The 110,004-nt window shown below is 45.8% G+C and overlaps 1 protein-coding gene across 1 annotated transcript; it reads right to left on the bottom strand.

The window, feature by feature from the left end:
* Positions 1-200: 200 nt before the first annotated feature.
* On the bottom strand, positions 201-62,139 carry LOC122562922 (protein phosphatase 1H-like). Its single transcript, XM_087973435.1, has 10 exons — positions 61,880-62,139; positions 24,031-24,160; positions 22,069-22,395; positions 16,785-16,897; positions 15,827-15,911; positions 14,334-14,452; positions 11,798-11,861; positions 6,924-7,031; positions 4,900-5,051; positions 201-2,595 (listed from the first exon to the last, which is right to left on the bottom strand). The coding sequence occupies exons 1-10, from the start codon at positions 62,095-62,097 to the stop codon at positions 2,457-2,459; spliced, it is 1,455 nt and encodes a 484-aa protein (XP_087829561.1). The 5' UTR covers positions 62,098-62,139; the 3' UTR covers positions 201-2,456.
* Positions 62,140-110,004: the final 47,865 nt, after the last annotated feature.

Here is a 110,004-nt window from a genome sequence, read left to right on the forward strand (position 1 = left end):
GTATATCTATATTCACTCTGTGTGCTTCTGCCTTTGTCTATTTTGTTTTCCTTTGCCAATTCTTTAGGAGGAGGAGGAGTACCAGGTCATGGGGCTGAATGGCCACTTCCTAGTCCTATGTCCGAATACCACACGTAGTCACTGAGAGCACCCCGATTCCTTACAGACCCCTCTCACAGTAACTGGATCAGTCAGCAGAATGGTGTCGTGTCTCTTTATTATTTTTAGTGAACTGTACAATTTGAGATAGTCACAAACCTTCAATCAATATCAGAGACCCACTTCTCAGGCCGAAAACAAACGTACCGAGCAAGGGGAGCAGCTCAGGGTTTGGAAGAGGAAGTGATGGGCCTCAAGAGTGGAATCTGGATTCTGCGGGTTCTCTACAGGGTTCCACCTAAACAGCAATGAATCAAAACATCCTTCCTCGGCCCCCTGACATCTTCAAAAAGGGGATTATTTCTTGGGGAAGAACAAGGAAGTTGCTGGTAACACACTGGGGTCTAGATTAGAGTGTTGCTGGTAAAGCACAGCAAGTCAGGCAGCATCCAAGGAGCAGGAAAATCGACATTTCGGGCAAGAGCCCTTCATCAGGAATCACACCAGGTAACACACCAGGGCCTATTTTCAAAGGCTTCAGCCAAAGGACTGCTCACATCCAGCTCTGATTAAGGATTATCACCTACACACAACCAACCTGTGGGACTGGAATTCAAACTATGGCAAAGAAATCAAACAATGACCTCATTAACAGTTAAACAAAACCAGAAATTGCTGGAGAAACTCATCAGGTCTGGCAACATCTGTGGAGAGAGAAACAGAGTTAACGTTTCAAGTCCAGTGACCTCTTCTTCAGAATCTGGAGAGCAAAAAACGAATCCACATTGATGGTCACATTCTGAAATATTAGTTCTGAGGAAACATCACTGCACCCCGACACATTAACTCTGTTTCTCTCTCCACAGATGCTGCCAGAGCTGCTGAGTTTCTCCAGCACTTGCTGTGTTTGTTTTCAGATTTCCAGCATCCACAGTTTTTAAATTAAATACTGTTCTGGGACAGAGGGAGTGGTTGTCTGTAGTAAGATGAACTCCACCAGTAACCAGTTTGTAAAGTGAACTAAAATGGTTGAGTTCTTTTTTAAAACGGACAACAGGGTTACCAATTTTAGTTACTTGTGTTCCTGGAGGTTCTATCAACTCTAACTTTCCCTGACTGGCCTTTCCCCTCTATTCAAACATTTTGATTACTTTTGCTCTCTCTTTCACCAGTTGTAGTTTCTCTTTTAAACTGGGAGCATTTAAGTGCTGAGTCATAGGGTCAGAGAGCATGGAAACAGACCTTTTGGCCCAACCAGTCCATGCTGACCATGTTCCCAAACTAAATTTGTGCTTACCTATATGTCCCCAGCCCTTTCCCACACATGGACTTTATCCAAATGTCTTTTCAACGTTGGTCCTACTGCCCAATCTACAGCATTTTCTGTTTTCATTTCACATTTACAGAACATTTACTTTCCTCTTTTTGCACGTTTCAGATAGATATCTTCATCAAAGGTTGGAAACCAGAGATTTCTAAGAAGAGGGCACGTTTGACATTTGAACCCTCACTTAGACCAGGCTGATTGCCTGCTGAGGCATTGCACTCAGACCATCGGACTGGGTGTGGTGGGCACTGAGTGGGAAACAGTCTGCAATCTGGGTTCTGCTGCAGGTCCGCGGACACAAACAGTCCCAGAGGGTGCTGGCTGTGGTTAAACAGGAGACTAGCTCATTTGCTTGTTCACAATTCGAGGCCCCACTCACCAGACCCGATCACAAACATCTAGCCTGATACCCTCAGGGCAGGGCTGAGGGAGTGCTGCAGAGGCTGTTTCAGATGCAGTGTACAACTGGGGCACTGTCTGCTGTCTGAGGAATGGTGGGGTGGGGGGGGGGGGGGGGGGGGGAGCATTTTTAAAATAGATCAGGGGAGCTCACCCAAGTCAGACAGTCACAGAGATGTACAGCACGCAAACAGACCCTTCTGCCCAACTGGTCCATGCCAACCAGATATCCCAACCCAATCTAGTCCCATTTGCCAGCATTTGGCCCATATCCCTCTAAACCCTTCCCATTCATCTCCTGGCTAAAGATTCATCCCTGGACCAACACCATAATAAAATAAAATAGGACGCAGTTATTTCCAGCACATTGCTGTGTGGTGCCTGACAGTTCAGGAGTCACTCCTTGTATTTCATTGGCTCGACAGCACTGAGGTTCTGGAAGGTGCTACTGTAATACAAATTTGTTTTCTGCGATGCTTCTATTGGGGATGATTATATCTCGAGGGACTGGGGGAAGCCAATTTAGGAAAAAAAAGGGAGGGGGGGGCGAAAAAGTAACTGCCGAAGGGACTGGGTGACACTCCGTGATGAGTCTTTAGAGAGCTCCAGGGTGACAGCATCCTCCAGCAGCTCACGTGTGGCCATACAATGGAATAACAAACACCGAAATGTCATCGCCTGAGCCCAGCCTGTCATTGGACAGTCGCCAACTGGGTCCCTTCAGAATCCCACGGGATCTCATCACCAGATTCTGAGCAGCGAGAGTGAACCTGCAGAGGGAGAGACAGAGAGGGGGAGAGGGAAGGAGAAAAGAGAGGGGGAGGGGTGGGGGTAGAGAGGAGAGAGACAAAGAGAGAGAGAGAGAGAGAGGAAGAGAGAGAGAGGGAGGAAGAGAGAGAGAGAGAGAGACAGAGAGACAGAGAGGGGGAGAGGGAAGGAGAAAAGAGAGGGGGAGGGGTGGGGGTAGGGAGGAGAGAGACAGACAGAGAGAGAGAGAGAGAGGGAGAGAGGAAGAGAGAGAAGGGGAAGGAGAGAGAGGGGAGGGACAGAGAGAGGGAGAGGGAGAGGGGAAGGGAGACCAAACAACCTGTAATTATAGTGTACACAAAAAACAGTCCATTCAGCCAAATATAGTGTTCTTTCACTATGCTCGATATCTTGGAGGGGGGGGGGGGGGGGGGGTGGAGGGAGGGGTTGGGGAGTGGGGTGCTCAGTGAGCTGGACATCTGGTTTGTAATGCAGATTGACACCAACAGAGTGGGTTCAATTCCTGCACCAGTTGAGGTTACCATGATGGACTCTCCTTCTCAACCTCTCCCCCTGCCCCAAGATGTAGTGACCCTCAGGTTAAAGCCCTCCAGTCATCTCTCTGTAATGAGAGAGCAGCCTCTGGTCTGGTAAGACTTTACCTTTTACTCCACACAAATCTCCTCTCAATCCATCTCTCAAAATGCCCGATCTCTCAGGTGCTCAGCTCGTCTGCTTTTCGAAGCATCTAACTGATTGGGCTAAAACACCCCCCATCACAGCTCAATTTCTGCATTCAGTGACTGCACAGCCTTTGCTGTAGATCACTCGGGGGTGGGGGGGTGACATTTTAACTCCTTTCTTTGAGGGGATGTGGGGTTACGTGGCTGGGATGAGTTGCTCATTCTAGTTTCTCTTAGTCATTGCTCTTGTTGGGTGATGTCACAGAGCAACTGGGAATAAACCATATCACTGTGGGTCTGGAGTCACGTATAGGCCAGTCCTGGTGAGGAAGGCAGATTTCCTTCCTTAAAAGTGACCCAGACCAGTTTTTATAGCAATAGACTGTGTGTACCCAGCCACTGTAAGGCTTGTTTGAAATGTTTTCCTTAAATCTGTCACAATGGGAGTCAAACCCACGTCCCTAGAGTCTAGGCCTCTGGATTATTATTGGGACAATCACTATCCCATCACCTCCCCACAGTGACCCCCAAATGGCTTCCAAAGGTCAGAGCAAACAGAACATTAAGTAACTAAGTTCTGACCTCAGAGCACAAGGTTGTTTCCAAATCTTCAGTGAAAACCTCTGCCCATCCCTCTTTGGGAAAAAGGGACGGTGGACAGACTCATCAACAGCAGCCAAGTTACGACTTTAAGATGAAAGGGAAGGAAACAATCCCGTTCTTTAGGTAAAACACCGTGGCCCCGCCTCTCCTCCTAGGGGAACGTCAACAAATCCACGGCAACATTGAAAGTAGAATGGGGAGATCTCCCCAGCATCCTGGTGTCAACATTCATATCACAACCAATAACAGCAAGGTAACAGCGCTAAGCTAATCTGGCCACAATCTCACTCAGCTTCTGGGATCTTGCTGTGTACAGACCAGCTGTTGCGTTTCCTAAAACAGTGACTGTGCATCAAAACCTTAATTGGCCAGAATGTGCTGAGATGGTGAAAGGCACTCCACAAAAGGATGTTTGTTGATTCTTTCGAAGTGTGATGGAACACTCCCCATGTGCCCTGGATGGGTGTGGCTCCAACAAACTCAAGAAACTCAAAACCATCCAGGACAAAGGAGCCCCCGCTTGATTGGCACCACATCCACAAGCATCCACTTCCTCCACCACCGACGCTCAGTAGCAGCAGTGTGTACTATCTACAAGATGCACTGCAGAAATTCACCAAAGCCCCTAACCCAGCACCTTCCAAACCCACGACCATTTCCATCTAGAAGGACAAGGGCAGCAGATACACGGGAATGCCATGCCTTTGCAAGTTCCCCTCCAAGCCACTCACCATCCTGACTTGGAAATATATCGCCGTTCCTTCACTGTCACTGGGTCACACTCCTGGAATTGCCTCTTGTAGGACATTGTGGGTCTACCTCCAGCCCATGGACCTAAGAAGGCAGCTCACCCCCACCTTCTGAAGGGGCAATAAATGCTGACCTAGCCAGCAACACCCACATCCCATAAAAAGGAATTTTTGTTTTACTTGTTTAGAGCAGGTGCTGCTTGGATTGCTGTGGTTTAGCCAGGGACAGTAATTTAGCGACAGTGACCATTTAAGACTTCAGGACAAAAAGAAACCCAACAACTCCACAAACCTGTTCAGATCATCGGGCTGGCAGCTGGAGAGGACGCGAGTGACGACGTCAGCTACCTCTCGGTTAGAAACCACATCCCACAATCCGTCTGTCCCCAGGACTATCACATCGTCCACCCCATGCTCATACTTTGTAACGTTGTACACCTTCACCTGCAGGATGATCAACAAAAGTAAGGCATGGTCAAACCGACTGCTTTCAGAATGCATCGCTTACACTGACCCTAACTGATACTAACCCTAACCCTAACCTACACTGACCCTAACCCTAATTTATACTGACTCTAACCAATACCAGCCCTAACTTACACTGACCCTAACTCTAACCTACACTGACCCTCACCTACATTAATGTTAACCCTGACCGACACTGACCCTAACTCCAATCCCAGTTTATGCTGACCCTAGCCTTAAGCTTAGTGACCCTAACCCTAATAGATTTCCAATACAAAACAAAGCAGGCTATTCGGCCCATCAGATTGCTGCCAGCTCCACACATCCTTCTTCTCACTTTCTACTCCACTTCATCAAAACCCAGAATTGGAGAATTGTTTACAGTGCAGAAGGAAGGTCACAAGGGTCAGGGTGAATATGCTCCTTCTATTAGCCCATGTCAACCTCCTGACTTTGCCTCAATTCACTGCACACCAGGGGAACCACACATCCTTTACTCCTTGTGTCTAAATTACTTTTTAAATAAACGCGTACTGTAATAATCCAGGGTTAGTACATCAGTGAGAAGCACATTGGTTTTGGGTAAAAGAGACTAACAAGTTTAATCTGTGGCTCATTGACTGGTGTGGGGACAGAGGCAATGGTTTCAATTCATGAGGCACTGTCTTGGGAAGAGGGTGCTATTCGGCTGGGGCAGTCTTCACCTGATCAAATCTGGGGCCAGTGCTTGGGCAAGCTGCATATTGAAGGCTTTAATCGAAATACTGGGGGAAGGGAATCACATGAGGAATGATTGACTCCATCTACACTACCCACTGCCTCAGGAAGGCATCATAGAGCTCCTGCCATCCCGGTTATAATCTCTTCCAAAGGGCAGATGATACAAAAGCTGAAACACACAGACCAACGGACTCGAGAACACCTTCTTCACCGCTGTCATTAGCCTTCTGAATGGATCTCTCAAATTCTCTGCAGCCGTAACATTGTGTTCCTTGCTCTGTTCTATCACCCTAATGCAGTTTGTATGGCATGACCTGCCTGTACTGCGGCAAAACACAACTTTTCACTGTATCTAGGTACACGTGACAATTAATAAATCAAATGAAGTATGTGGTAAATGTAATTTTAAAAGCGCACGGCAACAAAGTGAGGAAGTTACATGGGGGTGAGAACCAGACTGGAAACCAACGGGCAGGGCACACAAACATAAAAGGGCCTCAGCTGGAAGGCCAGAACTTACAAGAAATTGTTAAAACCACCAAATCTAGCTGATTAAAAGCAACTCTTTCCCCATAGCACCAAGCCTAAACTGTGGGGTCACCAACTGTGGAAAAACTCAGCGGGTCTGGCAGTATCTTTGGACAGAGATCAGAGTTAATGTTTCCGGTCGAGTAACCTTTTCTCCAGACCACAGAATAATCTTCGGGTTTCTGAAGTTTCTAAACAGAGAGGTAGAAGCAGCAGGAAGCCAAATGGCCCCTCAAGTCTTGCCCACCATTCAGAAGATGAAACCATGGTTTCTACTCCACTTTCCTGTCTTCCCTATCCCCCCCCCAACCCCCAGTAACTCCTCACCAAATTCCAACTCCCACCCACGCACCGCTTGTAAAACACTTGCTTGGAAAATAACTGCGACAAAAGACAAACAAATTCCGATCAGCAAAACTAACAGAACTCCCTCCGCAACTAACTCTCACTTTGTGATTAATGTCCTTCCACTCTAATGTAGGGCCACAAGCTGAAGATTTTCAACAGATACAAAGTCTCTCAGTATCGACTGGAAATCCCCCTCATGACTGGGCCCTACAGAAGGGCCTGACATTCTGGATCAGCCCCTCTGCTGGCTCTTACCTCTGGGATGCAGGACAGGAACGGTTTGATGTGGATGTTGGAACAGTGCACCTTCAGATTATGGTCCCCCAGCCCTCGAGTCACCCCTATGGTCGCCATAACACGAGCCTGTGGGGGTAACATCATCAGGTCAACGCCTCCTCCACACATTAGCCCGAGAGTCTGGGTTCAATCTGATACTGGTCATTTGGTGTGTGTGTGTGAGCATGTTTCTGTCTGTGTGCGTGTGTGTTTGTGTGTGCGTTGCGTGCACGAGTCAGTATGTGTGTGTTTTGCATGCGGGCATTTAGTGCAACTGTCTGCGTGTGTGCGCGTGTCCTTGCATGTGTGTCTGTGTCCCTGCATATGCGTGCGTTGTGTTTGTGTGTCCTCCCACATGTGAGTGTGTGTATAGGGGAAGTGGTATCTATTGGCATGTTCCCCAATGCATGTGACCAGACAGTAGTTTGCATAAACTGGGTCTCATAGTAAACTGAGACATGGTGTGCAGCCTCTGCTGCCTACGGTTAGTATACCAGTTTCAGTAACAAACTCCCCAGTCATGGAGACCTGCCTCAGGGCAAGTCCCAGCGGATACTCTGCACATCCTCCCACACATCCAGAGAGAAGAAACTTTAAACAAAAAATAAGCACCTTGGCAAACTTTTTGAACGAAGAGTAAAAGCCTTCTCAAAAAGCAATCTGGATGTTTTGTTTTGTTGTTAACAATGCACATCGGAATGTAATGTAGCACCCCCCCCCACCCACCTCCCCCAGACAGGACAATTCAATGATGAACAAACTAGAATTGGACCAGCTACAACTTTCTGCCGTTCTCAGTTTCTCTTCAACATAAAAGTTCAATTTTCTTGGTGCATTTTATTAGCTTTATGGAAGTGTTGTTCTCGGATGGTTCTGTTTTAACTGAAGTCCAAGGCTAACCTGCTAGGTCAGGTTTATTTACTCCTGAAAGGTGTACTGTTAGAGGTGTTTCCAGGCTGGAGGGCTGTAACTAGCGATGTTTCACAGGGTTCCGTACTGGGATCTCTGCTGTTTGTGATTTATAGAAATGACTTGGATGAAAATGCAGATGGGTGGCTTAGTACTTGTTGGGCCGAAGGGCCTGTGCCCACGCTGTAAGTAATTAAATCTAAGTACGTTTGCAGACAATACAAACATCAGGGGAATTGAGGATAATGTAGAGGGTTGTCAAAGGATAAAGCAGGATAGAGATCAGTTACAGATATGGGTGGAGAAAGACAGATCGAGGTTACTCTGTGTAAGCGTGAGGTGCTGCATTTGGGGAGATCAAATGTTAAGGAAAAGTAGACAGTTAATGGCAGGACCCTGAACATCATTGATGTACTGAGGGATCTTGGGCTTCAAGTCCATAGCTCCCTGAAAGTGGCCACACTACTAGATAGGGTGGTAAAGGAGGCATAGGACATGCTAGCCTTTATTGGTCAGGGAACTGGGTACAAGAGTCAGCATGTCATGTTCCACCTTTATAAGACTTTGGTTAGGCCACACTTGGAGTACTGCAAGCACTTCCGATCGCCACATTCCAGGAAGGATGTGGAGGCTTTGGAGAGGGTGCAGAAGAGGTTTACCAGGATGTTGCCTGGATTAAAGGGAATGAGCTAAGGTAAAAACAAGGATTGCAGATGCTGGAAACCTGATTCTAGATTAGAGTGGTGCTGGAAAAGCACAGCAGGTCAGGCAGCATCCAAGGAGCAGAAAAATCGATGTTTCGGGCAAAAGCCCTTCATCAGGAATAGAGGCAGGGTGCCTGCAGAGTGGAGAGATAAATGAGAGGAGGGTGGGGGTAGGGAGAAAGTAGCATAGAGTACAATAGGTGAGTGGGGGAGGGGATGAAGGTGATAGGTCAGAGAGGAGGGTGGAGTGGATAGGTGGAAAGGAAGATAGGCAGGTAGGACAAGTCATGGGGACAGTGCTGAACTGGAAGTTTGGAACTGGGGTGAGGTGGGGGAAGGGGAAATGAGGAAACTGGTGAAGTCCACATTGATGCCCTGGGGTTGAAGTGTTCCGAGGGGGAAGATGAGGCGTTCTTCCTCCAGGCATCGGGTGGTGAGGGAGCGGCGATGGAGGAGCCCAGGACGTCCATGTCCTCGGCGGAGTGGGAGGGGGAGTTGAAATGTTGGGCCACAGGGCAGTGTGGTTGAGTGGTGCGGGTGCTCCAGAGATGTTTCACGGCACGGTGGCACAGTGGTTAGCACTGCTGCCTCACAGCGCCAGAGACCTGGGTTCAATTCCCGCCTCAGGCGACTGACTGTGTGGAGTTTGCATGTTCTCCCCGTGTCTGCGTGTGTTTCCTCCGGGTGCTCCGGTTTCCTCCCACAGTCCAAAAATGTGCAGGTCAGGTGAATTGGCCATGCTAAATTGCCCGTAGTGTTAGGTAAGGGGTAAATGTAGGGGTATGGGTGGGTGGCGCTTCGGCGGGTCGGTGTGGACTTGTTGGGCCGAAGGGCCTGTTTCCTCACTGTAAGTAATCTAATCTAATGTTCCCTAAAGTGCTCTGCTAGGAGGCGCCCAGTCTCCCCAATGTAGGGGAGACTGCATTGGGAGCAACGGATACAATAAATGATATTGGTGGATGTGCAGGTAAAACTCCAGACCTCCCCCTTACTGAGGACAATCGATCAGTCCTCAGCAAAGGACTCATCTTCATCCCCCTCCGTCCACGCATCAATGAATTTAATAGATGCTGTGACGTCGAACACTTCGCCTCCGAGCTTACTTTTACAATCAGGACTCCCGCCCACCTTCCGAGGACCCCTTCGCCCACCTCCAACACACTGCATCCACCTGGACACCCCGCGCTGGCCTATTACCTGCCCTCGACCTCTTCATTTCCAACTGCCGCCAAGACATTAACCGCCTCAAACTGTATACCCCCCTCCCCCACTCCAACCTCTCACCCTCACAACACGCTGCCCTCCAATCCCTCTGCTCCAATCCTGACCTCACCATCAAGCCAGCAGATAAAGGGGGCGAGGTGGTAGTCTGGCGCACTGACCTCTACACCGTTGAAGCCAGAAGCCAACTCGAGGACACCTCATCCTACCGCCCCCTCGGCCATGACCCCACCCCCCCCATCACCAAACCATCATCACCCAGACCATACAGAACCTCATCACCTCAGGAGATCTCCCACCCACAGCTTCCAACCTCATAGTCCGGGAATCCCGCACTGCCCGGTTCTACCTCCTTCCCAAGATTCACAAGCCTGACCACCCTGGCTGACCCATTGTCTCAGCATGCTCCTGCCCCACTGAACTCATCTCTACCTACCTCGACACTGTCCTATCCCCCCTAGTCCAGGAACTCCCCACATACGTTCGAGACACCACCCACGCCCTCCACCTCCTCCAAGACTTCCGTTTCCCCGGCCCCCAACGCCTCATCTTCACCATGGATATCCAATCCCTCTACACCTCCATCCGCCATGACCAGGGCCTTCCACCTTCCGCAAAGACCGTTCCCTCCGTGACTACCTGGTCAGGTCCACGCCCCCCCAACAACCCACCCTCCCATCCTGGCACTTTCCCCTGCCACCGCAGGAATTGCAAAACCTGCGCCCACACCTTCTTCCTCACCTCCATCTAAGGCACTAAAGGAGCCTTCCACATCCATCAAAGTTTTACCTGCACATCCACCAATATCATTTATTGTATCCGTTGCTCCCGATGCGGTCTCCTCTACATTGGGGAAACTGGGCGCCTCCTAGCAGAACGCATTGGGGAACATCTCTGGGACACCCGCACCAATCAACCACACTGCCCCGTGGCCCAACATTTCAACTCCCCCTCCCACTCTGCCGAGGACATGGACGTCCTGGGCCTCCTTCACCGCCGCTCCCTCACCACCAGACGCCTGGAGGACGAACGCCTCATCTTCCGCCTCGGAACACTTCAACCCCAGGGCATCAATGTGGACTTCAACAGTTTCCTCATTTCCCTTCCCCCACCTCACCCCAGTTCCAAACTACCAGCTCAGCACTGTCCCCATGACTTGTCCTACCTGCCTATCTTCCTTTCTACCTATCCACTCCACCCTCCTCTCTGACCTATCACCTTCATCCCCACCCCCATTCACCCATTTTACTCTTTGCTACATTCCCCCACCCTCCACCCTGACCTATCACCTCCATCCCCACCCCAACTCACCTATTGTACTCTATGCTACTTTCTCCCCACCCCCACCCTCCTCTCATTTATCTCTCTACCCTTCAGGCCTGTATTCCTGATGAAGGGCTTTTGCCCGAAACGTCGATTTTCCTGTTCCTCGAATGCTGCCTGACCTGCTGTGCTTTTCCAGCACCACTCTAATCTAGAATCTGCAGTCTACAGTCCTCGTCTTCCAGCATCTACAGTCCTCGTTTTTACCTGAAAAGGCAGTGATTTTAACGCTGACATTGCATCAACAGGTAAGGCCCATCTAAAAAAAATTAAACAAAAGCTTCTTTGCCCACATAGAATACCTACTGTGTGGGGACAGGCCAGTTAGCCCATTGAGTCCATACAGTCCCTCCAAAGAATATCCCACCCAATCCCTGTACTACCCATGGCTAACTCCGCACATCCCTGGATACTATGAGTAATTTAGCCTGGCCAATCCACCTAACCAATCCCCCAATCTCTGGACTGTGAGAAGAAACCCACACAGACAGGGGGAGAATGAACAAACTCCACACAGACAGACAGTCACCTGAGGATGGAATCAAACCCAAATCCCTGGCGCTGAGTGGGCGCAGTGCTAACCACTGAGCCACCATGCCTCATACATGGAGTACCTGCATCAGGGAGAAACTGATCTGGACAGGGGCTTATGTGATTTACAATCTTCAAATGACTGGTTTCTGGTCAATAACTTACCTTTTTACCTTCACCATAGACCAATGGGAACTTCAGATCATCTTCCTCAATTGTCTTGTATGCCCTATGGTTTAAACAAAGGCAAGAAGTAATAAATAAACAGAGAGTAGATCTGAAAATACTCTCCTGCCTCAAACAACTCAGCTCTGAGCAAGTCAGAAGGTAGGATGTGAGTTGCTACTTTAGACACGTGACTGAATCCTTACTGAGATAGGAAACTCACAGAATCTTAAAACACAGAATGAAACTATTCAGCCAATTGCTCTGTGACGATTCTTGCACGAACTCTGCAATCTAATTATAAGATTTTACTTTAGTGGGGAGGTGGTGTAGTGGTAATGTCACTGGGTTAGTAATGTTGACATTCTGGGACGTGGGTTCAAAATTCACTATGACAGAACAACAAATTTCAATTCAGTAAAACTCGGCAATTAAATTACTAGCTCAGTGGTTGCAAGTAGCTATTATCAATGTTGTAAAATCCCATCTAGTTTATTACTGACCTCTAGGGAAGGAAATCTGCCGTCCTTCCCTCAGTCAGACCCACAGAAATGGGGGTGACTTTTAATTGCCCTCTGAATGAATAATGAGTATAATCCCCTTCCCACCCCCCTGCTCTTCCCCACAGCCTTTCAAATGTTCCTTTAAATACTTTACTAATTCACTTTTGAAATTTGTGACTGAATCTGTTTCCTGGTGCATTCAGACGCCATGTAATAAATCACAACAATTCACTGAAAATTACTCCAGTCGCTTATGTTTCTTTCAACAATTCTTCTAAATCCGTGACATCCTGCTAGAGGAAAATCATGAGACATGGACATCTCTGGCTGGGCCCAGCTTTTACTGCCCGTCCCTATTTGCCCCTTGAGAAGGTAGGGGTGAGCTGCCTTCTTGAACCGCTGCAGTCCACCAGCGTAGGTAGACCCACAATGCCCCTTGAGAGGGATTCCAGGATGTTGACCCAGCGACACTGAAGGACGGTGATTTTTAAAAAACATTCATTCACCGGATCTTGGCCAGCAATTATTGCCCATCCCTAATTGCCTCATCCCTAATTGCCCATGTGATAATTAGGAATTAACCCCATTGTTATGGGTCTGGAGTCACATCTAGGCCAGACCAGGTAAAGATGGCAGTTTCCTTCCCTAAAGGGCATTGGTGAACCAGATGGGCTTTTCCCAACCATTGACATTAGATTCATGATCATCAGTTGACTCTTAATTCTAAATTTTTATTGAATTTAAATTCTACCATCTGCCATGGCTGGATCTGGACCCAGGTCCCCAGAACATTCCTGGGTCTCTGGATTAACAGTCCAGCGATAATACCACTAGACCATCGCCTCCCTGTTAGGCTGATGAGTGCTTCGGACGGGATTGGATTAGATTACTTACAGTGTGGAAACAGGCCCTTCGGCCCAACAAGTCCACACCGCCCCACCGAAGCGCAACCCACCCATACCCCTACATTTACCCCTTACCTAACATTACGGACAATTTAGCATGGCCAATTCACCTGACCTGCACATCTTTGGACTGTGGGAGGAAACCGGAGCACCCAGAGGAGAATGTGCGAACTCCACACAGTCAGTCGCCTGAGGCGGGAATTGAACCCAGGTCTCTGGCGTTGTGAGGCAGCAGTGCTAACCACTGTGCCACGGGGCCGCCCTTTGGCCAAATCTCTGATTAACTTTTGAACATTCTTGTCAAATCTCCGCTGCTCTAAGCGTAAAGACCCTGCAGCTCCGGTCTCTCCACGTTCTCTGAAGTCCCTCTTCCCCGGCACCATCCTGGGAAATCTCCACAACTCTCTCCAAGGCACTGACATCCTTCCTAAAGGGTAGTTCCCAAACCCAGCTCTAACTTGTGGTTCATGAGGTTTTAGAGTGAGCTTCTCATTGCTATTACCTCAAGGCAGTTTGAGCAAAATGAGAGGGTGGGAGGCACTGAGTGCTTTTCCAGCTTCATCATCGCCCTGAAGGACAGCGTCTGTGATAGCAGGATGCGGCCATCACTAGCCAGGTCAGAAGTGCTAGAATGCAGGAGCAGGGATGTCATGCTGAGGCTGTATAAAATTCTGCTCAGACTGCATTTGGAACATTGTGGTCAGTTTTGGGCACTGAATCTAAGGAAGAATGTACTGGGTCCACATGAGGTTTATGAAAATGATCCAGGGATGACAGGCTTGTCATATGGGGGCTCTGGGCCTGTAATCAATGGAGTTTAGAAGAATATGGGAGATCTCACTGAATCTTACACAATATTGAGAGGCCTGGAAAGAGTGAAGATGGAGAAGATGTTTCCACCACCTGTAGTTTTGTCACTGTCCCCTCCCCCACCTCCCGATGGTCTCTCTGCCCCTTCCCCCACCCCCTGATGGTCACTCTGCCCCTTCCCCCACCCCCCGATGGTCCTGCTACCAGCCCATCCCTTTCCTGCTCAGCACGGTGTTAATTCTGACTGCTGTTCCCCAGCCCCTCACACCCTCCCCACGCCGCCCCATTACCCGCTGTCCCTCAGAGGGAAGGTCTCACCAGCCGGTCATACTGTAATCCCGAAACAACATCCGGCGTCCAAGTTCACGGTGCTGGATTCTCCGGGGAAATTCCAAATGTGTAAATTCGTTTCCAAGGAGATGCGGCTGCAAATATCCCTAAGCAACAACAACAACAAATTATATATTTGTAACCTTTTAATAGAAGCAGACAGACAGTGCCTCACAGGAACAATGATCGAATCAAACAGTACAGAACAGAGAGAGAGAGAGAAAGACAGACAGAGACAGAGACAGAGACAGAGAGACAGACAGACAGACAGAGAGAGAGAGACATACGGAGACAGAAAGAGGGAAAGACATACAGAGAGAGAGAGAGAGACAGACAAACAGAGAGAGAGAAAGAGAGAGAGAGAGAGACAGACAGACAGACAGACAGACATACGGAGACAGAAAGAGGGAAAGACAGAGATACAAAGAGTGTCACACACCCACAAAGAGAGTGACAGAGAGAGAAACACACACACACACAATAGCAGAGGTTTAGCCCCAGGCAGCTGAAGGCATGACTGTCCACGGTGCAGTGATGGCTATCAGATGGTTTACAGCCAGAGCCACAGAAACATGGGGATCTCTGGTGGAGCTAGAGGAGGTGAGAGCGATGTTGAGAGATGATATCACGAAGGAATTTGGAAATGGTGAGCTTTATGATGGAGGTGGTAATTTAGTGGGACCACTATCGGTCCATGCTATGTGACTGAAGCCCTCACATTGTCTGCTGTAACAAGTAAATTGGAACGATACTGAGGCCAATTCCTGGGCTCTGGTGAGCTGGCTGAATGTGAGGTGATTGCTGTACATGGTTTGGTTTTTTACAGTAGGGAAATGCTCCTGCTTGTTATCGGCTCACCCTCCACATGTAAATAAAAAACGTGCATTTATATAGCACTTTTCATGCCATCAGGATGTCCTAGAATACCTTACTGTCAGGGAAATACACAAGTGTGGTTATTGTTGTAATGTAGGAAAGGCAGCAGCCAATCTGACTCCAGCCAGCTCCCAGGCGTTCTCTCTTTGCTCAAGTAACATCACAAATCTTGCCCAGAGAATCTGGAAGAATTCACTTGCTCTCCCTCAGCTGTGACGCTATTAACACACGAGTTGAGAGAGGAGGGGGATCACAATTTGCCAGCGTTTCTGTCAGTGCAGCACTCCCTCAGCACTGCCAGCCTCAATCTGTGCAGTCACAGCTCTGCAGTGAAAGAGGAACCCACGATTTTCGGTGCCGTGGAGTGAGAGAGAGTCTACACACAAGCAGAATTCTGGAGCACTATTCAACCTGAGAAGGCAGCACAGCAGCCTAATCCTGCAACCAGCCTTCACTCTTGCAGCTGGGATCATTGATCTGGGAGTTGGGAGTCGTGGTCAGTTCATCATCAAATTGGGAACTGCTACACATCTTGGAGATGGGGAAGGCAAAGGAGGAAAGGGAGAGATTGTAGAGAGAAAAAGAGGCATGAATCAGTTCCTTACTAAATACTGGAGTCTCTGTCGCTCTGATTCCGGGGTGAACTCATTAGAGAGCGGGATAATTTCACCATTGCGGATTAGGATGGCTCTGAAATTCAGACGAAAAGCAACAATTAGCTTAACTGAGTTTAGACGTGGCACAAGGCTGGAGTTAGCTGGTCTGGAGCTTGCTCACTTCCCAAAGAATCCCGACACTTGGAAACAGGGCTGCTCAGATACATGCAGTGGATCATGGACAGTGGATCCCTCCCAAGAGATCGGGATGTCCCTGATTCCATGGATGCCTCTTTCAGTGAAAATCAGATGTCCCTGACTGAGTGGATCCCTCTTAGTGAGAAGGAAAGGCTGAGAGTGGGAAGGGGGGAGCAGGTGGGGGGTCAGGGCTTAGGGATTGAGGGAGGGGGCTGTCAGAGAGGAGGTACGGGGTGGGGGAGGGGCGGGGAACTGACTCAGACTCAATAGAATCAGACTCAGGGTCAGCTCCAGGGCCAAAGGGACAGATTGGGAATGTCAGATACTCCCCCAACCCCGGGGTGGGAGGGGGGGGGGGGGTTCAATTACTGGAGGACGCAGGTACAAAGGGCAAGGGTCAGAGGGGGAGGAGTTTAAAAGAGATGTGCGAGGCAAGTTGTTCACACAAAGGATGGAGAGAGTGTCTGGAACATGCTGCCAGAGGAGGTGGGGGAAGCAGACACAACAGCAGCACTCAATGAGCATCTGGACACATACATGAATAGGAAGTGAATAGAGGGATACGGATCCTGTAAGCGAAGACAGTTTTAGTATGAAAAGGCAAAATGTGTCAGCACAGGCTTGGAGGGCTGAAGGGCCACTTCCTATACTGCATTGTTCCTTGTTCCCAGGATGTTATAACCCCATTGTCTGTCCCCTATCTCCAGTTCCATCTTCTACTCAGCATCGACATGTGATCCATTTCAATAAGGCCAGCAGGATTTCATACCTGCTGTCACCCGCATTGGCAATGTAGATTTTTCCCAGCAAGTACACGACAGCCAGAGCACAGCACCCCCCCTGTGAGCCATGTGCTTTCTGTTCTCTCTCTATCTGCTGATCCTGCAGAAACAAAACCCATACGTCAGACCACAGACTCGGACTCGTGTATACACACGACCCCTCGCAACAAACCCGCTCCCCTCCCAACCCTAAAAATAAACCTTTGTTTCTCCTGAAGGTAGCCCGCGGTAAAAACAGAATTATTAGGATCTGAAACACACAAAGATATTGCTGGAGAAACTCAGCAGATCTGGTAGCATCTGTAGAGAGAGAAACAGAGTCTAGTGCGATGGGTTTTATACCCCAGAAAGGGGAGGGAGGTAGATGGGGAGAAGGAAGAAGAGGTTAGTTCAAGGATACATTACAAGGTGAGGGAGACTAAATGACAACTGGTCAAAAGGCATACAAAGAGTGGTTATTATTGTACTAAATCATCGAATCATAGAATCCCTGCAGTGTGGATACAGGCCATTTGGCCCAACAGGTCCACACTGACCCTCCAAAGAGTAACCCATCCAGACCCATTCCCCAACCATATTACTCTACATTTACCCCTAACTAATAAACCTAGCCTACACATCCCTGAACACTATGAGCAATATCCCGTGGCCAATCCACCCTGACCTGCATGTCTTTGGGTTGTGGGAGTGAGCCAGAGCACCCAGAGGAAACCCACGCAGACACTGGGAGAATGTGCAAACTCGACACATAGAAAGATGTATGTAAAGTGTACGAAAAGTTTTATACCGTTGGTAACTTCTGTTCCAAGGTATCTTTGCCATTTTCACAACAACAAAATCAACCCCATCACTTCTGCATCTCTCTTCAGTTCTGAAGGAGCAGAGTCTGAGATTGGAGACGTTGCCAGTGTCTCTCTCCCTAGGCACCAGTCAGCTGAGCGTTTCCAGTATTTTCAGTTTTAATGTGCACTTCTCTGGGATCTCGATTTCACATCAATCCAGCGTTTTGATGCAAAGTAAATTATATTTCGACCATGCCTCTCACAACCTCAGGCCCTTCCAAGGTGATGTGCAGCCAAAGAAGAATTTTCATCTCATAACTGTCCGAACGTAGGAAACGCAACCACACTGCACACAGCAAGATCCCACACACTGCCCAGAAAATGTCGCAGGATAAAGCACTAGCAGATAATGAGATGTCCCTTCAAGATGAGCATGCCTGAAGAGATAGGAACATAGGCACAGACCATTTCGCCCCTCAAGCCTGTTCCAACATTCAATGAGATCCTGGTTGATCTGTGGCTTAACCCCACCTACCTGCCTTTGGTCCATATCCCTTCATACCTTCTGCTAATCAAATACAAATATAAGATTCAAAATGAACAACTGATCCAGCATCTGCTGGGAGAGTTCCATACTTCTCCTACCCTGTGTGTGTAGAAGTGCTTCACAACATCTCTCCTGAACAGTCTGGACCTAATTCTCAGACTATGATCCCGAGCTCTAGAATCCCCAACCAGTGGAAATAATTTATCAATACCCTAAGGCTTTCTATAGGTATGTCAGGAATAAAAGAATGACTAGGGTAGGAATAGGTCCAGTCAAGGATAGTAGTGGGAAGTTGCGTATGGAGGCTGAAGAGATTGGGGAGACACTGAATGAATACTTTTCGTCAGTATTCACTCAGGAACAGGACATTGTTGTCGATGTGAGTACCGAGTCACAATTAAGTAGAATGGATGGCTTTGAGGTATGTAGAGAAGAGGTGTTGGAAATCCTGGAAAGGGTGAAAATAGATAAGTCCCCTGGGCCTGATGGCATTTATCCTAGGATTCTCTGGGAAGCAAGGGAGGAGATTGCAGAGCCATTGGCCTTAATTTTTATGTCCTCGTTGTCTACAGGAGTAGTGCCAGAAGATTGGAGGCTAGCAAATGTGGTTCCCTTGTTTAAGAAGGGGAGTAGGGATAACCCTAGTAACTATAGGCCGGTGAGTCTCACTTCTGTTGTGGGTAAAATCTTAGAGAGAATTGTAAGGGATAGGATTTATGAACATCTGGATAGGAATAATGTGATCAAGGATAGTCAGCATGGTTTTGTGAAGGGCAGGTCATGCCTCACAAACCTTATTGAATTCTTTGAGAAGGTGACTAAGGAGGTGGACGAGGGGAAAGCAGTAGATGTGGTGTATATGGATTTTAGTAAGGCGTTTGATAAGGTTCCCCATGGTAGACTACTGCAAAAAATACGGAGGTATGGCATTGAGGGTGAGTTGGAGGTTTGGATTAGGAGTTGGCTGGCTGGAAGAAGACAGAGGGTAGTAGTTGATGGCAAAGGTTCATCTTGGAGTGCAGTTACTAGCGGTGTTCCGCAAGGATCTGTTTTGGGACCATTGCTGTTTGTCATTTTTATAAATGACCTGGAGGAGGGGTTAGAAGGTTGGGTGAGCAAGTTTGCGGATGATACGAAAGTCGGAGGAGTGGTAGACAGTGAGGAAGGATGTGGCAGGTTACAGCGGGATATTGATAAGCTGCAGAACTGGGCAGAAAGGTGGCAAATGGAGTTCAATGTAGCTAAGTGTGAGGTGATTCACTTTGGTAAGAGTAATAAAAAGATGGGGTACTGGGCTAACGGTCGGATACTTGGTAGTGTGGATGAGCAGAAAGATCTTGGTGTCCATGTACACAAATCTTTGAAAGTTGCCACCCAGGTAAATAGTGCGGTGAAGAAGGCATATGGCGTACTGGCTTTTATTGGTAGAGGAATTGAGTTCCGGAGTACTGAGGTAATGTTGCAGTTGTAGAAGACTCTGGTGCGGCCGCATCTGGAGTATTGTGTGTAGTTTTGGTCCCCATACTATAGGAAGGATGTGGAGGCACTGGAACGGGTGCAGAGGAGGTTTACCAGGATGTTGCCTGGTATGGTAGGAAGATCGTATGAGGAAAGGCTGAGGCACTTGGGGCTGTTTTCATTGGAGAAAAGAAGGTTAAGGGGTGACTTGATAGAGGTGTACAAGATGATTAGGGGTTTAGATAGGGTCGACAGTGAGAATCGTTTTCCACGTATGGAGTCAGCTATTACAAGGGGGCATAGCTTTAAATTAAGGGGGGGGTACGTATAGGACAGATGTTAGGGGTAGATTCTTTACTCAGCGAGTCGTGAGTTCATGGAATGCCCTGCCAGTAGCAGTGGTGGACTCTCCCTCATTATGGGCATTTAAACATGCATTGGATAGGCATATGGAGGATAGTGGGCTAGTGTAGGTTAGGTGGGCTTGGATCGGCGCAACATCGAGGGCCAAAGGGCCTGTACTGCGCTGTATTCTTCTATGTTCTATGTTCTATCCTGTTTCTTCCCTTTTCTTTATTCATTCATGGGACATGGGTGTTACTGGTTGGGACCAGCATTTATTGCCCGTCCCTAGTTGCCCCTTGAAACGGTGGGGTGAGCTGCCTTCTTGAACCGCTGCAGTCCACAATGTTCCACAATGCCACTAGGGAGGAAATTCCAGCATTTTGACCCAGCGATACAGAAGGAACAACAATATATTTCCATGATCTGCTCTCGTAGCCACTGTATTTTTGTGGTGAGTCCAGTTAAGTTTCTGGTCAAATTGTAAGCCCCCAGAATGGTGACAGTTGAGGTGTCAGTGATGATAACACCTTTGAATGCCATGGGGCAGTGGTTAGATTGTGTCTAATTGGTGATGATCATAGCCTGGCATTTGTGTGGAATAAAAGTTACTTGCCGCTTGTCAGACCAAGCCTGGATATTGTCCAGACCTTGATGTAGTTGAACATGCACTGCTTCAGTATCTGAGTCATGAGTGGTGCTGAACATTGTGCATTCATCAGCGAACATTCTCACTTCTGACCTTATGATGGAGGGAAGGTGGTTGATGAAGCAGCTAAAGATGGTTGGGCCCAGGACACTGAGGAACTCCTGCAGAGATGTCCTGGAGCTGAGATGACTGACCTCCAACCACCACAACCACCTTCCTGTGTGTCAGGTATGACTCCAACCAGCAGACAGTCTTCCCCTGGTCCCCATTGATTCCAGTTTTGCCCGGGCTCCTTGATCTCAGACTCGGTTAAATACAGCCTTGATGTTAAGGGCTGTCACTCTCACCTCACCTCTGGATTTCAGCTTTTGTCCATATTTGAACCAAGGCTGTAATATCTCTCAGATGTAGATCTGATAACAGGGAGACCAACCATCAACCACCTTCAAAGCACAAAAAAAGAATTGAACACTGTTCACTGAATGAAAACAGGCAAAGTGGACCAGGGCTGTGCTCAGGAAATTTGGAGAGAGGAAGAAAAACTCCCTCACACACCGCGTCTCATAATCAGTTAGCTCAGGTGGCTGCACAGCTGATCTGCAATGCTGAGTGACACCAACAGCAAAGTTCAAGGACACTGTGAAAGCCTCATTTTCTCAATCTCACTTGTAAAGTGGTAACTGTCAGATGAAAGTGGTCACCAGTCGACTCTCTCTCTGTCTGTCTCTCATGAGAGAGACCAGCCTTGGGTCCTCTCAGACTATAGCAGCATTCACTAACAGTATGTCAGTACACCTTTAACAGGCATGCTCATGATCTCCTCGCTGCATCAAAGCATGAGACCTGAAGATAGAAAGATCTCTTGTCCTAACTCGGATCACTTGAGGCCAAACACAGTACAAGAAGCTCTGTTGTAAACCTAGAGTTTAAAATTAGCCCAGAAACCAACTACCTGACAATATTTTGTTACAATGCATGCATGCTTGATTGATTCTTCAATATCATGACATCCATATGCCATTTCTTATGTTAGAATAGGTAATATAATCATTGATATAGAAGATAGGGGCAGGAGTAGGCCATTCGGTCCTTTGAGGCTGTTCCACATTCAGTATGATCATGGCTGATGCTTCAACTCCGTCCCCATTCCCACTTCCTCCCTATATCCTTTAATCCCTTTAGCCATAAGAGCTCCCAGATCAGGTAACACAACTTGTGCGAGGTAGATTGCAGCCAGGTGAAGTGAAGGGGGTGTGGACTCAGGAGATTGAAAGGCAGAAATGAAAGCCATCACACACAAGGTTAAGCGAAGGAAGTAAGGCTAACACACACACACACACACACACACACACACACACACACACACACACACACACACACACAAACACATACACACACGTATCAGTGAGGGCTAGTAAGTGCGAAAACACAGTGAAAAGTCTCAGTCCCCAACACTGGCTGCAGAGGGAGTGAGATCCTACAGGAAAGCTCACCATCTGGCGAAAGGCGTTCTCGATCGCACCAATGATCAGATGCTCGTGGGATATTTCCTTCTCCAGCAAGAAGCGTGACTCGCTGTCGGTGGGAGGTTCCCAGTCCCCCTCGTGTGAGGGGCACTTTGCACCATTTCCCGTTACCCCTTTGATGTGGCTGGTGAGGCAGATGGGGGGTGGCACATCACCATCTTGCAGGATGTCAACAATGTCTTGCAGCTGCTCGCTGATGTGAAGGTGAAGCAGTCTGGCAGCCATCACAGCAGCTGCTGTCCCCGCGTGCCCATCAAACAGTGCCCAATAATGGAATTCAAGTCCATCCCTCTCCTTCAAATACAAAAGTGGAAAAGTGCTAACTTATTTTTCATGGTGATTTGCTAATTATGTTGTAACTTCCTTGGCATTTGACCTTCCACGCACAACGTTATCAGAACAGGTATCTGGATGCTTGTCACAGTTCTGCTTTTGGGAGCTTCCTGTGAGCAAATTGGTTGCTTTGTTTCCTACAATACAGTTGTGACTTCACTTCAAAAATAACTTATTGACTGTAAAATACAATGGGACATTGTAAGTTTGTTGAAAATATTACAGGAATTCCACTCTCTGTTTATCTACTGTGTTAACTACAACCTGAAATGGCATTATTAGAGTGGCTTTCACAACTTCGGACTTCCCAAACCACTTTACAGCAACAAAATAATATTTCAAATGCAGTCACTGCTGTCACACAGAAAGCTCAGCAACCAAACTAGAAATTGCTGGAGAAACTCAGTAGGTTTGGCAGTATTTATGGATAAAAAAAGCAGAGTTAGTGTTTTGAGTCCAGTGACTCTGGATTAGAAAATTCTGAAGAAGGGTCTTTGGACCCAAGACATTAATTCTGCTTTCTCTCATGGATGATGCCAGACCTACTGAGTTTTTCAAGCACTTTTTTTTTAGATTACTTACAGCGTGGAAACAGGCCCTTCGGCCCAACAAGTCCACACCGACCCACCGAAGCGCAACCCACCCATACCCCTACATTTACCCCTTACCTAACACTACGGGCAATTTAGCATGGCCAATTCACCTGACCTGCACATCTTTGGACTGTGGGAGGAAACCGGAGCACCCAGAGTAAACCCACGCAGACACGGGGAGAATGTGCAAACTCCACACAGTCAGTCGCCTGAGGCGGGAATTGAACCCGGGCCTCTGGCGCTGTGAGGCAGCAGTGCTAACCACTGTGCCACCGTGCCGCCCACATTTCTGTTTTTGTTATAGATTTCCAGAATCTATTGTTCTTTGTTTTATAAACACAGTGTCTAATAGGGGGAGGTGATGGTATTATCGCTGGAAATGTTAATCCAAAGACCCAGGGAATATTCTGGGGACCCGGGTTCGAATCCCACCACAGCAGAGGGTGGAATTTGAATTCAATAAAGAATCTGGAACTAGGAGCATTCTTGAAGTAATTGTCAGGAAAACCCCATCTGGTTCACTCATGTCCTTTAGGGAAGGAAACTGCCATCCTTACCCGATCTGGCCTACTTGTGACTCCAGGCCCATAGCAATGTGGTTGACTCTTAACTGCCCTCTGGGCAATTAGGGATGGGCAATAAATGCTGAACTACCCCTCATCCCGTGAATGGATTGTAACAAAAAAAAATCCTGACTGCAGACTCCCAAAATACAGCAAAGTGACAGAAACCAGGCCATTTTTTTTTTTCAGTATTGTTCCACGATGATTAAATATTGCCAGTTCTCCTGCTCTTCTTTGAAGTAGTGGCTTGGGATCTCTTAAATCCAGAAAGGCCCAAACCATTGTCTGAGTTTTAACAGCTCATCCAAAAGACAGCACCTACAGTGATTGAACAATATGCTGGGGAAACAAAGGCAGGGTGGAGGGTCTTTCTGGATGGGGGAAGGCTGGACAGTGTTTAAACCCCCTCCCCGAATCATCTCAGGAACAGCATCACTCACCTTGCCCGTGCTCCTGTCACCTTTGACCACCTCGCCTGCTGTACTACTGTTCGAATTCCTCCTTTCCACCCACACTATTTCTCGGGCAGCTTGATCTTCATTGAAGACACTTTTCCCAGCATTAATCACCCTTTTGGAACAAGGAAAGAAATTACAGCAAACTGTTAATCCATAGACCCCTCAAAGCTGCCACCCAGGTTGTCAAGAAGACGTATGGTGTGTTGGCTTGCAATAGCAGGGGGATTGAGTTTAAGAGCCACAAGGTTATACTGCAGCTCTATAAAGCCCTGATTAGACCACACGTGGAATATTGTGATCAGTTCTGGTTGCCTCATTATCAGAAGGACGTAGAAGCTTTAGAGAGGGTGCAGAGGAGATTTACCAGGATGCTGCCTGGACTGGAGGGTGTGCCTTATGAAGAATGGTTGAAAGAGCTAGGGCTTTTCTCATTGGAGTGAAGGAGGATGAGAGGTGACTTGAGAGAGGTGTACAAAATGGTGAGAGGCGTAGATAGAGTGGGTAACCAGAGACTTTTTCCTAGGGCGGAAATGGCTATCACGAGGAGGCATAATTTTAAGGTGATTGGCGGAAGGTTTAAGGGAGATGTCAGAGGTAGGTTCTTTACACAGAGAGTGTGTGCACATGGAATGCACTGCCAACAATGGTGGTAGAATCAGAGACATTAGAGACATTTAAGTGACTCTTGGATAGGCAAATGGATGATAGTAAAATGAAGGGTATGTAGGTTAGTCTGATCTTAGAGTAGGATAAAAGGCTGGTACAACATCGAGGGCCGAAGGGCCTGGACTGTGCTGCACTGGTCTATGATCTAATGTGGCTGTGACAGTCCCTGTCCTGCAAAAGGCAAAGGCAGATCCTAATCACAGAAAGTGCATATGGGGGAAAGCAGAAACTGGGACATGATCTAACTGAGTGGCAGAAAAGGCAGGGTGGGGATGTGGGGGAGGCAATGGCCTCGTGCTATTGTCACTAGACTATTACTCCAGAAACTCTGCTCAAGCTCTGGGGACCCAGGTTCAAGTCCCGCCGTGGTACACAGTGGAATTTGAATTTAATCAAAAAAAAATCTGGAATTAAGAATCTACTGATGACCATGTGGCAATTGCCAAGACAAACCCATCTGTTTCACACATGTCCTTCAGGGAAGGAAACTGCCATCCTTACCTGGTCTGGCCTACACGTGACTCCAGACCCACAGCAATGGGGTTGATTCTCAACTGCCCTCTGAAACGGCCCAGCAAGTCATTCAGTTGTATCAATCAATCCATAGTCTCAACAAAGAAATGAAAATGGACACAGCATCTGACATTGAGGTCTGCAGTGGTTCCAGAAGGCAGCTCACCACCACCTTCTCAAGGGGCGAATAGGGACGGGCAATAAATGCTGGTCCAACTGGTGACACTCATGTCCCACCAGTGAATAAACAAGACTTGAGGAGCTCCTCTTGTTCCTGTGTATTTTGTGACACCATTCTGCAAGTTCCATCTTTGTCTGTCCATCTTTCTGGCCAAGTCACAGTTTCTGTCTACGGGGTTTGGGGTGGGGATTAGGGGAGAATATCTCACTAAGCTAACCACCATGTTTCCTACATTATAAACAACACCTACATTCCAAAACAAGTTTGTTAGCTGTGAAGTACTATGGGGCAGCCTGAGGTACTGAATGGTGCTACATAAATGCAACCTCCTTTTGGAGTTGGTTACTCATTCACAGTAGATAGCACTAGGGGTTCCACAAGTAGCAGTTGCTAATGTGATCCCAGATGTCACACAAGCAAAGCAGACCTGAGCTGCTGATGGATTTTTACGGACAGCCATCTGAAGGAAGTGCTATTTTATCTGGTATCCTGGTTAAAATTAGCAACAGACTAATGGCCATTTCCTGTTGTTACAGTGAGTCCTGATTCATTGTAAAAGCTTCAGTCTTCCAGCGTTGACACCAAGAGTGACACGTAAAATAAGCCACTTCTGAATCATCGGCTCTTACAGCATGAAAGGCCACTTGGTCCAGAATGCTTTTGCTAGCCCTTTTAATCCAATTAGCCCAATCCCTCTACTATTTCATCTGTTTCAACTAGCTACATGTTGCCATTGGGCTCAATTAGCTCAGATGACTAAAAGGCTGGTTTGTAATATAGCCTGACACTGATGGCACGGGCTCCAATCCTGCACGGACTGAGGTTATGAAGGTCACACCTTCTCAATTTGCTCCTTACCTGAGGCATAAGAAACAGGAACAGGAGTAAGCTCCTCCAGCCTGCTCCACAGTTCAATAGGACCATGTTTGATCACATTCCTCACACCCACTTTCCTCCTCCTTCCCCATAACCCTTAATTCCTCAACTGATCAATAATCTATCTCAGCATTACATATACATAAGGACTCTGCCCCCACAGCTCTCTGTGGTAAGGAGTCCCAAAGACTCTCAACCCTCTGGAAAGAAATTCCTCCTCATCTCAGCCTTAAATTGGTTCCCCTTCATTCTGAGACTATGCTTTCTGACTCTCGACTCTCCCGTGGAGGTAAAGCATCCTAGGGGTGGTGACCCTCAGGTTAGACCTCCCCCGTAACCTCTCTCTAATGACAGAGAGTGGGATTATGGTGGATTTTGCTGTATTTATTTCCATTTAGAACGTTTTCACTGACTCTGCTCTCTCGGCATACCAGACAACGCATTCCAGACCGTCACATCTGACACTGCAAGAAAATGTCTCATTTCCACCTCTGGATCCTTTGTAAATTATCCTAAATCTCTCTGTTCTTGTTACTGACAGTAGAAGAAATTCCTACCTATCAACTCTATCAGATCCGTCACCTGCTCCCCTGACAGTGCAGCACTTCCCCGCACTGCATTGTGACCCAGCCCAGATACTTGCGCTAACATCTCTGCAGTGGGCCTGGTAATCACCATCTTCTGTGTCAGAGGTAAGACTGAAATAGCAATAGAGGGAAACAGAAAAGGACAAGTAGAGATGGAGGGTGAAAAATGGTGGGGGAAATGCAGCAGAAAGACAGGAAACGAGATTAATGGAAAAAGGAAGAAGACAGACAAGCAAAATGGAAAGAAACAAAAACAAGACATACAAAACACACACGGCCAGTAAATACTGTCATTGCAAAGCACGCTGACAAAGCCGAACAAAGGAAATGGGTTGTGACCATTTAGTCTTTTCTAGTTCCTCTCTTTCCAAGCAGAAAGCTTCATCACTTGACTTTGTGGTTTTAGAACCCAGTGATGATGAAGTTAGACATTTACTGCAGAATCTGGCAACCAGCCCTTGATGGAAGCTGTTATAACAAAAGAAATAACTGTTACGTTGGAGCAGGGTAAACAATCAGTAACCTTTCTCTCCTGACAGAGTGCTACACAGCAGTGGGATGAACGAGGAATCTGAGAAAATGAGAGAGAGAGAGAGAGACACACACATACACACACACAATCCAGCACTAAAACTAATTAGATTAGATTAGATTTCATACAGTGTGGAAACAGGCCCTTCAGCCCAACAAGTCCACGCCAACCCTCCGAAGAGCAACCCATCCAGACCCATTCCCCTCTGACTAATGCACCTAACACTACGGGCAATTTAGCATGGCCAATTGACCTGACCTGCACATCTTTGGGCTATGGGAGGAAACCAGAGCACCTGGAGGAAACCCACGCAGACACAGGGGGAATGTGCAAACTCCACACAGACAGTCGCCCGAGGCTGGAATTGAACTCGTTTCCCTGGTGCTGTGAGGCAACAGCGCTAACCACTGAGCCACCATGCCACCCTAAACAGACTAATTAATTAATTTAGCTGGGATAATGGGGCAGTTATCAATTGCTTTTCCACACTGCCTCACGCAAACGAATGAAGTGTATTCAATAAAGGAAACCAGAAATCTTAGACTGGTCAAGGGTCTGAGAGTCTACAATAAACAATCAGCTGCAGTTTCTGTTGTTGTTGTGTGAAGATAAGAACATGCTTCAAATGGTACTGAGATGAAAAAGAACATTTTTTAAACACCAAATTTATCATTCCTTCTGTTTAATTACATTAGACCTCCACATCATGGTCTAAGGTAGGTGAAGCATCTTCGGATGGCTGCAAGAATGAAATAAGAAATAACCATGACAAAGGATGAAACGTCAGGAGGTGATTGAAGAATGGTCTGGAACGTTTGGTTAAATTCTTGTTACTCCGTGCGTCTTTGAGGGTTGGTTAGCTCAGTTGGCTGGATGGGCAGTTAGAGTGATGCCACACCGGCTGAGATTATCATGAAGGCACTACTTTTAACCTCCCCTCCTATAACTGGAGGTGTGGTGACCCTCAGATTAAACATCTCCAGTCCTCTCACTGCAACCAGGGAGCAGCCTGGTAGGACTATAACGACTTGACCTTATGAGGAGCATGGACAGGATGGATCAAGAGCAGCTGTTTCTTTAGTTGAAGGGTCACTTACAAGGGGCTGTAATCTTAAAGTGAAAGGCAGGTGGTTTAGAGGGAATTTGAGAAAGTGTTTTTTTCACCCAGAGGGTGGTGGGGAGTTCTGGATTGAGGATTGTTGAGGCAAGAAACCTCCCAACCTTTAAGGAATACTTGGATGATCCACTTGAAATGTCATAACATCTAAGGCTATGGGTCAAATGCTGGAAATCGGGATGAGTTTAGATTTAGAGCAATTCTGATAAAGGTCACTTGACCCAAAATATTACTCTGCTTTCTCTACAAAGATCCTGCCGAGTTTCCCCAGATATTTCTGTTTTTGTTTCTCTTCTCCAGCAGCCACTGGTCTTTGTTTTCTTTTCAACTTACAGTAGTTTTTAATCAGTGCAATCACAACAGGCCAAAGGGCATCTTCTCTATCGAATAATTCCATGCCCCCTCAGGTGAATACAAAACATCCCATGACACTATTGGAAAGAGCCACAAGGGAGTTGCCCTGGTGTATTGGCTAACATTTACTCATTAATCAACATCGATAAACCCAGAATCTGGTCATTATCACATTGCTGGTTGAGAGAGCTTCCTGGGAGCAAATTGGGCTGCTGCTTTTCTTCCATTAAAACTATGATATGTCAAAAGATTGGCCAAAAGACTCTGGAGATATCCTATGATCATGAAAGTGCTACCAAAATGCCAGTCTTTCCATTCAGTGTTGCATGTGGTTCTGATAGGGTTAATACTGATTCAGTGCCACAGACAACACCCAGTGTGATGACATCACAAGAGTTGGCTTGAGGAGAGTAAGGAAGGAGTCACACTTAAGACCGGGTCCTCCAACCTAGGGGGCAATGAACGTTCAGTCATGGAGTAGGATTGAGACACGGATCAATAGATTGGGTGGCACGGTGGCTCAGTGGTTAGCACTGCTGCCTCACAGCGCCAGGAACCCATGTTCAATTCCAGCCTTGAGTGACTGTCTGTGTGGAGTTTGCACATTCCCCCCGTGTCTGCGTGGGTTTCCTCTGGGTGCTCCGGTTTCCTCCCACAGTCCAAAGATGTGCAGGTCAGGTGGACTGGCCATGCTAAATTGCCCGTAGTGTTCAGGGGTGTATAGGTTATGTGCATTAGTTAGGGGAATGGGTCTGGGTGAGTTAGTCCCTGGAAGGTCAGTGTGGACTTATTGGACCAAATGGCCTACTTCCACATTCTAGGAATTCTATGATTTCCAATTATTGAACAGCAATAGGGCAGGAATATAGCGCTGTGGTAGACAAATCAGTTGGGAAATCGTATGGCATCGTAGGTTTGAGGAGCTGAATGGTCATCTCCTGTGTCTATATGAACTAGGAACAGGCCATTCAGCCCCTTTAGCATGCTCCATTATTCGTGGCTATCCCATTTCGGCCTCAACTCTACTTTCCTGCAGTCTCCCATAACCCTTCAACACATTACTAACTAAAATGCAACACCTCCTTCAAGTTTCTTAAAGCCCTGGTATTTACCCACTCTGGGAAAGTGAATTCCACAGATTTGTGACCCTGCCTTAGAAGTCATTCTTCGTCAGTTCGGTTTTAGTAAAGGGGTGACAGATTTAAACAATGACCCCTTGTTCTATGTGTAAGTAAGTGGAGGGATACAATAAATTACATTTTTACTAATACAAGAGGCTTTTCTAATTAGACTCAGAAGTAGTTATCGTCATCCACACCAGGCTACTGGAGAAACACAGGAGGTGGTCTTGGTGGCAGCACATCTGATATTCAGGAGGGTCACTAACCGATTCGTTAACTCAACCCAGGGGGAAATCAGCCATGGACTCAAAAAACAGCAAGCAACAGCTACTCGCTACGCAAATTAAAACATGTGACCAGTTTTGACTGAAAGTTACATAAAGAAATGGAAAATGAAGCATGTTCTGAAATTGGAAACTGAAACACAGAAGAATAAAAATAGGAAAATAGGGAAGTTCACAGGCACCTGATTGTGTGTGTTTTTCTCTGTTCAGGATTCTGCGCAGTTATAAAGCACAACTTGTTTAATGGCTGCTCATAGGTCATTCAGGATCAGAGTCAGCAGGATTGTGAATGAAATAAAGAGATTCAGAATCCTCTCACTGCAAAGTATTTTCATGTCTTCTTTGAGAGGCCAGAGGGAACATCCCATTTCCAAACATCACCCCAGCTGACTGAAACCTCAGGTACCTACAGTGAGCAATGGTGATGCAGCGGGAAATGTCACTGCGCTAGTAAAACCTGAAGCTCACACAAACAGTCTGGGAACTAAAACACAGAAACTGATCAGGGAGGTCCAGCAGTGTGCGGAGTTTCTGCAGCAATTTCTGCTTCGGTTTCAGACTTCCAGTATCTGAGCTCTTTGGTTTTTTTATTGTTTAATGTTCTGGGAACAAGGGTTCAAATCCTGCCATGACAGATGGTGAAATTTAAATACAGTTCTTAAAAATCTGGAATTAAAATTAGCTGGGTTACTGGCAACCACTGCTAATTAGTATACAGAACGTGGGCCAAGTGCTGGATAATGGGATTAGAATCACAGATTCCCTGCAGTGTGGAAACAAGCCCTTCAGCCCAACAAGTCCACATCAACCCTCCGAAGAGTAACCCACCCAGACCTATTCTCCTATCCTATTAGTCTACATTTACTAATACCCCTAGCCTACACATCCCTGAACACTATGGACAATTTACCATGGCCAATTCACCTGACCTGCACGTCTTTGGATTGTGGGAGGAAACCGGAGCACCCAGAGGAAACCCACGCAGACATGGGGAGAAAGTCTGTGTGGAGTTTGCACAGTCGCCCAAGGGTGGAATCAAACCCGGGTCCCTGGCGCTGTGAGGCAGCAGTGCTAACCACCGAGTCACCACGCAACCCCACAGATTAGAATGTCTAGGTGGTCGATTTTGACCAGTGCAGGCTTGAGGGGCCAAACGGCCTTTTCTGCTATAGACCGCTATGACTCTATAAAAGCCCATCTGGTTCTCTAATTGAATTGAATTGAATTGAATCTATCGTCACATGTACTGTGACACAGTGAAAAGTTTTGTCTTGTGAGCAATACAGGCAGATACCAGAGTTAATTAGCATAGATAAGCAAATACTAGATAAACAGCAGCAAAAGCAAAAACACAGGTACAGGTGAATGTTAAGAGTTTGAGAGTCCATTCAGTATTCTAACAACAGTAGGGTAGTAACTGTTTCAAAACTATTTTGAAACCAGCTGGTGCATGTGTTCAGGATTCTGTACCTTCTCCCTGATGGTAGAGGTTGTAGAAAAACATTGCCAGGGTGGGATGGATCTTTGAGAATGCTGGCGGCCTTTCCTTGACAGCGGGCCTGGTAGATGGATTATATAGATGGAGGATTGGCCTTTGTGATTGTCTGGGCCAAGTTCACCACTCTCTGTAACTGTCTCCGATCTTGAACGGTACAGTTGCCATACCAGGTAGTGATACATCCAGACAGAATGCTCTCGATGGCACACCTATAAAAATTGCCAAGGGTATTTGCTGTCATGCCAAATTTCCTCAGCTGCCTGAGGAAGAAGAGACGTTGTTGAGCCTTTGTAACCAGTGCATCCACATGAAGAGTCCAAGAAAGCTTGTTGTGGATGACCACTCCCAGGAGCTTAACACTCTCCACTCGTTCCACCTCTGTGTTGTTAATGTGTGGGGGGCATGAGTATCATTCCGCCGAAAGTTAATAATGAGTTCCTTGGTTTTGCCGGCATTGAGAGCTAAGTTGTTCTCAGTGCACCATTTTTCCAGGTCTTCCACCTCCCATCTGTATCTGTTTCGTTGCCATCTGAGATTCAACCAACTATGGTGGTGTCATCAGCAAACTTGTAAATGGCATTAGTCTGGTATTGGTGATGCAGACATGGGTATACAGTGAGTACAGTAGGGGGGCTGAGTACGCACCCTGGGGGCCTCCAGTGTTGAGTGTTAGTGAGGATGAAATATTGTCCCCAATCTTCACTGATTGTGGCCTGTGGGTCAGGAAACTGAGGGTCCAGTCTTCGAATGCCTAACAGGAAAGGAAACCTTAGCCAGGTCTGGCCTACATGTGACTCCAGATCCATAGAATTTGGTTCATTCTTACCTGACCCCTGGATAATTAGGGATGGGCAATAAATACTGGGCTAGCCACCAACTCCCACATCCCATGAAAAAAATGGTTTTAAAAACCATCACACACACCAAATCCCAACCACCCAATTACCCCTATGTTTGCTGACCAATACTGCCTTCCAATCCCAATGTTCACAAGCAAGTTCCCTCCTAAAGATTCTCCCCTCCCCTTTAAAGTGGCTTCTTAAAACCTAGTCCATGCAGTAAAATGCTGGAAAGAGATGTCCCCTTGACAAATCCACCGTAAAGTCCCAATCCTCTGAAAGAATCCATGATTATTGCTTGTTCTTTTCTCATTTGGTTGCAAACATCCACAAAGTCAGCGAGGAATCTTTCTCAACAGCTTCACTGCAGGTTTTATTGGATGTAACAACAACTCGCACTGCAAAGAGATCCCACCTCTGGCACTGAGCCACACAACTCAGGATCCGAACCAGCCGTGCGTTAGAAGGAGCTTCCCAAAAGGAACTGCAGGCTTTACAGAGGCAATGCCACTGTGTATTGTCTGGGAACACAAAGGCATTGATGGCAAAGCAATAAAGAAAGAAAAGGCCGATTTTCAGTGACAGTGTAACATTGGACCTAGGATCAAGAGAAGGCCATCTAAGCACTCCAGAACACCAGCCACTCCATTGGCTCATAATTGTTCTCAGGGCAGTCTGCACCATTAACCAGACTCAATTGTCCATCAAAAATCTCCCTTCCTCAGCCTTGAATGAAATGTAAGGACCTATCCTGCACCACCTTCTTGGGAAGAGAATCTCAGGCTTGAATGACCCCCAGAGAGGGAAAAAAATACTCCTTCTCTCGGCCTTAAAAGGGTGACCTTTTAATCTTAAGCCATGTTTGTTAGTTTCAGTTTACTCCGTAAGAGGAAACATCCTCCTGGTATCTACCCTGTGCAGGCTCCTCACCATATTATTGGCTTCAAGAAGATCTCTTCTCATTTTTCCAAAACCAATAGATTTTGGTCCTAAGCTCAGGAATGAGTCAACAGAACCTTCCCAGATGCTGGGATGGCACGACGGCTCAGTGGTCAGCACTACTGCCGCATAGTGCCAGGGACCCAGGTTTAATTCCACCCTCGTGGTGTGGAGTTTGCGCATTCTCTCAGTGTCTGCGTGGGTTTCCTCCCACAGTCCAAAGATTTGCAGGTGAGGTGGATTGGTCGCGTTAATTGTCCCATAGTGTCCAGGGATGTGCAGGCTAGATGGATTAGCCATGGAAAATTGTAGGGTTGCAGGAATGGGATGGGATAGGATACGTTTGAATGGAATGGGCTGAAACAGCCTGCTTCAACACTATAAAGATTCTATGATCTTCTGACACTGGGATTATCCATGTGGGACTTTTCCATACGAGCACTGTGGAATCTTGTGATATTTGCCACCTTTATTAGGGAGTGGTGCAGGGTAAGGGCTGTTTGAGGTAGTTCACAGCTTTGTCTGGAGCCTATCTAGTGGTTATTGGTAAATGATACACCACTATAGAGTATCTACAGAAGAGGCACAGTTCTTAGATAACAAGAAGGTTCATTGCATGATAGCAAGAAGTATCACCAGCATTGGTCAGAAATAAGGGCAGGGAGCTTTTACAGATGCAACTGCTCTCTCTGACAGCTAGAGCACAACTTCTCATCTCCACCACAGACTGTGAATAGACATTAGTAGAAAGCAGAAAAATTAATCCTTTCAGAACCTGAGTATTGCTGAAAGAAAGACAATTGTCATGAGGGAAATTCACAAGAAATGCCAATTCAAAGGGAAAACCAATATGTATACTGCATGACAGCAGTGTGTTGATTAGTTGGCAAGATGTTGATTGGTAAAGGCATTGTCATGGAGAATGAACCAATTAATGAAGATTGACAGTTAACTGACAGGCTATGTTCAAATTTTAAACTAAGTAGGTTGTCTCTGATTTCTCTAAGCAATGTCCTGAAAAATAAACAAGGAAATGCTGTCATCCAGGTTTTGAGTTAAAACAGGAGCAGTGCGTGTATTCATTCTTTCTGCCTGTGAAGAACTGGGTCCTGTCAATTAAAATATTTGGCTCCCAGTACACATAAAATACATCTCATCATAAGCCCAACTGAAAATCTTAAAATTGTTGTCAGTGTATTTCTTCATACGCTCTGGTTTATTCAGTAATTGTCTCCTACTGCAGGATCACAGCTAATGATGGACACTGGTTTGCAAATGCGAATGGTTTGGGTATAGTCAATACTTTATTTGTTACAAACAGCTAAAGAGAAATGATGTTTGATAAAATCCATCAGTCTTTGGGATATAAAGTCTCCGTACATGGTATCACACCAACACAAAAATTCATATACCAAAGTCTACATTTGTATGATAGCTGAATGACTAATTATACTGTCACCATGAATACAAGACAAAAAGCTCTAGCTATAAACAGTTTATGATCCGTCATCATGAAAATGTTAGAAATTATTGTTGAATCAGTTATAAAAAGGCACCTGTAAGTTCAAGGTAATCAAGCAATTAGGTTATACAAAGCAAGAGATTGCAGAGTTCTGAAACGCAGAGGGATCTGGGTGTCCTAGTGCATGAGTCAGAATAGATTAGTGTGTAGGTAAAGCAAGTAATTGGGAAAGCTAACGGAATACCGTTGAGGTAAAAACAATGACTGCAGATGCTGGAAACCAGATTCTGGATCAGTGGTGCTGGAAGAGCACAGCAATTCAGGCAGCATCCGACGAGCAGCAAAATCGATGTTTCGGGCAAAAGATGAAGGGCTTTCACCCGAAACATTGATTTTGCTGCTCGTCGGATGCTGCCTGAATTGCTGTGCTCTTCCAACACTACTGATCCAGATAATGGAATACCATTGTCTATCACAAAGGGGAATTAAATACAAAAGCATGGAAGTTATGTTTCAGTTGTGCAGGGTACTGGTGAAACCACATCTGGGGTACTGTGGACTCATCCAGTTCTGGCCTCTTACATTTTCCCCATCCATGTCACACACTCTTATCTCTTAACACTTCCAGAGCTCGGCTCTGGAATTCTCCTTGAGAGAAAGTGAGGGCTGCAGATCCTGGAGATCAGAGCTGAAAATGTGTTGCTGGAAAAGCGCAGTAGGTCAGGCAGCATCCAAGGAACAGGAGAATCGATGTTTCGGGCATAAGCCCTTCTTCAGGAATCATTCCTGAAGAAGGGCTTATGCTCGAAACGTCAATTCTCCTGTTCCTTGGATGCTGCCTGACCTGCTGCGCTTTTCCAGAAACACATTTTCAGCTCTGGAATTCTCCTACCAATATCTCCTTCTATAAGATGCTCCTTAAGATCTCTTTAAAAACCAGGTTTTCAGTCATTTAATATCTCACTTTTTAACGTGGTGTCAAGATTTGTCGGCTCTCATAGAATAACATTATCAGGACTGTTAAAGATGCTACACAAGCAATTGGACCAGGCGGAGTACCAGGCTGTGCACTCAGAGCATGCGCAGATCAACTGGCAGAGGTCTTCTTGGACATCTTCAACCTCTCCCAGCAGCAGGGCACTGTCTCTGCCTGTTTCAGGAGGGCCAACATCATCCCTGTGCCTAAGGAGGCTCATACAACATGTCTCAATGACCATCGCTCAGTGGCCCTAACCTCGCTGGTCATGAAATGCTTTGAAAAGCTGGTCATTGCATTAATCAACTCCAGCCTCCCCACTACTTTTGACCCACTCCAACAGATCCATGTCAGATGTCATATCACTTGCCCTTCACTCCTCCCTAGAGCATCTTGACACCAAGAATAGCTACGCAAGAATCCTACTCATTGACTATAGTTCAGTCTTCAACACTATTATCTCCTCAAAACTGATTACTAAACTGAGTAATCTCGGACTATGCCCCGCTCTCTACAACTGGCTCCTCACTTTCCTGACCCACAGGCCTCGGGTGATGATTGGGGACAATATTTCATCTGCACTAACACAACACTGAAGCCCCCCAGGGGTGCACACTCAGCCCCCTACTGTACTCACTGTATACCCACGATTGCGTCACCAAGTACCAGACTAATGCCATTTACAAGTTCGCTGAAGACACCACCGTAGTCAATCAAATCTCAGATGGAGATGAAACAGACTACAGATGGGAGATGGAAGTCCTGGAAAAATGGTGCACTGCGAACAACCTAGCTCTCAATGCCGGCAAAACCAAGGACTCGTTATTGACTTTCGGTGAGATGTTACTCATGCTCCCCACACATGAACAGCACAGAGGTGGAACAAGTGGACAGTGTCAAGCTCTGGGAGTGGTCATCTACAACAAGCTTTCTTGGACTCTTCATGTGGACGCACTGGTTACAAAGGCCCAACAACATCTCTTCTTCCTCAGGTAGCCGAGGAAATTTGGCATGACGGTGAATACCCTTACCAATTTTTATAGGTGCACCATCGAGAGGATTCTGTCTGGATCTATCACTATCTGGTATGGCAACTGTACCATTCAAGATGGGGGATGGTTACAGAGAGTGGTGAACTTGGCCCAGACAATCACAATGGCCAACCTCCCATCTACAGAATCCATCTACCAGGTCTGGTGTCAAAGAAAGGCCGCCAGCATTCTCAAAGATCCATCCCTCCCTGACAATGTTTTTCTACAACCTCTACCATTGGGGAGAAGGAACAGAAGCCTGAACACACACACCAGCCGGTTTCAAAACAGTTTCTACCCTACTGTTGTTAGAATACTGAATGGACTCACAAACTCTTAACATTCACCTGTACCTGTGTTTTGCCGCTGTTTACCTATTATTTACTATGTAATCTGCCTGTATTGCTCGCAAGACAAAGTTTTTCACTGTGCCTCGATACACATGACAATAAATTCAATTCAATTCAATTCAACTCAACAAATGCAAGTTGTTGTTCTTGGACTTGGTATTTTTATTGAATCAGGGGTCAATATAAACTAAATGATTGCCCTCACCCAAACCGATTTTGTGATACTTGGGGTGAGTGAAAGTTCAAGAGAAACAGGCACACGCTTTCACTCACACTATCCTCTGATTGAGGTTTCTCAGAGAGGCAGCCTGTGATAGACACACATATCCTCCCACGCCTATTTAAAGAGTTGCTTTGCTATCACCAGCCACGCAGGTGGAGGGTGCAGACTGATTTTCCATCACTAAATTACTTGAATGCCGCCCACAGATACAAAATCCTCGTCCACAGACAAGCTGACGTCAAGTTCAAAGTAAGTCAGCGTCCACTTCCATCGCAGTGAACAGCCTGAAAAGAGGGAGGGAAAGAGAGAAAAGGGGCACGGATTCACATTTGCACTGCAGCTGAGTCACAGCCTCAGCACATCTCAGAGTGCCTTACAGCCCATGGTCTACTCCTGACCTAGAGCTGTGATATTGGAAGCATCTGGAGACAGTAAGGACGGCAGATGCTGGAAACCAGAGTCAATAGTTGTGAAGCTAGAAATGCACAGCATCCGAGGAACAAGAAAGTCAATGTCTGAAAGGGTTTGGGACTGAAACCTGCCACTCAATTTGAGATAGGGTTGTTAAGAAGGCATATGGTGTGTTGACTTTCATTAACAGTGGGATTGAGTTTAAGAGTTGCGAGGTTTTGCTACAGCTCTATAAAACCTTGGTAAGACCACACTTGGAATATTTGGTCTAGTTCAGGTCGCCTCATTATACAAAGGATGTAGATCTTTTAGAGAGGGTTCAGAGGAGATTTACCAGGATGCTGCCTGGATTGGAGGGCTTGTCTTATGAAGAGAGGTTGAAGGAGCTAGGGCTTTTCACACTGGGAGAGAAGACGGAAGAGAAGTGACTTGATAGAGGTGTACAAAGTAATGAGAGGTATAGATGGAGTAAATGGCCAGAGACTTTTCCCCAGGGCAGAAATGGCTGTCATGAGTGGTCATAATTTTAAGGTGATTGGAGGAATGTATGGGGGGGATGTCAGAGGTAGGTTCTTTACACAGAGAGCGGTGGGTGTGTGGAATGCACTGCCCACGGTGAGAGTAGAATCAGAGACATTAGGGACATTTCAGTGACTGTTGGACAAGCACATGGGTGGCAGTAGAGTGAGGGGTGTCTGGGTTAGGTTGATCTTAGATTAAGATAAATGCTCAGCAAAACATCATGGGCCGAAGGGCCTGTACTGTGCTGTACTCTTCTATGTTCTATTAAATGTTGTCGTTCCTACTCCTTGGATGCTATCTGAGTTGCTGTGCTTTTCCAGCTTCACTCTGGCTTCCAGAATCTGCCATCCTTACTGCCCCCTGATGCTTCCAATATCACAGCTCTACGTCAGAAGTAGCTCATGGGCCATAAGGAAGAGCCATGGAATGTTCCAGAAGGTTTCAATCACCTGACCCCTCACATCCAACCACATTCGCACTGTTACTTACAGATCCATCTTTACAGTACACAAACACAACTTCACTCGATCAAATGATTCCCGTCCATTATTCCGAACCACAATCCAGTCTTTTTAGAAACAAGAAAATCAAAAGGTAATCGTTCTTTTAAAAAAAAACCAATAAATGTTTTTTCTCATGGGGAGTCCTGGAAACTTCCGGTGGTATTGGCAATTCCAAGTACCCTCCCGGGATTGGAACAATACCCTGGGTGAGGGCCCACTCGCATTCTGCGCATTAAACATCCACCAAGTTCAGAGGATATAACCAGGATCAGGGGGTGGGGGTGGAGGGTTGGGAGTGAGTAGAGGGCTGGTGTGGATAGCAAATGGAGCACCTGCTCATCCTGTCCCACCAATGGAGCAAATACTCTCGGCCTTTCTGTTTAGGCTAACACAGGTTGAGGTAGTATCCGAGTGAGGTATTGGGAACAGATTGGAAGGTGGGAATGGGGGGTTTAATTATTCCACACAACACCCAAAGCCAGTGCCAGTACCAGTAGAGTCCAAAACTCCCACTGCTCCACTCCCTTACTACCTCCTGTTAGATGGAGCAAGTGAGGATTGCTAAAGAGCGTAAGCTCGAAACGTCGACCCTCCTGCTCCTCGGATGCTGTCCCAGCGGCTGTGCTTTTCCAGCACCACACGTTTGACTCCCTCCACTTATATCCTTCACCCTCAATGAATATTCAGTCTCATTGACTCCATCATTGGACCAGGGGTCTAACGGACCGTCCTTCTGATCCTGCCTCATTGACACCAACAAAGCAAAACCCTACCTCAGCACATTCTAAAGAAGGGATGGGCAATATGGCAAGATGGTCGCATTGTGGCAATGTCACTGAACTAACAATCCAACAGGTCCAGGCTAATGCTCTGGGATTATGGGCTCACATCTCAGGATATTGTGCCAATCCTGGGAGGGTACCTGGGGTTGCCAACACCACCGGGGGTACTCTCTGAGATCCATGAGAAAAACCATTTATTGATTTTTCTTTGCTGAAGAATTCTCAGCAATCTTCAGCCAGAAATGCTGAGTGGACGATCCATTTCGGCCTCATCCAGCGGTCCCCAACCTTACAGATACCAATTTTCAGCCAATTCAATTCACTCCACGTGGAGGCACTGGATACTGCAAAGGCTGTGGGCCCGGACAATATTCCAGCAATAGTACTGAAGACTTGTGTTCCAGATCCTCAGTTCCCCTAGCCAAGCTCTCCCAGTACAGTTACAACAATGGCATCAACCTAACAACATGGAGAAATTCCCAGGTATGTCCTGTATATAAAAAGCAGGACGAATCCAACCCGGCTAATTACCGCCCCATCAGTAAAGTGATGGAAGGGGTCATCAACAGTGCTATCAGGCAGCACCTGCTTACAATAACCTGCTCAGTGACGCCCAGTTTGGGTTCTGCCAGGGCCACTCAGCTCCTGACCTCATTCCAGCCTTGGTTCAAACATGGACAAATGGGCTGAATCCAGAGGGGAGGGAGGAGAGTGACAGCCCTTGGCATCAAGGTCACAGGTCAGGAGTGTAACGTAATACTCTCCACTTGCTTGGATGCTCACAGCTCCATTATACTCAAGAGGTACAACACATTAATGACAATGTAACTCACTTGACTGTCACCTCATCTCGCATGAAGGTCAAGGACAGAAATACATGGGAACACCACCCCCTGCAAGTTCCCATCCAAATCACTCACTATCTAGACTAGGAAATATATCACCATTCCTTCACTCTCACTGGATCATCCCCACTTCTAATCTTGGGACCTTCCCTCAATCCTAACACGTGTCCTACACCCAGGAACTGCAACAGTTCAACTGGCTGCTCACACTTATTGTCGCCACTTAAGGATGAGGGCAAGGAATGTGGGCCTTAGCAGCAATGACCGCATCTCACAAAAGATTAAAAAGGAGATGGGCAAGGTATGAGACAGAGAAAATATACCTCAGAAACCTTACTGGCTAACGCACAGACAAAGCACAGCGCTTGAACAGGCCTGTAGAAGTTGTCTTTGCGCCCATTCACAACTCCCAACCTGCCAGAAAATTTGATCAGACTGTAGGGACCTCAGGCAATGGGTCCTTCCTGCATTTGGCAATTACTGTTCTATTAAAACAATTCGGGCAGCAGGATGATTCCCAACAGAATCCAAGCATGCGCTGTGTCTTGATGGGGAGGTTGGTTCAAGATGGGTTTTTTTCGGTTGTGTGCAGGTATCGGACACAGTGAAGAACAATGAGTGTGTAAATCTTTATTTATATTCCCCACCAGGAAGAAAGGAAACACCCGAGTGGCCAGTGACAAGCAGTGCCCTTCACATCAAAGGGCAATGCTGCGGGATCAAACAGTGAAGGGGAGGGCAGGGATCAAATCAAAATAGAGTTGGAGTTAGAGGGGGAATTGGTTCAAGTTATATTTATTCCTAATTTAAGGAGCACTTGTCAAATTGGAAGCTATAAACCAATGAGGGGAATAAATTAATGATAAGGGAAGAACAAGGTGGCCACAGCATTACTCCTAGAGCCTGCACTGTGGTTCTCCGCGCTGTCTTGCAAACTGTCACAATACTCAAAATCCCAAACATTTACCTCACCACAAACAACAAAATGTCTTCAGTACAGAATCCAATATTTTGTTGCAAAAAAAACCCTCAAATTAAGGTCATTCCCTGGATAAACTGTTCTATTGCACTTTTCAAATATCTGGAATAGCTTCACAAGACCGAACTGGAGTTGGTAACAGGCAATCAGCATCCATATTCACACCAATCACAATCAGCATTAACCAGCTCTTAACAACTCGGTTCCCTTCGGTGTTGTCAGATGTCTCGTATCTAGTCTTAGATCTCCTTCAGCTAAACGCAGGAAACCAAAGTCATCTTCTCTAGCCCATCCCCCACTCAAAACACTGTGGTCTTGACTGTCTCAGGCTAAACTTAATAGTCTACAACCTCAATGCTCTATTACGAGTTTCTGAGCCCAGATTCTCCATCACCAGGATTGCTGACTTCCAGCTCTCTCTTACTCAGTCCTGTCTCTCTGTCACAGAAAACATGGTTCAGGCCTATGTCACCACCAGACCCAATCATTTAGCCAGCATCCCATCTTTTCAACCTCTTGGAGCTCCAAATCAGTCACATGAGATCATCAGACCATAAAATGTAGGAGCAGAAATTGGCCATTCAGCCCATAGAGTCTGTACTGCCAATCAATCATTGCTGATATGTTTGTCAACCCCATTCTCCTTTTCCCCATAACCTTGATTCCCTTAATCATCAAAAATCTGTCTTGGTCTTAAATACTCTCAATAACTTGGCCTCCACAGCCCTCTGTGGCAATGATTTCCACAGATTCACCATTCTCTGGCTGAAGAAATTCCTCCTCAACTCAGTTTTAAAGGGTCATTGTTTCAGTCTGAACCTGTGCCCTTGAGACCTTGTCTCTCCTGCTGGTGGAAACAGTTTTTCCACATCCACTCAATTGGAGGCCTGTAAGTTTCAAAGCGATTCCCCCTCATTCTTCTAAACTCCACCGAGTACAGAGCCAGAGTCCTCAACCACTCCTCATATGACAAGCCCTTCATCCCTGGGATCATTCTTGTGAACCTCCTCTGGACCCCATCCAAGACCAGCACATCCTTCCTTAGAGTTTAGATCAGAGTGGTGCAGGAAAAGCACTGCAGATCAGACAGCATCCAAGGTGCAGGAAAATCGACGTTTCGGGCAAAAGCCCTTCATCAAGAATAGAGGCAGGAAGTCTCCAGGGTGGAGAGATAAATGAGAGGGGGGTGGGGGGGAAGGGGCTGGGGAGAAGGTAGCAAAGAGTACAATAGGTGAATGGGTGTGGGGATGGAGGTGATAGGTCAGAGAGGAGAGTAGGGGGAGATAGCAAAGAGTACAATAGGTGAATGGGGGTGAGGATGGAGGTGATAGGTCAGAGAGGAGAGTAGAGCGGATAGGTGGGAAGGGAGATTGGCAGGTAGGACAGGTCATGAGGAGGCCCAGGACCTGCATGGGAGGGGGAGTTGAAATGTTGGACCACAGGGCGGGGAGGTTGATTGGTGCAGGTCCTGGGCCTCCTCCATCGCCGCTCCCTCACCACCTAACGCCTGGAGGAAGAACGCCTCATCTTCCGCCTCGGAACACTTCAACCCCAGGGCATCAATGTGGACTTCACCAGTTTCCTCATTTCCCCTCCCCCACCTTATCCCAGTTCCAACCTTTCCAGCTCAGCACCATCCCCTTGACCTGTCTTCCTTCTCACCTATCCACTCCACCCTCCTCTCTGACCTATCACCTCCATCTTCACCCCCATTCACCCATTGTACTCTATGCTACTTTCTCCCCACTCATTTATCTCTCCACCCTGGAAGCTTCCTGCCTCTATTCCTGATGAAGGGCTTTTGCCCGAAACGTCGATTTTCCTGCTCCTCGGATGCTGCCTGACCTGCTGTGCTTTTCCAGCACCACTCTGATCTAAACTCTGGTTTCCAGTATCTGCAGTCCTCACTTTTTCCCATCCTTCCTTAGATACAGGGCCAAAAACTGTTCAAAATATTCCAAATGCAGTCTGACCAGAGCCTGATACAGCCTCAGCAGGACATTCCAGCTCTTGTATTCTAGCCCTCTTGAAATGAATGCTAACATTGCATTGCCTTCCTCACGGAGCTTGCCTGTTAACCTGAAGAGAATCCCGAACTAAGGCTCCCAAGTCCCTTTATGCTTCAGATTTCTGAAGCCTTTCCCCATTTAGAAAACAGTCTATGCCTCTATTCTTCCTACCAAGTGCATAATCTCATACTTTTCCACAATGTATTCCATCTAGCATTTCTTTGTCCACTCTTTTAACCTGCCCAAGGCCTTCTGCAACATCCCTGCTTCCACTACCCTGTCCCTCCACCTATCTTTGTCTCATCTGAAAACTTAGCAACAATGCTGTCCATTCCTTTGTCCAGATTATTAATGTAAAAGTTGTGGTCCCAACCCTGACCCCTGTGGAACTTCACTAGTCACTAGCTGCCATCCTGAAAAAAACCCCTTTATCCCCACTGTCTGCCTTCTGCCGGTCAGTTAAGCTTCCATCCATGCCAATATCTTATTTAGCAGCACCTCATCAAAGGCCTCTAGAAATTCAAATCGACCATGTTCACTGGCTCTCCTTTGTCTAACTTGCTCGTTATCTCCTCAAAAGAATTCTAATACATTTGTCATGCATGACCTCCCTTTGACAAAGTCATGCTGACTTAGCCCTATTTTACCAAGTACTCCGCAATCTCATCCTTAATAATGGACTGTAGAGTCTTATCAATGATTGAGGTCAAGCTAACCAGCCTATGATTTCCTGTCTTCTCCCTCCCTTTTTTCTTAAACAGCCAACTGAATAGTCAGCCATTTTCCAGTGCTCTGCAACCATTCCTGAAAGAACACCACCCATGTCTCTACGATCTCCTGAAGGGTTACACCTGAAATGTTGACTTCTCCACCTCCTGATGCTGCCTGGCTTGCTGTGGGTTCTTCCAGCCTCCGGCTTGTCTACTTTGGATTCCAGCATCTGCAGTTTTTTTGTCTCTACAATCTCCTCAGCTATCTCTTTCAGAAGCGTGTGCTGTTGTCATAGAGATATACAGTACAGAAACAGACCCTTCGATCCAACTCATCCATGGTCTGGGTGATTTATCCACCTTCAGACCTTTCACCTTTCCCAGCACCTTCTCCTGAGTGATGGCTACTACACAGTCCTGCCTGCTGATTCACTTGAAGTTGTGGTATCTTCCACTGTGAAAACTGATGCAAGATGAGTTCTGAGGAAGGGTCACCAAACCCAAAACGTTAACTCGGATTTTCCTTCACAGATGCTGCCAGCCCTGCTGAGCTTTTCCAGCCATTTCTGTTTTGTTTCCAATTTTATGCAGTTCTTTTGGTTTATTTTCACTTGAATGTTGGAGGCTAAGGGGGCGACCCGACAGAAGCTTACAATGTTATAAGAGATGTGGATAGAATGGATCGTCTGAGACTTTTCCCCAGGATAGAAACATCAATTACCACATATACTCAAGTAAAAGTCAATCTCATGTAAAAGTCCACCCCTATTTTTGGGCAAAAGGTCTGGAGCTTTCCATACATCTTGTGTCAATGTCAACCCTAGTTCTTCACAGATAACAGATCAACATTTGAGAGTCAAAGTATTATCCTGTACATAAATGTTATGATGAGGAAATGATATTTTTCATGCTATTATGTGTTTTGATATACAATTCACATCAATTTGGTGTGGAAGTTTAAGACGCATCAAGTCAGAGTCAGGTGACAACCTCCCTTTGTGTGCAGCTCAGCTGAGCTCAGTCCCCCTTAGCACACATGGAATAAAGTCACATTACTGTGATTCGTGGGGATTTTTTTCCCTTATTTATTTAGCGATCAATTGGACTTCTGATAATGATACGGTATTTTGGACTGTAGCATGAATTTCAGCCCCTCAAAAGTAGTGTCCATGTAATAGTTGACCCCATAAATTTAACCTTAAAAAATTAGCATAAAAAATTTGATTATTGCACGAGTATTTGTGGTATTAGGAGACTGAGGTTTGAGGTTAAAGGGGCTAAGTATAAAGGAGCTGAGAGTGGCTTTTTTTGTTTACAGAGAGGGTAGTCAGTGCCTGGAATACATTGCCAGAGGAGATGGTAGAAGCAGATACAATGTCAATGTTTAAGAGGTATCTTGACAGATACACAGATTGGCAAGGAATAGAGGGATAGGACCAGGTAAAGGGAAAGGTTTTAGTTTAGAAAAGCCTCATGCGTCAGCGCAGGCTTGGTGGGCCGAAGGGCCTGTTCCTGTGCTATACTGATATTTCACCTCATGGTGTTGAAATAGCTCCAGAGCCTTGCTTCCTCCCTGTTTGAGCTCTCCTCCAGGCCCTAGTGCAGCACTGTTCATTCCCAGCTTCCTTCACACTAGGTAACCATGCCTTGAGTAGACTGAACTCTCAAACTGCAACAAAACTGCACATGGACAGCAGTGAATTGAGGGGTGTGTAGGTTAGGTTATTTTATTTTACATTAGGATTAATCCTCAGCACAACATCGTGGGCTGAAGGGCCTGTTCTAGATTAGATTAGATTAGATTCCCTTCAGTATGGAAACAGGCCCTTCCACCCAACAAGTCCACACCAACTCTCTGAGGAGTAACCCACCCCAGACCCATTCCCCATATTTCTCCCTGATTAATGCACCTAACACAATGGGCAATTTAGCACAGCCAACTCACCTGACCTGCACATCTTTGGATGTGTACATCTGTGCTGTACTTTTCTATGTTAAAACTGTACATAGTATCATCTCACTCGGGCAATCACAGCAACATATCCAAACAGTTATAGTCTACCCCGTGTCAAGAGCTGCCAAAATCCTGTTTGCATTCCTAATTGTTTATAAACCCATTAACAACGTTCCATGTCTTGGGTGCAAACTAACCCTGAATCCCCCATAGAGCGACATTTGAACTTTTCTCTCCATACAAAAATATTCTGCTTTTCTGTTCTTTCTAACTTATAGAATAACCCCTCACTTCCCCCCTCCATTCATCACCATTCCTTTCCACTCATTTTGCCTGTCTCTTGGTTTCAGTTGCTTGTATGGTTTAACCCCAAGTTGTTCTTCCTCATGGATTCTGTAGACAACAGGGTCTGGTCATGGGATGTCAGTCCCACAGTCGAGTGGCTGCTATCTTGGACTAGACTGTGACTGCCCAGAATCTGCTAATTAAAGTATAACTGATACAGTAGGGGGTTGACAAAGTAGACGTAGAGAGGGTGTCACGCGGGGCAATCTGGAACGAAAGCTCATTGTTTTAGGACAAGGGGTGGCAGATTTATAACAGAGATGAGGAGAAAAATACATCTCACAAAGGGTTAGGAATCCGTGAATTCAATCCCCAGACAGTGGTACATGAAGTAAATTTAAAGAGGAGATAGACAAATTTTTAATTAGTAACAGGTTTAAGGGTTATGGAGGGCAGGCAGGAAGGTGAATTTAGCCTGAGATGAGATCAGCCATGATCGTATTAAATGGTAGGGCAGACTAGAGGGGCTGAATGGCCCACTCCTGCTTCTCGTTCTTAGGCTCATATACTACATCCTGTCTCTACCTTATTGAAGAGTAACTTTTGTCGGACTGACAAGCACACTGTCATATTTGTACAGTCATGTCTTGTACTGAGCTGATTATTATCACTCTAATATGGTCACTCCTCAATAACATGTGACTATTGAGGTCAGTTACAGCTTTGACATCATTATCAACACATTCAATCCTATTATGCTCAATCTGTATCCCATTGTACATTCCATACACATAGTCCTAATCCCAGAGAGTTGGGCAGATTTGCCCTAACTCCGATCCAATGCCATTTTCAATTCTGCTATCTAAGATTGCCCCTGCCACCAACTCTGGGTGGCACGGTAGCACAGTAGTTAGCACTGCTGCCTCACAGCGCCAGAGACCCGGGTTCAATTCCTGCCTCAGGCTGTGTGGAGTTTGCACATTCTCCCCGTGTCTGCGTGGGTTTCCTCCCACAGTCCAAAGATTTGCAGGTGAGGTGGATTGGCTATGCTAAATTGCCCGTAGTGTTAGGTGAAGGGGTAAATGTAGGGGAATGGGTCTGGGTGGGTCGGTGTGGACTTGTTGGGCCGAAGGACCTGTTTCCACACTAAGTATAGTAACGTAATCTGTATCCTTTTCACAGCTCCTCTTCCCCTCTGGCTTTGTATCATTTCCAAACTTAGATTCATTGCACACGGTATCTTCATCCACGCCATCCCATATAGATCACCCTCTACTTTTTGTCATTTACGTAAATGATTTGGATGCGAGCAGTTAGTAAGTTTGCAGATGACACCAAAATTGGAGGTGTAGTGGACAGCGAAGAGGGTTACCTCAGATTACAACAGGATCTGGACCAGATGGGCCAATGGGCTGAGAAGTGGCAGATGGACTCTAATTTAGATAAATGTGAGGTGCTGCATTTTGGGAAAGCAAATCTTAGCAGGACTCATACATTAATGGTAAGATCCTAGGGAGTGTTGCTGAACAAAGAGATCTTGGAGTGCAGGTTCATAGCTCCTTGAAAGTGGAGTCGCAGTTAGATAGGATAGTGAAGAAGGTGTTTGGTATGCTTTCCTTTATTGGTCAGAGTATTGAGTACAGGAGTTGGGAGGTCATGTTGCGGCCGTACAGTACATTGGTTAGGCCACGGTTGGAATATTGCGTGCAATTCTGGTCTCCTTCCTATTGGAAAGATGTGGTGAAACGTGAAAGGGTTCAGAAAAGATTTACAAGGATGTTGCCAGGGTTGGAGGATCTGAATGACAGGGAGAGGTTGAACAGGCTGGGACTGTTTTCCCTGGATGTCGGAGGCTGAGGGGTGACCTTATAGAGGTTTACAAAATTATGAGAGACATGGATAGGATAAATAGACAAAGTCTTTTCCCTGGGGTCAGGGATTCCAGAACTAGAGGGCATAGGTTTAGGGTGAGAGGGGAAAGATATAAAAGAGACCTCAGGGGCAACTTTTTCACGCAGGGGGTGGTACATGTATGGAATGAGCTGCCAGAGGATGTGGTAGAGGCTGGTACAATTGCAACATTTAAGAGGCATTTGGATGAGTATATGAATAGGAAGGGTTTGGAGGTATACGGGCTGGGTGCTGGCAGGTGGGACTAGATTGGGTTGGGATATCTGGTCGGCATGGACGGGTTGGGCCAAAGGGTCTGTTTCCCTGCTGTACATCTCTATGACTCCATATATAGTGGAGGCCTCAGGACTGATCCGAGAGCAGTCCATTACCATCTGCCTGTCAATCTGAAAATGACCTGCTCATTCCCAACCTTCATTTTCCTTAACCAATCCTTAAGCATGTTTAATTCATCTTACACTCACGAGTCCTTACATTAGGTAACAACTTCTCTTTAAATGACACTTTGACAAATACTTTATGAAATTCCAAATGCACTACAGCCTATAGCTAATCTTGTTGGCTACATTTTCAAAGATGTTTCAATAGACATGTCAAACAGCTCTCCTTTCTTTAAAATAACTTCTCTGACTAATCATTTTGTTCTGAGTGCTCGGTTACCACTTCCTTAATGGATTCCAACATTTTATATTTTGCAATAGAGGATTGCTTCATGCCCATCTGAGGCACAGACTGATATACAATGCCCCAGAATTTTTTCCTTCCTCATTTGCCTGATATTTAGGGAAATGTTGTAACTGTTGTCCAACACTGACACATATCAGGGTCCAATGTTTCAATCAATCAGATTTCCTTCATTGGTCCAATTTGTTTTCAAGGGGATTGGCACAAGCACTTGGTGTATGAAAATGCCTCAGTCACTTTGAATGGATTTTCACACATTTCTCAAAGAACTGGTTTCTCAACTACTCAATTAACATTCTTTCCTCCCACAGCTCATTAAAAATTCAAGATTGGCATCAACTTCCTGATTTATCTCATCTTCGGGCCTTGTCTGTCTCACCCTAAGTGCTTCTCACAAACACCGATTCCAACTGATTAGATCTGAACCTATCACCACTCAATCTAATGACTTTGGGGAAATATCGGAGCCATGTGAACACTCACTTCACACAGTGTGGCTCAAGACACTGTCATTTTCCCAACAACTTCTCCATTGTCAGTCGTCGTGGGTGGCTCAGTGGTTAGCGCTGCTGCCTCACAGCACCAAGGACTCGGGTTCAATTCCACCCTCAGGCAACTGTCTGGGTGGAGTGTGCATGTTCTCCCAGTGTCTGTGTGGATTTCCTCCAGGTGTTCTGGTTTCCTCCCACAGCCCCAAGATGTGCAGGATAGATTAGTTGGCCATGCCAAAGTGTCCAGGAATGCCCAAGCCATGGAAAATGCAGGATTACATAGCACAGTACAGGCCCTTTGGCCCACAATGTTGTGTTGAGCATTTACCTTAATCTAAGATCAAACCAACCTACACACGCCTCAATTTGCTGTCATCCATGTTATTGTCTAGCAGTCACTTAAAATGTCCCTAATGTCTCTGACTCTACTACCACCAGGGGTAGAGTTTGGAGGTAGATCTAGGTGGGATGATCTTTGGAGGATCGATGTGGACTCAATGGGCCGAATGGCCTGCTTCCACACCATAGGGATTCTATGGTTAACAGTTATTTTCACCATGGCAAAGTTTCAACCAATCACAGTCTACCTGATAGTATTCTCCTTTTACACAGTATAAATGCTATTGACCCTTTTCCTTGTGAATTGTCCTGATTGGTGGTGAGGTAAAGGTCATTCAGTTGGCTGGATGGCTTGCTTGTGATGCAGAATGACACTAACAGAGTGGGTTTGATTCCTGCATTGGCTGAAGTTACCATGAAGATCCCAACTTTTCCCAAGACCCTTGGGTTAAACCATCACCAGTCATCGTTCACTCTAATGAAGTTATGGCAACTTCACCTTTGGTCATAGAATTCCTAAGTGTGGAAATCTAAGGAGTGCAAGATTAAAGCTCTGACAGAAGGGTCTTTTCTCAGCAATTCCTTATTAGCAAGGTTAGATCTCACGGAATACAGGGAGAACTAGCCATTTGGATACAGAACTGGCTCAAAGGTAGAAGACAGAGGGTGGTGGAGGGTTGTTTTTCAGACTGGCGGCCTATGACCAGTGGAGTGCGAGGTCCACTACTTTTTGTCATTTATATAAATGATTTGGATGTGAGTATAAGAGGTCTGGTTATTAAGTTTGCAGATGACACCATAATTGGAGGTGTAGTGGACAGCGAAAAGGATTACCTCAAATTACAACAGGATCTTGATCGGATGGGGCAATGGGCTGAGAAGTAGCAGATGGAGTTTCATTCAGATAAATGTGAGGTGCTGCATTTTGGGAAAGCAAATTTTAGCAGGACTTATACACATCATGGCAAGGTCCTAGGGAGTGTTGCTGAACATAGAACATAGAACATAGAAAAATACAGCGCAGTACAGGCCCTTTGGTCCTCGATGTTGCGCCGATCCAAGCCCACCTGACCTACACTAGTGCACTATCCTCCATATGCCTATCCAATGCCCGTTTAAATGCCCATAAAGAAGGAGAGTCCAACACTGCTACTGGTGGGGCATTCCATGAACTCACGAATCTACCCCTAACATCTGTCCTATACCTACCACCCCTTAATTTAAAGCTATGCCCCCTCATAATAGCTGACTCCATATGTGGAAAATGGTTCTCATGGTCAACCCTATCTAAACCCCTAATCATCTTGTACACCTCAATCAAGTCACCCCTAAACCTTCTTTTCTCCAATGAAAACAGCCCCAAGTGCCTCAGCCTTTCCTCATACAATCTTCCTACCATACCAGGCAACATCCTGGTAAACCTCCTCTGCACCCGTTCCAGTGCCTCCACATCCTTCCTATAGTATGGCGACCAAAACTGCACACAATACTCCAGATGCGGCCGCACCAGAGTCTTATACAACTGCAACATGACTTCAGGACTCCGAAACTCAATTCCTCTACCAATAAAAGCCAGTACGCCATATGCCTTCTTCACCGCACTATTTACCTGGGTGGCAACTTTCAGAGATCTGTGTACATGGACACCAAGATCCCTCTGCTCATCCACACTACCAAGTATCCGACTATTAGCCCAGTACCCCATCTTTTTGTTACTCTTACCAAAGTGAATCACCTCACACTTAGCTACATTGAACTCCATTTGTTACCTTTTTGCCCAGCTCTGCAACTTATCTATATCCTGCTGTAACCTGACACATCCTTCCTCACTGTCAACAACTCCACCGACTTTCGTATCATCCACAAACTTGCTCACCCAACCTTCTAGCCTCTCCTCCAGGTCATTTATAAAAATGACAAACAGCAATGGTCCCAAAACAGATCCTTGCGGAACACCGCTAGTAACTGCACTCCAAGATGAACCTTTACCATCAACTACTACCCTCTGTCTTCTTCCAGCTAGCCAATTCTTAATCCAAACCTCCAACTCACCCTCAATGCCATACCTCCGTATTTTTTGCAGTAGCCTACCATGGGGAACCTTATCAAACGCCTTACTAAAATCCATATACACCACATCTACCGCTTTACCCTCATCCACCTCCTTAGTCACCTTCTCAAAGAATTCAATAAGGTTTGTGAGGCACGACCTGCCCTTCACCAAACCATGCTGACTATTCTTGATCACATTATTCCTATCCAGATGTTCATAAATCCTATCCCTTACAATTCTCTCTAAGACTTTGCCCACAACAGAAGTGAGACTCACCGACCTATAGTTACTAGGGTTATCCCTACACCCCTTCTTGAACAGGGGAACCACATTTGCTATCCTCCAGTCTTCTGGCACTATTCCTGTAGACAACAAGGACATAAAAATCAAGGCCAATGGCTCTGCAATCTCCTCCCTTGCTTCCCAGAGAATCCTAGGATAAACAAAGAGATCTTGGAGTGCAGGTTCATAACTCCTTGAAAGTGGAGTCGCAGTTAGATAGGATAGTGAAGAAGGCTTTTGGTACGCTTTCCTTTATTGGTCAGAGTATTGAGTACAGGGGTTGGGAGGTCATATTGGGGCTGTACAGGAAATTGGTTAGGCCACTGTTGGAATATTGCGTGCAATTCTGGTCTCCTTCCTATCAGAAAGACGTTGTGAAACTTGAAAGGGTTCAGAAAAGATTTTCAAGGATGTTGCCAGGGTTGGAGGATTTGAGCTATAAGGTGAAGCTGAATAGGCTGAGGCTGTTTTCCCTGGAGCGTCGGAGGCTGAGGGGTGACCTTATAGAGGTTTACAAAATTACAAGGGGCATGGATAGGATAAATAGACAAAGTCTTTTCCCTGGGGTCAGGGATTCCAGAACTAGAGGGCATAGGTTTAGGTGAGAGGGGAAAGATATAAAAGAGACCTAAGGGGCAACGTTTTCACACAGAGAGTGGTACATGTATAGAATGTGCTGCCAGAGGATGTGGTGGAGGCTGGTACAATTGCAACATTAAAAAGGCATTTTGATGGGTACATGAATAGGAAGGGTTTTGAGGGATATGGGTCGGGTGCTGTCAGCTGGGACTAGATTGGGTTCAAATATCTGGTCGGCATGGACGGGTTGGACCAAAGGGTCTGTTTCCGTGCTGTACATCTCTATGACTCTATGAATGAGGAGGAGAATCTGACAGAAACCTATCAAAGTCTAACTGGACTGGATAGGGTAGTTACAGGAAGGATGTTCCTGTTGATGAACAAGTCTGGAACAAGGGGTCACAGTCTAAGGTTACAAGGTAGGTCATTTATGACTGGGATAAGGAGAAATTTCTTCGCCCAGAGAGTAATGAGCCTGTGGAATTCACTCCAACAGAAATCAGTCAAGTCTGAATTGTATGATTTTAAGAAAGAGTTGGATACAGCACTTGGGGCCAAGAGGATCAAAAGATAAGGAGGAAAAGCAAGAACAAGCTATTGAGTTGGAAGATCAGCTACCATCAGAACGAATGGCAGAGCAGGCAAGAGGGGTCGAATGTGGTAAAAACAATGACTGCAGATGCTGGAAACCAGATTCTGGATTAGTGGTGCTGGAAGAGCACAGCAGTTCAGGCAGCATCCAAGGAGCAGCAAAATCGACATTTCGGGCAAAAGCCCTTCATCAGGAATAAAGGCAGTGAGCCTGAAGCGTGGAGAGATAAGCTAGAGGAGGGTGGGGGTGGGGAGAAAGTAGCATAGAGTACAATGGGTGAGTGGGGGGGGAGGGGGATGAAGGTGAGAGGTCAGGGAGGAGAGGGTGGAGTGGATAGGTGGAAAAGGAGCTAGGCAGGTAGGACAAGTCCGGACAAGTCATGGGGACAGTGCTGAGCTGGAAGTTTGGAACTAGGGTGAGGTGGGGGAAGGGGAAATGACGAAACTGTTGAAGCCCACATTGATGCCCTGGGGTTGAAGTGTTCCGAGGGGGAAGATGAGGCATTTTTCCTCCAGGCGTCTGGTGGTGAGGGAACGGCGGTGAAGGAGGCCCAGGACCTCCATGTCCTCGGCAGAGTGGGAAGGGGAGTTGAAATGTTGGGCCACGGGGCAGTGTGGTTGATTGGTGCGGGTGTCCCAGAGATGTTCCCTAAAGCGCTCTGCTAGGAGGCGCCTAGTCTCCCCAATGTAGAGGAGACCGCATCGGGAGCAACGGATACAATAAATGATATTAGTGGATGTGCAAGTAAAACTTTGATGGATGTGGAAGGCTCCTTTAGGGCCTTGGATAGAGGTGAGGGAGGAGGTGTGGGTGCAGGTTTTACAGTTCCTGCGGTGGCAGGGGAAAGTGCCAAGATGGGAGGGTGGGTTGTACGGGGGCGTAGACCTGACCAGGTAGTCACAGAGGGAACGGTCTTTGCGGAAGGCGGAAAGGGGTGGGGAGGGAAATATATTCCTGGTGATGGGGTCTGTTTGGAGGTGGCGGAAATGTCGGCGGATGATTTGGTTTATGCGAAGGTTGGTAGGGTGGAAGGTGAGCACCAGGGGCGTTCTGACCTTGTAACAGTTGGAGGGGTGGGGTCTGAGGGCGGAGGTGCGGGATGTGGACGAGATGCGTTTGGCCGAACTGGTCCTCGCCCTTAACAATTTCTCCTTTGAATCCTCCCACTTCCTCCAGACCAAAGGGGTAGCCATGGGCACACATATGGGCCCCAGCTATGCCTGTCTCTTTGTTGGCTACGTGGAGCAGTTGATCTTCCATAATTACACCGGCACCACTCCCCACCTCTTCCTCCGCTACATTGATGACTGCATTGGCGCCACCTCGTGCTCCCGCGAGGAGGCTGAGCAATTCATCAACTTCACCAACACATTCCACCCTGACCTTAAATTTACCTGGACCATCTCTGACACCTCCCTCCCCTTCCTGGACCTCTCCATCTCCATTAATGACGACCGACTTGACACTGACATTTTTTACAAACCCACCGACTCCCACAGCTACCTGGATTACACCTCTTCCCACCCTACCTCTTGCAAAAATGCCATCCCGTATTCCCAATTCCTCCGCCTCCGCCGTATCTGCTCCCAGAAGGACCAGTTCCACCATAGAACACACCAGATGGCCTCTTTCTTTAGAGACCGCAATTTCCCTTCCCATGTGGTTAAAGATGCCCTCCAACGCATCTCGTCCACATCCCGCACCTCCGCCCTCAGACCCCACCCCTCCAACCGTAACAAGGACAGAACGTCCCTGGTGCTCACCTTCCACCCTACCAACCTTCGCATAAACCAAATCATCCACCGACATTTCCGCCACCTCCAAACAGACCCCACCACCAGGAATATATTTCCCTTCCCACCCCTTTCCGCCTTCCGCAAAGACCGTTCCCTCCGTGGCTACCTGGTCAGGTCCACGCCCCCCTACAACCCACCCTCCCATCCTGGCACTTTCCCCTGCCACCACAGGAACTGTAAAACCTGCACCCACACCTCCTCCCTCACCTCTATCCAAGGCACTAAAGGAGCCTTCCACATTCATCAAAGTTTTACTTGCACATCCACTAATATCATTTATTGTATCCGTTGCTCCCGATGCGGTCTCCTCTACATTGGGGAGACTGGACTCCTCCTAGCAGAGCGCTTTAGGGAACATCTCTGGGACACCCGCACCAATCAACCACACCGCCCCGTGGCCCAACATTTCAACTCCCCCTCCCACTCTGCCGAGGACATGGCGGTTCTGGGCCTCCTTCACTGCCGCTCCCTCACCACCAGACGCCTGGAGGAAGAACGCCTCATCTTCACCCTCGGAACACTTCAACCCCAGGGCATCAATGTGGACTTCAACAGTTTCCTCATTTCCCCTTCCCCCACCTCACCCTAGTTCCAAACGTCCAGGTCAGCACTGTCCCCATGACTTGTCCGGACTTGTCCTACCTTTGGGCGGCACGGTGGCACAGTGGTTAGCACTGCTGCCTTACAGCGCCAGAGACCCGGGTTCAATTCCCGCCTCAGGCGACTAACTGTGTAGAGTTTGCACATTCTCCCCGTGTCTGTGTGGGTTTCCTCCGGGTGCTCCAGTTTCCTCCCACAGTCCAAAGATGTGCAGGTCAGGTGAATTGGCCATGCTAAGTTGCCCGTAGTGTTAGGTAAGGGGTAAACGTATGGTTGGGTTGCGCTTCGGCGGGGAAGTGTGGACTTGTTGGGCCGAAGGGCCTGTTCCACACTAAGTAATCTAACCTGCCTATCTCCTTTTCCACCTATCCACTCCACCCTCTCCTCCCTGACCTCTCACCTTCATCCCCTCCCCCACTCACCCATTGTACTCTATGCTACTTTCTCCCCACCCCCACCCTCCTCTAGCTTATCTCTCCACGCTCCAGGCTCACTGCCTTTATTCCTGATGAAGGGCTTTTGCCCGAAACGTCGATTTTGAAGCTCCTTGGGTGCTGCCTGAACTGCTGTGCTCTTCCAGCACCACTTATCCAGAATCTGGTTTCCAGCATCTGCAGTCACTGTTTTTAACCACAGATTTGATGGCTATTTTGGTTTATTTTGGCTATTTTCTCAATGACTTTAGAATAATGGTGTCAAAATCCTGGAATTTGTCCCAGAGGGAATTGTGGGTCTATCTACATGGACCCACAGTAGTTCAAGAAGACAGCTCACCACCACCTTCTCAAGGGGCAACGAGAAATGGGAAATAAATGTTGCACTCCATGTACTAATTTTTCTTTTTTAAAAAGGGCTGAATTGGAAAGTTGAACCCAAGTCCTTGGATAGCACACAGTCAAGGTTAGAAAGATTGACAGGACGTTGGATTATTACAGTAACCTATTATTCTAACTTAAATACACTTCTCTAAACTCAGACACTATCCTGGTAGAGGGAGTTAAACTGATGCCAAATGGGGCTGGGGGAAGGTGGGGAAAGGAAGAAAACCTAAATGAGACACTCCTTTTGTTTTACCTCTATGTGTAAGCAGATGGACATGGAATAATAGAGAAATATGTTGGCGGGGGGGGGGGAAACATTCGATAAATGGATTCTAACTCTCCCCATAATCAGTCCTGCCATCCCAGGACTCAGTGTGGTGAACCTTCACTGCAAACCCTCAACAGCAGGAACACCATTTCCTCAGATAATAAAACTAAAACTGCAAACAATACTCCAGTTGTGGTCTCACCAATGCCCTGTACGACTGCAGCAAGAATCCTCTTATTCATGAAGGGTGATATACCATTTGCCCTCTTCACCAGACGCTGCACCTGCAATGATGACATTCAGTGACTGATGTACAAGAACACCCAGGATCTTGTTTCACACACCTCTCTCACAGGTTATAGCCATTTAGATGATCATCTGTCTTCCTGACTTTGCTCCCAATGTGGATAAAATCACACTTATTCACATTATACTACAATTAACGTGTACATGCCCGTTCACTCAGCCTGTCAAACTCACACTGACCATCTCTGCATCCTTTTACAGTTCACCTTTTCTCCTCAGCTTCAGTTTATTAGTCTTAAATATACAGATAATCTTAGCAATGATGACCATATCAGCTATCATCACTGTTAGAAGAAAGCCACCCTTATATCCTTTGATGGGATAACGAACAAAAATCTCCCTATCCCAGTCTAGAAAGCTCAGATTCCATAGTTTTTTCAAAGGAAGGAGGAATTTCAGACTCCCACTATTTTCCTCTGAATAATTACTTCCTGATTTCACCCTTGAAAATGTGTAAAATACCAGGCTGGCCCTCCAGTAATTTTGCAAAGGCAATGTGGCATCATGACACAGTCTGGATTATAGCACGGTGGACTCTTAATTCAGAAAATTCTTGATAGTGCAGAACAGGGCCCTGTTCTGCACTATCAGGTCCGCACTGATCCTTCGAAGAGCATCCCACCCAGACCCACTCCATATCTGCAGTTACCAAGGCTGATCGACCAATCCTGCATGTTGGGTTCCAAGTGTCAGGAATATTATACGGAGAACAGAGGGTGTTGCTGACGCTGAACGTTCAGATTAAAGACTAATCTGAAGTCCAGAGTGGAGCTTGAACCAAAACCTTCTGAATTCATCACAGATCAATGATGGGGATATTTGGCCAAATTGTTTTCCACAGAGAGGGAGCATAAGACCAGGGATAGGCCATTCAGCCCTTCAAGCCTGTTCCACCATTCAGTAAGCTCATGGCTGGTTTTCCATCTGAGCTCTATCTTTTCACATTATCATATTCCTAATTGACAAGAATCTACTTATCACACACCTGTCTTGTATGTACTTCACAGAATCTCTACAATATGAAGCAGGCCATTCAGCCCATCGAGTCCACACTGACCCTCCAATGAGAATCCCACCCATACCCACCATTTCTCTGTAACCCTGCATTTCCCGTAGCTAATCCACCTAATCTGCACATCCCGGGATACTATGTACAATTTAGTATGGCCAAACCACCTAACCTGCACATCTTCGGACTGTGGGAGGAAATCAAAGCACCCAGAGGAAACCCACACAGACACAGAAAAAATGTGCAGATAGTCGCCTGAGGGTAGAATCGAACCTGGGTCTCGGTGTTCTGAGGCAGCAGTGCTCATCACTGCTAGAAAGCAATCCTGACTCAGTAGCCTAAAGAAGCCACTCAATCCAAGGACAAGTACGAATGGGCAACAGAAATTGGCCCTACCCACGCTCCATAAAAGAATACAAAAAGAAAGAAAACTAATCATCTTTCACTTTCCTAAGGAACAAAACTTCACAGAAAATGCTGACACAAAAAACTAAACATAAACTAAAACTACCTCAGGTAGCCAGCACTTGGAACCAGGGAAACAGGATAAGGAGCCAGCCATTTAAGGAGGGAGATGAGGAATTTCTTCACACAGAGAGTGGAATTTTCCACCGCAGAGGGCAGTGAAAGCTCAGTCACTGAGCATACTTAAGACAGAGATTGATAGATCTCGAGGTACTAATGGCATCAGGAGATATGGAGATACCACAGGAATATGATGTTAAGGTGGATAATCTAGAAAGTGAAGGAGGCTCAAAGGGCTGAATGGCCTGCTCCATCTTCTATGTTTATATTTATCGATAGAACAATAAAGCCCATCATGTCTGATCAGCTGTTCAAAATAGTTAGTTATTGATAATCCCATTGCCTCTATTCTTTCCCGATGGCTCTGTGTTTTCTGTCTTCACGAACTGACTCCCCTCAGAAAAGAGTCTAAGGCCAGACAGCAGAGTCTCAGAATAAGAGAAGCATCAAATTAAGAGGGAGAGGAGGAGGACATTTTCTCTCAGAGGGATGAGTGTCTTTGGAACTCCTTGCCCCAGAGAGCTGTGGGGTCTGAGATCTTGTGTATTTTGAAAAAAAAACCCAGCTATTTGCTAATTACCCTGTTCAGAGATGTTAATACACATCTCTGGAACAGAGTAAAACAACGTAATGCTGAAAAAGTACAGCCGGTCAGGCAGCATCCGAGGAGCAGGACAGTCGATGTTTCGAGTGCAAGTCCTTCATTAAGAATGTGGGGTAGGCCCAAGGGGGCTGAGAGATAAATGGGAGGAGAAACTGAGAATGGGATAAGTAGATAAAGATAGTGACTGAAGGTGATAGGTCAGAGCGGAGGAAGGACAGTGCCGAGTTGGATCTGGGATAAGGTGGGAGGGAGGGGAGATGAGGAAACTGGTGAAATCAACATTGATTGCATGTGATTGAAGGGTCCCAAGGCAGAAAATGAGGCATTCTTCCTCCTGGCATCAGGTGGCTAGAGTTTGGCAGTGGAAGAGGCCCAGGACCTGCATGTCCTTGGCAGAGTGGGAGGGGGAGTTGAAGTATTCGGCTACAGGGCAGTGGGGCTGGTTAGTGCAGGTGCCCCATTTCCCTGAAATGTTCCACGGAAATAGATTAGATTACTTACAATGTGGAAACAGGCCCTTCAGCCCAACAAGTCCACACTGACCCTCCAAAGAGCAACCCACCCAGACCCATTCCCCTACATTTACCCCTTCACCTAACACTACGGGCAATTTCCCATGGCCAATTCACCTAACCTGCACAGTTTTGGATTGTGGGAGGAAACCGGAGCACCCAGAGGAAACCCACATAGACACAGTGAGAATGTGCAAAGTCCACACAGACAGTTGCCTGAGGCAGGAATTGAACCTGGGTCCCTGGTGCAGTGAGGCAGCAGTGCTAACCACTGTGCCACCATGCCACCCTAATAGGTGGGACTTGAACCCAGATCTCCTGGCTCAAAGGTAGGGATAATACCACTGCACCACAGGAGCCACTCTGCTGAAGGCTCACAAAGATACTTGATCAAGTGTTCGGGGAAAATGCAGAGTAATGGGCCTTAGGAATAACAGAGCAGCTATGATCCTATTGAGTGATGGAGCAAGTTCGAGGGACTTACTGGCCTCCTCCTGTTCTTGTTGTTAATGGTCTACAGTTACTTTATGAAAGTTCTGATTCCATCTGCTTCCATCCCACTTTCCCGATCACAACAGAAATTGCTGGAGAAACTCAGCAGGTCTGGCAACACCTTTGGAGAGAGAAACAGAGTTTATGTTTCGAGGCCTATATGACATCTTCAGAACTGAGGTATCAAAGAAGTGTAATATCAGGCGAGGAATATTAACCATTTCTATTTCCACAGATGCTGCCAGACTTGCTAAGTTCCTTTCTGTTTTTATTTCAGGTTTCCAGCATCTGTTTGTTTTACTACAGCCCACTGCACAGGGAAAGTTTCAGATCGCAGCATCTGCCAATTATCTTCACTTTGTGTTCCCCTGATCACTGAGACCCTCCTATCTGCAAACATTCTCTCCTTAGTTAACCCATTCACAGTTGTGAAGACCTGGAATGAATTATAGGAATCAGAGTAGGTCACTTAGCTGTCCCAACCTGCTCCAAAGTCTAGAAGATCACATCCTGATTTTAGTCTCAGCCCTACATACATGTATAACCTTTTACCTGCCAGGACAGTAGGGTGGCTAAGCGATTAGCTACTGTTGCCTCACAAGTGTAGAGTTTACAAAGTTAAAAATCACACACCAGGTTATAGTCCAACAGGTTTAATTGGAAGCACTAGCTTTTGGAGTGCTGCTCCTGGTGGTTGATGAAGGAGTGGCGTTCCAAAAGGTAGTGTGCTTCCAATTAAACTGCTGGACTACAACCTGGTGTTGTGTAATTTGTATACCCCAGTCCAACACCGGCATCTCCAAATTATGTGGAGTTTGCATGTTCTCACCATGTGTATGTGAGACTCTTCTGTTTTTCTCCCACAGTCCAGGTTAGGTAGTTTGGCTGTGCTAAATTGCCCAATATGTGCAGGCTAGGTGGATTAGCCATAATTTAAAAACCCATTTCAGGGGAAGATACTGTTTGGAGAGTTGGTGCAGGCTTCGATCTGCACTGTAAAGATTCTATGAAAAATCTACAAGTCCTGCCTTAAAACATATTTACATTAGACTTGCTGAGTTCCCTTCTGTTTTTACAGACTCAGACTTCTGAGAAAGGGAATTCAAGGACTCACAACCCTCAGAGAGAGAGAGAGAGAGTTTCCTTATCTCTTCACTGTGCTCAACCTTCCAGCCTGTAGGCATTGCTGAGAGGAAGTTGAACGCTGGTTGTGTGTATGTGTGTCCCTGCTCCTCAGAGTTGTTACGGTGGTACAAGGGTACCGTCCGGTCCATCGTGCCCGTGCTAGCTCCTGCATTGCCAACCTCCTGCATTTGCCCCTCTCCCTGCACCTTATGTCTGTCCCATGCCCTGTAATTTATCAGGGAGTGGTTGGGGGAGCCAGCCTGGAGGTAGGGAAGGCTCTGAGACTCACTCACTCGGCGTATCCCGTGTCCCAGGGCAGCAGAAGCCGCCTCCTGGCGCTCTCCGAGCTGGGGCTAACGATGTTCCTGCGGCTGTGATCCGCCGCCTGCTCCCTCTCCTCGGGGCTGAGCTGCAGGAACACCGGGCGGCTGTACCCCAACTGGGGGCTGGAGCCAGCAGCCGCCTGGCCCCCCACCAGCTGAGAGACCACTGCCTTCACCCGGGTCATCATCGCTCGTCGGTCCGATCCGGGCCAGCCCCTCTCCGCCCCAGCTGCGCTCCGCCCGATTTAACCAAACGGGCGGACCGTGCGCCGCCCTCAATCCGCTGCTCCCTCCCTCCCTCCCTCTGCCTTCCGCAAGCAGGGGAGGGCCGTACAGGGGGGAGATGAGGGGGGAGGGAGAACTGTGGAGGAATTAGAGAGAGGGTTTTGGGAGTGGGAGGGAGGTTTGAGATCATGGGGAGTGGGGTTTAAGGTGAGGGGAGTGGGTTTAAGTTGAGGTGGATTGGGGTTTAAGGTGAGGGGGAGTGGGGTTTAAGGTGAGGGGAGTGGGTTTAAGTTGAGGTGGATTGGGGTTTAAGGTGAGGGGAGTGGGTTTAAGTTGAGGTGGATTGGGGTTTAAGATGGGGGAGTGGGGTTTAAGGTGAGGGAAGTGGGGTTTAAGTGAGGGGAGTGGGTTTTTATTTGAGGGAGTGGGGTTTAAGTTGAGTGGTTGATGTTTGGGGTGGTGATGTTGAAGGTGGCTGCAGTGGGGTTTAAGGTGAGGACAGTGTATTTTAAGATGGGAGTGGGATTTAATGTGGGGGAGAGTGAGGTTTAAGGTGGGGGAGTGGGATTTAATGTTTGCAGAGTGGAGTTCAAGGTGAGGGGGTGTGGAAGGGCAGAGGAAGAGGTACGAAGTGAGCTGGAGGTTGAGGGAAAAGGGGTGACTAGAATTTATTAACACAGGGGCTGAGTCCTGGAAAATTTGACTGGAATACTATAGTGTGTTGTTTAGTGACCAGCCCAGACGTGGTGAGCAGAAGGGCCATTTTCTGTGCAGTAAGAATTCTGTGACCAATGAGAGCTCTGGGGTATGACAGGGTAGGAGACAAGGTACAGGTATTGGTGTGAGAATAGATAAGGGCAGCATTTATTACCAATCCCTAATTGCCCAGAGGGCAGTTAAGAATCAATCACATTGCTGTGGGTCTGGAGTCACATATAAGCTAGACCAAGGATGACAGTTTCCTTCCCTATAGGATATGGATTACAAGCCACCTTGGGTCAAAGGAGGAGGAGATAGGGAAGGGAGATGATGGGAAATAGAGTTTGGGGGTCAGGTCAAGTGAGATCAGGGAGGGAGGTTTATGTTTCCCAGTGGCATGGAAGGATATGTTGGATGAGAGGAAAGAGCGGAAGTTTGGGATTGAAGGTTGTATGGTAAGCAAGTGGATGTAGGGGTGTGTGTCTGAAACATACCCAGGTGGGGCATGGAGATGAGTGGTCAGGAGCGAGTAATATGCAGGAATGGAGATGGGCAAAAAAGGGTGGGGTTGTGGGGGAGGGAATGTGGGAGAAGTTAAGCTGCAGAGTCAGGTTGAAGGGTTTTGGGCAAGAGATGGGGATGGGGAAAGGATTTTTGAGATGAAGGGGGTTGTTGGAAGGAAAGTGTGAAAGGAAAGCAAGGAACATATCAAGGGAAACAGCAGAGGATCGCGATGAGGAGAATGGGGGGAGAGGTGAAGGGAGGTGAGGGAAATGAGAGAATTATAAAGGATGGGAATGGGGAAGTATGATGGGGACAAGAACAAGTGAGGGCTGGGAGGATAGAATGGAAGTGGAGGAAGGGGTCACATATAGAGTGCTGTAGGCAAAGGAAGTTGAACCTGATGATAGAGAGGGCAATGCAGGAAGTGTGAAAGATAGGGTAAATGAGGAGGAGAGATGGACAGGAACACTGATGATGGGAAGCTGGAAGAAATGTAAGGCTACCTCAGCTACCCTTTACCTCTCCTGAAACTCAAGAAACAGTGAAATTAATTTGACGCCCTGTCATTGACCAGAGGGTCAGGACCACGCTGGGTAACTGTAGCATTGTATTTGTGGTCGATCACGGTCCAGTTTGAAATTCCCAGTCAATCATCACAGATTCAGAGATTTAAGCTGCAAGGTCTATCCTGGCCAAATGTAAAAGGATAGTTCTGGATTGCCCTGTCACCTCTGTAGGTGTGTTTCAGTGGTTAGCACTGCTACCTACCAGCATCAGAGACCTAGGTTCAATCCCACCCGCGGGTGGCTATCTGTATGAAGTTCGCACATTTCCCCCATGTTTACATGGGTTTCCACTGGGTGCACTGGTTTCCTCCCACAATCCAAAGATGTGCAGGTTAGGGTGGATTGGCTATGGGAAATTGCCCATGATGTGCAGGGTACGTGGATTAGCCATGGGAAATGTAAGGTTACAGGGTAGGGGAATGGGTCTGAGGGGGATGCTCTTCAGAAGGTCAGTGTGGACTCGATGGGCTGAATGGACTGCTTCCACACTGTAGGGATTCTATGATAACTTCACTGTTGTACTGAGCACTGAAGTTGAGGATCAAGGAAATCTTGTCATAAATAAATAAAGTTCTCTTTGTTGATTAACTAGTTTCACTGGAATTATTAAAGAGGAACTATTAAAGACGTCAGTGTACACATCTCTATTCCATGTGCAGGAATCTCAAGCAGTTCTCATTTCCTGTTTTTTATTTCTGGTTTCCCTCTTTTTTTCCTTCCCCCATCTCCTAAAGACGCTGAGTTTCTCTGAAATACCCTCATCCCAATACTCATTCATAATTGTCAGCTGAATAACAACAGAGTTGAAAAATGTGGTGCTGGAAAAACACAGCAGGCCAGGCAGCATCTGCTATGAGTCATTAGACTGAAACTGAAAGGCAACCTCATAAGGAGATAGATTAAATTAGATTCCCTACAGTATGGAAACAGGCCCTTTGGCCCAACAAGTCCACACCGACCCTCCAAAGAGCTACCCACCCAGACCCATTCCCCTACCCTATATTTTCCGTTGACTAATGCGCCTAACACTATGGGCAATTTAGCATGGCCAATTCACCTGACCTGCACATCTTTGGACTGTGGGAGGAAACCCACGCAGATACGGGGAGAATGTGCAAACTCCACACAGACAGTCACCCGAGGCAGGAATCGAACCCAGATCCATGGCACTGTGAGGCAGCGGTGCTAACCACTGAGACACCGCATTGGGCATGTGATTCAAAGCTGGGCCAACAAGTTAGAATTTAAGGAGCACCTTATGGAGAACATAGGAGTCTTAGGAGAGTGAACTCCAGAGCCAAGCACGCAAGCAGCTGAAGGCATGGCCCCCAATGAGAGAACAAGTCAAAATGGGAATATGCAGGTGCCAAAATTGGAGGAGCTTCAAGATTTTCGAGGTTTGCTGGGCAGGACAAGGCTACAGCGGGGGAAGGTGTTGAAGGGATTTAAACATTGGGAACATCTTGAACTATAACCAAGTGAACCTCTGTGACCTCAGTCCTTCCAGAAAGACAAGGGCAGCAAATGCACGGTAGTGTCATGCCCAAGTCACACACACCATCCGAATCTGTTGGAAATATATTGGCAGTTCCTTCATTCTCACTGGATCAAGAATGTGAAAATTGGAAGTGGAGTTGAGGATTATCAAATGATCACATTGAATGGAGGAGCGGATTCAATGGGCTGAATGGTCTTCTGCTGCTCCTACATCGTGTGGTCTGAATTGGCTACCCAACAGCACTTTGACCACACGGTCTGCAGTGGTTTGAAAAGACAGCTCACCACCACCTTCTCAAGGGGCAAACTTTTGCTACTTTTGCCAGATAAGGTCACATCCCGAGATACAATTCGGAAAGTACTGGAACATTGCTGAAGTGGCTGCTGTTTCAGCAGGAGCTTGCTGAGGGCTGTCTGCCTTTCCGACCATCACATTTCAACCTTTAATTGTCTTTACCAGATATTTATATCCAACCACACCACAGTAAGTGATGCTGCACGGTCAGCAGGAACTCTGGCTGAGTTTAACATCTCGAATCCAGAGCGCCTTTATTGCTGCATTAACTGAAGTGGAATAACTCAGGAGGGATCGAGTTGAAAACATGTCCATTATGCTCAGTATCAAAGCAGGAGAGCATTGAATTAAGAGTTATAAGGTCTTTGGTTGCTTAGGTCTAAACCCAAACACGTTCACTCATTGTTCCACTTTGTCTGTGCGAGTTGTGACAGTCATTTAATTTTCACACTTTGTTGCTATAAAAACTATGATCTTCACACCCTCATGTGCAAAAGCCTGAAGGTAAATGACAGAGCTCTCACAACTGTTTCCATCTCCGTGACTTCCTCCAGTACAACAACATTTTCAATTCGACTCTCCTGCACATCCCCCCCACCTCTCCACCATGGCCAGCCACACTTTCAGCCCTCCTCTCTGGCATCCCCCACAGTCAAGGAGGGGATGGAGTTGGTGGGTTCTGAATCTTTGGAGCCAAAGAATCTGCCACAGGTTGGACAGCTGGTGTTCAATGAAAGAAAACAAATGCTACCAGACCTGCTGAGTTTCTCCAGCACTTTTTAGTTTTGTTTCGGATTCCCAGCATCTGCTGATCTTTGGTTTTTTTGATTGGTTGGTGTTTAAGGAGGTGGGTGAGCAGACCCTCTGGATTCTGTACTCGTTTTCTGCTGCTCATGTTAAGTCTCCACTCGGTGGCAGTCAGGTTTTTGGTGGTTTCACAGATTAATAAATAACATACTTATCTTTAATACAAAAAAAGTCAATAAAATGTTTATAGTTTCTGTAAGATGTCTCTCAGTCAAAAAGATAGTTGTGTGAAATCACCATTGTCCTATCAGGCCATAGGTCTGTTCTCTCTTTAGAGAGAAAGAGAGAGAGAGAGAGAGAGAGAGCGATAACTGTTGGTGATTTAACCTAAGGGTCACCATGTCTCAGGCAAGGGAAGGGGTTGAAAAGGAGAGTCTTTTAGAGTAATCTCAGCCTGTGCAAGAATTAACCCTATGCTGCTGACATCACTCTGTATTGCAAACCAGCTTTCCAACCAACTGAGCTAACCAATGCCCATTTTGTGCCGCCTGTTGTATTGGGCTCTGGGTACTACCAGCTGGTACCCAGGATAACTTTGCTGCCACCAGTCCTCCTTTCCACCTATTTTACAATAAACCATTAACTGGATTACAGAAAAATTAGGATCAACATCCCCAGAAGGGCATTGTAAAACAAGCAAATATTCAAAAGGAAATTCAGAAATTCAAATTTAGGAGATGATGCAACCAAGTCCCCATCAGTCTGATGTGAATCGGCAGACACTACTTGTATCATCTCTCAGGACACCCTGGCAAGGCAAAAGGTGGGCAGTAAGACACAACAACCCCACTCCCCAACAGCATGCTACCTGGGCTTATGAATGGCCTCCTCGGCCAGGTCCAGGAATAGACCCAGATCTGCCTGCCCTTCTCCCATTGAACGTACAAAGACAAAGTGTGGGAGATTGAGAAAGAAGCAAACAGATTAGAATTGGCCCCTTTAGAAAAGGGCTGCAGCTTGCCACAGCCCAGGAACCTATTTGTCCTATGATTGTACAGGACAACCATTGGAGGAACGTTGAGGGTGGCACGGCAGTGAAATATATTCTGGGCAGGGAATTTCAATATCCAACACCAAGAGTAGCTTGTCATCAGCACCACTAATCGAGCTGGTCAGGTCCTAAAGGACAAAGGTGCTAGACTGGATCTGCAGCAGGTGGTGAGGGAACCAATAAGAGGGGAAAAACACTCTTGACCTCATCCTTACCAATCTACCAGCTGCAGACGCATCTATACATGACGGTGTAGAGTGACCACCGCACAGTCTTTGTGGAGACACAGTCTCACCTTCATATTGAGAGGACCAATCATGTTGTGTGGCACTATCACCATGCTAAATGGGACAGACTTCAAATAGATACTGGGCATCCATGAGGCACTGCGCGTCATCAACAGCAGCAGAACTGTACTCCAGCATAATCTGTAACCTCATGGTCCAGCATATCCCCTACTCAACCATTACCATCAAGCCAATGGATCAACCCTGGTTTAATGGAGAGTGTAGGAGGGCATGCCAGGAGCAGCACCTGAAAATGAGGTATCAACCTGGTGAAGCCATCAAACAGGATTACCTGCACACCAAACAGCACAAGCAGCAAATGACAGGCAGAGCTAAGCAATCCCATAACCAACAGATCAGATCAAAGCTCTGCAATCCTGCCACATCCAGTCATGAATGGTGGAGGATGATTAAATAATTCACTGGAGGAGGAGGCTCCACAGATATCCCATCCTTAATGACAGAAGAGCCCAGCACATCAGTGCAAATATAAGGCCAAAGCTTTCACAGCAATCTTTAGTCAGAAGTGCCAAGTGGATGATCCATCTCAGGCTCCTCCAGTGGTCCCCCACATCACAGACACCAGTCTTCAGCCAATTCCATTCACTCCACGTGATATCAAGATACGGTGGGAGACATTGTACACTCCAAAGGCTATGGGCTCTGACAACATTCTGGCAAAATTACTGAAGACTTGTACTCCAGAACTTCCTGCTCCCCTCGCCAAGCTGTTCCAGTACAGTTACAACACTGGCATCTGCCCGACAATGTGGAAAATTGCCCAGGAAGTTGTGCGCACAAAAAGCAGGACAAACTAACCCAGCCAATTACCATCCTATCAGTCTCCTCTCAATCATCAGTAAAGTGATGGAAGGTGTCATCAATATGAGAACACCACCTGCAAGTTGCCCTCCAAACCGCTCATCACCCTAACTTGGAAATACATCGCCATTCCTTCGCTGTCGCTGGGTCAAAAATCCTGGAATTTCCTCCCTAAGGGCATTGTGGGTCAACCCACAGCAGGTGGAGTGCAGCGCTTCAAGAAGGCACCTCACCACCACCTTCTCAAGGGGCATCTAGGGACGGACAATAAATACGGACCCAGCCAGTGACATCCACGTCCCATGAGTGGATTAAAACAAAATGAACAACCCCCATTCCCCGACTTTCATAAGTCTCCTTGCCCCCATCCCTGTCTCTCACACGGAACAGTGGGGAAAGTTTTGGAAAGCACTGTCATAAATACTCAGTTTTATTGTCGCCTTTTGCCTCTTATTCTTCATCTAATGCTACAGGCTTGTTGCTGAGCCCCAGGAACAACAGCACAGCTGTTCTCAAACATCTTGCTTACTGTATCCTCATAAATGCTGGTTAGCTCTGACTGATTGTATGTCTGGTGATGTCCATTTATCAGAAATAATTAAATGTTTTTTTTCAGAGTCATTTGAGTCACTCATGACCTTGTGTGGTTGGCTAACATTTCCAGTTAGTTCTTATTTATGGTCTTGGGTGATTTTTTTGTCCAACACTTCACTTTTGCTGGTGGTTAAGGATTTGTTTCTTAAGTTCCATTTCTTTATTTTCTTATTGCTGGCTGCCATTTCTGGAAATGCCTGTGGAGACAGAGACAGATTTAATATTTCAAGTCCAATATGATTTTAACCTGAAATTTAAAAAATGAAGAACTGGATTTCTCATTGTATCATCCTAAACGCCCCTCATTAATGACATACCCTGCTCCTATTGCGCCCTTCACATTCAATGCCCACCTGATTCTGCCACTCACAGTAACCAGAAAAACTTCCTGTTGACCAGATATCCCAGTACTACCCATAATGCATTGTCACACACTCGTCCGGATTAAATTCCTCCACCCACTTTCCAGCCGGACTATGTACTGTTGCATCCTTTGACAAACCTTCCTCACTATTCACAACCCAATCTATTTTCATGTCATCTGCAAACCAACTAATCAGATCACCTACATGTTTATCCAAATCATTTATATAAATTACAAACAACAGAAGTCCCAGCACTGGTCATAGGCTTCCAGTCAGAAAAAAAAACCCACCACAACTACCCTCTTTTGTATCCACCTTCCCACCTCACCACTTATTTCACGTGATTTGATCTTCTGGACCAGCCTATCATGAGGGACCTTGTCAAATGCTTTAGTCAAGTCCATACAGACACTGTCCTTCCATCATCAATCATCTTCATCATTTCCTCAAAAAACTCAGCAAGGTTCTGAGACAAGACCTCCCCCTCACAGAGCAATGCCGACTATCTCTAAGTCCATTCTTCTACAAATGCAAGTAAAACCTGTCCCTAAGAATCTTCTCCAATTATTTCCTTACCACTGATGTAAGGCTCATCAGCCCATAATTTCCTGGGATCATCCCTGTTGACCTTCTTGAATAAAAGAACATAAGAACCAGGAGCAGGAGTAGGCCGTCCGGCCCCTCGAGCCTGCTCCACCATTCAATAAGATCATGGCTGATCTTTTCATGGACTCAGTCCCACATACCCACCCATTTATCATAACTCTTAATTCCTTTACTGTTCAAAACTCTATCCATCTGACAAACATTCAATGACAGAGCCTCAACTGCTTCACTGGACAGGGAATATCACCCTTTGGGTGAAGAGGTTCCTCCTGAACTCAGTCCGAAATCTGCTCCCCCTTATTTTGAGGCAATGCCTACTGGGCAGTTAGGGATGTGTAATAAATGCTGGCCTAGCCAGAGATGCCATGAATAAATTTTTTAAAATTACATTTATCAAATTAGCAACTAGGGTATAAGTGATAAAAATTAATTGGACATTGTTATTCTGACTCTGAGATAACCTATAGACTAAGGTCTACACTCATAGTCATAGAGGTGTACAGCACAGAAACATCTTGTCCATGCTGACCAGATATCCCAACGTAATCAAGTCCTCTTTGCCAGCAGTTGGCCCATATCCCTCTAAACCCTTCCTATTCATATACCCATCCAGATGCCTTTTAAATGTTGCTGTTGTACCAGCCTCCATCACTTCCTCTGGCAGCTCATTCCATACATGCACCATCCTCTGCGTGAAAATGTTACCCTTTGGGTCTCTTTTGTATCTTTCCCCACTCGCCCTAAACCTATGACCTCTAATTCTGGACTCCCCTACCCCATGGAAAATACTTTGTCTATTTACCCTCTCCACGCCCCTCATGATTTTATAAACCTCTCTAAGGTCACCCCTCAGCCTCCGACCCTCCAGGGAAAACAGCTCCAGCCTGTTCAACCTCTCCCTCTAGCTCAATCCTTCCAACCCTGGCAATATCCTTGTAAGTCTTTTCTGAACCCTTTCAAGTTTCACAACATCCTTCCTATAGCAGGGCGACGAGAACTGAATGCAGTATTCCAAATGTGACCTAATCAATGTCCTCCTCATTCTGCCTTATCCTCACACAAGCCAGTATTACATCCTTCAATAGGGAAAACTTACTGCAGACTCCAACATCAATCCTTTTAGAAATATTGCCCCATTCAACAACTACCATTTCTATTCTACTTAGCAAACTTAATCCATTTTTGAAAATCCCAAAGAGGCTGGGGCTGTTTTTCCTGGAGCGTCAGAGGCTGAGGGGTGACGTTATCGAGGTTTACAAAATCATGAGGGGCACGGGTAAGATAAAATGGGGAGTTTAATTCTCACAGGTAATTCACAGGATCACCACACAGTGACAGCAAAGTATCAGGAACTAAAACTCTTCAACTATAAATGCAAAATACGGTGGATGCTGGAGATCAGAAACATGCTGGAGAAACTCAGCAGGTCTGGCAGCATCTTTGTGGGAGAAGAAACGGTGTTAACATTTCAAACCCAAAAATGAACCTTAGTCTTTAAAAAAAACAGTCAGATTAGACTTGTTAATTCTGTTCCTCTCTCCATGGATGATGCAAGACCTCATAGAATGTAAAGTAAACAAGCAGGAGGCTTGACAAACACAGCAAGCCAGGCAGCATCAGGAGGTGCAGAAGTCAATGTTTTGGGTGGAACCTTTCTTCAGGACTGGGGGTGGGTGTAGGGGGAGCTGTAGATAAAGGGGGAGGTGGGGGCAGGTGGTGAAATGGAGATAGGTGAAGACAGGTAGAGGCTACGATCTGTTTGGCCAATGGGAGGAATCCGGTTGGTGACAGGGAGAGGTGGCAGGGAGGGGGAGGAGCTGGGAAGGGAGTCAGGGGATGAAAGGGAGGTTATTTGGAAGTGAAGAACTCAATGTTGAGTCCTCTGGGCTATAGGCTGACCAGGCGGAAAATGAGGTATTATAGAGTCATAGAGTCACAGAGATGTACAGCACAGAAACAGGCCCTTCGGTCCAACTCATCCATGCTGACCAGATATCCCAACCCAATCCAGTCCCACCTGCCAGCACTTGGCTTGTATCCCTCCAAACCCTTCCTATTCATATACCCATCCGCATGCTTTGTAAATGCTGCACTTGTGCCAGCCTCCACCACTTCCTCTGGCACCTCATTCCATACACGTACCACCCTCCGCGTGAAAAGGTTGCCCCTTCGGTCTCTTTTACATCTTTCCCCTCTTACCCTAAACCTATGCCCTCTAGTTCTGACTCCCCCACTCCAGGGAAAAGACTTTGCCTATTTATCCTATCCATGTCCCTCATCACTTTATAAACCTTATAAGGTCACTCCTCAGCCTCCGATGCTACAGGGAAAACAGCCTCAGCCTGTTCAGCCTCTCCCTATAGCTCAAATCCTCCAACCCTGGCAACATCCTTGTAAATCTTTTCTGAACCCTTGCAAATTTCACAACATCGTTCCGATAGGAAGGAGACCAGAGTTGTACACAATATTCCAAAAGTGGCCTAACCATTGGCCACAACATGGCCTTCCAACTCCTATACTCAGTGCTCTGACCAATACAGGAAAGCATACCAAACGCCTTCTTCACTATCCTATCTGTGACTCCACTTTCAAGGAGCTGTGAACCTGCACTCCAAGGTCTCTTTGTTCAGCAACACTCCCGAGGACCTTACCATTAAGTGCATAAGTTCTGCTAAGATTTGCTTTCTCAAAATGCAGCATCTCATTTATCTGAATTAAACTCCATCTGCCTCTTCTCAGCCCATTGGCCCATCTGATCAAGATCTCGCTGTAATCTGAGGTAAGCTTCTTTGCTGTCCACTACACCTCCAATTTTGGTGTCATCTGCAAACTTATTAACTATACCTCCTATGTTCATATCCAAATCATTTATATAAAATGACAAAATGTAGTAGACCCAGCACTGATCCTTGTGGCACTCCACTGGTCACTGGCCTCCAGTCTGAAAAACAACCCTCCACCCCCACCCTCTGTCTTCTCGCTTCGAGCCAGTTCTGTATCCAAATGTTTAGTTCTCCCTGTATTCCATGAGTTCCAACCTTGCTAATCAGTCTCCCATGGGGAACCTTCTCCAATGCCTTACTGATGTTCTTCCTCAAATTTCCTGTCTGATTCATTGTGGCAACGGAGGAGTTCAAGGATGGTCATGTCGGAAAGGAAATGGGAAGGGGATTTGAAATGGGCAGTGACTGGGAGGTCTGCTCAGCTCCTGTCCGCATAGAATCCCTACACTGTGAAGCAGGCCATTCTGCCCATTGAGTCTACACCAATCCTTAAAGAGCATTGCAGCCAGACCCTACCCTTACCCTACCCATGGTAACCCTGCATTCCCCATGGCCAATCCACCTGACCTACACATCTTTGGACTGCGAGAGGAAACTGGAGCACCTGGAGGAAACCCACACAGACACGGAGAGAATGTGCAAACTCCACACAGACAGTTGCCTGCGGATGGAATCGAACCCAGTTCCATGGCGTTGTTAGGCTGCAGTGCTAACCACTGAGCTTCTGAGTTCCTCCAGCATTTTCTGTTTTTGGATCAACTCCTCAAACAATAACTAGTGAAGCTTAAATGCAGATCTCTTTCCACTGTTAGATTTTCTCCCTCCTCCCTGTTGAGTTCTGCGAAATCAGCTGATGATATGAAATAATTGATACCAGTGAAATCACCCCAAAGTTTTACATTTCTTCCCTGATTTTCAGCTTCATTGACTTTCCATTCAGATGCATTGCTGCGGGACAAACATGTCCAGGCTCACGGTAACAAAACCCCTCCAGACCCAACCCGACAGAGATAAAGGCCCACACCAAGTGTCAACACACACACACACACAGACAGACAGACAGACACACACACACACAGACACACACACCGACAGACACACACAGATAGACACACACACAGACAGACACACAGACAGACACACACACAGACAGACACACACACAGACACACACACACAGATAGACACACACACACAGACAGACACACACAGACACACAGACACACACACACACAGATACACACAGACACACACACAGACACAGACAGACACACACAGACATACACACAGACACAGACACAGACACAGACACACACACAGACACACAGACAGACTCAGACACACACACACACACATCACAGCTGGATCAGCAGATAGTGGCCAGGAGCTGTTAAAGAAATGAAGGCCCCGCTTGTAACCTTCCAAGTTGCTATCAATCCCAGTGAACATTGCGGCCTGAATCCCAGGCTTGGGATCTTTCTGTTACCTGGATGCAACTGATGACATTGATACTCGAGCTGGGCACTGAGACACACATACATACACACACAGACACTCACATTGTCCACAATCTACACTGTCCACAATCTACAGTGACATCAGCAAAAATGTACATGCAAAACCTCAGTGACCACAATCTCCACCCTGTCCACAGGGTTTAGTAGGTTTTGTGGGATCAGTGTTTGACATATTCAAATTGCAGCGACATTCTCAACCGGGGAGAGAGTTAAGAATTTTAAATTAAGTAAAAAATGTAGGCCACCGCTGGAAGCTTTGCTGTTCTGGGATTAACAAGGATTCCCCCTGGGATCAGGTTAACTGGCATTCCAAAGTTACGGAGAGCTGGAATCTGAAAACTGATCACTTAGACTATATTTGGGTCCAAGTCCCAATCTTAAAATCCCTCACTCTCTCAAGAGAATAGCAGGAAAAATCTACAGATGCCGGAAATTTGAAATGGAAACAGAAAGTGCTGGAAATGTTCAGCAGATCTGGCAGCATACTTGCAGAGAGAAAAACAGTCAATAGTTTAGGCTGATGACTTTTCATTAGAACTTCACCCTGTGTATCTCTTTAATGGGCGTCAATATTTTTTTCATTCTAACTATGCAAATTCCCTTGGGCTGTTTGCTTCATGGAATGTTTAATATTAAATGTAAGTTAGTTTTGTAATGACAAACTCTAATGGCAAACGTAATAAAGTATCTCATGTACAGTCCATGAAAGTGGAGTCGCAGGTATACAGGATAGTGAAGAAGGCATTTAGTATGCTTTCCTTTACTGGTCAGTGCATTGAGCATAGGGGTTGGGAGGTCATGTTGCGACTGTACAGGACATTGGTTAGACCACTTTAGGAATACTGTGTCTAATTCAGGTCTCCCCGCTATAGGAAAGACATTGTGAAACTGGAAAGGGTTCAGAAAAGATTTACAAGGATGTTGCCAGGATTGAAGGGTTTGAGCTAAAGGGAGAGGCTGAATAGACTAGGGTTATTTTCTCTAGAGCGTCGGAGGCTATGGAGTGGCCTTATAAAGGTTTACAAAATCATGAGGGGCATGGATAGGGTAAATAGGCAAAGTCTTTACCCTGGAGTGGGGGAGTCAGAACTAGAGGGCAAAGGTTTAGGGTGAGAGGGGAAAGATGTAAAAGAGACCTAGGGGGCAACTTTTTCACACAGAGGAAGTGGTGGAGGCTGTTACAATTACAGCATTTACAAGGCATCTGGATGGGTATATGAATAGGAAGGATTTGGAGGGATATGGGTCACATTCTGGCAAAAGAGACTGGATTAATTTTGGATATCTGGTCGGCACGGACAAATTGGATCAAAGGGTTTATTTCCGTGCTGTATATCTCTATGACTTTATTTCATTTTAAGTGAAGTCAAATGTGAACTGCTGTGTAATGCACTTTCACAAATTTTAAGAATAAAGTATATTTTGGAAGAGAAGACCCTCCTGTTCCAGTGTGGTTGCAGGGCTTCTCAAAGTTACAAACATCTCCTCCTGGCTGGGACATCAGCACCTTGGTTAAAGATGCTCTTTCACCTGTCTGAAACTGGGTAGCCTTACAGTGCAAAGAGTTACCGTTGACTGAAATGTTGAAACTGGCACATTCCAAGATATCGTGACAAACACATTAAAATGTGGAGCAGCCTCCACAAAGGTTCGATGACAAAAGTCACACAACACCAGGCTATAGTCCAACAGGTTTATTTAAAATCACAGGCATTCGGAGTGCTGCTCCTTAACCAGTGTTCTTAACCCAACCACAACCTGTCAGGCCAGAAGTACCAAAGCTTATTTGACTTGAAATGTAAACAAGATATGTAAACAATAAAGGTAGTGCCAGTGTGTTTGGAGAAATGCAGTTCTCCATAATACACAAGCTTAGATCAGAGTGGTGCCCCCACCCTCCTCTCTGACCTATCACCCCCACCCCCATTCACCTATTGTACTCTTTGCTACTTTTTCCCCACCCCCACCCCCTCTCATTTATCTCTCCACCCTGGAGGCTTCCTGCCTCTATTCCTGATGAAGGCTTTTGCCTGAAACGTCAATTTTCTTGCTCCTCAGATACTGCCTGCCCTGCTGTGCTTTTCCAGCACCACCCTGATCTAGACTCTGGTTTCCAGCAGCTGCAGTGCTTACGTTTGCCTAGGTGATATATAGGGGTTGGGAGGTCATGTTGGGACTGTACAGGACATTGGTTAGACCACTTTAGGAATACTGTGTCTAATTCAGGTCTCCCTGCTATAGGAAAGACATTGTGAAACTGGAAAGGGTTCAGAAAAGATTTACAAGGATGTTGCCAGGATTGAAGGGTTTGAGCTAAAGGGAGAGGCTGAATAGACTAGGGCTATTTTCCCTGGAGCATCGGAGGCTATGGAGTGGCCTTGTACTGTATGTCATGTGTCATCTATCTCCAACAAGTTCACATTATGAGTTCGAAAGGTGCTCAATAATTGGTGACTCTTATAATGGCAACTACATCATAACGTGAATAGGAAGTATGAGATGGACACCAAGGCTTCTGGCAACATCAGGAATTTCACAGATCACTGTGATGTGGGTTACGATGGTGATACGATAAAGTGAGGAGAGGTGAATCAACTAACCTCTTTTCAACAAATATTTAATCCTTTAATATATGTCCAGATGTGCTATCGCACACAACCAGAAAGCTTTTCACCATCACCGTAATACCTTTGGCATCTTTTATCTATTAACCACCAACATTACATCACAAAACAGAAACAGAAATTGCTGATAAAGCTGATTTCTCTCCACAGATGCTGCCAGACCTGCTGAGCTTTCCCAGCAATTTCTGTTTCTGTTTCTGATTTACAGCATCTGCAGTTCTTTCGGTTTTTAATTTACCATTAAATCCTACGTGGTTCCAACTTTTCAATTTACATGCAGGGCCCATTAAAGGCAATAACACCAAAGGTGAGAGGGAGAGGGGGAGAGCGAAATCAAAGTGGAGTTGGAAGGGGAGATAAGACAGTTTGTTTTTGGAGAGAGAGGTGGGCACCACAAGAGACATTGTGTGTGTTGATGGACACTGTGTTTCATTTCCAACAACTCTCAGGCACAAACAATCGGAAATTATGACACCCACAACAAAGTGTTCATGTTCTTTTACAGCTATATAAATCAACATATCACTAGCTTGCTCACACAAAGTGTTAAGAAGCCAGTTACAAGTAAAAATAGAATTTTATTGCTCATTAACCCCAAGAAAGCAAATGAAGTTTCAACATTTGATGCACACAAACATACGTAGAAAGGAACAAAGTTGTACAGTAATATAGACATGCAGCCCAGAAACAGACTCTTCGGTCTGGCTCGTCCATGCCGATCAGATATCCTAACCTAATCTAGTCCCATTTGCCAGCATTTGGCCCATACCTCTCTAAACTAGTCCTATTCATATATCCATCCAGATGCCTTTTAAATGTTTAATTGTAACAGTTTCCACCACTTTCTCTGGCAGCTCATTCCATACAGTCACCACCCTCTGAGTGAAAATGTTGTCCCTTAGGCCCCTTTTGAATTAGAGCCATAGGGTCATAGAGATGTACTGCATGGAAACAGACCCTTCGGTCCAACCTGTCCATGCCAACCAGATATCCCAACCCAATCTAGTCCCACCTGCCAGCACCCGGCCCATATCCCTCCAAACAATTCCTCTTCATATACCCATCCAAATGCCTCTTAAATGGTGCAATTGTACCAGCCTCCACCACCTCCTCTGGCTGCTCATGCACCACCCTCTGTGTGAAAAGGTTGCCCCTTAGGTCTCTCTTATATCTTTCCCCTCTCACCCTAAACCTATGCCCTCTAGTTCTGGACTCCCTGACCCCAGGGAAAAGACTTTGTCTATTTACCCTATCCATGCCCCTCATAATTTTGTAAACCTCTATAAGGTCACCCCTCAGCCTCTGACGCTCCAGGGAAAACAGCCCCAGCCTATTCAGCCTCTCCCTATGTCTCAAATCCTCCAACCCTGGCAACATCCTTGTAAATCTTTTCTGAACCCTTTCACGTTTCACAACATCTTGCCGATAGGAAGGAGACCAGAATTGCACACAATATTCCAACAGGGGTCTAACCAATGTCCTGTACAGCCACAACATGACCTCCCAATTCCTGTACTCAATAATCTGACCAATAAAGGAAAACATACCAAACACCTTCTTCACTATCCTATCTACCTGCGACTCTACTTTCAAGGAGCTATAAACCTGCACTCCAAGGTCTCTTTGTTCAGGAACACTCCCGAGAACCTTACCATTAAGTGTATAGGTCCTGCTAAGATTTGTTTTCCCAAAATGCAGCACCTCACATTTATCTGAATGAAACTCCATCTGCCACTTCTCAGCCTATTGGCCCATCTGGTCCAGATCCTGTTGTAATCTGAGGAAACCCACTTCGCTGTCAACTACACCTCCAATTTTGGTGTCATCTGTAAACTTACCAACTGTACCTCTTATGCTCACATCCAAATCATTTATGTAAATGCCAAAAAGTAGAGGACCCAGCACCGATCCTTGTGGCACTCCACTGGTCACAGGCCTCCAGTCTGAAAAACAACCCTCCACCACCACCCTCTGTTTTCTACCTTTGAGCCAGTTCTGTATCCAAATGGCTAGTTCTTCCTGTATTCCATGAAATCTAACCTTGCCAATCAGACTCCCATGGGGAACCTTGTCAAATGCTTTACTGAAGTCCATATAGATCACATCTACTGCTCTGCCCTCATCAATCCTCTTTGTTATTTATAGTCATAGAGTCATAGAGATGTACATCATGGAAACAGACCCTTTGGTCCAACCCGTCCATATTGACCAGATATCCCAACCCAATCTAGTCCCACCTGCCAGCGCCCGGCCCATATCCCTCCAAACCCTTCCTAGTCATATACCCATCCAAATGCCTCTTAAATGTTGCAATTGTACCAGCATCCACCACTTCCTCTGGCAGCTCATTCCGTACACGTATCACCCTCTGTGTGAAAAAGTTACCCTTAGGTCTCTTTTATATCTTTCCCCTCTCACCCTAAACCTATGCCCTCTAGTTCTGGGCTCCCCGGCCCCAGGGAAAAGACTTTGTCTATTTATCTTATCCATGCCCCTCATAATTTTGTAAACCTCTATAAGGTCACCCCTCAGCCTCTGACGCTCCAGGGAAAACAGCCCCAGCCTATTCAGCCTCTCCCTATGTCTCAAATCCTCCAACCCTGGCAACATCCTTGTAAATCTTTTCTGAACCCTTTCACGTTTCACAACATCTTGCCGATAGGAAGGAGACCAGAATTGCACACAATATTCCAACAGGGGTCTAACCAATGTCCTGTACAGCCACAACATGACCTCCCAATTCCTGTACTCAATAATCTGACCAATAAAGGAAAACATACCAAACACCTTCTTCACTATCCTATCTACCTGCGACTCTACTTTCAAGGAGCTATAAACCTGCACTCCAAGGTCTCTTTGTTCAGGAACACTCCCGAGAACCTTACCATTAAGTGTATAGGTCCTGCTAAGATTTGTTTTCCCAAAATACAGCACCTCACATTTATCTGAATGAAACTCCATCTGCCACTTCTCAGCCCATTGGCCCATCTGGTCCAGATCCTGTTGTAATCTGAGGAAACCCTCTTCGCTGTCAACTACACCTCCAATTTTGGTGTCTTCTGTAAACTTACCAACTGTACCTCTTATGCTCACATCCAAATCATTTATGTAAATGACAAAAAGTAGAGGACCCAGCACCGATCCTTGTGGCACTCCACTGGTCACAGGCCTCCAGTCTGAAAAACAACCCTCCACCACCACCCTCTGTTTTCTACCTTTGAGCCAGTTCTGTATCCAAATGGCTAGTTCTCCCTGTATTCCATGAAATCTAACCTTGCCAATCAGACTCCCATGGGGAACCTTGTCAAATGCTTTACTGAAGTCCATATAGATCACATCTACTGCTCTGCCCTCATCAATCCTCTTTGTTATTTATAGTCATAGAGTCATAGAGATGTACATCATGGAAACAGACCCTTTGTCCAACCCGTCCATATTGACCAGATATCCCAACCCAATCTAGTCCCACCTGCCAGCGCCCGGCCCATATCCCTCCAAACCCTTCCTAGTCATATACCCATCCAAATGCCTCTTAAATGTTGCAATTGTACCAGCATCCACCACTTCCTCTGGCAGCTCATTCCGTACACGTATCACCCTCTGTGTGAAAAAGTTACCCTTAGGTCTCTTTTATATCTTTCCCCTCTCACCCTAAACCTATGCCCTCTAGTTCTGGGCTCCCCGGCCCCAGGGAAAAGACTTTGTCTATTTATCTTATCCATGCCCCTCATAATTTTGTAAACCTCTATAAGGTCACCCCTCAGCCTCCGACGCTCCAGGGAAAATAGCCCCAGCCTGTTCAGCCTCTCCCTGTAGCTCAGATCCTCCAACCCTGGCAACATTCCTTGTAAATCGTTTCTAAACCCTTTCACGTTTCACCACATCTTTCCGATAGGAAGGAGACCAGAATTGCATGCAATATTCCAACAGTGGCCTGACCAATGTCCTGTACAGCTGCAACATGACCTCCCAACTCCTATACTCAATACTCTGACCAATAAAGGAAAGCATACCAAATGCCTTCTTCACTATCCTATCTACCTGCGACTGCACTTTCAAGGAGCTATGAACCTGTACTCCAAGGTCTCTTTGTTCAGGAACATTCCCTAGGACCTTACCATTAAGTGTATAAATTCTGCTAAGATTTGCTTTCCCAAAATGCAGCACCTCGCATTTATCTGAATGAAACTCCATCTGCCACTTCTCAGCCCATTGGCCCATCTGGTCCAGATCCTGTTGTAATCTGAGGTAACCCTCTTCACTGTCCACTACACTTCCAATTTTGTTGTCATCTGAAACTTACTAACTGTACCTCTCATGCTCGCATCCAAATCATTTATGTAAATGACAAAAATTAGTAGGCCCAGCACCGATCCTTGTGGCACTCCACTGGTCACAGGCCTCCAGTCTGAAAAACAACCCTCCACCACCACCCTCTGTCTTCTTTGAGCCAATTCTGTATCCAAATGGCTAGTTCTCCCTGTATTCCATGAGATCTAACCTTGCTAATCAGTCTCCCGTGGGGAACCTTGTCGAGCGCCTTACTGAAGTCCATATAGATCACATCTACTGCTCTGCCCTCATCAATCTTCTTTGTTACTTCTTCAAAAACTCAATCAAGTTTGTGAGACATGATTTCCCATGCACAAAGCCATGTTGACTATCCCGAATCAGTCTTTGTCTTTCCAAATACATGTACATCCTGTCCCTCAGGATTCCCTCCAACAACTTGCCCACCACCGATGTCAGGCTCACCAGTCTATAGTTCCCTGGCTTGTCCTTACCACCTTTCTTAAACAGTGGCACCACGTTTGCCAACTTCCAGTCCTCCGGCACCTCACCTGTAACTATCGATGATACAAATATCTCAGCAAGAGGCCCAGCAATCACTTCTCTGGCATCCCACAGAGTTCTCGGGTACACCTGATCAGGTCCTGGGGATTTATCCACCTTTATCCGTTTCAAAACATTCAGCACTTCCTCCTCTGTAATCTGGACATTTTGCAAGATGTCACCATCTATTTCCCTACAGTCTATATCTTCCACATCCTTTTCCACAATAAATACTGATGCAAAATATTCATTTGGTATCTCCCCCATTTTCTGTGGCTCCACACAGAGGCCGCCTTGCTGATCTTTGAGGGGCCCTATTCTCTCCCTAGTTACCCTTTTGTCCTTAATATGTTTGTACAAACCCTTTGGATTCTCCTTAATTCTATTTGCCAAAGCTATCTCATGTCCCCTTTTTGCCCTCCTGATTTCCCTCTTAAGTGTATTCCTACTTCCTTTATACTCTTCTAAGGAATCACTCGATCTATCCTGTCTATACCTGACATATGCTTCCTTCTTTTTCTTAACCAAACCCTCAATTTCTTTAGTCATCCAGCATTCCCTATACCTACCAGCTTTCCCTTTCACCCTGACAGGAATATACTTTCTCTGGATTCTTGTTATCTCATTTCTGAAGGCTTCCCATTTTCCAGCCCTCCCTTTACCTGCAAACATCTGCCTCCAATCAGCTTTCAAAAGTTCTTGCCTAATACCGTCAAAATTGGCCTTTCTCCAATTTAGAACTTCAACTTTTAGATCTGGTCTATCCTTTTCCATCACTATGTTAAAACGAATAGAATTATGGTCGCTGGCCCCAACGTGCTCCCCCACTGACACCTCAATCACCTGCGCTGCCTTATTCTTGCCCTCTCACCTTAAACCTATGCCCTCTAGAATCCCCACAGAATCATAGAATCCTGACAGTGTGGAAACAGGCCCTTCGTCACAATAAGTCCACACCAACCCTCCGAAGAGTATCCCACACAGACCCGTTCCCCTACCCTATTATTTTACATTTACCCTGAGTAATGCATCAAACATCCCTGAATACTATGGGCAACTTAGCGTGGTCAATTCGCCTGACCTGCACAACTTTGGACTGTGGTAGAAACCAGAGCACCCAGAGGAAACCCACACAGACATGGGGAGAATGTGCAAACCCCACATGGACAGTTGCTCGAGGGTGGAATCAGAGGATTGAATAAGGTGTACAGTGAGAGCCTTTTTCCTCGGAAGGTGATGGCTAACAGGAGAGGACATAGCTTTAAATTGAGGGTGATAGATATAGGACAGATGTCAGAGGTAGTTTTTTAACTCAGAGAGTAGTAGGGGTGTGGAATGCCTTGCTTGCAACAGTAGTGGACTCGCCAACTTTTCGGGCATTTAAATCGCCTTTGGATAAACATACGGATGATAATGGAATAATGTAGGTTAGATGGACTTTGGATTGGTTTCACAGGTCTGCGCAACATTTGAGGGCTGAAAGGCCTGTACTACGCTGTAATGTTCTATGTTCTCGCCTTATAGTTCAAACACTCCAACCTCGGCAACATTCTCGTAAATCCTTTCTGAAAGCATTCAAGTTTCACAATATCCTTCCTATAACATGGAGACCAGAATTGAATGCAATATTCCAAAAGTGGCCTAACCAATGTCCTGTACAGCCCCAACATGACCTCCCAACTCCAATACTCAATGCACTGACCAATAAAGGAAAGCATACCAAACACCTTCTTCACTATCCTGTCTACATGCAACTTCACTTTCAAGGAACCATGAACCTGCACTCCAAGGTTTGGCAACACTCCCAGGACCTTACCGTTAAGGGCATAAGTCCTACCCAAATTCAACCTATCTAAATGCAGCAGCTCACATTTATCTTCATTAAACTCCATCTGTCACTCCTCAACCCATTATAACCATCTGATCGAGATCCTGTTGTACTCTGTGGTAACCTTCTTCGCTGTCCTCTACATCTGTAATTTTGGTGTCACCTGCAAACTTACCAACCATACCTCCTATGTTCTCTTCCAAATCATTTATATCAATGACAAAATGCAGTGATCTTTACAGCATGCTGCTGGTCACAAGCCTCCAGTTGGAAAAGCAATCCTCCACCACTAGCCTCTGTCCCCTACCTTTGAACCAATGTTGTATCCTAATGGCTAGTTCTCCCTGTATATAAAAGAGAAGATGAAGGAATATGGAATTTAAAGTCCGCAGGGTGACCCCAGCACTGCAAATTGTTAACCTGACACCGTAGTTAGTTAGTGGTGTCCTGGAATTGCAACAATATGAATATTGCAGATGTCTTTAAATTCTTGCTGTTAAGGAGTTTCTCCAACTTTTGTTGTCAGTGTTTGCTTTGTCCTTACTGAGCAAAACAAGAGAAAGACTGTCATCCAGTTCTTCTGTTATAAATTAATCTCTTGGGCTAAACCAAAGCAGTTGCCTGAAATACAGCTCACTCACACATTTCTGTGCCTGGGCTATTTTGTTTTTCTCAAAACTGGACAACTGCAATTGAGTCTTTCATCTACAATATGTGAAATATATCAAACAGCTGTAATTTAAAAATAAGAGATACAAGTTTCTTCATACCTGACTGGTTTCATTCCCTGGAGAAAGTGAGGTCTGCAGATGCTGGAGATCAAAGTTGAAACTTTATTGCTGGAACAGCACAGCAGGTCAGGCAGCATCCAGGGAACAGGAGATTCGACGTTTCGGGCACAGGCCCTTCTTCAGGAATGAGCAGAGAGTGTTCAGCAGGAGAAGATAAAAGGTAGGGAGGAGGGACTTGGAGGAGGGGAGTTGGAAATGTGATAGGTGGAAAGAGGTCAAGGTGAGGGTGATAGGTCGGAGTAGGGTGGAGGGGGAGAGGTCAAGAAGAAGACTGCAGGTCAGGAAGGCGGTGCCGGGCTGGAAGGATCCGGCTGAGACAAGGTGAGGGGAGGGGGGAATGAAGAAACTGGTGAAGTCCAAGTTCATCCCCTGCGGTTGGAGGGTTCCCAGTCGGAAGATAAGACGCTCCTCCTCCGACCGTCGGGTTGTTGTGGTTTGGCGGTGGATGAGTCCAATGACCTGCATATCCTCGGTGGAGTGGGAGGGGGAGTTGAAATGCTGTGCCACAGGTTGGTTGGGTTGGTTCGTCCGGGTGGCCCAGAGGTGCTCTCTGAATCGCTCCGCAAGTAGGCGGCCTGTCTCCCCAATATAGAGGAGGCCACACCGGCTGCAGCGGATGCAGTAGATGATGTGGGTGGAGGTGCAGGTGAATCTGTGGCGGATATGGAAGTTTCCCTTGGGGCCTTGGAGAGAAGTGAGGGGGGAGGTGTGGGCGCAAGTGTTGCACCTCCTGCGGTTGCAAGGGAAGGTGCCGGGAGTGGTGGTTGGGTCGGTGGGGGGTGTGGATCTGACAAGGGAGTCGCGGAGGGAGTGGTCTCTACGGAAAGCTGATAGGGGAGGGGAGGGAAATATATCCTTGGTGCTGGGGTCTGTTTGGAGGTGGCGGAAGTGACGGCGGATGATGCGCTGTACATGGAGATTGGTGGGGTGGTAGGTGAGGACCAGTGGGGTTCTGTCCTGGTGGCGGTTGGAGGGGCGGGGCTCAAGGGCGGAGGAGCGGGAAGTGGAGGAGATGCGGTGGAGGGCACCGTCGACCACGTCGGGGGGGAATTGCGGTCCTTGAAGAAGGAGGCCATCTGTGTTGTACGTATTTTGAACTGGTCCTCCTGGGACCAGATGCGGCGGAGACGAAGGAATTGGGAGAATGGGATGGCGTTTTTACAGGGGGCAGGATGGGAGGAGGTGTAGTCCAGGTAGCTGTGGGAGTCGGTAGGTTTGTAGTAGATGTCCGTGTTGATTCGGTCGCCTGAGATAGAAACAGAAAGGTCTAGGAAGGGGAGGGAGGATCAGGTTTTATCAATAAACAAGAAATCAAAAATGTATTTATTATTAATAAATATTTTTAATAAGTCTCAATAATTACCAAGAGACAAACTTAAACTATACCTCTTAACATCCAAACACACACACAGACACACAGAGACAGACACATATACACACACAAAAACACACAGAGACAGACACACAGAGACAGACACACACAAACATACACACACACAGACAGAGACACACACAGACATTCATTCACAAACAAGGTAATTCTGCAGAAATATCTTGGGTAGAAACTATAACAAAAGGGAACAAAGACCATAAGATGTAGAACCAGAGGTAGGCCATTCAGCCCATAAAATCTGCTCCACTCAGCTCTGATAATCCTCAACTCCACTTTCCTACATTTTCCCCATAACCCTTGGCTCGCTTAGTAATGAAAAATCTGTCTATCTCAGTCTTGAATATACTTCATAACCCAATCTCAGGATACTGAAAGAGGCAAGGGAAGAGTTTGCTAGGGCCTTAACAGAGACCTTTGTGTCCTCTTTAGCACAGATGAGGTCCCAGAAGGTTAGAGAATAGCCAATGTTGTTCCTTTGTTTAAGAAGTTGAAACTTTATTGCTGGAACAGCACAGCAGGTCAGGCAGCATCCAGGGAACAGGAGATTCGACGTTTCGGGCACAGGCCCTTCTTCAGATTCCTGAAGAAGGGCCTGTGCCCGAAACGTCGAATCTCCTGTTCCCTGGATGCTGCCTGACCTGCTGTGCTGTTCCAGCAATAAAGTTTCAACTTTGATCTCCAGCATCTGCATCTCCAGCAACTTTGATCTCCAGCATCTCACTTTCTCCTTTGTTTAAGAAGGCCAACAGGAATAATCCAGGAAATTATAGAATTCCACGATAAAGAATACCACAGTTTCACTACCATCTGAAAGAAGAAATTCCTCCCCATCTCTGTCTTTATCAATGTGTAACTTCACTGGTTAAAATTCTGGGAAAAAGACTCTGACTTGGGACGGCACGGTGGTTCAGTGGTTCACAGCACCAGAGACCCGGGTTCAATTCCCGCCTCGGGCAACTGTCTATGTGAAGTTTGCACATTCTCCCTGCATCTGTGTGGGTTTCCTCCCACAGTCCAAAGATGTGCAGGTCAGGTGAATTGGCCATGCTAAATTGCCTGTAGTGTTAGGAGAAGGGGTAAATGTAGGGGAATGGGTCTGGGTGGGTTGCGCTTCGGAGGGTCGGTGTGGACTTGTTGGGCTGAAGGGCCTGTTTCCACACTGTAAGTAATCTAATCTAATCTATCCACCTTATTCATGCAGCTCATAATCTTATATACTTCCATCAGGTATTCCCTCATCCTCAGATGCCCTAGTGAAAAGTATACAAGATTGTCCAACCTCTCCTTATATCTAATACAGTCCAATCCAGGAAACATCCTGGTAAATCTCCTTCTGCTCCCTCTCCAAAGGCTCCACATCCTTCCTATAATGTGGTGACCAGATCTGCACATAATAGTCCAAATGTGGCCGAACGGAAGTTTTATGCAGCTGCAGCATGACTTGCCAACTTTTATAGTCAAGAGTGTGGTGCTGGAAAAGCACAGCAGGTCAGGGAGCATTCAAGGAGCAGCAAAATCAACATTTCGGGCAAAAGTCCTTCATCAGGAATCAGGGCTCATCCCTCCACAACTACCCTGCCTTCTGTGACCAAGTGGATTTTGTATCCAACTTACCAATTCACCATGGATCCCATGTGATTTAATCTTCTGCAACCAGCCTACCAGGAGGGACCTTGTCAAATACAGTCCATGTAGTCTACATACACTACTGTATCCTCAATCATTTTCATAATTTCCTTAAAAAAGCCTAATAAAATTTGTATAACAAGATCTTCCTTGTACAAAGCTATGCTGACTACCCCTAACAAGTCCTTTCTTTTCCAAATGGTCAGTGAGAACGAATTGGACTGAAGTGTCTGTTTCAGTGCTGTATGACTCTATGACTCTAAATGCGAGTAAACCCTCCCCAATAATTGCTCAAACTGATGCAAGGCTTACCTTGCCTATAACGTCCTGCATTATCCCTGTTGCCCTTCTTAAACAAAGGACGAACATTGACTATTCTTCAGTTTTCTGAGACCTCATTTGTAGCAAAGTTCTCTATCAAGGCCTCAGCAATCTCCTCCCTTGCCTCCTTCAGTATCCTGAGCTAGATCCCATCAGGTGCTGGGGACTTATCTACTGTCATGTTTTTCGAGGGTCAGTGCACACTTAATGGGTCAAATGGCCCCTTTTTCCACTGTAGGAAATCTATGGTTCTAGCTCTGATTCTGTGTTCATTAACTTGGCCCTGCCTGTTTGTCCTATTAGATTTAATTTCTCCTCAAACACTCCACATGCTGGCCTACTGCTCCCTCTATCTGTGCCCCTGACTATAAAGTCCCTTATCATTACTGCCTGCCTACACTTCAACCTTCCCTGCTGTATAACAGAGCCAGTTGTGGTGCCACTGATCTGACTGTGGCTACTGCTGCTTTCCCCTGAGAGGCTATCTCTCCCTGAACAGTATTCAACACAGTATATAGCTGCTTGAAAGGGGACTGGCCACAGGGGACTCCTGCACTGCCTGCCTGTTCCTCCTGGTGGTCACCCATCTATCTGGCTAAATCTCTGGTGTGACCACATCTCTGAGACTCTTATCCATAAAGCTTTCTGCCTCCTACATGCTCCTCAGTGAGCACATTTGCCACTCTAAGCAATCCACGCAGTCTGAGAAGAGCTGCAGGTGGACATACTTCCTGCCATCAGAGTTGCCAGGGCCATTTGACTTCTCCCATATCTCACAGGAAGGGGATACCATGACACCTACCCCACTAGTAATTAGTGGATTAAGAGAAAAGACCTTACCTTACCTTCATGCTGCTCTCCCTCCTCAGCAAAGCCTGACACTCATTAAATCCTACACTTTGACCTCAACAGCAGCACTTTGACCTCACAGCCCTTCTTCAAAGCAGTCACTGAAGCTAGAGTATGACTTTCTTTTATATGCTGCTAATAAGAAGGAAAATCTCTCCCAGAATCCTTCTCAGTCACTTGTCACTATGCTCTCTGATGGTCCTTTTATTTGCCAAGGATCTCTCTTCCTTGGATTCTTTCCACTCTTCACGGGTGGCACAGGGTGATCGGTATACTAACTACAAAGTCTCTTCGTGACAGCTTAAAGGCTAGAGCTTACAGCAACTGATGAGGGAAAATAAGGTGGCTTTTGTTAGGTTTTAGCTATTTTAATGGAGAGAAAGACATGCCATCTGCCCTTTAGAAAAGACCCAAAGACTTCTGCCCGTATTGCTCACACCCACAAGTTCAGTTACCCAGGAGCCAATCATATAATTGTTGCCAAGCTGCTGGCCTTTGGCAATCACATCTGGTCACAACTCCACAAATCAACCACCAAACCTATTGCCAACCAAATCTCACTTTGTATATATCCCTGGTCAAAAAGGGTGGTACTAGAAAAACACAGCAGGTCAGGCAGCATCTGAGGAGCAGGAGAGTCGACGTTTCAGGCATAAGCCCTTCATCAAGAACGTTCCTGATGAAGGGCTTAAGCCCGAAACATCGACTCTCCTGCTCCTCAGATGCTGCCTGACCTGCTGTGTTTTTCTAGTACCACGCTTTTCAACTCCGACTCTCCAGCATCTGCAATCCTCACTTTCTCCTAAATACATCCCTGGAAACAACCTCTCCCACCACTTGAGCAAAAAGCAGTGTAAACACAACTCACGGTGAGTTTCACTAACTTACTCTTTGAAAATGCAGCAATCCCTTCCTCAGTTTTTTGCTGTAACACATTTGAGTGCACAATCAAAAATACAGAAACTTTAAAAACTCAGCTTTCCAAAATCTCTTTCCTTTTTTCTTGTTGGAACGCCAGCTCTGATCTCTTTAGTGCCAATTTTTATTTATCTGGTTCAGTATTCTCAATGTCCACTTCTAAATGTATTACATATGAAATAAATAGAAAAGATAGATATGATAAAAATCAATTAGGAGTGGAGCAGGGCATTAGCTAGAATGTCAAAGCTATAACTTCTTTAGCTTTTAGCATTTCCCCTGTGACAGATGCTAAGATAACTGGCCTGTCGTTTCTTGCTTCTTATCTGCCTTTTTTTTGAATAAAGGAGTTACATTCACTCTCTTGCAACCTAATGGACTTGCTCCCCCAAGGGAGTTTTGAAAAATTGAAACCAATGCATCAATCCCCATCAGTCTGCAATTCCAACAATTTTCTGAGGAATAATTCTCTCGTGATTAGCTCCTCCCTCTGTTTAATTTCCTGGTTAATTTCTGCTTCTGGGATGTCAATGATGTTAAGTAAAAACCAATCAGTTCAGCTGAAATGAGTCTAAAGTTTAGACTACATACACCAGAGGTGCTTGGGAGGTGCCACCTGATGAAGGAGCGGGACTCCGAAAGCTAGTGCTTCCAAATAAACTTGTTGGACTATAACCCGGTGTTGTGTGATTTTTAACTTTGCCAGAAGTGATTTGCAGCTGAAAATGTGTTGCTGGAAAAGCACAGCAGGTCAGGCAGCATCCAAGGAACAAAAGAATTGACGTTTCGGGCATAAGCCCTTCTTCAGGAAGAAGGGCTTATGAAGAAGGGCTAATGCCCGAAACGTCGATTCTCCTGTTCCTTGGATGCTGCCTGACCTGCTGTGCTTTTCCAGCAACACATTTTCAGCTCTGATCTCCAGCATCTGCAGACCTCACTTTCTCCCAGAAGTGATTTGCAGGCTACTCAGCTATTGACAGCTGATTATATCCTCAAAGAATATTTCAACAGGATATCTTCCTGGCTCAAAGTAGATGGGAGTGAAAGACCAAATCAGCACCTGCCTCGGAATGTTTCAGCTGCCCTCAAGGCCAGCCTGAAGCACGGGATAGAAACACTGGTGGCACATCCAACTGAAGGAATTTCTGAAAAACAGAAAAATGCATTAAGAAGACCAAGAAACTATGCTCTGAGGAGCTGGAAGCTGATGATAAGCAAGAAAAAGCAGAAGAGGCAGTCATCACAGAACAGCAGAACAAAAAGCATGATAAGAATCAAAAAGCAGAACAAGAAGATACTGTGGAAGATACTTGAACTGAAAATGTGTTGCTGGAAAAGTGCAGCAGGTCAGGGAGCATCCAAGGAGCAGGAGAATCGACGTTTCGGGCATGAGCCCTTCATCAGGAAGATACTTAAAGTCAGGTACATAGGTCATGTTCTGGAGAAGAGTCACCCGGCCTGAAACATTGACTCTGATTTCTTTCCACAGGTGCTGCCAGACCTGCTGAGCTTTTCCAGCAATTTCTATTTTTGTTACATAAGTCATGTACTAACAGTGAGAGGACTTCTCCAGAAGTTAAGAGGTGCAGTAACTAATAGATGTGAAAGCTGTTGGAACTGTGAGCTCTCTAACAAAGTTCTTGCTGAATTTGTCATCAGTGTGTGATCATCCATGTATAATTTGGATAACTTGTAATTTCAAATGATAACACAAGCTTTGTTTTTAATGAAAAGGGAGATGCTTGCAGAAAACTATTTTTACAAAATGGCTTACCATAATCAAGTGACTTCTATCTCTATTGTAAAAGCTGTCACTTTAGTTTGTGGAAGAAATTAAACACATTACATGAAACAAAGAGTAATGAGATCCTTCAGAATGCTGCATACTGTGCTGAAAGAATTTTAATTGTACTGCAGTTTATGTAAAGTCATATTTAAATTGTTATGCCATGGTCTTTTCCAAATCATATCAGCAAGGTATATTTTTTCAGAGAATAGAACTCTCAGTTTGATTTATTTATCTCAGAGTGAAGGGATGACCCTTTAGAACTGAGATGAGTCATAGAGTCATAGAGATGTACAGCATGGAAACAGACCCTCCGGTCTAACCCGTCCATGCCGACCAGATATCCCAACCCAATCTAATCCTACCTGCCAGCACCTGGCCCATATCCCTCCAAACCCTTCCTATTCATATACCCATCCAGATGCCTTTTAAATGCTGTAATTGTACCAGCCTCCACCACTTCCTCTGGCAGCTCATTCTATACACATACCCTGTGTGTAAAAAGTTGCCCCTTAGGTCTCTTTTATATCTTTCTCCTCTCACCCTAAACCTATGCCTTCTAGTTCTGGACTCCCCCACCCCAGGGAAAAGACTTTATCTATTTACCCTACCCATGCCCCTCATGATTTTGTAAACCTCTATAAGGTCACCCCTCAGCCTCACCAGAATTGCACGCAATTTTCCTAACCAATGTCCTGTACAGCCGCAACATGACCTCCCAACTCCTGTACTCAATACTCTGACCACTATCCTATCTACCTGTGACTAAAATTAACAATGAACTTTAACATTATTGTTATGAAGATGTGGGTATTCTGTATCTTTAAGAGAGTTAAAAGCAACAGGACTACCCCCTGATGGAACCAGGTGTTCTGAAAGAAATATAATGTTAATTTGGTCAAACAACTTGATTAGGTAACTTGGTTGCCTGGAAACAACAAAACTGTTTTGAATTAGGCCAATCAGTTTAAATTATGCCCCAAGAAAAATACCAAACTCCAATCCAGTTTGAATTGAATATATTGAAAATCTTAATAGTCAATGACACAATCTGATGTTTTGAGGGTATATGACTGGGGAAAATTGGATATTTGAGAGGAGAACTGACAAGTCCTATTGAAGTGGGAGATGGCACGGGTCAGGGTGACACTAGGCACAAGGACACAAAAGATGGCCGCTAAGCCATAAATTGGCTACTTGACACACAAGGTGGCTGCCAGATCACAACATGGAGAGAGATGGCAGAGCAAACACAGACACTGCCTGAGGCAACCAGGATGCCAGCACAATGCACTCATAACCTAGTTGATTAGCTTAAGGCAGGTGGGAGAGAGAATACACATGATAGCATATACTGCCCGCTGAATTGTCTGGGTCCAACCAGCACCTTTGATAGAAATGCTACCAGTTTGATACGGACTCAATATGAAATGTTAATAGCCAGGGCTGCAGTAATCGTCCTTCTCAGGAAAAGCGATTAGCACCCATTACTACAGTAATGGAGTTCTGTGCAGACATTGAAACTGACAACGTCTGCACTGAAACTGACAACGAACACAGTGAAATTAACAAAGGCTGCGCTGGAACTGACAATGACTGCACTGAAAATATCAACGATTCTGCAATGCTTACAATAAATAAACTATGTTACAGAGACAATAACCTCATCACTGATCTATTGTATTACAGAATGTATAAACGTATCTTGACATGTGCTCCGGGTTGAGAGAAGACTCTCAGCTGGCCACTGTGCTGTTGGTGTGTCTCTCTCTCCCCGGAGCTCCGGTATTTCCTTGTACAATAAACTTTGTCGTTGAACCCTGACTCTGACTCCCAGGCTGGTGATTTTCCCCACAACACTAGCATGCAGACTGCTTGAAAATAAATCTCTTTTAAAAGTCCATTTTCGATCAGTAACCTGTAACACAGTAATTCCTAACACGGGGAAAAGAAGACACAAGAAGATCTGAAGACAAGAACCTACAGCTGCCTGGTTTTGAGACAAGAAATATTGTTTTGTAAATCTTCATTGGGAGTTTTATTGGACGAGTATTATAGAAGGGAAGGTAACAGATATGTTAGAGAAAGAAATTATAAATAGTGGTTAGTTAATTATTGTCTGTTATACTTTAAGAAATAAAGTTGTTAATTTTTACTTTACGTAGTTCTTGGCCTCTTGAACTTTTACAGATTACTGCAGAAGATAAATCTTTTCTGTGTTGCTGGTTTTAAATTAAGCAGGAGGGTTTACCCCCGTGTCATAACAGTTTGGAAGCTCATCTGGGATTTGAACTGGTTTAGACAGATTTGGGGGTATAAAAAATCCCAACACTTGCAGGTTAGTGTCCTAGAGCTTTAAATAAAACGTAGGTGAGATAATTTGTTTAATTTTGGTGACTTGGGGTTGATTAAATAATAAGTGAGAGAAATGGCTCTTAAAATTGCTAAAGAGGTTCTTTGATTTGAAGATGATTCTCAAATTTTCCAAGAAAGCTGAAGAGGAAAGAAAAAGGCCATATGTTTAGAATTAGCAAAGAAGTTAGATTTGGCTTTAACCAAGGACAAAAGTAAAGCTGAAATTGTGAGGGAATTACTCAAACACTTCGGTGTGTCAGAGAAACAGACAAGTGCAGTCGAGGGAGAAAAACTTAAATTACAGTTGAGGAAAATGGAGTTAGAAGATAAACAAAAAGAGAGAGGGAGTGAGGAAAAAGAGAGAGAGAAGGTTCTTGGCTGAGCAAAGAGAGAGAGAAGAAAGGGAGAGAGAAAGAGGGAGAGAATTTGAACTTGAGAAGTTGCGACTTAGTCAGCAAAGTCAAGTTAACAGGATGGAGATTAAAAGGGAAGGTAGTGATATATATAAATATGTCAAAACTCTGCCACATTTTGATGAGAAACATTTTGAAGCCTTCTTTATTTCATTCGAAAAATCGGCTAGGCAGATGGAGTGGTCTCAGGATTTATGTGTAATGCTAGTTCAGACTAAACTGGTAGGCAGAGCGATGAGATATCTGCCATGATGTCAGATGAGGTGTCAAGAGATTATGAAGAGGTTAAACAGACTGTTTTTAAGTGCTAATGAATTGGTACCAGAAGCATATAGACAGTGGTTCAGAAACACAAAGAAGGAACCAGATCAGACTTATGTTGAGTTCAAAAGAATTAACCACAGTCATTTTGATCAATGGGTGCATGCTTTGAAAATAGATAAGGCCTTTGAGGCTCTAAGAGAGATTATTCTGCTGGAGGAGTTTAAAACCCCACTTACAGAGATGGTAAGAATTTGCGTGGAGGAACAGAAAGTTCAGGAAGTGAGAAGGGCAGCAGAATTAGCAAATGAGTACATGTGGGTGCATAAGATAAGCTTCCGGCCAGAATTTCATCCTGTGAGGGATAGAAATTGGGTGAAAGGGAGATCCTACACTATGAAACCAAGAGTAGGGAGCACTGGTAAGAATTTACCACAGGATAAAAAAGAAGCCCGAGAGGGTGGACAGGAGGTGAAAGGCTTCAAGTGTTTCCACTGGGGTAAAGTGGGACACATAAAGTAACAGTGCTGATCCTTCATGAAAGGCATTGTAGGAAAAGGTGTGGTAAAAGAAGCTAAGCCAGTGGCAATAGTGAAGGTAGCTGAAAATGTGTTACTGGAAAAGCGCAGCAGGTCAGGCAGCATCCAAGGAGCAGGAGAATCGACGTTTCGGGCGTGAGCCCTTCTTCAGGAAATCCTGATTGATTTCCTGAAGAAGGGTTCATGCCCGAAACATCGATTCTCCTGCTCCTTGGATGCTGTCTGACTTGCTGCGCTTTTCCAGCAACACATTTTCAGCTCTGATCGCCAGCATCTGCAGTCCTCACTTTCTCCTTTTGCAATAGTGAAGGTAGTAAAGGAAACCCCAAGAAGAGTTGAGGAGCTGCAGGAGAGTGCACAGCCCAGGCAGGAGCTGGGTATGGGCTTAGTACCTGGTTGCTACAAAGAATTAGACACTGTGGGTGAGGTTTACTCAGAAAGAACTGGGGGAGAAGGACAAGAAGTTACAATTTTGAGAGATACAGAATCTAACCAGTCTCTGATAGTAAGGGATGAGCGAAAATGCACTCTTTTTGATCTGTTACCCGAGAGTGTGGTAATTTGTGGGATAGATTAACAGAAATTTAGCATTCCCCTATGTCAGGTCAGTTTGGAGTGCCAACTTAAGACTGGGGAAGTTACGTTGGGAGTGATTGATGGAGTGTCAGTTCCAGGAATTCAGTTTGTTCTTGGGAATGATTTGGCAGGATCCAAGGTGGGAGTGACACTCCTTGTTGTGGAAAAGCCCAAGGAAAACCAAGAAGCTGAGGAGTTAAAACAGAATTATCCTGGTATTCTCCCAGGCTGTGTGGTAACCAGATCCCACTATCATAAGTCAGAGCACGAAGCAAAAAGTAAAGAGAAAGCTGAAGGAGTTGAGGTTCAGTTAGTGGATACCCATGTTGACGTAATGGTGCAGGAAAAACCTAAACAGGCAGAGGGTCAGACAGAAGTTTTTAATCCTGAAAGTTAAGAGACTTGTAACAGCAAGACAAGATGATAAAAGGTATATATGTGGATGCGTACTCTGAAACGAAGGCAGAGAATATATTCTGGAGGGTTATTATCTGAAAGATAGAACTCTCAGACAGATAAGGAGACCACGTCAGGTTAGTGCAGAGGAGAAAGCTAGTGTGCTTCCAATTAAACCTGTTGGACTATAACCTGGTGTTGTGTGATTTTTAACTTTGTACACCCCAGTCCAACACCAGCATCTCCAAATCATCAGAAATAGGTAGAAGTGTGCCAGATTATGTTGCTGATAGCATACAGACAGGAGGTGTTACCTGTAGGAGGTCACGTCGGGGTACGAAAGACTCAGGCTAAGGTATGCCTGAGATGCACAAGGATGTGGTTAAATTTTGCCGTATGTGTCATACGTACCGAATAGTAGGTAAGCCACAGGCTGTAATAAATTTAGCATCTTTGTTACCAATTCTCATATTTGAAGAACCTTTCACGTGGGTTATAATTGATTGTGTAGGTCCCCTCCCGAGAACTAAAAGTGGGAACCAATACTTGTTCACCATAATGGATGTGTCTACCAGATTTCCGGAGGCAATTCCATTATGAAGTATCAAGGGAAAAAGGATAATAGAGGAGTTAGTAGCTTTCTTCACACAGTATGGGCTACCCAGAGAGATTCAGTCTAAGGGTCAAATTTTATTGCTAGGCTGTTTAAGGAGGTTATGGATAGCTTAGGTATGCAGCACTTTAAATCCAGTGGGTATCATCCTGAATCCCAGGGAGCTTTAGAAAGGTGGCATCAGACCCTGAAGACCGTGTTGAGAGCATACTGTCAGGATTGCCCGAATGATTGGAATAAAGGTATCCCACTTGTATTGTTTGCCATTAGAGATGCCCCAAATGAGTTGAAACTTTATTGCTGGAACAGCACAGCAGGTCAGGCAGCATCCAGGGAACAGGAGATTCGACGTTTCGGGCACAGGCCCGAAGAAGGGCCTGTGCCCGAAACGTCGAATCTCCTGTTCCCTGGATGCTGCCTGACCTGCTGTGCTGTTCCAGCAATAAAGTTTCAACTTTGATCTCCAGCATCTGCAGACCTCACTTTCTCCTCGAAGATGCCCCAAATGACTCTACTCAGTTTACTCCCTTTGAGTTAATATTCGGTCATGAAGTGAGAGGCCCATTGAAATTAATTAATGAAAAATTGACAGGACCAAAGTCGGAAATCTCACACTTACATTATGTATTGGAGGTGAGGGAGAGATTAAATAGAATAGGTGAGTTAGCTAAACAGCACCTAAAGAGGGCACAGTATAGAATGAAACAAGTGGCAGGCAAAAGCTCTAAGATTCAGATGTTTTCCCGAGGGGATAGTATGTTAGTACTTTTACCAGTGGTAGCAGATCCCTTCAAAGCCAGGTTTAGTGGTCCCTATCAAACTGAGGAAAAGTTGAGTCAGGTGAACTATTTAGTAAAGATGCCAGATAGGGAAAAAAGCTATCAGGTATGTCATGTGAACGTGTTGAAATTGTATTATACTAGACAGAAAGAACTGGAGAAACAGGTGTTAGTTACTGCCCTGCAGAGTGAGGAATCAAATCCAGGTGATGTGGATTTTGAGGTGCCCCAAAGTAGATTAAAATCTGAAGAAGTCCTTGAGGAGTGGGATAGATTAGTAAGCTATCTGTCTCAAGAGCATAGAACAGAGTTGAAAGATTTATTACTACAGTACAAGGGCATATGTAAGAATCAGATGGGGAGGACGAATACATGAAGTAGACATAGGGAATACTGCTCCAATAAAACAACATCCATATCGGCTTAATCCTTTCAAAGACAGACAGGTGCAGATGGAGATGGAGGCCATGTTCGACGAGAACATCATCAAACAAATCCAGAGTGCATGGAGTTCACCAATTGTCTTAGTTACCAAACCAGACGGGATTCAATGATTCTGCATGGATTATTGGAAGGTCAACACCATTACAAAATCGGACTCATATCCAATTCCTAGATTGGAGGACTGTATTGAGAATGTCGGACTAGCCAGTTACATCACTAAGTTGAAATTAATGATTGGTTATTGGCAGGTACCTTGAGTTGGCGAAAGAAATTTCTGTGTTTGTAACCCCAAATGGGCTATATCAATTTAAAGTGATGCCTTTTGGAATGAAGAACGCACCCGCCACATTCTAAAGACTCATGAACAGAGTTGTGGCTGGGTTAACAAACTGTGCAGTCTATTTGCATGATGTAGTGGTCTTTAGTAAGTCCTGGAAAGATCACATGGTACAGTTGGCAGAGCTCTTTGAATGACTACGAGAAACAAAACTGGTGATAAACTTAAATAAAATGGAATTCGCGAAAACAGAGGTGACGTTCTTGAGACATAACATCAGTAATGGAAGGTTGACCCCGACAGAATGCAAAGTCGAAGGCCATGGAGGAATTTCTGCAACCAACCTCGAAGAAAGAGGTGCTTCAATTCTTAGGACTCAGTGGATTCTATCCAGACCAGTGAGCCTTACTTCTGTTGTAGGAAAGGTTTTTGAAAGGATTACAAGAGATAAGATTTATAATCATCTAGCAAGCAACAATTGGGTAGGTCAGTTGACGTGGTGTACATGGACTTCAGTAAAGCCTTTGATAAGGTTCCACATGGTAGGCTGTTGGAGAAAATGCAGAGGCAGGAAATTGAGGGTTATATAGTAGTTTGGATTAGAAACTGGCTTTCTGAAAGAAGGCAGCAAGTGGTGGCTGATGGAAAATATTCAGTCTGGAGTCCAGTTACTAGTGGTGTGCCACAAGGATATGTGTCGGGACCAGTACTGTTTGTCATTTTTATAAGTGACTTAGACACAGGCATCGGTGGATGGATTACTAAATTTGCAGATGACACTAAAGTCGGTGGAGTAGTGGACAGTGTGGAAGAATGTTGCAGGTTGCAGGGGGATAAACTGCAGAATTGGGCTGAGAGGTGGCAAATGGAGTTCAATTCAGATAAATGTGAGGTGATGAACTTTGGGAAGAATAACAGGAAAGCAGAGTACTGGGTCAATGGAAAGATTTTTGGTAGTGTGGATGTGCAGAGGGATCTTGGAGTCCATGTACACAGATCCCTGAAAGTTGCCACCCAGGTGGATAGTGTTGTTAAGAAGGCATACGGTGTGTTAAGTTTCATTCGTAGAGGGATTGAGTTCCGGAGCCGCAATATCATGCCGCAACTATACAAAATGCTAGTGCGACCACACTTGGAATATTGTGTACAGTTCTGGTCACCATATTTCAGGAAGGATATGGAAGCATTGGAAAAGGTGCAGAGGAGATTTACCAGGATGTTGCCTGGTCTGGAGGGAATGTCTTGTGAGGAAAGGCTGAGAGACTTGGGTCTGTTCTCATTGGAAAGAAGAAGACTAAGAGGGGATTTGATAGAGACATACAAGATGATCAGAGGATTAGATAAGGTAGACAGTGAAAGTCTTTTTCCGTGGATGATGACGTCAGCTTGTACAGGAGGGCATAACTACAAATTGAGGGGTGATAGATTTAAGACAGATGTCAGTGGCAGGTTCTTTACACAGAGAGTGGTAAGGGAGCGGAATATCCTACCTGCTAATGTAGTCAACTCAGCCACATTAGAGAGATTTAAACAATCCTTAGATAAGCACATGGATGATGATAGGATAGTGTAGGGGGATGAGCTGAGAATAGTTCACAGGTCGGCGCAACATCGAGGGCCGAAGGGCCTGTTCTGCGCTGTATTGTTCCATGTTCTATGTTCTAAAAGTTTGTTCCAAACTTCAGCAGTGTGGTGGCACCGTTAACCGGTTTGCTGAAGAAGAATACAAAGTTTCAGTGGACAGACAATGCCAGGAGGCATTCGACCATTTGAAATCGATATTAACCACCAAACCAGTTTTAGCTACATCAAATTTATCAAAACCTTTTAAAGTCGCCATCGATGCTAGTGACATCGGAGTTGGAGCTGTATTCCTCCAGGAAGATGAGGATGGGATTGAACTGCCAGTTGGTTACTTTTCGAAGAAGATCACCATCCACCAGAGGAAATACTCCACAATCGAAAAGGAACTATTGAGTTTGGTACTGGCCTCACAACATTTTAATGTGTATGTCACTAACAATGTGTTGGAGACGGTTGTGTACACTGACCACAATCTGCTTACATTCTTAGAACATTGTAAAGATAAGAATATGAGACTATTTCATTGGAGTCTTATGTTATAGACTTTTAATTTAAAATTGTATAAAAAGAATGTAATCGCAGATGAGTTATCGCGGATTTAACTGATAGAGTTTAAATGAGATTTATCTTTATTAAATATATATATATTTAATAAAAGTATATATATATGAGACGACGTTAAGGTGAACTTATATTAAAGTTATCTGTATGTTAAAGTAATGTGTTTAAAAAGTAGAGAAGAAAATGAAGCCATCTTTCCATTATGATGGTTCATTTTTTCTTAAGGGGGGGAGGTGTTATGAAGATGTGGGGGTACTGTACCTTTAAAAGAGTTAAAAGCAACAAAACTACCTGACAGAACCAAGCATTCTGAAAAGAAATACAATGTAACATTTGATCAAACAACTTGATTAGCTTCGAATTAGGAGGAGAAAGTGAGGACTGCAGATGCTGGAGATCAGAGCTGAAAATGTGTTGCTGGAAAAGCGCAGCAGGTCAGGCAGCATCCAAGGAACAGGAGAATCGACGTTTCGGGCATAAGCCCTTCTTCAGGAATCAGAATTCCTGAAGAAGGGCTTATGCCCGAAACGTCGATTCTCCTGTTCCTTGGATGCTGCCTGACCTGCTGCGCTTTTCCAGCAACACATTTTCAGCTTAGCTTCGAATTAGGCCAATCAGTTTAAATTATGCCCTGAAAAATAACAAATTCCAATCCAGTGTGAATTTAGTATATTGACAATCTTAAAAGCCAATGCAATAACCCAATGCTTTCAGGGTATAAGATTGTAAAAAAATTGAACAGTTAAGAGGAGAACTGCCAAGTCCTAGCACGTTGACTGCTTGAAAAAAACTCTCTTAAAAATGCCTTTTCGATCAGTAACCTGTGATGCAGAAATTCCGAACAAGGAGAAAAGAAGACACAGGAAGTTCCGAAGACAATAACCTACAGCTGCCTGGTTTTGTGATAAGAAATGTTGCTTTGTAAATCTTAATTGGGAGTTTTATTGGACTAGTATTATAGAAAGGGAGGTAAAAGATAGGTTAGAGAAAGAAATTGCAAATAGTAGTTAGTTAATTATTCTCTGTCATACTTTGTGAAATAAAGTTGTTAATTTTTACTTTACATAGTTCTTGGCCACTCAAATGTTTATAGATTACTGCACGGGATAAATCTTTTCTGTACTGCTGCTTTTAAATTAAGCAGTTGGGTTTACCCTGTGTCGTAACATTGTACAAATATGCATTCATAATAATACACAATTGAACAACCAACTGTAAGCATATTTGCACTATTAGTTAGCAAAGAAATTATAACAATTAACTGCAGTTATCAGCTATCTACACTTAATCATCTCTTTTGGATGTCCAATCTTGAAAGTGTTCAGAAAAGATTTACAAGGATGTTGCCAGGGTTGGAGGGTTTGAGCTATAAGGAGAGGCTGAATAGGCTGGGGCTGTTACCCCTGGACCATTGGAGGCTGAGGGGTGACCCTGTAGAGGTTTATAAAATCATGAGGGGCATGAATCGAGTGAATATTCAAAAACCTTTCCCCAGGATGGAGGAGTCCAAAACTAGAGGACATCAGTTTAAGATAAGAGGAGAACGATTTAAAATGGACCTAAAGGTCAACTTTTCCATGCAGAGGTTGGTGTGTGTATGGAATGAGCTGACAGAGGAATAGAATAGAATATCCCTTATTGTCATGTGTACTCTAGTACAGAAATACAGGAATACAGTGAAAGTTTTTACAATGGCTCCCTCTAAAAGAACCACCCTAGCTACAAATACCTAGGTACAAATCTTGGATACAAAGAGGAATAAAAGGAAAGATGGTAGCATTACTTAAAGTGTCTAAAAATAACTTAGAAATAAGGTAGTCATAACATAGTTAAAGGATTGATGTTTAGTCCGGTAAAGAGTTTCAAATAGCAGAAGGTCAGCACATGGTCTGATTTCCTGCACCAAACCCCACTCCAAGTTCGCTCCAGCCTCCAGTCTGCTCCTCACTTGCACTTAGCTGCAACAAGGGAAGTTGCGCTTACCAGGACTCGCTTCCCCTCGTGCTGCACCAGGACTCCTTTCTCCTCGCACTGTCCTGGGACTCATTCCCCCTCACGCTGCTCAGGGACTGCTCGAAACAGAGAAAAAACACAAAAGAAAGAAAAAGAACAGGTGAAGCAGATGGTGGAGGCTGGAACAATAACAACATTTAAAAGGCATCTGGGTGGGTATATAAATAGGAAGGATTTTGAAGGATATGGACCAAATGCTGGCAAATGGGACTAGATTAATTCAGGATATCTGGTCAGCATGGATGAGTTGGTTCAAGTTGTCTGTTTCCATGCTGTACAGCTCTCTGACTCTATGACCTCAATGTCACAAGGACATTCTGAAAATATTCTACTTTTTCATTGACTGAGGCCCAATCTGTCCCCCATGTATTTGTATCTTGTGTTTAAGGGAGTCCACCTTTAATGACCACACGAGTTACGTTAGACAATGTTATGACTCTGTTTGCTGATTTGGCTGCAGTGGGTTTGCAAGCTACACACAAACAGAGATCAGCTGGTTTGCTTTAATTTCTGCTTTATCACTCATAATGTGTTTTACTATTGTAAATAAACGGATCCACAGAGTTAATCAATTGCAGGTGAACGATTGATTATTAGACGACTATCATTAATAATGACGTGGAGAACAGCTATGAGACCATGGTGCTGATGGGGTCCATCAGGCTTGGACAGTCAGCCAACAAACATTTCAACATGTGAAGCATATGGTTGACAGCCTTAAATCATGGAAAAGTGCACGAGACAAACATAGAAGTTCTTTGAAGAATGTTGGAAATACCTTGCTAATAAGTTGAGACACCAGTTTAACAAACTTGAAAAAGACAAGTGATCAGGGAGTGTACCAGATTAATAGGAAGCAAGAAGAAGTGAAGAGTGTATTGTCAGCATACCCATAAAACTCTCTAGTTTAAATTGGGATACAACAGTTGACTGGAATTTTAAAAGTTTAAACAACTTTCAGAGTTATGGTTTCTAGAGACAAGTGTGCCTGATGCAAAAAAAGCAAGCCATTAAGATTTGCTTAGCAATTAGGATTCAAGGTCTCCACATAATTAACACATCAGGAGTAAGAAATAAAGAGCCTAAAGATTCCCCCCAAAATATGGACCACGTTAGAGACCAATTCCAACTCATTCAACTTACATATTCATTGACTTGAATTCATGTTGTTAGACAGAATCCATTGGCCTTTGTGAGCATATGCAGAGAAAATGGATCATTGTGTGATTTATCCAAATGTAGAGATAGCAAATAGAATTGTTAAGTTGATGATCATACCCAGCTCCATGGAAGCTTTCTAGAACATTGAGCTTGACACACTGAAAACTTATATTTAAAAAGTATAAGCATCAAGCAACTCATTCAGGTTGACAAAGCTTACAGGTCCTAAGTACAAACTTGGTTGACACAATCAGTAGAACAGGGAGGAGAAAATGAGGATTACAGATGTTGGAGACCAGAGTTGAAAAATGTGGTGCTGGAAAAACACAGCAGGCCAGGCAGCATCCGAGAAGCAGAAGAATCGACGTTTCGGGCATAAGCCCTTCTTCAGGAATGAGGCTGGTGTGCCAAGCGGGCTGAGATAAAAGGTAGAGGGGAGGGAATTTGGGGGAGGGGCGCTGGGAATACGATAGGTAGAAGGAGGTGAGGGTGAGGGTGATAGGCCGGAGAAGGGGTTGGGGACGGAGAGGTCGGGAAGAAGATTGCAGGTCAAGAGGGCGGGGCTGAATCCGGGGGTTGGAGGGTTCCTAGGCGGAAGATGAGGCGCTCTTCCACCAGGCATTGTGTGATCAGGGTCTGACGATGGAGGAGGCCAAGGACCTGCAGGTAAGGCGTTGGAGGCCGGGGAAGCGAAAATCATGGAGGAGGTGGAGGGCGTGGGTGGTGTCCCGAACGTAGGTGGGGAGTTCTCAGACTAAGGGGGACAGGACAGTGTTGAGGTATGCAGAGACTCATCTCTGTATACCTCGAAACTGTCCTTTCCCCTTAGTCCAAGAATTCCCCACTTACGTTCGGGACACCACCCACACCTTCCACCTCCTCCATGATTTTCGCTTCCCCGGCCCCCAATGCCTTATCTTTACGATGGACATCCAGTCCCTATACACTTCCATCCCCGATCACGAAGGCCTCCAAGCCTTCCGCTTCTTCCTCTCCCACCGACCCAGCCAGTACCCTTCCACTGACACCCTCCTTCGACTGACTGAACTGGTCCTCACTCTTAACAACTTCTCCTTCCAATCCTCCCACTTCCTCCAAACCAAAGGAGTAGCCATTGGCACCCGCATGGGCCCCAGCTATGCCTGCCTCTTCATCGGATATGTGGAACAGTCCATCTTCCGCAGCTACACTGGCACCACCCACCACCTTTTCCTCCGCTACATCAATGATTGTATTGGCGCTACCTCGTGCTCCCACAAGGAGGTTGAACAGTTCATCCACTTTACCAATACCTCCCACCCCGACCTCAAATTTACCTGGACCATCTCAGACTCCTCCCTCACCTCCCTAGACCTCTCCATTTCTATCTCGGGTGACCAAATCAACACAGACATTTACTACAAACCGACCGACTCCCACAGCTACCTAGACTACACCTCCTCACACCCTGCCCCCTGTAAAAACACCATCCCATTCTCCCAATTCTTTCGCCTTCGCCGCATCTGCTCCCAGGAGGACCAATTCCAATACCGTACAACCCAGATGGCCTCCTTCTTCAAGGACCGCAATTTCCCCTCAGACGTGGTCGCCGACGCTCTCCACCGCATCTCCTCCACTTCCCGCACCTCTGCCCTTGAGCCCAGCCCCTCCAATCGCCACCAGGACAGAACCCCACTGGTCCTCACCTACCACCCCACCAACCTCCGGATACATTGTATCATCCTCCGTCATTTCCGCCACCTCCAGACGGACACCACCACCAGGGATATATTTCCCTCCCCACCCCTATCAGCATTCCGGAAAGACCACTCCCTCCGCGACTCCCTCGTCAGATCCACACCCCCCACCAACCCAACCTCCACTCCCGGCACCTTCCCTTGCAACCACAAGAAGTGCAAAACTTGCACCCACACCTCCCCCCTCACCTCCCTCCAAGGCCCCAATGGATCCTTCCATATCCATCTCAAATTCACCTGCACCTCCACACACATCATTTACTGTATCCACTGCACCCGATGTGGTCTCCTTTACATTGGGGAGACAGGCCGCCTACTTGCAGAACGTTTCAGGGAACACCTCTGGGATACCTTCACCAACCAACCCAACCACCACGTGGCTGAACACTTTAACTCCCCCTACCACTCGGCCAAGGACATGCAGGTCCTTGGCCTCCTCCATCGTCAGACCCTGACCACACGATGCCTGGAGGAAGAGCGCCTCATCTTCTGCTGAAACTTTATTGCTGGAACAGCACAGCAGGTCAGGCAGCATCTAGGGAACAGAAGATTCGACGTTTCGGGCACATGCCCTGAAGAAGGGCATGTGCCCGAAACGTCGAATCTTCTGTTCCCTAGATGCTGCCTGACCTGCTGTGCTGTTCCAGCAATAAAGTTTCAGCTTTGATCTCCAGCGTCTGCAGACCTCACTTTCTCCCCGCCTCATCTTCTGCCTAGGAACCCTCCAACCACACGGGATGAATGTAGATTTCTCCAGCGTCCTCATTTCCCCTCCCCCCACCTTATCTCAGTCCCAACCCCCGGATTCAGCATCGCCTCTTGACCTGCAATCTTCTTCCCGACCTCTCCGCCCCCACCCCCTCTCTGGCCTATCACCCTCACCCTCACCTCCTTCCACCTATCGCACTCCCAGCGCCCCGCCCCCAAATTCCCTCCCCTTACCTTTTATCTCAGCCCGCTTGGCACACCAGCCTCATTCCTGAAGAAGGGCTTATGCCCGAAACGTCGATTCTCCTGCTCCTCGGGTGCTGCCTGGCCTGCTGTGTTTTTCCAGCACCACATTTTTCAACTCTGGTCTCCAGCATCTGCAGTCCACCACATTTTTCAACAACAATCAGTAGAACACCCAAACATTGATTAATATGTGGAAGGGGTGGTCTTCTGTATGAACCAAGGAAATACCCAGCTTTCAATCAATTTTGATTATCACAGTTAATCAACTGTGGGCCTGCATCCTGGTCAATGTGCAATAGAAATCATGCCAACTCCTCAAAACAAGAATGATCTTCAATAATGTCTAGCTTTCTTTAATTTATTGTTACCTGACCTCCTAGATGACCTCCTGTACGAGGTAAACATACATTCTACAAAAGTGACCTCATGATACAGCAGCTTTAAGGAATTATTGCTAACCTGCAAAAAAAGGTGAAAGATATACAACAATGCAAAAAGAGGAATTTAACCCAGCTGAAAGCCATTGGAAAATTTTAGACCAATTTGACTCAAAATTCTCACTCACTAAGGGAATTGTTAAAAAATAAACTAAAACAAACAACTGCAGATTGATCTGAAACACACAAAAACAAAAACTTGCTGGAGAAACACAACAGGTGTGCAGCATTTGTGAATAGAGAAACAGAGTTAATCTTCTGAGTCCAGTGACCCTCCTTCTGAACTGTGTGTGTTCTGAGTCTCTCCATCAATTTCTGTTTCTGGTGTTATTGAAAAAAAAAGTGCCTTTCCTATGGGACAAGGATCACTATGTTTCTTTGATGATTCCAGATGTATTGAGCCAGTATGCATCATTCTCCAATTTTATTGATTTTTTCCGTAGAGGTTATTGTGTATGTGGATTTGAAGTTATAATCAGATCAGCTATGTTCTTATTGAATGGCAGTGCAAGTTTGAGGGGCTGAATGGACTACACTTGCTCCTAATTCATATGTTAGTAAGGAGGAAAGTTCAAAGCAAATGACTTGAAGCCCCTATGATTCCTTTTTTTTACCTCCACGGTTGGACACAGCAATGTGAATGAAGAAAAAATCCAGAAAGCTACAACACAAAGGAGTTTGGGAAACTTGTACATAAAACACCGAAAGCTAGCACACAGATGCGGCAAGTATTCAGGAAGGCTAATGGAATGTTAGCCCTTATTTCAAGGGAAAAAGTGAGGACTGTTGATGCTGGTGATCAGAGTGGAAAAGTGTGGTGCAGGAAAAGCACAACAGGTCAGGCAGCATCCGAAGAGCAGGAGAGGCAACATTTCAGGCATAAGATTCCTGATGAAGGCCTTATGCCTAAAACGTCAACTCTCTTGCTCCTCAGATACTGCCTAACATGCTGTGCCTTTCCAGCGCCACCCTTATTTCAAGTGGGTAGGCATGTAAGAGTTGGTAAGGCTTGCTGCAACTGTAGAAGATGCTAGTGAGACCAAATCTGGGGTACTGTGGGCAGTTTTGGTCACTTTATTTAAGAAAGATATTGTTTCATTGGAGGCAGATTATCAAAAATTCACTGGATGAGTCCTGGTATGGAAGAATTGTCTTGTGAGCAAAGGCGAAAACAATTTGGGACTCTACTCATTGGAGTTTGTAAGAATGAGGTGAACTCATTGAAATATATAGGATTCTTAAGGGGATTGACAGAGTCAGTGCTTGAAGGATGTTTCCCCTCATGGGACAGTTTCGAACCAGAGGGCATAATCTCAGAATAAAGGATTGTCAATATAAGACTGATGAGGAGGAATCTCTTGTCTCAGAAGGTTGTGTGTCTTTGTAACTCCTTACCACAGACAGCCCTGTATATTTAAAGCTGAGATAGACAGATTAGTTGGGGAATAAAGGGAAAGCACAGGAAAGTGTACACAAGAAACTGACAGGCCCTACTGAATGGCACAGCAGGCTTGAGGAACCAAATGGCCTACTCCTGCTTCTATTTCTTATGGTCTTGATGTCCTGAAGAAAGATCAAAACATTAACTGGTTGATTTTCAGGGGGCATGAAGAAGGAAGCTGTTTGTTTTTTTTTGAGTGGAGGTTAGAATGATTGATCAATTGATGGATTGTTTCAACTGAGACTGGGAATGGTGCAGGTTGTTTGGAAAGCTTGGCGCTCAGCAGGTGAGATGGAAGGCAAAACGTAGTGATGGGAGTAAATTGGTTTCTGAAGAAGGGTCACCAGACCCAAACGTTGACTTTGATTTCTCTTTCACAGATGCTGCCAGACATGCTGAGTTCCTCCAGCAGTCTTTGTATTTGTTTCAGACCTTCAGCAACCATAGTTTGCCCCCCCCCCTTTCATTTCATTTCAATGGCCTAGACAGTTCAGGATGATCCTGGAGGGTTGGCTGTGTGGGTGGACTGTCATGATTTGGAGATGCCGGTGTTGGACTGGGGTGTACAAAGTTAAAAATCACACAACACCAGGTTATAGTCCAACAGGTTTAATTGAAAGCACTAGCTTTCGGAGCGACGCTCCTTCATCAGGTGGTTGTGGAGGACACAATTGTAAGACACAGAATTTATAGCAAAAGTTTACAGTGTGATGTAACTGAAATTATACATTGAAAAATACCTTGATTGTTTGTTGAATCTTTCATCTGTTCGAATACTATGATAGTTTCACTTCTTATGTATGTAAATCACAAAACTTTTTTTTAAAAGTGACATTCTCAGGTTAACTATAACAATTGGTGTTAGCCAGACAATATGTTGAAGGTGTTAGCCCCCGTGTTCTCTGTCTGTGCCATGTTTAGACTGATTCTAATCTAAAAAGCAAGATAACAGAGTCTTACATGAATTCACACAGTTTTTGAGCAAAGTACAATGTAACTCTGCAAGTACAAATTCCCCCCACAAATATGCCTTTGATAAGGTGCCACACGGGAGGCTGCTGAGCAAGGTGAGGGCCCATGGTGTTCGAGGTGAGCTGCTGGGATGGATTGAGGATTGGCTGTCTAACAGAAGGCAGAGAGTTGGGATAAAAGGTTCTTTTTCAGAATGGCAGCCGGTGACGAGCGGTGTCCCGCAGGGTTCGGTGCTGGGGCCACAGCTGTTCGCATTATATATTAATGATTTGGATGAGGGAACCGGGGGCATTCTAGCGAAGTTTGCTGATGATACGAAGTTAGGTGGACAGGCAGGTAGTACTGAGGAAGTGGGGAGGCTACAGAAGGATCTAGACAGGTTGGGAGAGTGGTCCAGGAAATGGCTGATGGAATTTAACGTGAGCAAGTGCGAGGTCTTGCACTTTGGCAAAAAGAATAAAAGCATAGACTACTTTCTAAATGGTGAGAAAATTAATAAAGCCAAAGCACAAAGGGATCTGGGAGTGCTAGTCGAGGATTCTCTAAAGGTAAACATGCAGGTTGAGTTCGTGATTAAGAAAGCGAATGCAATGTTGTCTCTTATCTCAAGAGGGTTGGAATATAAAAGCAGAGATGTACTACTAAGACTTTATAAAGCTCTGGTTAGGCCCCATTTGGAGTACTGTGTCCAGTTTTGGTCCCCACACCTCAGGAAGGACATACTGGCATTGGAACGTGTCCAGCGGAGATTCACACGGATGATCCCTGGAATGACAGGTCTAACATATGAGGAACGGCTGAGGATACTGGGATTGTATTCGTTGGAGTTTAGAAGATTAAGGGGAGACTTAATAGAGACGTACAAAATAATACATGGCTTGGAAAAGGTGGATGCTAGGAAATTGTTTCAGTTAAACGAGGAGACTAGGACCCGTGGACACAGCCTTAGAATTAGAGAGGGTCATTTCAGAACAGAAATGCGGAGACATTTCTTCAGCCAGAGAGTGGTGGGCCTGTGGAATTCATTGCCACGGAGTGCAGTGGAAGCCGGGACGCT

Source organism: Chiloscyllium plagiosum, unplaced genomic scaffold (genome assembly GCF_037043375.1).
Source record: "Chiloscyllium plagiosum isolate Xiang-an unplaced genomic scaffold, Cpla_swu_hap1 HiC_scaffold_26, whole genome shotgun sequence".
In the NCBI taxonomy this organism is placed as follows: domain Eukaryota; kingdom Metazoa; phylum Chordata; class Chondrichthyes; order Orectolobiformes; family Hemiscylliidae; genus Chiloscyllium; species Chiloscyllium plagiosum.

Coding starts and splice junctions, on each gene's coding strand:
- LOC122562922 (XM_087973435.1), bottom strand. CDS start 62,097: ATGATGACCCGGGTGAAGGCAGTGGTCTCTCAGCTGGTGGGGGGCCAG. Junction 15,912..16,784: donor GCCAATGCGGGTGACAGCAG/GTATGAAATCCT, acceptor TCTGAATTTCAG/AGCCATCCTAATCCGCAATG. Junction 11,862..14,333: donor GATTACAGTATGACCGGCTG/GTGAGACCTTCC, acceptor TTTAAACCATAG/GGCATACAAGACAATTGAGG.